The following is a 144179-nucleotide window of genomic DNA, read 5'->3' on the forward strand; positions in this document are numbered from 1 at the left end:
AGAGGAGCAGGGAGATGGGAAGGGAGGACAGAGAAAGAGCAGGGAGGGTGGAGATGGGAAGGGAGGATAGAGAAGGAGCAGGGAGGACAGAGAAAGAGCAGGGAGGACAGAGAAGGAGCAGGGAGGACAGAGAAGGGAAGGGAGGACAGAGAATGGAAGGGAGGACAGAGAAAGAGCAGGGAGGACAGAGAATGGAAGGGAGGACAGAGAATGGAAGGGAGGACAGAGAAAGAGCAGGGAGGACAGAGAAAGAGCAGGGAGGACATAGAAAGAGCAGGGAGGACAGAGAAAGAGCAGGGAGGACAGAGAAAGAGCAGGGAGAACAGAGAAAGAGCAGGGAGAACAGAGAAAGAGCAGGGAGAACAGAGAAAGAGCAGGGAGGACAGAGAAAGAGCAGGGAGGACAGAGAAAGAGCAGGGAGGGTAGAGATGGGAAGGGAGGGTAGAGATGGGAAGGGAGCACAGAGAAAGAGCAGGGAGGACAGAGAAAGAGCAGGGAGGACAGAGAAAGAGAAGGGAGGACAGAGAAAGAGCAGGGAGGACAGAGAAGGAGCAGGGAGGATAGAGAAGGAGCAGGGAGGACAGAGAAGGAGCAGGGAGGACAGAGAAAGAGCAGGGAGGACAGAGAAAGAGCAGGGAGGGGAGAGATGGGGTGGGAGGATAGAGAAAGAACAGGGAGGACAGGGAAGGAAAGACAGAGAAGGAAAAGGGAAGCTAGAGATGGGAAGGTGCCAACCTTGTTTTGGAAAAGTGTTACCAGAAGGGGGGTTATAGGGTCACCCGCTGCGAGCTCTAGAATTCCCTTTAACTCGTCTCTAACTATCCTGGGAATGGAAACTGCTCACTTGTGAAAGAAGGGTGACAAATGAATGCCACATTGGGGCTCATTAGAGTAGTTCAGACAGTTAACTGCCTACCAGAGGAGCAGGGAGATAGGAAGGGAGGACAGAGAAAGAGCAGGGAGAGTAGAGATGGGAAGGGAGGATAGAGAAGGAGCAGGGAGGACAGAGAAGGGAAGGGAGGACAGAGAAAGAGCAGGGAGGGTAGAGATGGGAAGGGAGGATAGAGAAAGAGCAGGGAGGGTGGAGGTGGGAAGGGAGGATAGAGAAGGAGCAGGGAGGGTAGAGATGGGAAGGGAGGACAGAGAAGGAGCAGGGAGGACAGAGAAGAAGCAGGGAGGACAGAGAAAGAGCAGAGAGGACAGAGAAAGAGCAGAGAGGACAGAGAAAGAGCAAAGAGGACAGAGAAAGAGCAGGGAGGACAGAGAAAGAGCAAAGAGGACAGAGAAAGAGCAGGGAGGACAGAGAAAGAGCAGGGAGGACAGAGAAAGAGCAGGGAGATGGGAAGGGAGGACAGAGAAAGAGCAGGGAGGGTGGAGATGGGAAGGGAGGATAGAGAAGGAGCAGGGAGTACAGAGAAAGAGCAGGGAGTACAGAGAAGGAGCAGGGAGGACAGAGAAGGAGCAGGGAGGACAGAGAAGGAGCAGGGATGACAGAGAAAGAGCAGGGATGACAGAGAAAGAGCAGGGAGGACAGAGAAAGAGCATGAAGGACAGAGAAAGAGCAGGGAGGACAGAGAAAGAGCAGAGAGGACAGAGAAAGAGCAGGGAGGACAGAGAAGGAGCAGGGATGACAGAGAAAGAGCAGGGATGACAGAGAAAGAGCAGGGAGGACAGAGAAGGAGCAGGGAGGACAGAGAAAGAGCATGAAGGACAGAGAAAGAGCAGGGAGGACAGAGAAAGAGCAGAGAGGACAGAGAAAGAGCAGGGAGGACAGAGAAGGAGCAGGGAGGACAGAGAAAGAGCAGGGAGGACAGAGAAAGAGCAGGGAGGGGAGAGATGGGGTGGGAGGATAGAGAAAGAGCAGGGAGGACAGGGAAGGAAAGACAGAGAAGGAACAGGGAAGCTAGAGATGGGAAGGGAGGACAGAGAAGAAGCAGGGAGGCTAGAGATGGGAAGGGAGAACAGAAAAGGAGCAGGGAAGGTAGAGATGGGAAGGGGGGACAAAAAAGGCACAGGGAGGGTAGAGATTGCAAGGGGGGACAGAGAAGGCACAGGGAGGATAGAGATGGGACGGGATGCTAGAGTTGGGAAGGGAGGACAGAGAAAGAGCAGGGAGGACAGAGAAGGAGCAGGGAGGACAGAGAAGGAGCAGGGAGGACAGAGAAAGAGCAGGGAGGACAGAGAAGGCACAGGGAGGCTATAGATGGGATGGGAGGACAGAGAAGGAGCAGGGAGGACAGAGAAGGCGCAGAGAGGGTAGAGATGGGAAGGGAGGACAGAGAAGGAGCAGGGAGGCTAGAGATGGGAAGGGAGGACAGAGATGAGAAGGGAGGACAGGGAAGGAGCAGGGAGAATAGAGATGGAAGGGAGGACAGAGAAGGAGTAGGGAGGATAGAAAAGGAGCAGGGAGGATAGAGATGGGAAGGGAGAATAGAGAAGGAGTAGGGAGGATAGAAAAGGAGCAGGGAGGATAGAAAAGGAGCAGGGAAGATAGAAAAGGAGCAGAGAGGATAGAGATGGGAAGGGAGGATAGAGATGGGAAGGGAGGATAGAGATGGGAAGGGAGGAAAGAGAACGAGCAAGAAGGACAGAAAAGGAGCAGAGAGGATAGATATGGGAATGGAGGACAGAGAAGGAGCAGGGAGGATAGAGATGGGAAGGGAGGACAGAGAAGGAGCAGGGAGGATAGAGATGGGAAGGGAGGACAGAGAAGGAGCAGGGAGGATAGAGATGGGAAGGGAGGACAGAGAAAGAGCAGGGGGGATAGAGATGGGAAGGGAGGACAGAAAAGGAGCAGAGAGGATAGAGATGGAAAAGGAGGACAGAGAAGGAGCAGGGAGGATAGAGATGGGAAGGGAGGACAGAGAAGGAGCAGGGAGGATAGAGATGGGAAGGGAGGACAGAGAAGGAGCAGGGAGGATAGAGATGGGAAGGGAGGACAGAGAAAGAGCAGGGGGGATAGAGATGGGAAGGGAGGACAGAGAAGGAGCAGGGAGGGTAGAGGTGGGAAGAGAGGACAGAGAAGGGGAAGGGAGGTTAGAGAAGGAGCAGGGAGGATAGAGATGGGAAGGGAGGACAGAAAAGGAGCAGAGAGGATAGAGATGGAAAAGGAGGACAGAGAAGAAGCAGGAAAAAAGAACGAAGAGGACAGAAATAGAGGAGGGAGGACAGAGAAGGAGCCGAGAGGACATAGAGAGAGATAGCAGGGAGGGCAGAGGACAGAGAGAGCAGAGAGGACAGAGAAGGAGCAGAGAGTACAGAGAGATATAGCAAGGAGGGCAGAAGGAGCAGAGAGGACAGAGTGGGCAGAGAGAGAGAGAGAGAGCAGGGAGGGCAGAGAAGGAGCAGGGAGCTTGACGAAAAGGAGCAAAGAGGACAGAGAGAACAGATAAGGAACAGAGAGAACAAAGAAGGGACAGAGATGGAGCAAAGAAGACAGAGATGAAGCAATGAGGGGGACAGAAATGGAGAGAGAAGAAGCAAGGAGATAAGAGAAGAACAGAGTGGACACGAATAGAGCAGGAAGGACAAAGATGGGATAGGGACGACAGAGAGAGAATAGAGAGGACAGAGAGAGAACAGAGAGAGAATAGAGAGGACAGAGAGAGAACAGAGAGGATAGAGAAGAAGTGGGAAGACAGAGACTGGTCCACATGTCCCTCTCTTGGGGAGAGCAAGTGAACAGGTTCTCTTTTTTCTGTATGGAAATGGAAAACTTAAATGATTTACTTAAATATATATAGATTTTTTTAAATGTTCTAAATGAATTGATTAGGACCCCTACAGGGACATAACCATAGTGCACACTGTATATGTATACCTTTCAGACAATGCGCACACATTTGTTAGATTCTACCATTGTTCTTCCGTCTGTCTGTGTCCTGCTGGATCCTTTGCTGCACATTCTCAGCTAGGAAGGGTTAAGTGTCAGCTCAGCCCCCAGGCACATCAGCTGGTGTGACCCCCTGCGTCTGGCACGTGCTGGAGGTCACCCTGAGGGTGGATATTCAGCTGGCACTTGACCTTGTCTACCTGGGTGTCAGGATCAGAAGAGGCCGAGGAACAGCTGGCCTCAGCTGTGACATAATGGTGGGCTGCCCCCCTCCTACCCCTAAACTGCCTCTTCCAGTCCACTACTGCCCCCCCTCCAATCCCTCCTCTACCCCCCCCCCCCTATCCCTCTGCTGTGCTCCATTATAGTACCTCTTGTCCCCCTCCTATCTCTCTGCCTCTGTCCCTCTACTCCCTCTTAGCTCTTTGTTTGTCCATGCATCCAAGAAAATTCTAATGCTGCGTACACACGATCGGATTTTCTGTCGGAATTCCGCTCAAGCTTGGCTTGCATACACACGGTCACACAAAAGCTCTCTGAACTTTCGACCGTCAAGAACGCGGTGACGTACAACACTACGAACGAGCCGAGAGAAATGAAGTTCAATGCTTCCGAGCGTCGGAATTTTGCGTGTCGGAATTGGTACAGGCGAATTTGAGAACCAGCTCTTAATCTTTTGTTGGTGGAAATTCCGAAAGCAAAAGTCGATGGATCGCACACACGGTCGGAATTTCTGTTCAAAAGCTCACATCGGACTTTTGCTGTCGGATTTTCTGATCGTTTGTACAGGGCATTAAAGAACCAAACACATCAGAACATGTTCTATGTTGGATTGGTAAATTTCTGTCTACGGTTTAATTTTTGTTGCTCTCAGATCAGGGGCGGACTGACTATTCAGGCACTGCCTGAGGGCCCCATGCCACTAGGGGGCCCCATCAGGGTTGCCACCCTCAGTAAAACCAGTCTGTAAAAATCAGTGGCCCGGATTCAAATAGCCTTTACGCCGGCGTATCTATTGATACGCCGCGTAAGTGCTACGAAGCGCCGGCGTATCTTCTTTCTGTATTCAGAAAGCAAGATACGCCAGAATTTTACTAAGATACGGCTGGCGTAAGGCTCTTACACTGTCGTATCTTAGGCTGCATATTTCCGCTGGCCGCTAGGTGGCGCTTCCGTAGATTTCCGCGTTGAATATGCAAATTAGGTAGATACGCCGATTCAGAAATGTACGTCCGCCCGGCGCATTTTTTTACGTCGTTTACGTTAGGCTTTTTCCGGCGTAAAGTTACCCCTGCTATATGAGGGGTATCCTATGTTAAGTATGGACGTCGTTCCCGCGTCGAGTTTTGAAAATTTTACACCGTTTGCGTAAATCGTTCGCGAATAGGGCTGTACGTAAGTTACGTTCACGTCTAAAGCAATGACGATTTGCGGCGTAATTTCGAGCATGCACACTGGGATTCTTTCACGAACGGCGCATGCGCCGTTCATAAAAAACGTAAAATACGCGGGGTCACCATTCATTTAAATAAAACACGCCCACATCATCCCCATTTGAATTAGGCGGGCTTACGCCGGACCTCATACGTTACGCCGCCGTAACTAAGGGCGCAAGTTCTTTCTGAATACGGAACTTGCACCCTAATTTACGGTGGCGCAACGTATCTGAGATACGTTACGCCCCGCCAATAGATACTCCAATGTATCTGAATCCGGGCCATTGTTTTTAAAAAATCCCAAGATTGTAGCTGCCCTGCCTCTAAAGTACCTTTTCAGTGTGTGTATGTGTATTCTATGTTTATGTATACTGTGTGTGTATACTGTATGTATATTGTGTGTCTGTGTGTTTATACTGTGTATGTATACTGTGTGTGTATACTGTGTGGGCCCATAATCTATTGCCTGGGGGCCCCATGAGTTGTCAGTCCGCCCCTGTCGCAGGTAGCGACTGCCATGCCATATACAGTAAAATACATATACATTAAAACCTTGGTTTGAGAGTAACTTGGTTTGAGAGCGTTTATCAAGACAAGCAAACATTTTTTTATAATTCTTGACTTGATATACAAGCGATGTCTTGATATAAGAGTAGCGTCATGTCACAGCTGAGTGTAAAAGAGAAGAGAGGCGCCTCTAAGGCCTTGTACACACGAGGAGACATGTCCGATGAAAACGGTCCGTGGACCGTTTTCATCGGACATGTCTGCTGGGAGCTTTTGGTCTGATGTGTGTACACACCATCAGACCAAAATCCCCGCGGACAGAGAACGCGGTGACGTAGAAGACACCGACGGAAGTTCAATGCTTCCACGCATGCGTCGAATCAATTCGACGCATGCGCGGGATTTCGGGCCGCTGGTTATACGTCATAACCAGCGGACATGTCCTATGAGTCGTACTAACCATCGGACATCTCCGACGGACAGGTTTCCAGCGGACAAGTTTCTTAGCATGCCAAGAAACTTTTGTCCGCTGGAAACCTGTCCGCTAGGCCAGGAAACCTGTCCGCTAGGCCGTACACACGACCGAACATGTCCGATGAAACTGGTCCGCTGACCAGTTTCATCGGACATGTTCGGTCGTGTGTACGGGGCCTAAGTGTAGCAATATGGTTACATTTAATGAAGGTACAACATTTAGCAACGTTTTGCTACACTTAGGCCTCGTACACACGGACGGACTGTCCGCTGAAAACGGTCCGCCGGACCGTTTTCAGCGGACATGTCCGCCCGGAGATTTCTGTCTGATGGTTGTACACACCATCAGACAGAAATCCGCGCGGACACGATACGCGGTGACGTGGCCGCGACGATGACGCGGCGACGTGCGCGGCCCTGGAAGGTCAATGCTTCCACGCATGCGTCGAATCACTTCGACGCATGCGAGGGCTTTCGGCCGATCGGACATGTCCGGTGAGTCTGTACAGATGACCGAACATGTCCGACGGACAGGGTTCCAGCGGACATGTTTCTTAGCATGCTAAGAAACATTTGTCCGCTGGAAACATGTCCGATCCACCGGAAAATTGTCCGGTCGGACGTACAGGCGACCGAACATGTCCGCTGAAACTGGTTAGCGGACCAGTTTCAGCGGACATGTTCGGTCGTGTGTACGGGGCCTTAGAGGCGCCTCTCCTCTCTGTAGCTCCTGCTGGATTTTGCTTCTAATCCCCTTGTGGAAGCTTCCATTTGTGGATGGACATTTTATGGTCACACAACCTATCACATTGCCATAATCTTTTTATATGGACTATAAACGGAAGGACTTGTGAATAAATGGTTGTGGAACGAATCATCTGAGTTTTCATTATTTCTTATGGGGAAATGTGCTTTGATATACAAGTGCTTTGGATTACAAGCATGTTTCCGGAACAAATTATTCTCCAAGGTTTTACTGTAATTAAATGTATATGGGTGCACGCCCATTTACATTCGCCTGCTATAGACTTCCACGGAACTTCTAATCAGGTCTGCCTGAAAAACCGACAGGTGGACCCGATCAGACCACCCACGTGAAAGGAGCCTCAAGTTATTTGTGTCAAATATTTGTGTGTTGAAGCTCCTCAAAAACAAACATGCCAGAGTTCTACACATTCTGCTTTATTGCTCTCGGCCTCCTCCAAATCTCCAAATTCCTTTTTTTTGGCTGCTGTGAGACGACTTCCTGTTAGCGGGTGACTACGTTTGTTCTCCATGGCCCCACTGTATGTAGGAACCTACCCACCCTCTCTTACTCGCTCCCAAGATGGACTAGGGTTGTGGTCTCCAAACTCTGACTCGAGGACCGGATGTGGCCCTTTGCCTGCCTTCAAGGCCGCTGATAGAAATCATGGGGCCCTGTACAGCCTACCTGAAGGGGCCCCCTTCAGCTCCACCGCTGGTCCCGCCCCTGGTCCCTCCTTCAGCGCCACCGTGGTCCCTCATCAGACCCCACCTTGAAACAAAGTGTGGGTTTTTCTACAAGTGATATTTATTTTTCTCCAGCCAGTTATAAGTTTGATTATCCATTGGCGGCATGGGTGGCACTGTCTGCAGCACAATATGGTGATGACAGCATGGGTGGCACCGTCTGCAGCACAATATGGTAATGGCGGCATGGGTGGCACTGTCTGCAGCACAATATGGTAATGGCGGCATGGGTGGCACTGTCTGCAGCACAATATGGTAATGGCGGCATGGGTGGCACTGTCTGCAGCACAATATGGTATTGGCGGCATGGGTGGCACTGTCTGCAGCACAATATGGTATTGGCGGCATGGGTGGCACTGTCTGCAGCACAATATGGCATTGGTGGCATGGGTGGCACTGTCTGCAGCACAATATGGTATTGGCGGCATGGGTGGCACTGTCTGCAGCACAATATGGCATTGGCGGCATGGGTGGCACTGTCTTCAGCACAATATGGTATTGGCGGCATGGGTGGCACTGTCTTCAGCACAATATGGTATTGGCGGCATGGGTGGCACTGTCTGCAGCACAATATGGTAATGGCGGCATGGGTGGCACTGTCTGCAGCACAATATGGTATTGGCGGCATGGGTGGCACTGTCTGCAGCACAATATGGTAATGGCGGCATGGGTGGCACTGTCTGCAGCACAATATGGTATTGGCGGCATGAGTGGCACTGTCTGCAGCACAATATGGTAATGGAGACATGGGTGGCACTGTCTGCAGCACAATATGGTGATGATGGCATGGGTGGCACTGTCTGCAGCACAATATGGTAATGGCGGCATGGGTGGCACTGTCTGCAGCACAATATGGCATTGCCAGCCTCCTTTGGAACTGTGGGTACCCGGCCGTTACAGCTTGTGGCTTCACGGCTGGGCACGCACTGCGCATGCGTGAGTCGCGCTGCGCTTTTGGAGTGGATAGGCGATCTTCTGGGACCTGTCGCGTGTCCCAGGAGAACGCCTAGAGGGAGAGATCTTCAAACTACGGCCCTCCAGCTGTTGCGGAAATACACATCCCATGAGCATACCTCCCAACTGTCCCTGATTTCGAGGGACTGTCCCTGATTTGAAGCAATGTCCCTCTGTCCCCCATTCTCCTCATTTGTCCCTCATTTTGGTCTGATCTATATAGATGTATATAAAATGCACTTTTTAGCTATCAAAAAGTGTTTCCCAGCGCTAAACCTTTCATCTGATTTCTAAATTGCTGCATTTGTAAATTCCAAAAGCCAATATAAAGGAATGGTAGTGGTAAAAAAAGCACTTGTTGGTTTAACCAATCTTATTTTTTTGTACAATTCTCCTTTAAGGGGGCGTGGCAAGGGGGTGTGTCCTATGCCTGCATACTTTTGCTGATAGGTGTCCCTCATTCCCATTTCAGAAAGTTGGGAGGTATGCATGAGGCATTGTAAAACTCTGACATTCACAGACATGACCAGTCATGATGGCAATTGTAGTTTCTGAACAACTGGAGGGCCGTAGTTTGAAGACCCCTGGCCTAGAGGGAGGGGCAGCCTAGGGGGAGAGGAGGAGTCGCCTGGGTGGCCTTCTAGGTGGAAAGAGGAAGTGGGACAGGAAGTCCCCTTCAAAACAAAGAACCCCCCCCCAAAAAAAAATTACATTGTAAGCGCTGTGCAAACTGTTGGCGCTATAAAAAACCTGTATAATAATAATAATAATAGGGCGAGGAGTACTTAAAGCGGAAGGTCCACTGTAGGTGCTCGAAATATCTCCTACATGGTTTAGGAGATATTTACAATTCCCCGTACGGCGATGTCTTCTGTGCATGCGTCGATGTATTCAGCGCATGCGCACTTCTGAAAGGGCACGCTGCGCCGTTTCTAGATGGGGTAATGCCGTGACTGGCGGCTCCCGTGCGCCAGTCACAGAGCAGGAGTCCGCGCCCCTGGAAGGAAGAGGGCTGAAGATACGTAGGTATATGTCATCTCGCCATTCACGCCGACGCGCGTGCCCGGCGGGCGCGATCACCACCTGGCACCCGCGATCGCTCGTTACAGAGCGAGAACATCTCCCGGTCCTGTCAGGGGGAGAAATGCCTCACCGTCTGTTCATACAATGTATGAACAGCGATCAGTCATTTCCTCAAGTCAGTCCCACCCCCCCCCTACAGTTAGAACACACCCAGGGAACATACTTAACCCCTTCCAGGGGTGGGTAAGGGTTGGACTCAAGGAACGGTGCTCGGTGGTGGGTAAGGGTTGGACTCAAGGAACAGTGCTCAGGGGTGGGTAAGGGTTGGACTCAAGGAACAGTGCTCGGAGGTGGGTAAGGGTTGGACTCAAGGAACAGGGCTCGGAGGTGGGTAAGGGTTGGACTCAAGGAACGGTGCTCGGAGGTGGGTAAGGGTTGGACTCAAAGAACGGTGCTCGGGGTGGGGAAGGGTTGGACTCAAGGAACGGTGCTCGGGGGTGGGTAAGGGTTGGACTCAAGGAACGGTGCTCGGAGGTGGGTAAGGGTTGGACTCAAGGAACGGTGCTCGGAGGTGGGTAAGGGTTGGACTCAAGGAACGGTGCTCGGGGGTGGGTAAGGGTTGGACTCAAGGAACGGTGCTCGGGGGTGGGTAAGGGATGGACTCAAGGAACAGTGCTCGGGGGTGGGTAAGGGTTGGACTCAAGGAACGGTGCTCGAGGGTGGGTGAGGGTTGGACTCAAGGAACGGTGCTTGGAGGTGGGTAAGGGTTGGACTCAAGGAACGGTGCTCGGGGGTGGGTAAGGGTTGGACTCAAGGAACAGTGCTCGGAGGTGGGTAGGGGGCGTAGTCAAGGGGTGACTCGAAGGGGGGGGGGGGTTCTTGTACCTTCTCTCTGAGAAAAAAAGCCCTGATCATGGGACATAAAAATGTGCAACTACCATGTTTTTATTCTTCAGGGCCTCTGCTTTCAGAAAATATAATAACTTTCTGGGGGTTTGAGTAATGCTATTACCAAAAATGAACTGGTTAAAAAATAAAATCTTTTGTCTGCTCACATTTAAGTATCAGCCAATCTCTCCGATCTATCCCCGCTCGTCTCTGCAGCACACGCGGCTCGTGCCGGGGAGTGGAGAAAGGAAAGCGGACACCACGCAGGTCATGAAACGTTGATGAGACGGCGGGAGAGGAGCTGTAATCGGAACCGCCGGCAGCTGGTAGGCCGGAGATCTGCGCTATCCCTTACCCAGCACCTTCTCAGGAAGCTTTAGATAATTTATGCCGGGAGAATTCTCTGCGTGTTCGTACTTATTCTACAACATAATTTATAGGAACCGAGCGGGGACCGTGTTACACTTTTCCCTGGTCACTTGAACCATAGAAAGTCTCCAGAGCCAGGGGAGCCGCTGTGCATGTCGCTCAGTTCTCCAGTGGTGGTGCAGAAGAGGGACTGGTCAGGACGTTGGAGGACCGGGGTGGACAAGCTTCGGGCTTGTGTCAATGGCATCAGTTAGAGATGCTTCTGAGATCCTTCAGAATTCATTGACCTCCTAAAATACAGAAATTTGGTGTTACACTATGGCCCAGATTCTCAAAGGGCTTACGACGGCGCAACGCAATGTACGCCGTCGTAAGTCCTAATCTGAGCCGTCGTATCTATGCGACTGATTCTTAGAATCAGTTCCACATAGATATCCATTAGATCCGACAGGCGTAGATCTCTTACGCTGCCGGATCTTAAATGCATTTTTTTTTTCGCCGCTAGGTGTCGCCTCCGTCGTTTTCCCAGTCGAGTATGCAAATTAGCAAAATACGCGAATTCCCGAACGTACGCGCGGTTGACGCAGTGAAGTTACGACGTTTACGTTAGATTTGCGACGCGTAAAGTTGCCCCTGCTATATGAGGGGCAACCAATGTTAAGTATGGCCGTCGTTCCCGCGTCGAAATTTAAAAATTGACGTCGTTTGCGTAAGTCGTCCGTGAATGCGACGTCATTTAGCGCAATGCACGTCGGGAAATTTTAGGGACGGCGCATGCGCAGTACGTTCGGCGCGGGAACATGCCTAATTTAAATGCTCTACGCCCCCTACCCGGCTCATTTGAATTAGGCGGGCTTGCGCCGGGGGATTTACGCTACGCCGCCGCAACTTTACAGGTAAGGGGCTAGATTCACATAGATTAGCGGATCTTTAGATCCGCGTAATCTATGTGATTTACGATCCGCCGGTGCAATTTAGCGAGGCTAGTGCTGTATTCACAAAGCACTTACCTCGAAAATTGCACCGTCGGATCGTAACTCCCCCAGGGGAATTGAAATTCCGCGGCTAGGGGGAGTGTACAATTTAAATCAGGCGCGTTCCCGCACCGATTTAACTACGCATGCGCCACCGGCGAAATTTCCCAGTGCGCATGCTCCAAATGACGTCGCTAGGACGTCATTGTTTTCGGCGGCAACGTCAATTGCGGCCATCCGTATTCCAGATCGACTTACGCAAACGACGTAAAAATTTGAAACTCGGCGCGGGAACGACGGCCATACTTAACATTAGCTACCCCTCATATAGCAGGGGTAGCTATCCGCCGGAAAAAGCCGAACGCAAACGACGTAAAAAAAAAGCGGCGGGCGTTCGTTTCTGAATCGGCGGTTCTCCTCATTTGCATATCCGACGCGTAAAAGACCGAGGCGACACCTAGCGGCCGGCGGGAGATCGCAGCCTAAGATCCGACGGTGTAAGTCACTTACACCAGTCGGATCTAAGGGAGATCTATGCGGAACTGATTCTTATGAATCAGTCGCATAGATCCGACCGGCTGGACTCAGAGATACGACGGCGTATCAGGAGATCCGCCGTCGTATATCTTTGTGAATCTGGCCCAACTTCTTTGTGAATAAAGCACTTGCCTGTAAAACTTGCGGCGGCGTAACGTTAATGACATACGTTACGCCGCCGCAGTTTTACGCCCATCTACGAGAATCTGGGCCTATATTACCAAAAGTATTGGGCCTGCAATAAAGACACTGATGAGCGAGTTTGGGGTGGAGGAACTTGACTGGCCTGCACAGAGTCCTGACCTCAACCCAATAGAACACCTTTGGGATGAATTAGAGTGGAGACTGTGAGCCAGGCCTTTTCATCCAACATCAGCGCCTGACCTCACAAATGCTCTTCTGGAAGAATGGTCAGACATTCCCATAGACACACTCCTAAACCTTGTGGACGGCCTTCCCAGAAGAGTTGAAGCTGCAGGACTGGTGCAAGGATTTTTGACACCCTAGGTGAAATCTCATTTTGCCACCCCCCTTGGCTCCACCCCCTTTACCCTGCCCATGTATACCCCCCATTTTTAATGAAGCGCTTATCAAATGCAGCCTCACCAGCGCCCATCAATGGAGCCTCCAAGTGCCCATCAATGATTGTTTGTTTGCTTCCATTCATTCGGGAGTCGGAACATAGGCACCTCCGCCACTGACACTATGGGGGTGATTTACAAAAAGGCAAATCCACTTTGCACTACAAGTGCAAAGTGCACTTGAAATTGCCACTGGAAGTGCAGTCGCTGTAAATCTGAGGGGTAGATCTGAAATGAGGGGAAGCTATGCTGATTTTATCATCCAATCATGTGCTAGCTAAAATGCTGTTTTTTATTTCCTTGCATATCCACCTATAGATCTACAGCGACTGCACTTCCAAATGCACTTTTAGTGCAATTTCATGTGCACTTTACACTTGTAGTGCAAAGTGGATTTTCCTTTAGTAAATAACCCCCAATGTGCGAATGGAGTGGCGGCTGCCTGCTGATGCTGAGACTTATGCCCCGTACACGCGACCGATTTTCCCGTCAGAAAACTGCGATGAGAGCTTTTTGTCGGGAATCCCGACCGTGTGTATGCTCCATCGGACTTTTTCCCACAGGAAAACTGCCATCAACTGTGCCATCAATTGTCGCCACTGTGCCATCAAACGCAGCCACTGTGCCATCAAACGCAGCCACTGTGCCATCAATTGTCGCCACTGTGCCATCAATTGTCGCCACTGTGCCATCAAACGCAGCCACTGTGCCATGCCAAACGCAGCCACTGTGCCATGCCATCAAACGCAGCCATTGTGCCATGCCATCAAACGCAGCCACTGTGCCATGCCATCAATTGTCACCACTGTGCCATCAATTATCGCCACTGTGCCCGTTAATTGTCGCCGCTGTGCCATCAATTGTCACCACTGTGCCATGCCATCAAACGCAGCCACTGTGCCATGCCATCAAACGCAGCCACTGTGCCATGCCATCAAACACAGCCACTGTGCCATCAATTGTCACCACTGTGCCATCAATTATCATTACTGTGCCCATCAATTATCATTACTGTGCCCATCAATTATCATTACTGTGCCCATCAATTATCATTACTGTGCCCATCAATTGTCGCCACTGTGCCATCAATTGTCGCCACTGTGCCATCAATTGTCGCCACTGTGCCATGCCATCAAACGCAGCCACTGTGCCATGCCATCAAACGCAGCCACTGTGCCATGCCATCAAACACAGCCACTGTGCCATCAATTGTCACCAGTTTGCCTCCTTAAAAACTGCCAGATTTCTGCCCCCCCCCAGCACTTACCTTTCTTGGGTCAGCCATGTCTTCTCCCGAGTCCCGCCCTCGATGTCGCTTCAGCCAATCAGGTTACTGGTGAACCTGATTGGCTGAGACGAGTGTCAGTGTTAACCAGGGCATGCACACCCCCTGCGTGCCCCGGTTAACTATTTGGAAGCCGATTACAGCCCACAGGCTGTAATCAGAAAGCCTATCAGAGCCGCTGACACTTCCACAAAGCCAATCAGCTACTGATTATTCAGATGGCCGTCGCTCACCAGGGGGCCGGCCATCTGCATAGTGGGCGGCAGCGGCGACAATAAATAGAGATTCATGCAATGCACGAATCTCTATGTATTGTACACAAAGTTGAGTGACGGCGCAGGGGAGAGAGGGGGCGCCGCTCCTGCGCCCACTATGGACGAACCCCCGCCCATCGGCCCTGTGAAGCTGTTATAGCTGCAAAGGGAGGGGCCAACTCAATATTGAACTCTACGGACTAAGACTGGGATGCCATTAAAGTTGATGTGCGTGTAAGGGCAGGCGTCCCAATACTTTTGGTTATATAGTCTACGTTGGCTTCTGTGACAGATAACAACATACACAAAACCAGATCTTCACCCTTCAAACGAAAAAAAGAGCTGAACATCACTTACAGATAACCAACCGGCCAACGTCATTTCACAAAATCAGCTACAAAATAAAACCCACTTTGCATGGGATTCTTCCCACCCTAACAATCCAACCCAAGAAAGAGAAAATTCGGAGCTGGGTGCCGCCGCCCCGTCTGATCCCGGAGGTTCGGCTTCCCCTATCCGTCTCCTTACACGCCGAGCTGTCACTTCTTATGTTGCAGCAGAGCTGCCGACTCCGACATCAGGAGCCCCCGAGGCATCAAGCTGCACAAGGAACATAACACACTAATGCTCAAAGTGACATTTCAAAGCGAGGAAACGATTATTAATAACGATTTAATTAAATTCAGAGATTTTCCTGCACATTTTTTAACACATTATTCACAAAGCCAAATTCAACAGGTAAAGAGAACCTGTACAGAAACCAGGCTTGTAAGACTTGCGTGCGGCGATTGGTTCATTTTAGGGTTAGCCGCCTGTCCGGGATTCGCCCGGACGGTCCGTGTTTTTAATCGTTGGGTCGGGGGGCAGGGCACAAGGATTTTTGACACCCTAGGCAAAACGTAATTTTGCCGCCCCCCCCCATCGGCTCCACCCCTTTACCCTACCCATGTGACAGGAGGCAGCGCTATACAGGAAGCATTGGCTTCCTCTAGCGCTGGTTTCAGTTTTGCGATGCGCCTCAAATTATACCACCGGTCGGACAGAGCAGCAGCTTGGGACTGAGTTAGGCTGCATTCACACCTGAACGCGGCGTATGTTACCGCGATTTACCGCGACAAATTGCGGCGTTTTGTCCCCGCGATTTGCCGCGACAAAACGCAGCGTTTTTTTAAGCCCAACATACGCCGGAGGGGTGATTAACATTGTCGGCTATGCCGAACGCCGAAAGCCGCCTGAAAAAAAGGGTCAGGGACTTGTTTTGACAAGCGTACGGCGTTTCGGCGTGGAGATGTGAACCATCTCCATAGCCGACAATGTTAAATCACCCCTCCAGCGTATTTCAGGCTGCAATAGCGTCGCGCTACAGGCGACAAAACGCCTAGGTGTGAATGGAGCCTTAGTTACATGCTGCAGCCGCTGAGGGAACCCAGTGTCCGGGCTCCCCTAGGCAGCAGTGCGCCCTAGGCGGCTGTCTAGATTGCCTACTGTTAGCACCGGCCCTGGTCGGGGGTTTTCAGACCACTTGAAACCCGGACACAATATTCCGAATGGGCTGTGGCTCCCCAAGTAACCAAGTACAGTGGTACCTTGGATTACGAGTATAATCCGTTCCAGGAGAATGCTTGTAATCCAAAGCGCTCGCATATCAAAGCGAGTTTCCCCATAGAAGTCAATGGACACAAAGATAATTTGTTCCGCATTGACTTATATTGCATGCAATAACGCATGTGGCCAGGGGGGCGCTGGAGAGCCTCACAAAGACTCGGGAGCGCCGTATTTCCGAACGGCTCCGAACCGTTCCCAGTGTCCAAATGCGGTACTGCACACCCCATTAGCTTGAATTCTGCTCGTTTTGCGAGACAACACTCGAGTCAGGATTTAAAAAACAATCAGGGACAGTTGGGAGCTATGCCATCAGTTTGCTGCAGGCTGGAGGTAGCATTTCCTCAGTCTCTTCTCTCTCAGTGATTAGACTGCAACATTGTAACTTTGTAACCAGCCACAAGGTGAGAAGCCACAGCCGAAATTTCTGGCCACAGCCTGCGCAGGCACCAGGACTGAGCCAGCCTCTCAGTACAGTAAGATGGTGACGTTGGATGATGCCTGAGCAAAGATGGTGTCGTTCTTCTAGAGAGAAAAGCAGATAAAGGTATTGCCGGGGGGGGGGGGGGGGAGTACTGCATAGCTCCCAACTGTCCCGGATTTTGAGGGACTGTCCCTGATTTGGAGTAATGTCCCTCTGTCCCTCACTTTGGTCTGATCTCTATAGTTGTATATAAAATGCACTTTTTATCTTTCAAAATGTGTTTCCCAGCGCTAAACCTTTCATCTGATTTCTAAATTGCTGCTTCTGTAAATTCCAAAAGCCGATATAAAGGAATATTAGTGGTAAGAAAAAGTAATTTGTGGGTTTAACCGATCTTGTTTTTTTTTTTGTACAATTCTCCATTAACCACTTCAGCCGCGGACCATTTTGTAGCTAAAGGACCAGGCCCCTTTTTGCGATTCGGCACTGCGTCGCTTTAACTGACAATTGCGCGGTCGTGCGACGTGGCTCCCAAACAAAATTGACGTCCTTTTTTCCCCACAAATAGAGCTTTCTTTTGGTGGTATTTGATCACCTCTGCGGGTTTTATTTTTTGCGCTATAAACAAAAATAGAGCGACAATTTTGAAAGAAATGCAATATTTTTTACTTTTTGCTATAATAAATACCCCCCCAAAAATATATTAAAAAAAAATTTTCCTCAGTTTAGGCCGATATGTATTCTTCTACCTATTTTTGGTAAAAAAACGCAATAAGCGTTTATCGAATGGTTTGCGCAAAATTTATAGCGTTTACAAAATAGGGGATAGTTTTATTGCATTTTTATAAAAAATTTTTTTTTTTTTACTACTAATGGCGGCGATCAGCGATTTTTTCCGTGACTGCGACATTATGGCGAACACTTTGGACAATTTTGACACATTTTTGGGACCATTGTCATTTTCACAGCAAAAAATACATAAAAAATGCATTGTTTATTGTGAAAATGACAGTTGCAGTTTGGGAGTTAACTACTAGGGGGCGCTGATGGGGTTATGTGTGACCTCATCTGTGTTTCTAACTGTAGGGGGGTGTGGCTGTAGGTGTGACGTCATCGATTGTGTTTCCCTATAAAAGGGAACACACGATCAATGACGCCGCCACAGTGAAGAACGGGGAAGCCGTGTTTACACGCGGCTCTCCCCGTTCTTCAGCTCCGGGGAGCGATCGCGGGACTCCAGCGGCGATCGGGTCCGCGGGTCCCGGAGCGTGCCGCAGGCGCGCGCCCGCGACCCATGGCTGAGCACTTAAAGAGGACGTACAGGTACGTGCTTGTGCCCAGCCGTGCCATTCTGCCGATGTAAATGTGCAGGAGGCGGTCCTTAAGTGGTTAGGGGGGCGTGGCAAGGGGTGTGTCCTCTACCTGCATACTTTTGCTGATAGGTGTCCCTCGTTCCCATCTCAGAAAGTTGGGAGGTGGTAATAAATACCTGCAAGCGTTACACTGACACCTTACTCAGCATGCTTCTATCTGATGAGAGTTCCACTTCTGCGTTTTCCTCTGATGGAAAACTGTCACTTTGCAGCAGCTGGAAAATGTAAAAAGAGGGAAAGAATGAAAAGTGTGATTTCCTGCGAGGTTTCCCTGTGGATGTCAATCGTCTGAGCAGTAATTTCACCTGGCGGAGTGCCAGGGGGGATCTCACATCAGGCGCCGGGTACATCGCAGTGACCTCTCCTGGTGGCGCCCCCAGTGGGGGGGTGGGGGGAAGCGCTGTGTGTCTTCCAGGTGTGAAGCGTCTATTAATGGCAGCGGCGGTCTGGCAGCAGTTGTTGGCGGCGTGTTGTGTACATAACAGGCTCTGTGTAGAATCCATACCCTGAGGACACGCAATTCACCGCTGACCCGCCCGCATTACTCATCAGAAAAACTTCTGTGGAGGGGGAGGGGCCCCCCGCACACGATCACGGCACATCTATGAAAACACATCTACTGTAAGGCTGCACTCACCGATGAGCGTTCCGTGAACGTGCGGAAAAGCGCAGGTCGCGGTGCGTGTGCAGAACGTGCGGGGAAAAAAGAGCGTCGTACTTGCACCGCCCTCCGTTGTTATTGGCACCTAAAACACAGCAAGCAGACACACATTTACACAACGCACGCAAAAAAACGTGCGACGCTCAACGCCCTAAATTGTACACAAGTTTTTTTTGTCCCATTTGTTGCACATTGGGCAACCCTTTGAAACACAGTGGTGTAGTGGTTAGCACTCTCGCCTAGCAGTAAAAAGGGTTGCGGGTTTGAATCCCAACCACGGCACTACCTGCCTGGAGATTGCATGTTCTCCCTGCGCCTGTGTGGGTTTCCTCCGGGTATGCCGGTTTCCTCCCTAACTCTAAAGACATGCTGGTAAGTTAATTGGCTTCTGTCTAAAATGGCCCTAATATGAATGTGAGTTGGGGACCTTAGATTGTAAGCTCCTCGAGGGTAGGGACTAGGGTTGCCACCTGTCCAGGATTCACCTACCTACCTCCAAGTACTGTCCCTTGGTTCTATCCCGTACCCACCTTCAAGTACCGTCCCTTGGGTCCACCCTAGGGTTGCCACCTGTCCAGGATTCACCCGGACAGTTCGGGTTTGGAATCATGCATCTGGGTTTCCTACTGCCTGAAACATGGACTATGACCTTCCAGCAGAGTTGCAGTCTAAGCTGAGAGTGTCTGTTACACTCTCTTTCACACTGCCCAAAGCCAACACTAACAAACCCCCCCCCCCCCCCCCACATACTGACAGGAGAGGAGAGAGGGCTCGATATGCACCTCTTCCTCCCGCCCCTACCCCTCTGTGTCTGCCCACACTCCAATCCCCAGCGCTGTGCCTCAGAAAAAGAAATTTGAAGTCCAGCAGCCTCAGATACATCTGGATGAGAGGTGCTGACTGCCAAGGGGTGAGTGAGCTCACCATCCATCTCTGTCGTTCTCTCTCCTGCCTCTGAGTGAGTACACTAAGGTAAATCAGGGTTCTCAGAGCAACCCTTACATCAGAGTTCCCCTTTACACCAGAGGCCACAGTGTTTGTTTGTTTGTTTGTTTTTTTCAAATTTCTGAAAATAATAAAATAGAATAAGAAATAAAGGAATAGAATAGAAAATAATAGAATAGAAAATAATAGAATATAATAGAGTAAAACAGAATACAAAATAAAAGAATAGAGTAAAACAGAACAAAACAGAATAGAAAGTAAAAGAACAGAATAAAATAGAATAGAAAATAAGGGAATGGAGATAAATAGAATAGAATAAAAAATTTAATAAAATAGAAAGAATATAAGCATCTTTTGAAATTCTAATTTCAAATAGAATAAATTTGAATAGAAAAGAATAGTGGAACCAAGGGACGGTACTTGGAGGCAGGTAGGGGGTGGAACCAAAGGACGGTATTTGGATGCAGGTAGAGGGTGAAACCAAGGGACGGTACTTGGAGGTGGGTGGGGGGTGGAACCAAGGGACGGAACTTGGAGGTGGGTGGGGGCTGAAACCAAGGGACGGTACTTGGAGGTGGGTAGTGGGTGGAACCAAGGGACGGAACTTGGAGGTGGGTGGGGGGTGAAACCAAGGGACTGTACTTGGAGGTGGGTAGTGGGTGGAACCAAGGGACGGTACTTGGAGGTGGGTAGTGGGTGGAACCAAGGGATAGTACTTGGAGGCAGGTAGGGGGTGGACCCAAGGGAAGGTACTTGGAGGTGGGTAGGGGGTGGAACCAAGGGAGGATACTTGGAGGAGGATAGGGGGTGCAACCAAGGGACGGTAGTTGGTGGTGGGTAGGCGGTGGAACCAAGGGACGGTACTTGGAGTTGGGTAGGGGGTGGAACCAAAGGACGGTATTTGGAAGCAGGTAGCGGTTGGAACCAAGGGACGGTACTTGGAGGTGGGTGGGGGGTGGAAGCAAGGGACGGTATTTGGAGGCAGGTAGGGGGTGGAACCAAAGGACGGTATTTGGAAGCAGGTAGGGGGTGGAATCAAGGGACGGTACTTGGAGGTGGGTGGGGGGTGGAACCAAGGGACGGAACTTGAAGGTGGGTAGGGGGTGGACCCAAGGGAAGGTACTTGGAGGTGGGTAGGGGGTGGAACCAAGGGAGGATACTTGGAGGAGGATAGGGGGTGCAACCAAGGGACGGCACTTGGTGGTGGGTAGGCGGTGGAGAGAGAGAGAGAGAGAGAGACTTGTAAAGCGCAACACATGCAAACTGAAGCGCCTCTGGGCGCTGTATCCATTCCATGGGTAAGGAACCCCTTGACCTCAGAAGAGATGGGTTTTAATCTTTCTCCTGAAGGCCAAGTGGTCCGACTCCAGTCAGATGGTGGTTGGTAGCGCATTCCACAGGCGAGGTCCCTGGACTGCAAATCTTCGATCCCCTTTGGACTTGTATCTGGCTTTGGCTATCTGGAGAAGGTTTTGATTGGTGGATCGCAGAATGCGATTGGGGTTATGGGCTTTTATTTTTACGCATAGATATTGGGGGGCGTTGCCTTGAATACACTTATGCATTAGACAGAGTGCCTTGAAATTGATTCTGTCTTTTATTGGCAACCAATGAAGGGATCTCAGTGAAGGTGAGATTGATTCCCATGGTTTTTTCCCAGTCACTAGTCGAGCGGCCGTATTTTGAACGACTTGCAGACGAGTGATTTGGTATTTGGGGAGTCCTAGATAGAGGGCATTTGCGTAGTCGAGTCTGGAATTGATGATTGTTCCCACCACGACTGCAATGTCCTCTTTCGGGATAAAGGGCGTGAGTCTGCGTAGTAGGCGCAGCAGATGGTGGGATCCGCTGACTACTGACCCTATTTGTGCATCCATTGTCATGTAGGTATCGAATGACTCGGAGACTTTTGACTTTGGTGATAGGGGTGCTAGTTTTACCCAGAATGGGTGGGGGAGTCCATGTTGACGCGGGGTGATTTTTCCGGTTAGCGTGAAACAGGAGAAGTTCTGTTTTCGAACCATTGAGTTTAAGATAACTGTTTGTCATCCAGTTATCTATTAGAGTGAGGCATTTCTCTAGTCCAAGAGAATGATCCTTTTTGTTGCAGATGCGGAAATACAGTTGTGTGTCGTCTGCATAGGAGTGGTAAAGTAACTTCTGGTTACTGATGATTTCAAAGAGAGGGCGAAGATGGATATTAAACAATACGGGCGATAAGGGAGATCCCTGAGGGACTCCGCATGACACTGTACGTTTTTCAGAAGTGAAAGACCCCAGTTTCACTATTTGTGATCGGTTTTCCAAGAAGGAGGAGAACCAGGGTAAAACACATTCAGCGACTCCGGCTACTTCAGCTAGCCTAGCCAGTAGTAGTCCGTGGTCTACAGTGTCAAAAGCCGCTCTTAGGTCCAGCAGTATCAGGAGACAAGATTCTCCTTTGTCTGCGTCCTCTAGAGCGTCATCCCATATTTTGAGCAGCACCGTTTCTGTTCCGTGACCCGGACGGAAGCCTGATTGAAACGGATCGAGTAATTTATGGGTGTCTAAATGCAGTTGCAGCTGTTGTACAACTTCTTTCTCCATTACCTTGGAGAAGACATTTAGAGATGTTATGGGCCTCCGGTTGTTTGGGTCTTTGGGGTCGAGGGTAGTTTTTTTTAGAATTGGTTTTATTGTACCTTGTTTTAGCAAGGTGGGCACCATGCCCTCCTTGAATGATTGGTTAATGATCTGCGTGATAGCTGGTGCCAGTATATCGGCACTTTCTTTCAGCAGTTTAGTGGGGATGATATTATTGGGTGCTGTGCTATTACGCAGAGTCCCAATGATGTTTTTAGTGGCATTGATGGAAATGGGTTTTAGAGTGAATTTTGGTGATTGCGGCGGATTTATGTGGGTATTAGGTTTGTGATTTGGGGGGGAGTTGGTGACGGTTCCATTTTGCTGAATACTTTCACAGATTTTTTCAATTTTATTAATGAAATAATCTGATAATTCGTTGCAAAATTCTTGTGAATCAGAATTGGGGGCCTCTAAACAAGCTGGATTCATAGTCTGAGTGACCAGCTTGAAGAGTTCTCGGGGGCGGTTAAGGGCATTTGCGATGATGTTGGAGAAATGATTTTTTTTGGCCGTGAAGATTTCTTTGTGATATTTCTTTGTTATTATCTTGTAAATGGTGTGGTTTTTATCTGAAGAGCACCTTTTCCACGCAGCTTCTGCTCTTCGAGTTGTTTTTCCGGATGCAAGTTTTGCATTTTGGTGCTACTAAGTCAGCTGACTGTAGTAGCGCCTTGTTGATGGCTTTAAGTGTTTCTGTGGCTGTTTGTTTTTGTTGGGTTGTTTTTATTTTGTTCCCTAGTGTTGTTTTGAAGACAGCACAGAAAACCTGTTTTTTTGTGCTGTGTCTGCAGCAGCCGAGAGCTGGGAGGACCCTGCCTGGCTGCACTATCCCATCCCTGGGGAGAGCCGACTCGTTTGAGAGTGTCCTGCTCTCACTATCCCTGGGGTGAGCAGACTAAGGTGAGAGCGTCTGCTGCACCGCTGAATCTATATATCAAGAGTTCCAACTTTATTAGCTGCAAGCTTGTTCTGAATCAGTGATTGAAAAAAATAATGAAGACTCCTGTCTTACCGCCTGTTTCAAACTCCTGTTTTTTAACTCAGGCACTTTTGGTCAAAGAATGCACTTCTGGTCAGAGAGTCCACATGTGAAGCCACCATCAACTGGGAGCCAAGGGACGGTACTTGGAGGCAGGTAGGGGGTGGAACCAAGGGACGGTACTTGGAGGCAGGTACGGGGTGGAACCAAGGGAAGGTATTTGGAGGCAGGTAGGGGGTGGAACCAAGGGATGGAACTTGGAGGCAGGTAGGGGGTGGAACCAAGGGAAGGTACTTGGAGGTGGGTAGGGGGTGGAACCAAGGGACGGTACTTGGTGGTGGGTAGGGGGTGGAACCAAGGGAGGGTACTTGGAGGGTGGGTAGGGGGTGGAGACAAAGGGTGACTTAAAAGGGGGGAGTTCCTGCACCTATTCTCTGAGGAAAAAACACTGCCCATAGCCCTTATTTATAGGAATCCATTCATCCCGGCACACCAACCATATAGAAATAGTTCCCTCCTGCAGACAAATACTCACCATCCACCCTACTTGGCCTATACATACGTGATACCACCTCCCCCTGGCTTCATTACATTGGCTTTGAGATGTCATCTGACATCACCATCCATCGGCTTCACTAAATTCCTCGTTGCTGCCCCTTACACCTCTGGTCCTGACATCTCTGGAATGGTGGTCAGGGGATGAGGGGGCACAGAGTGGCACGGGTGCTGAATGTCTAATCTGGAAACTTTTGTAGAAAGTTCTTGGGGGGTGTCTCAGCTGCGAGGTGTTGTCAAAGGCAGGTGACGAGGACAGATGTGGGATGTCACCAAAGTGTAGGGCTGCAATAGAAACAGTGTGAAAGCTTTGGCTTGTAGACACAGTAGAGAAAGTCCAAAGCCAGTCCAGGTCAGCAACAGGTAGGCAGAGTATACCAGGCCCAAAGCCAGGCAGGGTGAGCCATGGGTAGGAAGAGTTGAGCAGAATCAAAAGCAGGCTGGGTCAGCAACAGGTAGGCAGAGTAGAGCAGATCCAAAAGCAGGCTGGGGCAGTAAAAGGTAGGCAGAGTAGAGCAGGTCCAGAAGCAGGCTGGGTCAGTAACAGGTAGGCAGAGTAGAGCAGGTCCAGAAGCAGGCTGGGTCAGTAAAAGGTAGGCAGAGTAGAGCAGGTCCAGAAGCAGGCTGGGTCAGTAAAGGGTAGGCAGAGTAGAGCAGGTCCAGAAGCAGGCTGGGTCAGTAACAGGTAGGCAGAGTTGAGTAGGGTCGAAAGCAGGATGGGTCAGTAACAGGTAAGCAGAGTAGAGCAGGGTCAAAAGCAGGCTGGGTCAGTAACAGTTAGCCAGAGTAAAGCAGGTCCAGAAGCAGGCTGGATCAGAAAAGGTAGGCAGAGGAAAGTAGGTCCAGAGGCAGGATGGGTCAGAAACAGCTTTGTAGAGTAGAGTAGAGCAGGTCAAAGGGTTGGTGAAGTAAGCAACAGGAATGCAAAGTAGTGCAGGGCCAAAAGCAGGCCGGGTCAGCAACAGGTAGGCAGAGTAGAGCAGGTCCAGAAGCAGGCTGGGTCAGTAACAAGTATGCAGAGTAGAGCAGGTCCAGAAGCATGCTGTATCAGCAATGGGTAGGCGGAGTAGAGCAGGTCCAGAGGCCAACCAAGTCAGCAAAAGATAGGCAGAGCAGTTTAAGAAGCAGCCTAAGTCAGCAACAAGTATGCAGAGTAGAGCAGGTCTAGAAGCTGACTGAATCAGCAACAGGTAGGATGAGTAGAGCAGGTCCAGAGGCCAGCTAGTTCAGCAACAGGTAGGCAGAGTAGAACAGGTCCAGAGGATGGCTGGGTCAGCAAAATGTAGGTGGAATAGAGAAGGTTTAGAGGCCAGCCAGTAAAGCAACAGCTAGACATGACCAGAAGGCAGCTGGGTCAGCAACAGGTAAGAAATGTTGGACAGATCCAAAAGAAGGCCAAATCAGCAGCATATAGACAGAGTAGAGCAAGTCCACAGGCTGGTTCAGCAACAGGTAGCTAGAGCAGAGCAGGTCCAGAGGCAGGGTGGGTCAGCAACAGGTAAGCAGCGTATTGCAAATTGGAGAGACCAGCTGGGTCAGCAATGGGAAAGCAGAATATAGGAGGTTCACGTGCAGGCCAGATCAGCAACAGGTAAGCAGAGTAAAGGGGGATCAGAAACAGGCTGGCAGGTTCAGAAGAAGGCTGGGTAAGCAACAGGTGGGCAGAGTAGGACAGGTCTAAAGGCCAGTTAAGTCAGCAACAGGTAGGCAGAGTAGAGCAGGTCCAGAGGCAGGCTGGGTCAGCAACAGGTAAGCAGAGTAGTGCAGAGAGGCCGACTGGGTCAGCAACGAGAAAGCAGAATATAGGAGGTCCAGGGGCATGCCAGGTCAGCAACAGGTAAGCAGAGTACAGAAGGATCAGAAGCAGGCTGGCAGGGTAGAGCAGTTACAGAAGCAGGCCCGGTAAACAACAGGTAGGCAGAGTAGGACAGGTCCAGAGGCCATCTGGGTCAGCAACAGGTAGGCAAACAACAGGATTAGGTTACTCAGGTCACATGGTATCCAGCAGGAATAACCAGCAGAGTCCCTCCAGTAAGAGCAGATCTCCTTATACTGACTGGACACCGATTGTCAGCTCCTGGGACTAATTCTGACACCATTCTAATACCAGTACAGAGGAAAGTCCCTCCAGTAAGAGATCTGTACACTGACTGGACATAGATTGTCAGCTCTTGGGGCTAATCCTGACACCATTCTAATACCAGTACAGAGCACAGTTCCCCCAGTAAGAGATCTGGACATAGATTGTCAGCTCCTGGGACTAATCCTGACACCATTCTAATACCAGTACAGAGGAGAGTCCCTCCAATAAGAGACCTGAACACTGACTGGACACAGATTGTCAGCTCCTGGGACTAATCCTGACACCATTCTAATACCAGTACAGAGCAGAGTTCCCCCAGTAAGAGATCTGGACATAGATTGTCAGCTCCTGAGACTAATCCTGACACCATTCTAATACCAGTACAGACTACAGAGCACAGTTCCCCCAGTAAGAAATCTGGACATAGATTGTCAGCTCCTGGGACTAATCCTGACACCATTCTAATACCAGTACAGAGCAGAGTCCCTCCAATAAGAGATCTGGACATAGATTGTCAGCTCCTGGGATCACTCCTGACACCATTCTAATACCAGTACAGAGAAGAGTTCCTCCAGTAAGAGATATGAAAACAGATTGTCAGCTCCTGAAACTAATCCTGACACCATTCTAATACCAGTACAGAGCAGAGTTCCCCCAGTAAGAGATCTGGACATAGATTGTCAGCTCCTGAGACTAATCCTGACACCATTCTAATACCAGTACAGAGCAGAGTTCCCCCAGTAAGAGATCTGGACATAGATTGTCAGCTCCTGGGACTAATCCTGACACCATTCTAATACCAGTACAGAGCAGAGTCCCTCCAATAAGAGATCTGGACATAGATTGTCAGCTCCTGGGATCAATCCTGACACCATTCTAATACCAGTACAGAGCAGAGTTCCCCCAGTAAGAGATCTGGACATAGATTGTCAGCTCCTGGGACTAATCCTGACACCATTCTAATACCAGTACAGAGCAGAGTTCCCCCAGTAAGAGATCTGGACATAGATTGTCAGCTCCTGAGACTAATCCTGACACCATTCTAATACCAGTACAGAGCAGAGTTCCCCCAGTAAGAGATCTGGACATAGATTGTCAGCTCCTGGGACTAATCCTGACACCATTCTAATACCAGTACAGAGCAGAGTTCCCCCAGTAAGAGATCTGGACATAGATTGTCAGCTCCTGGGACTAATCCTGACACCATTCTAATACCAGTACAGACTACAGAGCAGAGTTCCCCCAGTAAGAGATCTGGACATAGATTGTCAGCTCCTGGGACTAATCATGACACCATTCTAATACCAGTACAGAGCAGAGTTCCCCCAGTAAGAGATCTGGGCATAGATTGTCAGCTCCTGGGACTAATCCTGACACCATTCTAATACCAGTACAGAGCAGAGTTCCCCCAGTAAGAGATCTGGACATGGATTGTCAGCTCCTGGGACTAATCATGACACCATTCTAATACCAGTACAGAGCAGAGTTCCCCCAGTAAGAGATCTGGGCATAGATTGTCAGCTCCTGGGACTAATCCTGACACCATTCTAATACCAGTACAGAGCAGAGTTCCCTCCGCAGAGCAGAACACACACAGTCACACACACTCAGTGAGGTTAGATCTCAGCCTCCAGAGGCCGCTATGGCTGTGATCAGGTTCCATCTTGTCGGAGTCCTCTCCCGTACGCTCTGGTCTCCGGGAAGATGGCCGCCGCTCCGATTAGGTGAGGGAACGTCACACGTCGGACGTGGGGATTCCGGAGGATTACCCAGAATACCCAGCGGGAAGATGGCTGCCCGGAGGTGAGAGGTGTCCCGTGTGAGGGGTGTAGTGGGATCTGAGGAGTACAATGGGAGATGCAAGCAGTGTGGTGGAGTGTGAGGAGTACAGTGGAGAGTAAGGGGTATAGGGGTGGAAGATGTAAGCAATCTCAGCAGTGTGGTGGGGCGTGAGAGGCATTGTTAGACATATAGTGTGGGTGTCAGGAGTATAGTAGGGTGAGTTGTATAGTGGGGGGTGTCGGGAGTATAGTGGGGTAGGGTGAGTACTGAGTAGTATAATGGGGGGTGTCGGGAGTATAGTGGGGTAGGTTGAGGGTAATAGTGGTGTGGGGTTTCAGGAGTATTGAGTGGTAGGGTGAGTAGTATAGTGGGGTAGGGTGAGTACTGAGTAGTATAGTGGGGGTGTCAGGAGTATAGTGTGGTAGGGTGAGGGGTGTAGTGGGGTAGGGTGAGTAGTATAGTGGGGTAGGACGAGTACTGAGTAGTATAGTGGGGGTGTCAGGAGTATAGTGTGGTAGGGTGAGGGGTGTAGTGGGGTAGGGTGAGTAGTATAGTGGGGGTGTCAGGAGTATAGTGGGGTAGGGTGAGTAGTATAGTGGGGTGTCAGGAGTATAGTGTGGTAGGGTGAGTAGTATAGTGGGGGTGTCAGGAGTATAGTGTGGTAGGGTGAGTAGTATAGTGGGGTTGTCAGGAGTATAGTGGGGTATTTATTATTATTATTATTATTATACAGGATTTATATAGCGCCAACAGTTTACGCAGCGCTTTACAACATCAGGGAAGACATTATAGTTACAATACAATTTAATACAGGAATGATCAGAGGGCCCTTGGACGAGTACTGCGTAGTATAGTGGGGGTGTCAGGAGTATAGTGGGGTAGGGTGAGTAGTATTGTGTGTGGTAGGGTGAGGGATATGGTGTGGTGGCGTATAGTGTGGTAGGGTGAGTATTATAGTCGGGGTGTCAGGAATGTAGGGGGGAGTAGTATAGTGGGGGTGTCAGGAGTATAGTGTGGTAGGGTGAGTAGTATAGTGGGGGTGTCGGGAGTAGGGTAGGGTAAGTAGTATAGTGGGGTGTCAGGAGTATAGTGGGGTAGGAGGAGTAGTATAGTGTGGGTGGTAGGGGGAGTAGTATAGTGGGGGTGTCAGGAGTATAGTGGGGTAGGGTGAGTAGTATAGTGGGGGTGTCAGGAGTATAGTGTGGTAGGGTGAGTATTATAGTCGGGGTGTCAGGAATATAGTGGGGTAGGGGGAGTAGTATAGTGGGGGTGTCAGGAGTATAGTGTGGTAGGGTGAGTATTATAGTCGGGGTGTCAGGAATATAGTGGGGTAGGGGGAGTAGTATAGTGGGGGTGTCAGGAGTATAGTGTGGTAGGGTGAGTAGTATAGTGGGGGTGTCGGGAGTAGGGTAGGGTAAGTAGTATAGTGGGGGTGTCAGGAGTATAGTGGGGTAGGAGGAGTAGTATAGTGTGGGTGGTAGGGGGAGTAGTATAGTGGGGGTGTCAGGAGTATAGTGGGGTAGGGTGAGTAGTATAGTGGGGGTGTCAGGAGTATAGTGTGGTAGGGTGAGTAGTATAGTGGGGGTGTCAGGAGTAATGTGTGGGTGTCAGGAGTATCGTGTGGTAGGGTAAGGAGTATGGTGTGAGTAGTATAGTGGGGGTGTTGGGGTAGGGTGAGTAGATTAGTGGGGGTGTCAGGAGTATAGTGGGGGTGTCAGGAGTATAGTAGGATAGGGTGAGTAGTATAGTGGGGGTGTCAGGAGTATAGTGTGGTAGGGTGAGTAGTATAGTGGGGTGTCAGGAGTATAGTGTGGTAGGGTGAGTAGTATAGTGGGGTGTCAGGAGTATAGTGTGGTAGGGTGAGTAGTATAGTGGGGTGTCAGGAGTATAGTGTGGTAGGGTGAGTAGTATAGTGGGGGTGTCAGGAGTATAGTGGGGGTGTCAGGAGTATAGTGTGGTAGGGTGAGTAGTATAGTGGGGTGTCAGGAGTATAGTGTGGTAGGGTGAGTAGTATAGTGGGGGTGTCGGGAGTATAGTGTGGTAGTATAGTGGGGTGTCAGGAGTATAGTGGGGTAGGGTGAGTAGTATAGTGGGGGTGTCAGGAGTATAGTGGGGTAGGGTGAGTAGTATTGTGTGTGGTAGGGTGAGGGATATGGTGTGGAGGTGTATAGTGCGGGTGTCAGGAGTATAGTGTAGTAGGGTGAGAACTGAAGTATAGTGGGGGTGTCAGGATTGGGTGGGAGGGTGTTCAGTACAGTGGGGGGGGGGGGGGGGTAGGGGGGGGGGGGTTCAGTACAGTAGGGGGGGTCACAGTTCCGGGGGGGGGGATAGTGTAGGGTGGGGGGTGTTCAGTACAGTAGGGGGGGTCACAGTTCCGGGGGGGGGGATAGTGTAGGGTGGGGGGTGTTCAGTACAGTAGGGGGGGGTGACAGTTCCAGGGGGGATAGTATTGGAAAAGGGGTTTAGCGCAAAAACTACACGCTATCAAAAATAAGTAACGGTGATGAGTGATGCTCAATCAAAAAAAACATATGAGTGATGAACTGTGCAAAAAATGTATACATGAATATACATAATATATAATATATAAGTATATATAAATATAAATAAATAGAACTCTAAAAAATAGAGTGAGGTGGAAAATGGTGATAAGTGTCCCATAAGTAAATGCAGTGATGAGCCGCCAAATGGGGATAAGGACGCAGCTGAATGTCCACTAGGCCAGGTGTAGAGAAATGACTGACAGATGAATGGTCCTATCCATAAAAGGGCTCCCAGAACTCTCACCTCAATGACAGAAGTGTAGGGCATCAAAGATATCCTTGGTGTCGACCACCTCCTTACAGCCACAGCGTCTTCCCACCTGTCACACTTCAATGGCGCTTCTCCTCCATCAATCCCTGTTGGGTTCTACTTTCGCTTCTGCTCTTGATTTTCCTGTCTCTCTGCACTCGGTCATGTGACCATAGAACTGTTGTGACTTCTGAGCACTATGGTCACATGACCGAGTGCAGAGAGACAGGAAAATCAAGAGCAGAAGCGAAAGTAGAACCCAACAGGGATTGATGGAGGAGAAGCGCCATTGAAGAGTGACAGGTGGGAAGACGCTGTGGCTGTAAGGAGGTGGTTGACACCAAGGATATCTTTGATGCCCTACACTTCTGTCATTGAGGTGAGAGTTCTGGGAGCCCTTTTATGGATAGGACCATTCATCTGTCAGTCATTTCTCTACACCTGGCCTAGTGGACATTCAGCTGCGTCCTTATCCCCATTTGGCGGCTCATCACTGCATTTACCTATGGGACACTTATCACCATTTTCCACCTCACTCTATTTTTTAGAGTTCTATTTATTCATATATTTATGTATACATTTTTTGCACAGTTCATCACTCATTTGTTTTTTTTGATCGAGAATCACTCATCACCGTTACTTATTTTTGATAGCGTGTAGTTTTTGCGCTAAACCCCTTTTTCCAATATTATTCCACTTGTGTATTGTAAACACTATTAGGTTGTGCTGCATTTTCACATTATTTGTTTGGTTTCATACCATTATTAGTTCATAATAGCGCGAAGGACACTTTATACCAGGGGTCTCAAACTGGCTGCCCTCCAGCTGTTGCAGGACTACAAGTCCCATGAGGCATTGCAAGGCTGACAGTTACAAGCATGACTCCCACAGGCAGAGGGATGATGGGACGTGTAGTTCTGCAACAGCTGGAGGGCCACCAGTTTGAGACCCCTGCTTTATACTATCCAGGGGGGATAGAGTAGGGTGGGGAGTGTTCAGTACAGTAGGGGGGTGACAGTTCCGGGGGGGGGAGGGTATGGTGTTCAGTACAGTAGGGGGAGTGACAGTTCCGGGGGAATTGGGTGGGGGGTGTTCAGTACAGTGGGGGGGGGTAGGGTGGGGGGTGTTCAGTACAGTGGGGAGGGACAGGGTAGGGTGGGGGGTGTTTAGTACAGTAGGGGGGGACAGGGTAGGGTGGGGGGTGTTCAGTACAGTAGGGGGGGGACAGTTCCGGGGGGGGGTTACAGTTTGGAGAGGGTAGGGTGGGTGGTGTTCAGTACAGTAGGGGTGGGTGACAGTTTCGGGGGGGGGGGCAGGGTAGGGTGTTCAGTACAATAGGGGGGGGTGACAGTTCCGGGGGGACAGGGTAGGGTGCGTGGTGTTCAGTACAGTAGGGGGGGGCAGGGTAGGGTGGAGGGTGTTCAGTACAGTAGGGGGAGGTGACAGTTCCAGGGGGGACAGGGTAGGGTGCGTGGTGTTCAGTACAGTAGGGGGGACAGGGTGGGGTGGTCAGTACAGTAGGGGGGGACAGGGTAGGGTGGGGGGTGTTCAGTACAGTAGGGGGGGACAGGGTAGGGTGGGGGGTGTTCAGTACAGTAGGGGGGGTGACAGTTCCAGGGGGACAGGGTAGGGTGGGTGGTGTTCAGTACAGTAGGGGTGGGGGGGTAGGGTGGGGGGTGTTTAGTATAGCGGGGGGGGGGGGGTGGTGACAGTTCCAGGGGGGGACAGGGTAGGGTGGGGGGTGTTCAGTACAGTAGGGATGGGGGGACATTTCTGGGTGGGTGGGGGGGTGTTCAGTGCTGGTCTGTTATTAGAAAAGAGAACAATGTGTGTTTTTTTCATTTCCAGGTGAACACCTCACTGTCCGTGTTGCTGCAGATGCTCTTGAAGGAGGCGGAGCTGTCATTTCACAAAGAGGCGGAGCTGGAAGGTAGGAGAATGCAGATCTCAGAATGGTGACCTACTTTTTAATGAAACGCACCAATAAATATCATCTGCCATACAAAGTGTAATTCTGTCTGGCCAGCGTTGTGATTGGTACTCCTGTGTAGGGCAGTCCAAATAAGAAGGTGAGACCGCGGTCTGTGTTTTGGCGTTGAGGAATACAGTGTTGACTTTTCCTATGAGGCCGCGGGTGAGAAGGTGACATTACTGTGCTTGCTCCTCCGGTCAGTCCTCGGTCGTCTCCTAGCACAGCTCCTCTTCCAGTCTGAGTGCAGCTGTGCAGGTGATGTGAGGATGGATTTAGGTTCTTACACTCCTGACATGTTAACATACATTTTGATTTCGTTTTAAGGCAACAACATTTTTTTTGTATACCTACCCGACAACCTACCTTCCTCCAGGTTATCCCCGACTCACCTAACGCCTTAACTGACTCGCTCCACCGGCTTCCTAAGCTTTTTTTGGGGGGGGGATAATAGTTATCAGATCGTGCGTCCGCATTGTGCATGAGATTTAGATTTTGGGGAGGTTTTCCCTCATCAGTAGTGGCAGAGTAGTAAATACTGCTATGTAATAACTACCCCCCCCCCCCCCCTCCTCCTTCACCCGTCGTCTGTATCTTTGGATTTTGACCCCCTCCACATCTTCACTGCTGATGGACTTTGGCCGCATGTCGTATTCTTGTAAGTCTCTCGCCTGGGCCGCTCAGGGGATTGGTGAATCGGAGTATGGCGCAGGATGCCGGGTGCCTGACAAACCTTTCCGAGGCAAGTTTGAGACCCCGTACTGTGTGTCTGAGGGGGCAGGGATTGAGTGATTATGGGGGGGGGGTCAGTGATTAAAGAATGAGGGGTGCTGGGTGTGACAGGAGTTGAAGGATGAGGTTAATTGGAGAATGTGTTTAGAGAAAATGGCATTAGGCCCATTATTGAATGGGTGGGATAGGAGTTGGGGCCAATTACTGGTGGATGTTGTGAGATGGGGGAAGCGGGGGTTAGGGATTGGGGCAGTGATTTGGGAAGAAGGCGGAAGGTTGCAGGTGGTCTTTGAGTGATAAATTGACTATTGGTGAATCCAAGTGCAGAGCAGGGTGCTGGGCACCTGACGGGTCTTCTCAAGGAAAGTTTAGGACCCGCTACTGCAGGCATGTCCAAAGTCAGGCCCGGGGGCCAATTGCGGCCCTCGTTTCATTTTAATGCGGCCCCACTGGTAATTTGGATATATATCTCTTTTGTAGCCCCCAATGAATCTACGAGCGCCGGGCATTTAGAGGCTGCATTCATGTCAATGGTGGGGCTGCATTAATTGCAATGGTGAAGCTGCGTTCATGGTACTGGTGAGGCTGCATTCATGGTACTTGTGAGGCTGCATTCATGGCAATGGCCGATAAATACAGTATATCCAAATAAAATGCCCAAGCTCATCATTAGACTCTTCAACACACACAGCCACAAAGGAAAGAGAATTCTTGTTGGGCAGTGTATTAGTTTAATTTGCATTTAATTTTAATGATTCAAAGAATGTCAGGCAAAATGGTCGGCCCTCACGCATGTTCACTTCATCAAATCTGGCCCTCTTTGAAAAAAGTTTGGACACCCCTGCGCTACTGTGTATATGAGGGGGTTGGGTGCAGTGATTGAGGGGCAATTAGGGGGATGATGGGGGCAATGATTAGGGGGTAATGGGGGAGAGCTGGTGGCAGCGATTGATGGTGATGGAGGAGAAGGTTATGGATGATCATTGAGGGGTGATAGGAATCGATGGATAATGTTAATTGGAGGACGTGTTTTAGAGAAAATGGGATTAATTGAGGGAGGAGGATATGGTTTGGGGCCAATGACTGGTGGATGTTGTGAGAGGGAGCTGGGAGTATGGGTTAGGGGAAGCTATTTGGGGATTGTAGGGCTTGGAGCAATGATTTGGGGGACGATGAGTGTTGGGGACAGTGATTTCAGGAAGGTGGTGGTTGTGGTCAGTGATTGGGTTGTACAAAGAATAGGGAAAATGATTGCAGTATGAGAGAAAATTGTGGACAATGATCGGAGGGCGATGGGGGATTTGGCCAGTGATCGGAGGGCGATAGGGGATTTGGCCAGTGATTAGAGGGCGATGGGGGGGGTTTGGCCAGTGATTGGAGGGTGATGGGGGGATTTGGCCAGTGATTGGAGGGTGATGGGGGGATTTGGCCAGTGATTGGAGGGTGATGGGGGATTTGGCCAGTGATTGGAGGGTGATGGGGGATTTGGCCAGTGATTGGAGGGTGAGGGGGGATTTGGCCAGTGATTGGAGGGTGATGGGGGATTTGGCCAGTGATTGGAGGGTGATGGGGGATTTGGCCAGTGATTGGAGGGTGATGGGGGATTTGGCCAGTGATTGGAGGGTGATGGGGGATTTGGCCAGTGATTGGAGGGTGATGGGGGATTTGGCCAGTGATTGGAGGGTGATGGGGGATTTGGCCAGTGATTGGAGGGTGATGGAGGATTTGGCCAGTGATGGGGGATATGGGCAGTGATGGGGGGTGTGGGCAGTGATTAGAGGGTGATGGGGGATGTGGGCAGTGATTAGAGGGTGATGAGGGATGTGGGCAGTGATTAGAGGGTGATGGGGGATTTGGCCAGTGATTGGAGGGTGATGGGGGATTTGGCCAGTGATTGGAGGGTGATGGGGGATTTGGCCAGTGATTGGAGGGTGATGGGGGATTTGGCCAGTGATTGGAGGGTGATGGGGGATTTGGCCAGTGATTGGAGGGTGATGGGGCGTTTGGGCAGTGATTGGAGGGTGATGGGGCGTTTGGGCAGTGATTGGAGGGTGATGGGGCGTTTGGGCAGTGATTGGAGGGTGATGGGGCGTTTGGGCAGTGATTGGAGGGTGATGGGGGATTTGGGCAGTGATTTGAGGGTGATGGGGGATTTGGGCAGTGATTGGAGGGTGATGGGGGTTTTGGGCAGTGATTGGAGGGTGATGGGGGTTTTGGGCAGTGATTGGAGGGTGATGGGGCATTTGGACAGTGATTGGAGGGTGATGGGGGTTTTGGGCAGTGATTGGAGGGTGATGGGGGGGATTTGGACAGTGATTGGAGGTTGATGGGGGGGATTTGGCCAGTGATTGGAGGGTGATGGGGGGATTTGGCCAGTGATTGGAGGGTGATGGGGGGATTTGGCCAGTGATTGGAGGGTGATGGGGGGATTTGGCCAGTGATTGGAGGGTGATGGGGGGATTTGGCCAGTGATTGGAGGGTGATAGGGGGATTTGGCCAGTGATTGGAGGGTGATAGGGGGATTTGGCCAGTGATTGGAGGATGATGGGGCATTTGGGCAGTGATTGGAGGGTGATGGGGCATTTGGACAGTGATTGGAGGATGATGGTGGATTTGGGGATGAGGGGTGTTAGAAGCAGTGATTGTGGGATAATGGGGGTGGTGGATGTGTGATCATTAGGGAATGATGGGGTCCATGGGGGCAGTGATTAGGTAATGGTGGGTGGGGGCTGAGGGCATTGATTGGGAGATGAGTGGGTTATGGGCTATGATTGAGTTATAAGGGGTAAAGGGGCAGGAATGATGGTGGCTGAGAACTGTGATTGGGGGGGGGGGGGGGTGGTTCCGGCAGTTGAGGGATAATATTAAGTTTGGGCTTGGGGATGATGGTGGTTGGGGGGAATGATTGGGGGATGATGGGGGCAGTGATTGGGGCCAGTAATGGGTGTGTAATGAAGCATTGGGGGCAGTGATTGGGGAATGCTGGTGGTTGGGGGTAGTGATTGGGGGATGATGGGGCAGTGATTGATGATCAGAGAAAATAGGCACCAGAGACATTTTTTTGTGGAAGAGAGGGTCAGTGATAGGCAATTAGTGAGAGATAGGGGCAGTGATTGGGAGATAATGGGGGTTCAGAGTGACAGGAATTGAGTGATGCGATTGGGCCATCTAATCTGAGAGGGGATGGGTATTGTGGAAGGGGGTTGAGGGATAATGGGCCATTGGCTGGGGAGGGGGATTGGGGGCAGTGATTAGGGGATTATGGTGGGTTAAGGGCAGTAATTGGGAGATCAAGGGGTTTAGTGGTGGTAATGATTGGGGGGTGAAGAAAGATTAGGGACAGTGATTGGAGGATTATGTGGGTTGGGGGCAGTGATTTGGGTATAATGAGGGATAGTGGTGGTGATATTGGAAGAATTGGTAGATATTGGAAGTTGTGGGTATAGGTTGGGGGATGGTGGAAGATAAGGGACTTTTTTGGGGGGGATTATGAAGGTTAGGAGCAGTGATTTGTGTGTAATGAGGAATAGTGACAGTGGTTAATGGGGGTTGTAGGCAGGGATGGACTGGCCATAGGGACTACAGGGAGTTTCCCGGTGGGCCGATGGCTCAGTGGGCCATTTTTTAAAACAGAGATGCTGCTTGGAGGACTTTTTCTAACGCCCTGGCAGCGCCCCAGTGTGAAAGCACTCAGGCTTTCACACTGGGACTGCAGCGGAAGCGTTTTTCAGTCGCTTTACAGGCTCTATTTTTAGCCCAAAAGCGCCTAAAAAACACCTCAGTGTGAAAAGGGGTCCTACACTCACCCCCTCTCTTTTACACTCACTCCCTTTTTCGTACACTCACCCCCCTCTCTCAACCACCCCCTCTCACCCCCTTTGCCTCAACCCTCCCTCTCTCTCTCATTCCCCTCTCTCTCACCCTCTCATGATATACAATAATGGATGTAGGGGCCTTTTGGTGGGCGTGATTTTTCGGAGGGGGGGGGGGTGGGGTTAGCATTTTATTGAATTAAAGTGGGCCGGTCTAGATGAAGTCCAGGGCCAAATTTTTGTCCCAGTCCAGCCCTGGTTGTAGGCAGCGATTGGAGGCAGTGATGGAGTGTTATAAGGACAACGGCAGTGATTGGAGCATGGCAGATAGGGGCAGTGATTGGCCGATGGTGGGATAGGGGCAATGATTGGCCGATGATGGATAGGGGCAATGATTGGCCGATGATGGATAGGGGCAATGATTGGCCGATGGTGGGATAGGGGCAATGATTGGCCGATGGTGGGATAGGGGCAATGATTGGCCGATGGTGGGATAGGGGCAATGATTGGCCGATGGTGGGATACGGGCAATGATTGGCCGATGGTGGGATAGGGACAATGATTGGCCGATGGTGGGATAGGGCCAATGATTGGCCGATGGTGGGATAGGGGCAGTGATTTGGGCATGTGGGATGGGGGCAAGGATTGGGGCATGTCTGATAGGGGCATGTCGCATAGGGGCAAGGATTGGGGCATTTTGGGGATTGAGATTGGGGGACGATGGGGCTCGTGGGCAGTGATTGGGGGACGATGGGGCTCGTGGGCAGTGATTGGGGGACGATGGGGCTCGTGGGCAGTGATTGGGGGACGATGAGGCTCGTGGGCAGTGATTGGGGGACGATGGGGCTCGTGGGCAGTGATTGGGGGACGATGGGGGTTGGAGGCAATGATTGGGTTATTATGAGTGATAAGGGCAGTGATTGGAGGATGATGGGGCTTCAGAGTGACAGGAGTTGAAGGGTGTGATTGGAGTGGATAGGGATTAGCGGATGATGGGGGTTTCGGTGGGTATTGTGGGAGGGAGTTGAGGAATGATGAATATTTGGGGGGCAGTTGGGGTATTTCAGTGTTATAATTGATCTCCTATAATATTAGTCATGAATATGGTACATTTTGTACAGAAATCCTCCGGGGGATATGTTGGGCTCAACCAAGAGACAGTGGCGGAGCAGCCAGTCACATGGGGTTCCTATAGTTTTGCGTCCTTTACCCTGGCGTCTGTGTGACCCCCCCCCCCCATTTCCTTCCTTCGAAGCTGCCAGCCTATGCCTGTAACACAATCAGCGTCTTGGCCGCCTCCGCTGATATTTTACTCCCCGGCCTCTTGTTTTCCAGAAATCTGAGCCCGGGGTTTGTGTTGCCGGTGTAGGTTGGGGTCACGGAACGCTTGCAGATGAGGCGGTGAAAGGAACGCTTTGTGCGCTCGGCTGTTTGTAAAAAGTGGAGTCCTCCACGTCCTTTGGCTTTTTTACAGTCTGGTTTTATTTTTTCCTCCCATCTTTTGACATTACGCTGTTCTTCTTTTGTCAGATGGGGACTACAGGTATCAGCAGAGCTGAGGGTGCTGAGAGCATCTGATGGTGGATGTTCTGGGGGGGGGGGGGGGTTTTGCGGTCATATGACTTTGCCCCAGAATGAGAGCCGCACCGCTCCACCATCGCTTGACAGTGGGCGGGAAGTGGTTAAGCTTTTATCCAATTTAGGCCTCGCGCACGCGGGACATTTTTACAGCGGCTGTTTTTGGCTTCAGACAATTTTATTTATATTTTTTTTGCAGCCAGTAAACTCCCCAGCATGTTATCTTATGTCTCGATGCACACACATGTGCCTCGTACACGCTATCCAAAAATTGTACGAAAAATTCCGCTTTCGAAAGCGATCGTACGATAATCGGATCGTTGGTACAGAGCTTTCGAGAGCCGATCATGATCAGTTCATCCCAAAATTATTCGGACATGCACAGAATTTTTTTTGGTACCATGCCAGATCATACAATTTTTTCATTTAACCACTTAAGACCCGGACCTTTAGGCAGCTAAAGGACCCGGACAGTTTTTGCGATTCGACACTGCGTCGCTTTAACAGACAATTGCGCGGTCATGTGACGTGGCTCCCTAACAAAATTGGCGTCCTTTTTTTCCCACAAATAGAGCTTTCTTTTGGTGGTATTTGATCATCTCTGCGGTTTTTATTTTTTGCGCTATAAACAATTTTGAATAGCGACAATTTTGAATAAAATTCTATATTTTTAACTTTGTTCACCTGCCACGTTACTTGCCACGTCACCTGGCCACATCACCTGCCACAAGTTGTGGATTGTCCACTCGCCACGTCACCTGCCATGTCACCTGCCACAAGTTGTGGATTGTCCACTTGCCACGTCACCTGCCACAAGTTGTGGATTGTCCGCAATGCAAGCAATTCGTTTTTTTTATGTTTTTTTTTTTTTATGGTTTTTCATCATTTGCCATAATTTTTAAGAGATTTCTAAATGTAAAAAAATAGGTCACCTTTAAAAACGCCTATAAACGAAATCGCGGCAAAACGCCGGTACCGTGTTAAGCAGTGTTTTGCGTCTGAAACGCGAAAACTTTTGCGTCTGAAACCATTTTTTGGCTTCTGGAAAAACAAGGTTAAACGCAACTGCCTAAAAACGTCAATAAACGGGACTGTGTGCATGGACACATAGGATAACATTGAATGTGTTCAGGGGCAGTTGAAAAAGCTGTCTAAATGCCTCTGAACACGCGTTTACCAGCGTCTCGTGTGCATGGGGCCTAAAATGTACCTATAAAGGAAGTTATCTGAGGGGTATATACTCTCCTCGATCCGTCTAGACGAGGGTGACGCCGTCGCGCTACTTCCGGTGAGATCCCGGGGGGAATGGAGATGCTGAAATGCCATAAGAACTTGTGATGGACTGGAACGTGTTCTCGTAAATTCCGCCTGCTCTGCATTCCCCAGGAGTCTTCCCGGTGTCACGCCTGGCGATACGAAAGACGAGGGTAATCCAAGTATAGCGCTATTCTTACATTTTTTTTCATCTTCTAACAATAGGTGATTTGTAAAGGTGGGAGGGGGGTAGTGCTGGGTAATTTGAGTGGAACTTGCATTTTACTTAAAGTGGTTGTAAATCTATATACAGCTGTGCTCATAAGTTTACATACCCTGGCAGAATTTCTGATTTCTTGGCCATTTTTAAAAGAGAATATGAATAATAAAACAAAAATTTCACTCGTGGTTAGTGTTTGGCTGAAGCCATTTATTATCAATTATTTGTGTTTACTCGTTTTATATCATAATGACAACAGAAACGACCCAAATGACCCTGATCAAAAGTTTACATACCCCTGGTGATTTTGGCCTGATAACATGCACACAAGTTGACACAAAGGGGTTTGAATGGCTATTAAAGGTAACCCTCCTCACCTGTGATCTGTCTGCTTGTAATTGGTGTGTGTGTGTGTGTGTGTGTGTGTGTGTGTGTGTGTGTGTGTGTGTGTGTGTGTATATATATAAGGCCGGGTTAACACTGGTATGACATGACAGTCATACTACTTTGGATCCGACTTTGCCCTGCGACTTGAAGTCAGACATGCGTCCGATTTTCAATGAACAGGGATCAGATTTCGATCCTCGACAATACCAGGCACTGTGTCTGGTATGAATCTTGAGGGGGAACTCCACGCCAAATAAAAAGAACGGCATAGGTTTCCCCTTTTGGAGCATACCAGGCCCCTCGGACTGGTATAGGTTTTCAGGGAAACCCCCCTTTGCTGAAAAAACTGCGTGGGGGTCCCCCCAAAATCCATACCAGGCCGTTTATCCGAGCATGCAGCCCGGCCGGTCAGGAAGGGGGGTGGGGACGAGCGAGCACCCCCCCCCCTGAACCATACCAGGCCACGTGCCCTTAACATGTCCCTGTGGCCCCCCCACCCCAAAGCACCTTGTCCCCATGTTAATGAGCCCCCAGATACAGGCCCCCCACCCTATGTAACTGAGTATGGGATACATCATACCCCTACCCATTCACCTGGGAGAAAGAAGTGTCAATAAAAAAAACACACTACACAGGTTTTTTTAAAGTAATTTTATTGGGCAGCTCCTGGGGGTCTCTTTCGACTTCTCCGCTCTCTCTGGCCTCTTCTCCCACTGTCCGGTGTCTTCTGCCGGGCTCCTCCGCTATCTTCTGCTCTTTTGCTAGCAGTTGCCCGATCTTCTCCGTTGTCTTCTTCCCTCTTCTCTTCTTCCGATGTCGATACAACGCTCTCTCTCGCTCTAATGCCGTGTGCGCAACGACTTATATAGGCATTTGGCGTGGTCACCAGGTGATGTCATCCAGTGACCCCCGCCCCTTATGACGTCACAGTCCCATCATGCCCTGGGTGGTGACATAAGGGGGCGGGATTACAGCGGGAGAAAGCGTTGTGTCCAACTTTGGAAGAAGAGAGGTAAGAAGACGGAGAAGACCGGGCAACCGCTAACAAAAGAGCAGAAGATTATGGAGGAGCCCGACCGAAGACATCGAACAGCAGGAGAAGAGGCCGGAGAGAGCGGAGAAGTCGGAAGAGCCCCCGGAGCTGCCTAATAAATTACTTTAAAAACCTTTTGTAGTGTGTTGTTGTTTTTTTGTTTTACACTTTTTTTACCCTTTTTTTACTCAGGTGAATGCGTAGGGGTACGATGTACCCCATACTCCTTCACATAGGGTGGGTCCCCTCTTATTAAAGGGGGCTTCAAGATTCTGATAAGCCCCCCCCCCACCCGCAGACCCCGACAACCAACGGCTAGGGTTGCCGGAAAGAGGCCCTTGTCAACATGGGGACAAGGTGCTTTAGGTGCTGCCCCAATGCACTCACCCCCTATGTTGAGGGCAGGTGGCCTGGTAAGGTTCAAGGGGGGGCGCTCGCTCGTCCCCACACCCTTTCCCAACCGGCCGGGCTGCGTGCTCGCATAAGGGTCTGGTATGGATTTTGGGGGGACCCCCACACCGTCTTTTTCGGCATAGGGAGTTCCCCTTAAAATTCATACCAGACCAAAGAGTCTGGTATGCTCTTGGAGGGGGAACCCATGCCGGTTTTTTATTTCAAATTTGGCGTGGAGTTCCTCCTTTAAGATCATCAGAGCACAAGTCGCATGCCAAAGTCAGATCAGGCAAGACGGCGATCCGACGTTGATCCGACTTCAATGATATTCAATGGAGTGAAGTAGGATCAAAGTAGTGCAGGGACCAGTTAAAGTGGTTGTAAACCCACTATTTGGACTTTTACCTACAGGTAAGCCTACAACAAGGCTTACCTGTAGGTAAGGAGAATATCTCCTAAACCTGCACGGTTTAGGAGATATTACCCCCGCAATGCGGGCGGCGCATGCGCAGGGGGGACTCCACGGCTGAAGGACCGGCATCGCCGGACCCTGCCGATTTTAAATCTCCCGCGCGCACGCGCGGGAGTGACGTCATCGCCGCTCCAGCCAATCACAGCGCTGGAGCGGCGATACCCGGAAGACACGCCGGAGCAAGATGACATCCTGCTCGGCGTGGACCAGGTAAGTGGTACACACCTCGTTCCGAGGTAAGTATTTCATAATAGGCTAGTATGCGGTGCATACTAGCCTATTATGCCTTTTGCATTGCAGGTTTGGGGAAAAAAAAAAAAGTTTATGCGGTTTACAACCGCTTTAAGACGGCTCTCATAGGGAAACGTTGATTTTCACACGTCATGCGACCTGAGCTCCCAATGTCGGAGCGTTTGTCACACTAGTGTGAACCCGGCCTAAGGCATTCTCTTTGGTGGCCATCGGCGCATTCCTCTTTGGTGCCCATTGCTGCAGCCTCTTTGGTTCCCATCATTGAAGAAAAATTACTTATTTTCAATATTTTATAACCAAAATATAGAATGTTTTTATTTATTTTTCAAACAATTTCGTTTGTTTAGTGAAAAATAAAAACCCCAGTGGTGATAAAATACCACCAAAATAAAGCTCTATCAGTTTCAGAGAAATGATAACAATTTCAGTTGGGTACAGAGTTGCATGACCGCGCAATTGTCATTCAAAGTGCGACAGTGCTGGAAGCTGAAAAGTAGCCTGGGCAGGAAGGAGGGGGAAAGTGCCAGGTAGGCAAGTGGTAAAGGGCAGCCCGCACCCGGGGGCAAATGCTAATAATGCAAGTAGTCTACTCTCTGAATATTTGTCCCTGGACTCCTCCATGCCCTAAACGTTGGTGCCACTCGGTGCACAGTCCAGCTGTGCCACCTTTCAGCCTCTCATAGTTTTAAAGCAGGGGTCTTCAAACTACGGCCCTCCAGTTGTTCAGGAACTACAATTCCCATCATGCCTAGTCATGTCTGTGAATGTCAGTGTGTTACAATGCCTCATGGGATGTGTAGTTCTACAACAGCTGGAGGGCCGTAGTTTGAGGATCCCTGTTTTAAAGGGTGCTGGCATCGACCGGTGCTGATCACTTCATATCGGGCTAGGCAAAGTCACTGATTGGTTGAGGATGGCGTTTATTAGTAAAAGGTGGCGCTTTTCTGAGAATGTTGCTGTATATTGCTAACATGTCGGGAATGAATTAATGCAAGCTTGTAAAGTTCAACTTTAATTCCAGACACCACTTTATAGGCGGCGCGCCCATGTGTCCCCTGGTGGAGCGAAGCGGATCTCCGGGCAGAATGTGGAGGGTACGAGCAGCGTGGCGTTTTTTCCGGGAAAATTTGTATTATGGCGACCTATGTTATGGAGGGGTGTAGCGAGGCTCGGGAGGAAGTTCTGGGCAGGTTGCTTCATTGCCTCCACGTGCGCGGTCGCACTTCTCATTCCTCACGCTGCTCAGGTTACCAGCCCTGCCAGGTCTTGTCTGGACGTGGGAGGGTAATGGAGTGTTTTTGTCTTGTGTGTGTTTTTCTGGCGTACGACTGCTCTCTGCATTCTTCCAGCTACGAGTCAGAGCGGCACGCTGTTTCTAGCCTCCGGGCACAAACTTTTTTTTTTACAGGAGACATAAGAAGGGAGGGGCAGCGCTACGCGTGTCTTCACCTGGTTACACCTGGAGCCCACAGGCGTGCCTCATGAGGTGTGGAGGAGGGGAGGATGCTTCTGCGCAAAAATAGATCTCTACCACCACCTGGTGCTGGGGGGGCCCATTGCAAGCGCTCATTACAACCAACAGTATATACCCTCCACTGCCCGTCCTGAGGGTGAGAGGGCTCTGTGTGTGTTGCCCGTCCTGAGGGTGAGAGGGCTCTGTGTGTGTTGCCCGTCCTGAGGGTGAGAGGGCTCTGTGTGTGGCTGTGTGCTGCCCGTCCTGAGGGTGAGAGGGCTCTGTGTGTGCTGCCCGTCCTGAGGGTGAGAGGGCTCTGTGTGTGTTGCCCGTCCTGAGGGTGAGAGGGCTCTGTGTGTGCTGCCCGTCCTGAGGGTGAGAGGGCTCTGTGTGTGCTGCCCGTCCTGAGGGTGAGAGGGCTCTGTGTGTGCTGCCCGTCCTGAGGGTGAGAGGGCTCTGTGTGTGCTGCCCGTCCTGAGGGTGAGAGGGCTCTGTGTGTGCTGCCTGTCCTGAGGGTGAGAGGGCTCTGTGTGTGCTGCCCGTCCTGAGGGTGAGAGGGCTCTGCGTGTGCTGCCTGTCCTGAGGGTGAGAGGGCTCTGTGTGTGCTGCCCGTCCTGAGGGTGAGAGGGCTCTGTGTGTGCTGCCCGTCCTGAGGGTGAGAGGGCTCTGTGTGTGCTGCCCGTGCTGAGGGTGAAGGGGCTCTGTGTGTGCTGCCCGTGCTGAGGGTGAAGGGGCTCTGTGTGTGCTGCCCGTGCTGAGGGTGAAGGGGCTCTGTGTGTGCTGCCCGTGCTGAGGGTGAAGGGGCTTTGTGTGTGCTGCCCGTGCTGAGGGTGAAGGGGCTCTGTGTGTGCTGCCCGTGCTGAGGGTGAAGGGGCTCTGTTAGTGCTGCCCGTGCTGAGGGTGAAGGGGCTCTGTGTGTGCTGCCCGTGCTGAGGGTGAGGGGGCTCTGTGTGTGCTGCCCGTGCTGAGGGTGAAGGGGCTCTGTGTGTGCTGCCCGTGCTGAGGGTGAAGGGGCTCTGTGTGTGCTGCCCGTGCTGAGGGTGAAGGGGCTCTGTGTGTGCTGCCCGTGCTGAGGGTGAGAGGGCTCTGTGTGTGCTGCCCGTGCTGAGGGTGAGAGGGCTCTGTGTGTGCTGCCCGTCCTGAGGATGAGAGGGCTCTGTGTGTGCTGCCCGTCCTGAGGGTGAGAGGGCTCTGTGTGTGCTGCCCGTCCTGAGGGTGTGAGGGCTCCCTGTGTGCTGCCCGTGCTGAGGGTGAAGGGGCTTCGTGTGTGCTGCCCGTGCTGAGGGTGAAGGGGCTTCGTGTGTGCTGCCCGTGCTGAGAGTGAAGGGGCTCTGTGTGTGCTGCCCGTGCTGGAGGTGAAGGGGCTCTGTGTGTGCTGCCCGTGCTGAGGGTGAAGGGGCTCTGTGTGTGCTGCCCGTGCTGAGGGTGAAGGGGCTTCGTGTGTGCTGCCCGTGCTGAGGGTGAAGGGGCTTCGTGTGTGCTGCCCGTGCTGAGGGTGAAGGGGCTTCGTGTGTGCTGCCCGTGCTGAGGGTGAGAGGGCTCTGTGTGTGCTGCCCGTCCTGAGGGTGAGAGGGCTCTGTGTGTGTGCTGCCCGTGCTGAGGGTGAAGGGGCTCTGTGTGTGCTGCCCATGCTGAGGGTGAAAGGACTCTGTGTGTGTGTGTGTGTGTGTGTTGCCCATGCTGAGGGCAAGAGGGCTCTGTGTGCTGCCAGCGTGGAGGCTGATTCTTCTACTTTTTTGTCTGTTTTACCTTAGTCTGTACTGCGTTGAGTGTTTATTGGTAGAGCAGTGCTTCTATATCGGGACAGCTCCCTATGTTGACAGTTCATTTTGCTGGGTTTTTTTTGTGGCGCAATGCTCTATGGTTATGGCTCCCTCTACTGGTTGTTATAGGTCAGTGCTCTTTGGCTATGGTCCCCCCTGCTGGTTGTTGTAATGCAGTGCTGTATGGTGATGGGCCCCCTCTGCTGGCTGTTGTAATGCAGTGCTGTATGGTGATGGGCCCCCTTCTGGTTGTTGTAATGCAGTGCTGTATGGTGATGGGCCCCCTCTGCTGGTTGTTGTAATGCAGTGCTGTATGGCGATGGGCCCCCCTCTGCTGGTTGTTGTAATGCAGTGCTGTATGGTGATGGGCCCCCTTCTGGTTGTTGTAATGCAGTGCTGTATGGTGATGGGCCCCCTCTGCTGGTTGTTGTAATGCAGTGCTGTATGGTGATGGGCCCCCTCTGCTGGTTGTTGTAATGTAGTGCTGTATGGTGATGGGCCCCCTCTGCTGGTTGTTGTAATGTAGTGCTGTATGGTGATGGGCCCCCTCTACTGGTTGTTGTAATGTAATGCAGCGCTGTATGGTGATGGGCCCCCTCTGCTGGCTGTTGTAATGCAGCGCTGTATGGTGATGGGCCCCCTCTGCTGGTTGTTGTAGTGCAAGTACTATATGGTGAAGGCTCCCTCCACTGGTTGTTGTGGAGCAGTCCTTTATGGTCCTCTGCTGGTTTTTGTAGAACTATGCTGTAGGATGATGACTCCCTCTGCTGGTTGTTTTAAGGCAGTGCTTTATGGTGATATTTTCCTCTGTGTTAGTTAATTACCAATCTGAGTTATGGTGCAGATGTGGCACTGGCAAGCACTTTCTTTCTGTGATGCACTCCACCAAGATTAGAGTAGGACAGCATGGTCTTGAGGAAAGGGTTGCATGTGTCAGGTGGAGCGGATGAGAATGGGATGGTGTGGAGGACAGATATGTGGATGGTGAGGATGGGTGAGGGTGAGGGGGTGGGGGGGGGGGGGGGGGGGGGGGGGGGGGGGGGGTGGGGGGGGGGGTGGGGGGGGGGGGGGGGGGGGGGGGGGGGGGGGGGGGGGGGGGGGTGGGGGGGGGGGGGGGGGGGGGGGGGGGGGGTGGGGTGGGGGGGGGGTGGGGGGGGGGGGGGGGGGGGGGGGGGGGGGGGGGGGGGGGGTGGGGGGGGGGGGGGGGGGGGGGGGGGGGGGGGGGGTGGGGGGGGGGGGGGGGGGGGTGGGGGGGGGGGGGGGGGGGTGGGGGGGGGGGGGGGGGGGGGGGGGGGGGGGGGGGGGGGGGGGTGGGGGGGGGGGGGGGGGGGGGGGGGGGGGGGGGGGGGGTGGGGGGGGGGGGGGGGGGGGGGGGGGGGGGGGGGTGGGGGGGGGGGGGGGGGGGGGGGGGGGGGGTGGGGGGGGGGGGGGGTGGGGGGGGGGTGGGGGGGGGGGGGGGGTGTGGTGTGGGTGGGGATGGTGTGGTGTGGTGTGGGTGGGGATGGTGTGGTGTGGGTGGGGATGGTGTGGTGTGGGTGGGGATGGTGTGGTGTGGGTGGGGATGGTGTGGTGTGGGTGGGGGTGGGGATGGTGTGGTGTGGGTGGGGATGGTGGGGTGAGGGTGAGGATGGGGGTGGGGATGGGGTGGTGAGGGTGAGGATGGTGTGGTGAGGGTGAGGGTGAGGATGGTGTGGTGAGGGTGAGGATGGTGTGGTGAGGATGGTGTGGTGAGGGTGAGGGTGGGGGTGGTGTGGTGACGGTGAGGATGGGTGGTGGTGTGGTGAAATGGACATTAGGTGTAAATCAGGTAGGGAGGACGGGGATAGGACATTGGCTGGCACTCAGGTGCTGATTTTGCCCTGACAGGTGTCTTGTGCTCACATTTCACAGGTATAATGAGGATTCCAGCGGCTTGAATTACTTCGGTGTGTCCGGGGCTTTGGTACAAAGAGCGCAGATCCCTCTCTGGAGATGGCAGCATGCGAGTCTGCAGAGGAGTGTCCCTATCAGGTGAGCCTCCTATCCTGTAGCTGACACCTGTCCTTCTCTCCTATCCTCTTGCATTAGATGTTATCACCATCTCACATTTACCTGTTGTTGACATTTTCCCGATATCTCGCCTCCTTGTACCTGGACTACTTATTCCCAGATCTCCCTTCCCAATATCTCACGTCGCTGTACCTAAATTTATCCGGATCTATCCCCTCCCTCTCCCAGGCTTTATCCCGTCTCTCACCCCACTCTTACCCAAGAGTATCCGGATCTATCCCCTCCCTCTCCCAGGCTTTATCCCCGTCTCTCACCCCACTCTACCCAAGAGTATCCGGATCTATCCCCTCCCTCTTCCTGCCATTATCCCCGTCTCTCACCCCACTCTTACCCAAGAGTATCCGGATCTATCCCCTCCCTCTCCCAGGCTTTATCCCCGTCTCTCACCCCACTCTACCCAAGAGTATCCGGATCTATCCCCTCCCTCTTCCTGCCATTATCCCCGTCTCTCACCCCACTCTTACCCAAGAGTATCCGGATCTATCCCCTCCCTCTCCCAGGCTTTATCCCGATGTCTCATTTCCATGTGTTCTAGTTGCAGTTTGCACATTCTGTGTTGCGCACAGGTTTTGCCCTTTTCAGGTTGTTCGTTGTGTGTTAGGTGCAGATTGTGTGGTGCAGCTCTTGGTATTCCTTTGTAAATGTTGGAATGTGTCTCACTGGCTGTTGAGGGGGCCGTCTGGCTGCTCCAGTTATTTGAAGTCTCGTGTGGAATTCCTTTAGAGTCACCTGACTTGCACTTTGCTCTTTCTTCTCGCTCACCAACTCATTGCATTTCATTATTCCCCCTGTTCCCTTCTTTCTCCCATTCTCTGGCCTCCGGGGTCTGTTTCCCTGACGCTCCAGCCTCCTTGCACTGTTCCCCTAACCTTCCAGCTCTGGTCTCCCTGTTCTACTGCCCTGACATTCGGGCCTCCCAGCGCTGAAGCCCTTTGCCCTCAGTGCTCCCAGCGTTGAAGCCCTTGCCCCTCAGGCCTCCCAGCGCCGAAGCCCTTGCCCCTCGGGCCTCCCAGCGCCGAAGCCCTTGCCCCTCGGGCCTCCCAGCGCCGAAGCCCTTGCCCCTCGGGCCTCCCAGCGCCGAAGCCCTCGGGCCTCCCAGCGCCGAAGCCCTCGCCCCTCGGGCCTCCCAGCGCCGAAGCCCTCGCCCCTCGGGCCTCCCAGCGCCGAAGCCCTCGCCCCTCGGGCCTCCCAGCGCCGAAGCCCTCGCCCCTCGGGCCTCCCAGCGCCGAAGCCCTCGCCCCTCGGGCCTCCCAGCGCCGAAGCCCTCGCCCCTCGGGCCTCCCAGCGCCGAAGCCCTCGCCCTCCCAGCTCTGTTCCCCCTTGCCCTCCCAGCTCTGTTCCCCCTTGCCCTCCCAGCTCTGTTCCCCCTTGCCCTCCCAGCTCTGTTCCCCCTTGCCCTCCCAGCTCTGTTCCCCCTTGCCCTCCCAGCTCTGTTCCCCCTTGCCCTCCCAGCTCTGTTCCCCCTTGCCCTCCCAGCTCTGTTCCCCCTTGCCCTCCCAGCTCTGTTCCCCCTTGCCCTCCCAGCTCTGTTCCCCCTTGCCCTCCCAGCTCCGTTCCCCCTTGCCCTCCCAGCTCCGTTCCCCCTTGCCCCTTCCCCTCTGACTTCCTTCTTTCGGTCTACATTACCTGCCTTGCTGCTCTCACCCTCTGACTTCCTTCTTCCGGTCTACCTGCCCTGCTGCCTTTACCCTCTGGCCTCCCTGTTCTGCTGCCCTTGCCCCTCCATTCTCCCTGCCCTCTGGGAAGCATCTTCTGTTGTGTCTTTCTATACACATTGATTCTAGTGTATAACTTGTGTCTGTCCTTTCTCAGGAGTCCTGATCAGAAGAGGATCTTCCAGCTGATCCCGGGGTCAAGCTCTTGCGGTGAGTCAGACCAGCCAATCACATACTGGGTTACTAGGGGTCCTGGATTAGTTCTAATGAAACCGCTTGTTCTGTATTGCCTTGTGGAGCTTCAGGCAGCTGTTAACCAATTCCTCCAATGTAAATTTATGCAAACTCCCATATACCTTACACAGCCGTGTGTGCTGCCCCTGGCACTTACGGCACTCGCTGCACAGTGCCTGGCACTTTCACACCATGCCAGGACAGTCCTGCAGAGTGCATGGCACTTTCACACCCTGCCAGGACAGTCCTGCACAGTTTGAGAAGTGGTTGTGTGCAACTTTCTGTACTGTCATACATACATCCTGGGTGTGTGATATTTGATGAATGAGTTCACTGTGTATCCACTGCCCCTCCCCCCACTGTGTTCAGTCTGTCGGGTTGATTGATCAGAGCTCCTCCATTGACAGATCAATACTCAGCCTGTGGCTCCCTGTACTGCGTGTTCTGAGTGCCATGTCTTTACTGTGTGCCCTGTACCCAACATCCTGACACCCTCTGCCTTCACAGAATCGCTTCTCGTGGATCCAGAATGAGCAGCATTGCCCCTTCCAAGAAGCCGTACCGAAAGGCTCCTCCACAGCACCGAGAGAACCGTCATGACCCACCTGCAGCACGGGGGGAGGAGTCGCCAGAGCAGCCAAGTAAGGTAACTGCACTTCGGGGCCCTATTTACCAGAGAACTTGTTTCAGTAGAGCCGTGGCTGTGGAGTTAAAGGAGGCCGAAGGCTCAGATATTGGTAATCTTAGCTGTTCCTCCTCCTGGTCTATAGCGTCCAGCAATGATAAGGACACAGACTGGGGGGGTACGCGAGGGTTCAGGTCACAGACGTTGCTCCGCAGGGTGAAATCCCTCCGCAGTCGGGGAAAACAGAGCCGAGCTACGCGTCTTAGGGGGCTGCGACGGTTCCTGAGCCGCAGCGAAGAGAATGTCGCCGCGTTGGAAGAGGGGAAACACGAGGGCAAAAGCCGCAGCCTGGAGCGCAGCCTGGTCTTCAAAGAGCCGGCAGAAGTCCTGGCGCCAAAAAAAACCCGCCAGTCAGCCATCTCTCAGCCTCTAAAAAGTATCCTGAAGCACCCAGGTACCCTTAACATCAGCAGCAAACTACATCCAGGCCAGGCCCGCTGCGAGAAACCGCGATCTCCCCTTGCTTTGTCACCGTCTCAGGGGGATGCAGGGAGAGGCAGATCGCCATCACCAGACAGAAAGAGCCAGCGGGACAAAGCAAGCTTTTCCAGGTTCCTGGATGAGATCACGTCTAGGGTATTGAGCCCGACAAACCTGCAGGCTGGCAGGCGGAGAGGAGTCGGTGCCAGCACTGATGATGAAAGCCAAGGTTCTGTTAGAAGAACACCTGGAAACAACACTAGAGCTGTGATAGAGGACGGACCCGAGAAGAGTTTAGAAAGGGCAGGGAGACGGAGATCCATTTCTCCAGCTCAACGGAGAGGACAGAAAAGGTCGCCCGATACCAGGCAGAGAACAAAGTGTGGGCTGGCCGAATCGGACCATCCTGGGTCGTCATTTTCTGGACACACTTCCACAGAGTCAGAACCCAAAGAGGGCTATAGAGGGAAATGGGCCACCCAACAAAGCAAGGAGCCTTCCCAGACCTCGTCGGAGCTCGGCTACTTGGATACAGAGTCCCTCTCGTCAGTTTCCCACTGGAGTCCTGAGGGGAAAAGCCCCTCGCCACGTGCATCACCTTCATCCAATACTACCCGAAACAAGGTCAGTGTTCCATGTCACCTTCGTGTCCCCCGTTCCATGGATGTTGCCCTGAATTTTACCAGTCGATTGACCTTTCACCCAATGAGGCCAAACCATCAAAAGTCACACACCACATTGTTTTATGTGTTTCTTCATCTGCTTCCTGTCATTGGTCTATTTGTGTCACATTTCCCTGTCCTTTATCTTCAGCCTCTCAATGCTTGATATCCTCTTCTCCCTGTCCTCCACCCCTGATCTCTACCCGTCTTCAATTTTCTGTTTTCTGTCCTCCATCCCTGGCCTCTATACCCTGCCTTCAACTTTTTGTTTTCTGTCCTCGTCCCCTTTCGTCAATCGTCTCTTTCCTGTCCTCCCTCGCTGTCCTCTATACCCCTCAACTTTTTCTGTACTGTCCTCCACCCCTGACCTCTACCCCGTCTTCAATTTTCTTTTTCCTGTCTTCTATCCCTGGCCTCTATACCCCTGCCTTCAACTTTTTGTTTTATGTCCTCGTTTCCTTTCGTCAATCGTCTTTCCTGTCCTCCCTCGCTGTCCTCTATACCCCTCAACTTTTTCTGTACTGTCCTCCATCCCTGACCTCTACTCCATCTTCAATTTTCTTTATCCTGTTCTCTATCCCTGGCCTCTATGCCCTGCCTTCAACTTTTTCTTTACTGTCCTCCAGCCCTGACCTCTATCTTCAATTTTCTTTATCCTGTTCTCTATCCCTGGCCTCTATGCCCTGCCTTCAACTTTTTGTTTTCTGTCCTCCATCCCCTTGCCTCTACCCCCTTACGTCAATTGTCTCTTTCCTTTCTGCCATCCCTTACCTCTAACCCCCATCTTCCTTTTTCTATTTCCTGTCCTCCATCAATGGCTTCTACCCCCATCTTCCATTCTTTTCCTGTCCACCATACCTAGCCTCCATACTGCAACTTCCATCATCCTTTTCCCGTCCTCCATTCCTTGCCTCTACACCCTATTTTCCATCCTATTTTTTGTCCCCCATCCCTGAACTCTACCCCTGTCTTTGGTTTACTCTTTCCTGTCTTCTCTCTTGCCTCCACTCCTTATCAGTAAGGATGAGCTCCGGCGTGTTCGCATAGAACACGTGCAGAGCCCGCCAGGAAGTCGGCACCCACGCTGCGCTAATCACAGCCAGGCAGACATTGTCCGATGCTCGGCTGCAGAGATCGGGAAATGTCTGCCTGGCTGTGATTGGCGCAGCGCGGGTGCCGACTTCCTGGCGGGCTCTGCACGTGTTCTATGCAAACATGCCGGAGCTCATCCTTACTTATCACCTTATCGTTGTCTCTTTGCTGTCCTTCATCTCTGGCCTCTACCCCCCCCATCTTCCATTCTTTCTCCCTCTTTCCAGTCCACCATACCTGGCCTCCACACTGAATATTCCATCATCCTTTTCCTGCCCTCTGCTCCCCATTTTCTATCCTTTTTTCTGTCCTACATCTCTGACCTCTACCCCATCTTCGGCCTCCACTCCTTATCGTCTCTTTCCTGTCCTCCATCTTTGTCCTTCACCCTCCTTCCTGTCCACCCCATCTTTCATCGTCAATTTCTGTTCCCTTTCCTCCATCCCTGGCCTCTACTCCCCCATCTTCCATTCTCTATGTCCAGTCCTCCATTTCTCGTCTCTACTTCCATCCTCTTTCCTGTCCTACATCCCTGACCTCTACCCCATCTTCGGTTTTCTCTTTCCCATCTTCTATCTCTGGCCTCCACTCCTTATCATCGTCTCTTTCCTGTCCTCCATCTTTGTCCTTCACCCTCCTTCCTGTCCACCCCATCTTTCATCGTCATCTTCTGTTCCCTTTCCTCCATCCCTGGCCTCTACTCCCCCCATCTTCCATCCTCTACGTCCAGTCCTCCATTTCTCCTCTCTCCTTCCATCCTTTTTCCTGTCCTACATCCCTGACCTCTACCCCATCTTTGGTTTTCTCTTTCCCGTCTTCTATCCCTGGCCTCCACTCCTTATCATCGTCTCTTTCCTGTCATCCATCTTTGTCCTTCATCTACCAATGTCCCTTTTGCTGTCTTCACTCCCTGGCTTCTACTCTCTATCGTCATCTTCTCTTTTTTTTTTTCCACCCCTGGCTTCTACTCCCAATTTCCCATCCTCTTTCCTGTCCTCCGCCTCTACTCGCCATCTTCCGTCCTCTATTTCCAGTCCTCCATTTCTTGTCTCTACTTCCATGGTCTTTCCTGTCCACCATACTTGGCCTCTACACCCGATCTTCCATGGTCTTCCTTCCGGTCTTCCAACTCGCGCCTCTCTCTTCTGACCTCCATGTGAATACTTTCCATCTTCTGTCCTCTTCTCCTCTGTATTCTTTCTTCCACCTCTATTAGCAATCTGCCACATTTTATGCTGTAAGCTCCATCTTTGTCCACCTCGCTCCTCCGTGACCCCATATTAACCCATAAAAAAAAGGAATTTCTTACTCCATTTAGGCCGATACGTATTCTTCTACATATTTTTGGTAAAAAAATCACAATAAGCGTACACTGATCGGTTTGCGCAAAAGTTATAGCGCCTAAAAAATTAGGGAATAGATTTATGGCATTTTTATTATTATTATTTTTTTTTTTTATCGTGACTGTGACATTGCGGCTGACATATCGGACACTTTTGAAACTATTTTGGGACCATTCACAATTATACAGCGAACAGTGCTATACAAATACTGTATAAATGTCACTGGCAGGGAAGGGGTTAACACTAGGGGGCGATCAAGGGGTTAAATGTGTTCCCTAGCGAGTGATTCTAACTGTAGGGGGAGGGGACTCACAAGGGGAGGAGACCGATCAGTCTTCCTCTGTACTCATCGGTTTCCTCTCACCTGACAGGACGTGGATCTGTGTGTTTACACGCACAGATCCACGTCCTTGCTGTGTGACAGGCAATCGCGGGTGCCCTGCAGACAGGCGCGTCGGCTCCTGAGTGACGTGGTGGGCGTACGCCCCCTAGAGGCCCGGGAAGCCGAGGACGTCATATGATGGCAGCTCGGAGGGACAGAGTGTACGCGCATCGGCTCCTGAGTGACGTGGTGAGTGCGCCCCCTAGAGGTCCGGGAAGCCGGGGACGTCATATGACAGACACCCGGAGGGATGGAGGGTACCTGAAGCCGTCATATTACTATAGCTGGGTAGGGAAGTGGTTAATGTAAAGTGCAAACATTAACCACTTCCCGACCGCCGCATGTATATGTACGTCCACAGAATGGCACGTACAGGCAAATGGGCGTACATGTACGTCCTTGCCTTCTAGCGGGTGGGGGGTCCGATCGGGACCCCCCCGCGCTACATGCGGCGGTCGGATTCCCTCGGGCAGCGATCCGGGACGACGGCGCGGCTATTCGTTTATAGCCGCTCCGTCGCGATCGCTCCCCGGAGCTGAAGAACGGGGAGAGACGTATGTAAACACGGCTTCCCCTTGCTTCACTGTGGCGCTGCATCGATCGTGTGATCCCTTTTATAGGGAGACTCGATCGATGACGTCAGACCTACTGCCACACCCCCCTACAGTTGTAAACACACACTAGGTGAACCCTAACTCCTACAGCGCCCCCTGTGGTTAACTCCCAAACTGCAACTGTCATTTTCACAATAAAGAATGCAATTTAAATGCATTTTTTGCTGTGAAAATGACAATGGTCCCAAAAATGTGTCAAAATTTTCCGAAGTGTCGCAGTCACGAAAAAAAAACGCTGATCGCCGCCATTGGTAGTAAAAAAAAAAAAAATTAATAAAAATGCAACAAAACTATCCCCTATTTTGTAAACGCTATAAATTTTGCGCAAACGAATCGATAAACGTCTATTGCGTTTTTTTTTTACCAAAAATAGGTAGAAGAATACGTATCGGCCTAAACTGAGGAAAAAAAAAATGTTGTTTTTTTTTTCAAAATTGTCGATCTATTTTTGTTTATAGCGCAAAAAATAAAAACCGCAGAGGTGTTTAAATACCACCAAAAGAAAGCTCTATTTGTGGGGAAAAAAGGACGCCAATTTTGTTTTTTGAGCCACTTCGCACGACCGCGCAATTGTCTGTTAAAGCGACGCAGTGCCGAATCGCAAAACCTGGCCTGGGCATTTAGCTGCCTAAAGGTCCGGGGCTTAAGTGGTTAATGACAAATTGACAATTAAGTAAACATATATATATGTGTATATATAAGAATGTGTTAAAAAAACATTCATAAATAATCCAATAAAGTCCATCAGAAAAAAAAAAGAAGAGAAGAGCTCTTGTGCAAAAAGTTCATTTAATCTTGTGTATCAACAAAAATCCTTATTTCAATGCGGATAGCAAAATCTTCGCAGCCAGTGTTCTCCAGCCGCTTACCAGCTACTTTGACCCCAAGATGGGGGGTCTGGCTACACTTTTTATCCCAGTTTCCCCATGGGATGGATGGATATCAGGAGCCAAGATTCCAGGATGGGTTACCATACGACCAGGATGTTCAACAGTGGGCTCAGCAAAAGGGGCGAGAGAGACACAGGAGGAACTTTTAGTGTAGTTTAAAACTCCAGGCTTTTTAGGGTTAAAACTACTTGCAAGAAGGCAGGCGTAAAATCGCATATAAAACAATCTCGCATGCAGGGGGTGTAAAAAAAAAAAAGTCACTGTTTCAGCTCCTCCCAACAAGTTTGGTTCAAAAGTACATTATCAAGGGATAAAGGAGTAATCCTTCCATATACCCAGTGACGTGACTGGCCTCAGATAAAAGACAGAGATGAAACAAAACCTCCTACATATGTTGTACCTGTTTTAGCTGCAGTCTCCTCTAAATCCGGTCATACTCCAGAATTTATAAAGCTTGTTTGAGGGTTCAGAACAAAGCGGCGGGGAGCTGAAACTACACTCTGCAGTCCAGTGTTAGGACTGTGGTGGGGCCAATGACCGGACTGTAGCCTGGAGAGGTACATTGGGCCTGTGATGGGACTATTGAGGGGAATGTGGGGCATGTGATGGGACTATTATGGGATGGTAATGGGGGGGGGGGGGGCAGTGATTGGTCTTTTATGGCGAGGGATACTTTGGGCCAGTAATAGGACTGTGGTGGGGAGGGGTACATTGGGCCCGTGAAAGGACTGTGGTGGGGAGGGGTACATTGGGCCAGTGAAAGGACTGTGGTGGGGAGGGGTACATTGGGCCAGTGAAAGGACTGTGGTGGGGAGGGGTACATTGGGCCAGTGAAAGGACTGTGGTGGGGAGGGGTACATTGGGCCAGTGATAGGACTGTGGTGGGGAGGGGTACATTGGGCCCGTGAAAGGACTGTGGTGGGGAGGGGTACATTGGGCCAGTGAAAGGACTGTGGTGGGGAGGGGTACATTGGGCCAGTGAAAGGACTGTGGTGGGGAGGGGTACATTGGGCCAGTGAAAGGACTGTGGTGGGGAGGGGTACATTGGGCCAGTGATAGGACTGTAATGGGGAGGGGTACATTAGGTAAGTGAAGGCACTATGGTGGGGAGGGGAATGTAGCCGGAAGGGGTACATAGTCTCATCACTGGCCCAATGTACCCATCCCCACAACAGTCCCATCACCGGCCCAATGTTGGGGAGGGGAATGTGGGGCCAATGACCAGACTGCAGCCAGGAGAGGTTCACTGGGCCTCTGTGATGGGACTAATATGGGGAGGGGAATGGGGGGCCATTGTTGGGACTATTGTGGGGAGGGGTACATTGGGCCAGTGATGGGACTGGTGGGAAGGGGGACATTGGGCCAGTGATGGGACTGTGGTGGGGAGGGGTACATTGGGCCAGTGATGGCACTGTGGTGGGGAGGGAGGGGAACATTGGGCCAGTGATGGGACTGTGGTGGGAAGGGGGACATTGGGCCAGTGATGGGACTGTGGTGGGGAGGGGTACATTGGGCCAGTGATGGCACTGTGGTGGGGAGGGAGGGGAACATTGGGCCAGTGATGGGACTGTGGTGGGGAAGGAGGGGTACATTGGGCCAGTGATGGAACTGTGGTGGGGAGGGAGGGGTACATTGGGCCTGTGATGGGACTGTGGTGGGGAGGGAGGGGTACATTGGGCCAGTGATGGGACTGTGGTGGGGAGGGAGGGGTACATTGGGCCAGTGATAGGACTGTGGTGGGGAGGGAGGGGTACATTGGGCCAGTGATGGGACTGTGGTGGGGAGGGGTACATTGGGCCAGTGATAGGACTGTGGTGGGGAGGGAGGGGTACATTGGGCCAGTGATAGGACTGTGGTGGGGAGGGAGGGGTACATTGGGCCAGTGATAGGACTGTGGTGGGAAGGGGGACATTGGGACACTGTGGTGGGGAGGGAGGGGTACACAGTACCTAGAGATGATGAAGGGGTAAAATGATGACAGTTACTGACCCTCTCCCATTCTCATTTCAGGAGCCGTCAACAGAAGGAGATAGAATCGGGTAGGTTTTCATGCTCTCGCTGATTCTATATGATTCGGGACCTTATACAAAGTGACCTATTTATTATCTGATCTTGCACACAGAAACTACCCAGATGCACCTTATCAGCGGATTGTAGGTTGCTTGCTGAGGGTTACTACCTTCTGTCTTGTTACCCCATCCCAGCAGACTAGACATTCCAGCACCTTCCAGTAGGCAGGCTGGATCTGCAATAAACAAGCCCAGAAATAAAATCTGTAACAGGATAAACCACCCACAGATGATATGGTTTTCATTTAGTCTGGCCGAAATGAGAGGGACGCAATCGCAGGAAGCAGAGCCTGCCTGTATAATAAGCAGATTTGACTGATCTATTTAACCCTTTCATGCCTAAGCCTATTTATGACATTTGGTGTTTACAACTTAAAATCCGTATTTTTGGCTAGAAAATTACTTAGAACCCCCAAACATTATATATATATATATATATATATATATATATATATATATATATATATATATATATATATATATATATATATATATGTATATATATATATATGTATATATATATGTATATGTATATGTATGTATGTATATGTATGTATGTATATGTATGTATGTATATGTATGTATATATATGTATATATATGTATATATGTATATATATGTATATATATATATATATATATATATATATATATATATATATATATATTTTTAGCAGAGAATCTAGAGAATAAAATGGCGCTTGTTGCAATATTTTATGTCACACGGTATTTGTGCGGCAGTGTTTTAAACGCAACATTTTGGCAAAAATTTACTTTCATGATTTAAAAAAAAATTGAAAAAGTAAAGTTAGCCCAATTTTTTTGCATAATGTGAAAGATAATGTTACGCCGAGTAAATAGATACCAAGCATGTCATGCTTTATAATTGCACACACTCGTGGAATGGCGACAAACTACGGTACCTAAAAATCTCCATAGGCGACGCTTTAAACTTTTTTTTTTACGGTTACCAGGTTAGAGTTACAGAGGAGGTCTAGTGCTAGAATTATTGCTCTCGCTCTGACGATCGCGGCGATACCTCACATGTGTGATTTGAACACCGTTTTCATATGCGGGTGCGACTTCCGTATGCGTTTTCTTTGTTGCGCAAGCTCGCGGGGAGGGGGGCGCTTTAAAACATTTTTTATTTTTTTTTATTTTTTTTTTATTTTTATTTTTTATATTAAATCGTGTGTTTTTTTTTTTTTTTTTTTTACATTTTGATCACTTTTATTGCTGTCACAAGGAATGTAAACATCCCTTGTGACAGTAATAGGTGGTGACAGGTACTCTTTATGGAGGGATCGGGGGTCTAAAAGACCCCCGATCCCTCCTTTACACTTCAAAGTATTCAGATTGCCGAAAACAGCGATTCTGAATACTGTGTACTTTTTTAAATCCGGCGCCATTGGCAGCCGAGAAACCCGGAAGTGACGTCATGACGTCGCTTCCGTGTTTTCAATGCGGAGACTGAATCAAAGCCGTTTACGGCTTAGTGTCAGTCTCCGCCTGGACACAGAACGCGCCGGTTGGAGGATCGGGTCTCCCGGTGGAACGGGAGGCCCGGTCAGAGCGGCGGGAGGGGGGGGGGGTGTCCCCTCCCACTCCTTCGGCATAACAACCGAGCGGCTTTTAGCCGCATCGGTTGTTATGTCTGGGTAGCCGATCGCCCACTCTAAACAACGGCAGCTGCAGGCATCATCCCGGTATAACCCCCGAAAGCCGAGGAAGCATATATGCGTTCGCTTGGGGTGGAAGGGATATATATATATATATATATAATATATATTTATATATACATACATATATATACATACATACATATACATAAGTAGCAATGTCCGTTTTACTCCACGCTTTACACATATAGGCCCGGATTTAGATACAATTGTGTATCTATCGGCGGGCGTAACGTATCTCAGATACATTACGCCGCCGTAACTTAGGGCGCAAGTTCTGTGTTCAGAAAGAACTTGCGCCCTAAGTTACGGCGGCGTAATGTAAATGTGTTGGCGTAAGCCCGCCTAATTCAAATGTGGATGATGTGGGCGTGTTTTATTTAAATTTAATTGTGACCCCACGTATTTGACGTTTTTTAGGAACGGCGCATGCGCCGTCCGTGAACGTTTCCAAGTGCGCATGCTCCAAATTACGCCGCAAACTGTCAATGCTTTCGACGTGAACGTAACTTACGTACAGCCCTATTCGCAAACGACTTGCGTAAACGACGTAAAATACGGCGCTGTTCGAGTGTTTCCGACGTCCATACCTAACATGACTTACCCCTGCTTTATGAGGGGTAACTTTACGCCAGAAAAAGCCCTACGCAAACGACGTAAAAAAAATGCGCCGGCGGACGTACGTTTCTGAATCGGCGTATCTACCTAATTTGCATATTCCTCGCGTAAATCTACGGAAGCGCCACCTAGCGGCCAGCGTAAATATGCAGCCTAAGATACGACGGTGTAAGAGACTTACGCCGGTCGGATCTTAGGGAAATCTATGCGTAACTGATTCTACGAATCAGGCGCAGAGATACGACCCCGCACACTCAGAGTTACGACGGCGTATCCGTAGATACGCTGTCGTAACTCGTCTCTGAATCCGGGCCATATAATACATTCACATCACTCCCTGCCCTCAAGGAGCTTACAATCTAAGGTCCCTAACTCACATTCGTACATACGAGGACCCAATTTAGACAGGAGCCAATAACCTACCAGCATGTATTTGGCGTATTTCAAGTCTTTACACAGTTATTGCAGCAGCAGACTTAGAAATGGTGATATGTATTGTAAATGGCCCCTGTGGTGGCGTCTGCTCTCATCAGGAGGAATCCCAGTGCTGTCACTACCCCCACCCGAAGCCATATTACGTCCCGCTATTCACAATGAAGTGTCATCTCGTCCCTCGTCTATATTCTGAATGGAGGGGGTCACATGACTCCCAATGCAATCTGCAGAGAATGAATCTAGGCCACAGGAGGAGGGGAGGGGGGGACTCCATAGACAGAAACAAGAGGGGGGTAACTGGTCTCCATAGTAAGGTACTCCGGGGGGGGGGGGGGGGAGCAATCAATGATGAAGCTGGTCACTCTGTTGGAGGGATTAGATGAGGCAACATCGCTGTGATGACCCCTGTCTGCAGAATGCACACTGTGACCTCATTCAGTCAAGCAAACCCAGAGCAACCAATATTCAGGTGACCCTGCTGCATTGCTGGATGTAGTCCAGATTGAGGGAATGATTCTCAGGGTGGTGTTATCTTGTGATTTATTATTTATTTATTTATTTCAGGCAGGCCCGTTGGAACAGGACAGGCGAAACAAGCAACTGCTTGGGGCCCCGAGCTGGCCTTGGGCCCCAGCAGAGCGCCGCCGCTTCCTATAAATGCTGCAGCCTGTAGCGTGGCCGAGCTCCTTTCCTAATTTTTCCTGCAGTCCGGCTGGGTACCGGAGATTCAGGTTCCTGTTCCCGGCCGGAATGACAGGAAGTGCACACACTCAGTGCTCATTTCCTTTCAGTCCAGCCGGGAACAGCAAACTGAATCTTCTGCAGCGCGGTATGCGGTAAGGGGGGGGTAAAAAGAACATGGGGGGGAGCCAGTCAGAAGAAGTACTAGCTGACGTTCGGCAGCAGCAGCTGTATGCGGTAGGGAGGGGGGCAGCAGCTGTATGCAGCGGTAGGGAGGGGAGGGGGGGTTAAAAAGAACATGGGGGGGAGGCAGTCAGAAGAAGTACTAGCCGACGTTCGGCAGCAGCCCCCCCCCCCCCCCCGCTTAACTGGTTTATAGCAGAATAATTTTTTACACTTGTCAACTTATCCCCCACCCCCCGCTTCACAACTTGAAACTCAGCAACACCCCCTCCCCTGCTTCTTGCTTGGGGCCCCCAAATTTCTTCAAACGGCCCTGATTTCAGGTACTTATAAAGCGCCATCAATTTTACGCAGCGCTTTACATATACATTGTACATTCACATCAGTCCCTACCCTCAAGGAGCTTACATTCTAAGGTCCCTAACTCGCATACATACAAAAGGGGGCAATTTAGAAAAAGGATCCAATTAACCTACCAGCATGTCTTTGGAGTGTGGGAGGAAACCGGAGCACCCGGAGGAAACTCATGCAAGCACAGGAGGAACATGCAAACTCCAGGCAGGTAGTGTCGTGGTTGGGATTCAAACCAGCAACTTTTTTTTACTGCTAGGCGAAAGTGTCAAAAAGCTGCTCGGTTGTTATGCTGGAGGAGCGGGAGGGGACATCCCCCCCCCCCTCCCGCCGCTCTGACCGGGCCTCCTGTCCCACCGGGAGACCCGATCCTCCAACCGGCGCCTTCTGTGTTCAGGCGGAGACTGACACTAAGCCGTAAACGGCTTTGATTCAGTCTCCGCATTGAAAACACGGAAGCGGCGTCATGACGTCACTTCCGGGTTTTTTAGGCTGCCGATGGCGCCGGATTTAAAAAAGTACACAGTATTCAGAATCACCGTTTTCGGCGAGCTGAATACTTTGAAGTGTAAAGGAGGGATTGGGGGTCTTTTAGACCCCCGATCCCTCCATAAAGAGTACCTGTCACCACCTATTACTGTCACAAGGGATGTTTACATTGCTTGTGACAGCAATAAAAGTGATCAAAATGTAAAAAAAAAAAAAACACACAATTTAATATTATAAAAATAATTAAAATAAATTTAAAAAAAAAAATGTTTTAAAGCGCCCCACTCCCCGCGAGCTTGCGCAACAAAGAAAACGCATACGGTAGTCGCGCCCGCATATGAAACAGTGTTCAAATCACACATCTATCGCCGCGATTGTCAGAGCGAGAGCAATAATTCTAGCACTAGACCTCCTCTGTAACTCTAACCTGGTAACCGTAAAAAAAGTTTAAAGCGTCGCCTATGGAGATTTTTAGGTACCGTCGTTTGTCGCCATTCCACGAGTGCGTGGAGTGGCACAGGGTGACCTACCTGACACATACCCAGACCTACTTGTGTGTGTCAGTACACACACTGACATGACCTGACCACACTGACCCGACCACACTGGCCTGACCTGACCTGTCCTACATACATACACAATCACTGACGTCACCTACCTCAGCCGTGGTGTGCGGTGCCGGCACGCCCAATGTGCCCGTCATAGCGATGCAGCCAGGGAGGCTTAGGACTGGAGCCATGGAAGGAGAGCCGCCGAGCAGGAAGCGGGGATGTGGCGTGGTGTGCCCGTCATACATAATAGATATGCAGCCACTGCAGTCAGCCAGAGGACTCGGAGGCTCAGGAACCGTGGAGAGCCTCTGAACCAAGCAGGGATATCGCATGGCGCGCCGGGCGGCATTGTAATTCCCGCCTTCTAAGCTTGCGGCGCCTATGATGGATGTCACATGTCCCACGGTCCCGGATTGGACCAGTGGGACGTCCATCATAGGAGCTGCAGGCTCCAGAAGGCGGGACCTGCTATGTCCTTCGGCGGTACTCGGCCACAAAATGGTCCCTGCTCGGCGGGACTTGGGGCTATTCGTAAAATCCTTAATGGCCGAGACTCTGGGCTTTTCAGCGGACCATTCGGGGCTCCAGGGGACTCGCAAGGGGAGGAGACCGATCTGTGTTCCTCTGTACTGGGAACTAAGGATGAGCTCTGGCGTGTTCGCATAGAACACGTGCAGAGCCCGCCAGGAAGTGTGCACGGCGCTGTGCTAATCACAGCCAGGGAGACATTGTCCCGATGCTCGGCTGTCTCCCTGGCTGTTATTAGCGCAGCGCCGTGCACACTTCCTGGCGGGCTCTGCACGTGTTCTATGCGAACACGTGCAGAGCTCATCCTTACTGGGAACACACATCGGTCTCCTTACCTCTGATAGGACCTGGATCTGTGTGTTCACCCACACAGATCCACACTCCTGCTGTGATCGCCGGCAATCGCGGGTGCCCGGCAGGCATCGCGGCCGCCAGGGCACGCACACCGGGTTGCAAGCGTTCCTGCCAACGGCTGCGAAGCAAAGGACGTCATATGACGTCCACCCGGAGGGAGAGACCGTTCCTGCCGACGTCATATTACTTTGGCTCGGTAGGGAACTGGTTGAATTATCTCTGGTAATGCACTAGGTGTGCGCGCCTTCCATTTCTGTTTTTCTTGTAGGAGTCAGAGCCCCGGACCTTTAGGCAGCTAAATGCCCAGGCCAGTTTTTGCGATTCGGCACTGCTTTGCTTAAACTGACAATTGCGCGCTCGTGCGACATGGCTCCCAAACAAAATTGGCGTCCTTTTTTCCCCACAAATTCTTTTGGTGGTATTTAATCACCTCTGCGTTTTTTATTTTTTGCGCTATAAACAAAAATAAATATCCCCCAAAAACATATATATAAAAAAAAAAAATTTCCCTCAGTTTAGGCCGATACGTATTCTTCTACCAATTTTTGGTAAAGAAAATCGCAATAAGCGTTTATCAGTTGATTTGCGCAAAAATTTATAGCGTTTACAAAATAGGGGATAGTTTTATTGCATTTTTATTAATTATTATTTTTTTACTACTAATGGCGGTGATCAGCGATTTTTTTTTTTTTTTTTTTTCGTGACTGCGACATTATGGCGGACACTTCGGACAATTTTGACACATTTTTGGGACCATTGTCATTTTCACAGCAAAAAATGCATTTAAATTGCATTGTTTATTGTGAAAATGACAGTTGCAGTTTGGGAGTTAACCACATGGGGCGCTGAAGGGGTTATGTCTCACCTAGTGTGTGTTTACAACTGTAGGGGGGTGTGGCTGTAGGAGTGACGTCATCGATTGTGTCCCCCTATAAAAGGGATGACACGATCGATGCAGCCGCCACAGTGAAGCCGTGTTTACACGCGGCTCTCCCCGTTCTTCAGTTCTGGGGACCGATCGCGGGACCCCAGCGGCGGTCGGGTCCGCGGGTCTCGCAGTCCCTGAGCTTCGGACCGGGTCGCGAGCGCGCGCCCCATGGCTGGGTAGATGTAAACGTCGTGCCGGTACGTCGATCTGCCCAGCCGTGCCATTCTGCCGACGTATATCGTCGTGCGGTGGTCGTTAAGTGGTTAATGAAATCTGATGAGGCCTGGCTAGTGCTTTGAGAAAATGCTAGCTGGCCGTTATGCTGGTCCTGTGGCTTCAATACCTTGAGTCGCTATCCTTGTACAAGTGTACAGCTAGAGAAGCCATAACTCCTGATCTGTGTACCCAGCAAAGCGTGTCCTGGACAGCCGCACATGAATGATTTAGTGTGGAACACGAACACGGTCTCGGTGTAAAGTTACCCTCGCTCTCCAGTTACCGCCATATGAGACTCTGTCATTGTCCCCACCCCCCCCCCCCCCCCCCCCGCACATTCTGCTGTATAGACGGCATTCATTATCATGGATTCCAATGAACGGTAATGAGGTTGATTTACTAAAGCTAAATAGACGGGTGCTGCACTTTGCCCTTGCAGAGTACAACCGCACTTGTATTTGCTCAAGAGCTTAGTAAATGAGGTCTATGTAGCACGGCGCCATAGACCTGCTCCATAGAGATGCGCAGAGCTCGACGGCGTGCGCACAACTGCTCCAAATTCTGTCTGCTGCAGTTTTAGTAAATCCCCCCCCCCATTGTGTCTGCATTCAGTAGTGTATTTAGGTTGTGTGCTGCCCTAGGCCCGACTAAACCTGTGCACCCCCTAATTTAAATATGACCCACCCCTTTCTGTCAAGGCCACACCCCCTGCTGTTTAAGACCCACCCTGACATTTTTGAGTGGGGACACTAGTTCTTAGGGTCTGGGGGGGGGGCATTGAATTCCCTTAAAGCGGGGGTTCACCCTAAGGGCTCTTTCACACGTCCGTTCCGTTCGTCCGTTTTTTGGACGTCCGTTAACGGGCCGCAATGCTTTCCTATGGGTTAGCGTCCGTTAGCGGATGAGCATCCGCTAACGTCCGTTAACATCCGTCTCCGTTAAGCTCCGGTTTTTTTTTTACGGAAGAAAACCCTATTTTTCTTCCGTCAAAAAAACCGGAACGGATCCATTTACCATCCGATCCGCTAACATCCGTTTTTCATCAAAATATGTAAAAAGCCCAAAAAATTAAAAAACGGATGGAAAAACGGACGTTAATGGACGAAAAACGGATCGGAAACGGATGTAAACGGACGGAAAATTTACGAAAAAACTGATCAACTGATGAAAAAAAAAATGATCTAAAAAACTTAGCGGACGTGTGAAAGAGCCCTAAAAAAAAAAAATTCTAACATTACATCCAGCATACTAACGACGTTTACAGTATGCAGGTCTTTTTTTTTTTTTTTTTCGCCGTACATACCGTTATATTGTGATTTTCTCTCCGGGTTCTGATCCCCGCAGGACTGGGCGATCCTATCCTTGGCTTAGATGATTGACGTCTGGTGAAACGGTTCCCATGTCGCACAAGGCGCGTCACCAGATTTCCGTAAATAGCCGAGCTGCGAGTCGCCTGCGCAGTCAGCTCTACACGGCGGGCGCAGGCGCCGTATAGCGCCGACTCGCAGCTCGGCTATTTACGGAAATCTGGTGACGCGCCTCGTGCGACATGGGAACTGTTTCATCCAGGGCTGGACTGGGACAACAATTTGGCCCTGGACTTCATCCAGACTGTCCCTCTTTGATTGGTGTTTCCTATGGCGGCCGGACAAATCCCGCCCCACCCAAGTCCCCTCTTCCCCTTCACTAGCCACTAGCCGTTCTACTTTATTAGAGTAGAACGGCTGGTACTGGTACTCTTATAGGCAGTACCAGTGGGGAAGCTAGACATTATTTCACCCGGGGCAACAAATCAGTTTGGTGCCCCCCCCTTATGGGACAAGATTAGACAGAAGTGAGAAACTCCCAGGCCATAGCTGTTGAGTCAGCTGTCTGTCCCCCCCCCCCCATGCTCCTTCTGGTCCCCCCTGCTCCTTCTGGTCCCCCCCTGCTCCTTCTGGTCCCCCCCTGCTCCTTCTGGTCCCCCCCTGCTCCTTCTGGTCCCCCCCTGCTCCTTCTGGTCCCCCCCTGCTCCTTCTGGTCCCCCCCTGCTCCTCTGTCATCCCCCTGCTTCTCTGGTCCTCCCCCTGCTTCTCTGTTCCCCCTCAGGTGAGCACTGCGGGGAGGGAGAGGAGGTGAGCGCTGCAGGAAGGGAGAGACAGAGGAGTGAAGGGGAGCGGCCGGTCTGCTGTCACTGAAGCCGGGCCCACTAAGCAATCGGCCCACCGGGATACTCCCTGTAGTCCCAATGGCCAGTCCATCCCTGGTTTCATCAGACGTCAATCATCTAACCCAGGGATAGGAACGCCCAGTCCTGCGGGAATCAGAACCCGGAAGCCGCGGAGAAAATCACAATATAACGGTATGTACGGCGGAAAAAAAAAAAAGACCTGCATCCTGTAAATGTCAGTATGCTGGATGAAATGTTGGAAAATTTGTTTTTAGGGTGAACCCCCGCTTTAACTTGCAAAGATTTACTTTCACTTCCTGTTTGGCTATAGGGCAGGAAGTGAAGGGAAATCTCTGCAATGGGACAGGGATGGTAAAAAATAAACTGACAGGGGCTCTAACCCTCACCTACTCAATCCAAAAAAAAAAAAACTGTTGCCTATAGTTCTACTTTAAACACAAATTTCTGATAATTTTATGGAGGGGACTAAGAAGATATAACCATGCCAATGGTGCAGCAGGAAACCTATAACACAGTGAGGAAGGTTTGTGGTCCAGGATGATAGGACAGTCAAAATCGGAAGCGGTGCCCCCCCACCATCGCGGAGGGCCGGCCGCCTGCGTACCAGAAGCGGTGCGGCCGCTTTATGGGGGTGCTAAGCTAATTTGCCTCTCAGCCCAGAACGCCTTATAACAGGGGTTGACAAATTTGCTTGGAATCTAGGAGCCAGCTAAAAAAGTTAGCCAAAAAACGTGCCCCGTCCCGACGAGCTTGCGCGCAGAAGCGAACACATACGTGAGCAGCGCCCGCATATGTAAACGGTGTTCAAACCACACATGTAAGGTATCGCCGTGATTGGTAGAGCGAGAGCAATAATTCTAGCCCTAGACCTCCTCTGTAACTCAAAACATGCAACCTGTAGAATTTTTTAAACGTCGCCTATGGAGATTTTAAAGGGTAAAAGTTTGTCGCCATTCCACGAGCGGATGTAATTTTGAAGCGTGACATGTTGGGTATCAATTTACTCGGCGTAACATTATCTTTCATAATATTAAAAAAAATGGGGATAACTTTACTGTTGTCTTATTTTTTAATTTAAAAAAGTGTAATTTTTTCCCAAAAAAGTGCGCTTGTAAGACCGCTGCGCAAATACGGCGTGACAGAAAGTATTGCAACGATCGCCATTTTATTCTCTAGGGCAGGGATATGCAATTAGCGGACCTCCAGCTGTTGCAAAACTACAAGTCCCATCATGCCTCTGCCTCTGGGTGTCAGGCTTGTGGCTGTCAGAGTCTTGCTATGCCTCATGGGAATTGTAGTTCTGCAACAGCTGGAGGTCCGCTAATTGCATATCCCTGCTCTAGGGTGTTGGGATAAAAAATATATATAATGTTTGGGGGTTCTAATTAGAGGGAAGAAGATGGCAGTGAAAATAGTGAAAAAGTACATTAGAATTGCTGTTTAACTTGCTTAACTTGTAATACCAACGGCCACCACCAGATGGCGCCAGCTTACACATCTGGTGGTAATAACTTGTAATACCAACGGCTCACCACCAGATGGCGCCAGCTCACAAATTTTTTTTTTCACAAAAGTTACTAAATTACATTTTTAGGTGCAAATTTCAGTATTTAGGCTACAAACAAGTACGCTAGGCAAATGGCAATGTGATTTAAGGTAGATATTAAGGTAAAAAAAACATGAGTTATTTTTGATATAATAAGGGCAAATTATTCAGTCACATCACCCCCTGCCTCCAATCTCCCCCTGCCTCCAATTTCCCCCAGGCCCCCTGCCTCCATCACCCTCTGTGGTGCCACCAACAACCCCTGCCTCCATCCCCCACCCTCTGCCGTGCCACCATCCCCCTCTGCGGTGCCACCATCACCCCCTGCCTCCAATCACCCCCTGCCACTAACACCCCCTGCCTCCAATCTCCCCCTGCCTCCATCTCCCTCTGCGGTGCCACCGCAGCCACCATCACCCCCTGCCTCCAATCACCCCCTGCCTCCAATCACCCCCTGCCTCCAATCACCCCCTGCCTCCAATCACCCCCTGCCTCCAATCACCCCCTGCCTCCAATCACCCCCTGCCTCCAATCACCCCCTGCCTCCAATCACCCCCTGCCTCCAATCACCCCCTGCCTCCAATCTCCATGCGCAGTTCCAAGCCAAACTGATCTTGGCTATTTTTACTGGCACATTCCCGCAACCACGGACATTTATCGCAGTATAACACGCTCCCGCGTATACCGCGCACCCCTAAAGTTGCCCCGAATGATGTGGAAAAAAGTTTTTTTTTGTACTTACAGTTTTGGTGTCTTGCTCGGCGGCCTCGCCGGGTCCGGCGTCCGTCTGCGGCTTCGGGTGTCCTCTTCGTCGGGTCCGGTGTCCTTCTGCGGCTTTGGGTGCCCTCTTCGTCGGGTCCGGCGTCCGTCTGCGGCTTCGGATGTCCTCTTCGTAGGGTCCGGCGTCCTTCTGCGGCGTCCTCGCCGCTCGTTTCCCGCGCCGAGTTTGAATACTGCGCCGACATATACAGAGCGCAGTACACTCGTGTATTGTCGGCAATGCTCGGCTACCCGCGCTGACGTCCTGTACGTCCAGGACGTCAGCGCGGGAGGAGCCGAGACTGCCCGACAATACACGAGTGTACTGCGCTCGGTATATGTCGGCGCAGTATTCAAACTCGGCGCGTGTATCGGCGTATACCGCGCACCCACGATTTGCCCTGATTTTCAGGGCAAAAAAGTGCGCGGTATACGCCGATAAATACGGTATGAACGGGGGAAAAAAGTGCCAGTTTTTACAAACTGTCCGTAAAAATACGGACTGTTGGCAACACTGGTGCTGCCCCCCTGCAAGGTGCTACCCTAGGCCTGGGCCAGGATACAGCGTTGTCTGCAGTATTATCACATCATAGTATTGATTGGTGTGTCTGCAGTATTATCACATGACGCTGTCTATGAACATTGTTGGCTTGGCTTTGTACTGCATTGTTATCACTTACCATCTCTCTGTTATTTCCACCGTCTCCTCACAGCTTCCTGCAGCTCCAGAATGATGAACTCCGCCGACGCTTGGCGTATGCTACAACGAAGATGGAGGCCATGGAGCATGAACTGGATGCTGGCCGCCATTACCTGGAGGTGGAGCTAAGCCGCAACCGGGAGGAACTGGAGAAACTTAAGGACAAGTTTCGGCGGTAGGTACAGAAGTGGGGTCCTGTGATGTCTTTGCACAGTGAAGTCCAAATTATTAACTGCTTCCCGAATGGCTCGCGTAGATTTACGGCGGCAGGTTGGCTCCCCTGCGCGAATCGCCGTACCTGTACGTCGGCTCCTTTAAGAGCCATAGCAGGCATGAGGGGGGGGGACCCGTTGCGCGTGGCTTGAACCAGTATCTAGCTGGTTGTTGCTGCAGCACCAAAATTTGAGCGCTCATTCAGGAATGTGTGCGATGGGAATATGAATTATGGCGCGTGTCCAGCAGGCGCGATGTCCGCCGGCCACCCGCGAATGCGGGCAAGAGAACCAGAATGGGGATTGGTGTATGTTAATGCATAAATCCTTGTTCTGATAGGGGAGGAGAGACAGATCATCTGTTCCTAGTAATTAGGAACAGTGATATGTCTCCTCCAGTCAGTACACTGCCCCCACAGTTAGAAACGCACATGAGGGAACACATTTAACCCCTTGATTGCCCCCTAGTGTTGACATATTCCCTGCCAGTGACATTTACACAATAATCAGTGCATTTTTATAGCCATATAAATGACAATGATGTCAAAAGTGTCGGCTCTGTCTGACGCAATGTCGTAGTTCTGCTAAAAATGAGATTGCTGCCGTTAATAGTAAAAAAAAATTATAATGATAATAAAAATGCCATAAATATATTCCCTATTTTGTAGACGCTATAACTTTTGCGCAAACTAATCAATATACGCTTATTTTTTTTTTTTAACAAAAATATGTAGAAGAATACATATTGGCCTAAACTGAGGAAGAAATTATAAAAAACAATTTTTTTTTTTTTTTCAAAATTGTGCTGTGCCCGTCTGCAGCAGTGCTGCTCTTTTTTTACCCTTGGCTCCTGCTGCTGTTAATTAAATACTGAGAGCAGGGGGTTGGTCTGAACCACTGCCGTGCACACTTCCTGGCGGGCTCTGCACGTGTTCTATGCGAACACGCCAGAGCTCATTCTTAATCTACAGTTAGGAGAGGATTGGCCCAGTATGGAAGTGGATAACATGTTTATTATTTTAGAAAAATAAAAATGTAATCTTTTATAATCCCTTTTAAATTGTGGCAGTACAAGTCTGCAGGAAATGGAGAGTAATCACAAGAGCAGACTTACTACAAGTGTTGGATTAAAAGGTAAGGCTGGATTTCAGCTTTAAATTGGGTTAAAGCGGGGGTTCACCCGTACATAAAACTTTTTCCCCTTAGATCAGTGGTTCTCAACCTTTCTAGTGCTGTGACCCCTTGATAAAATTTCCTAAGTTGTGGGGACCCCTAACAGTGAAATTATTTTCATAGCGTGGGTTGTCAGCACCCAAGGCAAGACAAGTAATTTGTGCCCCTAACCCACGGAAATTTAGCACTCCCTGAGTCCCCTCCACTCGTACAGTATTAAAACCTGATATGGTACATTTTAGGATGTACCCTTCTTTCTCTTTGTTCTCTTTTCTTTCCCTTTTATCTCTCTATCCTAATTTCTTGTCCCCCCCCCCATCCCTCTCTAGCTGTCTTTCTTGTTCTTTCTCTAATTCTTTCTCTCCCTTTTTCTTCCTTCCCCTCTTTTCCTCTCTCTTCCATGTATTCTCTATTTTTATTTCTTCTCTTACTCCTTGGTGGGGGGGGAATGGGATGAGTGGCAATGCTGGGGGAGTTCTGATCTGCCAACTTAGGTGCTCTTGATCAAGGTCATCTGTTGGTCTGAGAACTGTAGTGGAGACCGCAAAATGGCTGAGAGAGTGGTGCAGGCTTCAAGAAAAGCCCAGGATTTGGTGACCCCTGGCAAATCATCATTTGACCCCCAAGGGGGTCCCGACCCCCAGGTTGAGAACCACTGCCTTAGATTCCTGCTCGTTTTGTCTAGGGGAATCGGCTAGTTGTTTTAAAATATGAGCATTACTTACCATTTACGAGATGCATCTTCTCCGTCGCTTCCGGGTATGGGCTGCGGGAATGGGCGTTCCTATTTTGATTGACAGGCTTCCGAGAGGCTTCCGACGGTCGCATCCATCGCGTCACGATTTTCCGAAAGAAGCCGAACGTCGGTGCGCAGTATAGAGCCGCACCGACGTTCGGCTTCTTTCGGCTACTAGTGACGCGATAGATGCGAGCGTCGGAAGACTGTCAATCCAGAAGGAACGCCCATTCCCGCAGCCCATACCCGGAAGCGGCGGAGAAGATGCATCTTGAAAACGGTAAGTACAGCTCATATTTTAAAACAACTAGCCGATTCCCCTAGACAAAACAAGTATCCATCTAAGGGCATTTTTAAAAAAAAATGTCTTATGGGTGAACTCCCGCTTTAAATAAGAATGCTTGTAATAACTCCAGCTGCCACTATGCCGCGCAACAATAGCAATTTTACAATGGACAGGTGGCATGTTGCTGCTTCTCTTGCCCGATCCTGTGTCCTTCCTTCTCCACATCTTATTGGAGGATGCTGCTCATTCTCCTTCAGTCTCCAGCAAAGTACACACACTTCAGATTCCTCAGGATTTTACGCCCCCCCTTAAAAAAAGGGGGTGGAGCTTGAGTAGAGTGGGAGTGGATGGGATAAGTTTGAGCGTAGGGGCTGCTATTTTAACGTGTGCCTCTTCCACCTCTGACAGGTTACAGAACAGCTACACAGCCTCGCAGAGGACCAATCAGGACTTGGAGGAGAAGCTGCACACACTGGTAGGTGTCTGTGGTATTGGTTGCCAGGTTAGCGGTGTGCTGTGTGTGAGATCTGTGGGGGTAGGCCATTCACACAGCGGTATTTCTAAATTGGGAGCTGTGGACTGGTAGAACCCGATCTGTTAGGGGCTGTTTAAAGGGGTTCACAATAACACTTTGGGAGAGATTTACTAAAATGGTGCACTTAGAATCTGGTGCAGCTCTGCATTGTAGTCGATCAGCTTCTAGGTTCAGATTTTTTAATTAAAGGGGTTGTAAACCCTCAATGTTTGTATTCTATGCATTAAAGTGATTGTAAGGGTTTCCGTTTTTTATATATATATATATATATATATATATATATATATATATATATATATATATATATATATATATATATATATATATATATATATATATATATATATATATATATATATATATATATATATATATATAGCGGAGCTCCACCCTAAAGTGGAACTTGCACTCATCGGAACCCTCCCCCCCTCCGGTGTCGCATTTGACACCTTTCAGGGGGAGGGGGGGGTGCAGATACCTGTCTAAGACAGGTATTTAAACCCACTTCCAGGAGTCCTCTCTGCAGAGATTCAGCGGGTAGTGTGTCACTTCCTGCCCCCGCCCGTTGTGTTCTGGGAAACACTTGGCTCCCAGAACACAGCGAGGACCAGGGAGGACGGCGCCGCACGACTCGCGAATGCGCCGTAGGGAATCGGGCAGTGAAGCCGGAATGCTTCACTTCCTGATTCCCTCAACGAGGATGGCGGCAGGGGCAGCAGATAGACAAGTGATCGCTCGTCTTCTGCTGCAGACGTCGCTGGACTCCAGGACAGGTAAGTGTCCATATATTAAAAGTCAGCAGCTGCAGTATTTGTAGCTGCTGGCTTTTAATATATATATTTTTTTTTTTTGAACAGCGGAGCTCCGCTTTAAATAACAATCATGTCATACTTGCCTCCACTGTGCAGTTTGTTTTGCACAGAGTGGCCCCGATCCACCTGTTCTGTTGTCCCACGGCGGCTTTCGCAGCTCTTCCCGGCATTAGATAACCCCCTCTGGGAAGCGCTCTCCCGAGGGGGTTACCTTGAGGGTGCACTCCTATGTCATACACTCAGGGTTTATAGAAGCCAAGCGTATGACTCTGCCCCAGCGCCTGCGTCATTGAATTTGATAGACAGCAGCGGGAGCCAATGGCTGCCCTGCTATCAATCTAGCCAATCAAGAGACGAGAACCCAATGCCGAGAGAGCGACGCAGGATTGCACCCACGGAAATTCGGGGCTCAGGTAAGTAAAACGGGGGGGCTGGACACTGCAAGGTGTTTTTTCACCTTAATGCATACATGCATTAAGGTAGTAAAATAAGAAGGTTTACAACCCCTTTGAGGTGAAGAACCTCCTGTGATGCAGCAGCCCCCCTTTTATTTACCTGAACCCGGTCTTTCCAGCAATGGGGACAAGCACACCCGCTCCAGCTGGTGTCTCGAGTCATGATTGGATAGATTGATAGCAACGCAGCCATTGGCTCCTGCTGCTGTCAATCAAATCCAATGCCGGTGTCAATGAACGCAGCACCAGGACACAGGAGCGCGCCCGCGTGAGTGCCCGAAGGGAGAGCGAATCTCCAACGGGGCATTCGAGAAAAAGTAGGAGCCAGGAAGGCAGCTGAGAGGGGCCCCAGAAGAGGAGGATTGGGGCCACTCTGTGCAAAACCAACTGCACAGAGGAGGTAAGTATGACTTTTTTTTTTTTTTTATTAAACCTTTACATATCCTTTAAGCTTTGTCAATATAACCTGGAAGCTGATCGGTTTCTATGCAGAGCAGCCCCAGATTTTTCACTCTCCAGGTTTAGTAAATCATTTCCTTTTTGTTTTACTTGGCCTCAGGTTTATTGACAAACTAGAATCCCAGCCTCAACCTAACTAGTATTAAAAATGTCCCTACCCCCTACTAACACTTATGCTGACTAACCTGTGTAAAAAAAAAAAGATATATATATATAGGTAGATTCAGGTACCTGGGTGCAAACTTGCGGCGGCGTAGCTTAGCGTGTTTAGGCTACGCCGCCGTAAGTTAGCTAGGCAAGTACATGATTCTCAATGTACTTGCCTTCTAATATACGGCGGCGTAGCCTAAAGCGGGCGGGCGTAAGGGCGCCGAATTCAAATGTCTTGGAGGGGGGCGTGTTTTATGGTAATGAGGCTTGACCTCACGTTTTTGAAGTTTTTTTTTTTTTTACTGCGCATGTGCCGGGCGACTACATTTCCCAGTGTGCATTGCGGCTAAGTACGCCGCGCGGGCCTATTGATTTTGACGTGGACGTAAACGACGTAAATCCCGATTCGCGGACGACTTACGCAAACAATGTAAAAAATTTGAATCTCGTGGGGGGAACGGCGGCCATACTTTAACATTGTTATTCCACCTAATAGATGGAATAACTTTAGGCCTGCTAATGCCTTACGGAAACGGCGTAAATCGACTGCGGCGGCCGGGCGTACGTTCGTGAATCGGCGTATCAACTAATTTACATATTCTACGCCGACCGCAATGGAAGCGCCACCTAGCGGGCATCCAAAATATTGCAATCCAAGATAGGACGGCGCAAGCCGTCCTATCTTAGATATGTTTAAGCGTATCTCTGTTTGAGCATACGCTTAAACATAAGTCGGCGTAGATTCTGAGTTAGGTCGACTTATCTACTGATAAGTCGGCCTAACTCTACCTGAATCTACCTAATAGACTATAAAGACTAGTTGGCTTTAGACTCGCCATTTGACTGGCCACGGTTTCCCTGTGTTTTTTTTTTAAACCACGCCCGGTGCGATATTGTTCACCGATTTGAGGTGCAAATTTTTACTTGAACTCTCACCTGAACCGGACTGGAAAACAGACCGGAAAAAAAAAAAAAAACTGCAGCCAGCCCGCAGATATGTGAACTGTCTTCAGAGAAGGCTGCCGGTTCACGTCATGCAATTTGAATGCAGTTCAAAATGCATCCAATCGGCATATATGTGAACCAGGGCCGGTGCCATCATTAGGCAAACTAGGCAGCCGCCTCGGGCGCCCGGCCACTGGTGGTCCTACTCTCTTCTCTCTGGAGCAAGCGACTAAGTCTCAGCATCGGCAGGCTGCCGCCGCTCCATTCGCACAAAGTGTCACAGGCGCGGCAGCGACAGAGGACTGTGTCTGAGTCCCGACTCCTGAATGAATGGCGGAAAGCAAACATTCATTGATTGGGCGCTTCATTACAAAGGTGGGGTTTACATGGGCAGGTAAAAGGGGGTGGAGTCAAGGGGGGGGGTGGCAAAATGAAGTTTTGCCTAGGGTGTCAAAAATCCTTTCACCAGCCCTGATGTGAACTGCGCCTTAGGTCAAATTCCCATAGACACACTCCTAAACCCTGTGGACGGCCTTTCCAGAAGAGTTGAAGCTGCTATAGCTGCAAAGGGCGGGGCCAACTCAATATTGAACCCTACGGACTAAGACTGGGATGCCATTAAAGTTCATGTGCGTGTAAAGGCAAACGTCCCAATACTTTTGGTTATATAGGGCCAGACTCGGCTAGAATCGGCGTTGGCGTAGTGTAAGCCATTTACACTACGCCACCGCAACTTACTGGAGCAAGTGCCGTATTCTCCAAGCACTTGCTCCGTAATTTGCGGCGGCGTAGTGTAAATGGCCCGGCGTATGGCCGCGTAATTCAAAGGGGGCGGCTTGTATTCAAATTAAGCGCGCCCCTGTGCCGATTGAACTGCGCATGCGCCGGGCTGAAAAATAGCCCAGTGCACATGCTCCAGCTCACGACGGAAAACGTCAATGACGCCGACGTGAGGGTCATTGACGTAAAGTCGTATTCAAGAACGACTTGGGAAAACGACGTAACCAACGGAAAAAGCCGACGCGGACCCGACGCCATACTTAACATGGCATACGGCGGACTGGCGTAAGGTTACCCCTCATATAGCAGGGGTAACCTTACGCTTACGGAAACGACGTACGCAACGCAAATTCGTTTGGGAATCGGCTTATCAGGCTCATTTGCATAGTCAAATGAGACCTGAACGTAAACGCCACCTAGCGGTCAGCGTTGTATTGCATTTAGGATCCGACGGTGTAAGTGACTTACACCAGTCGGATCCTAGCCTAATAACGGCTTTCTTGTTTTGTGAATAAAAAACAATGATACGCCGGCGGGAATTTCGAATTACGCCGGTGTATCAGTAGATACACCGGCGTAACTCTTTTGAGAATCTGGCCCATAGTGTATATGGAGTAGGCTGGAGATCACCGGAGAAAGGGAGGAGGAGGGCCCACTATGTGCCGCCTAATACATTGGCATGATTACTGCTGCATATTGGGTGTGGTGTAGAGGGACATCGTTAGATAGAAGTCTGCCTACTCGCAGTATACACTACACATGTTTAAGGGCTCATTCAGATGGGCACTGAGTCCGGTCCTCCACGCTGAGCTGCTTTTTGCCTCATCTGCTTCCACCTCAAAGCTGCGTGCAGGCAGCCCATGGAGGTGGATGCAGTTGCAGCGGCTGTACAGACAGTCACATGTCAAAATTTGACATGCAGGCACGAGCGGTTGCATGTATTATAACGCAGTGTCTGCATTGGGATCCACTCACCCACTCCTGCCTGCATGTCAAATTTTGACGTTTGACTGCGTCTGCATCCACTTCTATGGGCTGGCGGCATTCTGCAAGAAAAGCCTCTCAGTGTGGAGGATGGGACTCTCTGTCCTTGGGTGGCTTATAAATGACATGCCGACCCCCCTATGTGTGCTGATAGCTGTGTTCCTGCTAATCCAAGATGCTTCATGGTGCAAATTCCATCCTAAGAAGTTTGGAGATTTAGCTCACTGCCATTCTGTTGGTCAGTGGAGCACTGGGCATGCCAAAGTCCCAAAAATACAAGAATGCCCCAGTTTTCATCATATTTTCTCATGTTGAAATATGATGGGATGTCGGACTGATCATTTGCAGGTGATGATGATGGTCCGCGAGCAGGGCCGGCCTTAGGTGTTCAGGCGCCCTGTGCGAGCTAATCCTGTGGCGCCCCCCATCTTCACCCCTCGCCCCCTGGTCACCTAAACTGACTTACCTGAACGGTGGGGCTTTGCATTTAAAAATGGTGCTGCCCAGCGCTTAGACGCCACTGCGCATGCGCTGTCTGCCCGAGAATAGCCAAGCGTTTTCTGGCTTTCCCGTGCAGCGGCGGCGCATGCACAGTGTGCCTGTAGGGGGCCGGCAGCAGCCATTTTTTTCAGGTGCCGCAACCGATGCGTTGCTCTTCACCCAGTCCCAGGGCAGGGGGACCTGGCAGCGCCTGCTGCTGTGACTCATGGGAGTCGGACTCCTGTGATGATCATGTGAGTAACTGACTGCGACTCACATTCTGCAAGCTGCGATGGCCGCACGGCGCCCCTGTTGCCCATGGCGCCCTGTGCAGCCGCACAGCTCACACACCCCAAAGGCCGGCCCTGTCCGCGAGTGGCTGGTTGGTGGAACTTTAGAGGCGGGTGATTGGAGGAACCATAATGCTGGTTGAATGGGGTTTATCCATAACAGTGGTTGTTTGGCGTCACGCTCACTTTAGCTGAGATACTTGTGGAGGTGTTGTGTAATCTCTGTGTACTAACCTGGTTTCCTTCTAACTCTCTCTCTCTTTCTCTCTGCCTCACATTGTCGGTTTTGCAGGCCTCGTTCAGCCAAAGCTGGATCTATTCAGTTGCGTTTGGTAGCTGTAGTAGTGTGAGGGGGGTGGTTGCACTTGGGTTCCTTGTCTTGTCCTGTCTGGGTCACCTGGGCCCTCACCAAATATGAGCCTCTTGTCTGAAACCTCCGCAACCAAAAAAAAAAACCCCTCTCCCTTCCGACAGCTTTGGTATTCTGGAATGTTTGATACCTCCGCTGTATCTCTCCTCCTGTATGATGGGCACTTCTGTATCTCCTGTGTATGATCACCCCCAACCCCTGTCCTGCATCCACCATGTTGTGTCTCTGATCCTCACTGACCACGTCTTTTGTTTTAATCTGCAGATAAAGAAAGCAGAGATGGACCGCAAGACGCTGGACTGGGAGATTGTGGAACTCACCAATAAACTTCTGGATGCAAAAACTACCATTAATAGACTGGAAGAGTTAAATGTTAGTAAAGTGTGTTCTTAATAATGCAATGTTCTTCTTCCACAGTCTTTTCATACCTTGCCTATTGTAGCTACCATATCGTGCCTACCATATCTTTCCTACCTACCTATTTTACCATACACGTTTTGGCTAACCTGACCACCATAAACTACCCCAACTGCTCTTCCTACCATACTGTGCCTTTCCTACCTTCGATGGCTACCCTGCCTAATATACTGTGCCTACCCTGCCTACTATATCGTCCCTAACTAGCCTGCCCTCTGTACCTATTCTTTTTTTTTTTTAAGTGTATTTTGTGCGTGTACTCGAGAGAGGAGCCGGACTGCAGGAGTTGGGAGTAGGCAGGCCTCCCCCAGAGGCAATCTGCCACCTTTCTCCATGCCCCGGGTGGCAATGGCGGGTGTGAGGGGGTCCTCCCACACAGCCCGCCCTACCTGCTCCGCTTTGAAGCCCAACGGGGCAGAGGGACTCCCTATAAGGGAGTGAGAGGATCTAGCCCGCTCAACCAGCCCCGTTAGTCCTTCGCCTCTCTTTTTAGAGACCGCGTGGTCAAAGCGCGTGCATATTAACCCAATTTCGAGTGCGTGTGTAAGTGTGGTGGTTTTTGTGGGAGGGGGGTGGGCGTACTAAGTGCAGGCTTACCTCGCATAGCACACCCACCGGGAGCCGGGCTGAGACCACCAAACTCAATTCACATGTAGCCGAGACCGGGATCCGAACCCCTAGCTGCAGAGGTGAATGGCTTGTCAGCGCAGTGCTAATCGCGTTGAGCCACCGCAGCTCCCTCTCTGTACCTATTCTTACCATACTGTGCCTATCCACCTATTTTGAAAAGAAAAGAAAAGAAAGGAGGGCGCACCGACCTTGTGCATTACCACTTAAAATGTATTATTAAAACGGAATAAAAAGCAATGGTCCTACTCACAAAACAATCATAAGTAAGCGCTTTTCAGACAGCTGGACTGGACCTCACGGCACCTGCCAGTAGAACTTCAGACATCTGAACGGTTGACGCGTTTCTGGGGCGTACCCCCTTCTTCAAAGCTTAGATGGTCCGTGATACCTCTTTCCTGCTGCGTGTCCTCCTTTTATTAGGGTGTGTATGTATGCATTGGTGTAGGGGCGTCCCCCAACGCTACTGGCCACTGGCTAGCTGGGATAGGTGGTGTCCCGAGATGGGGGTGGGCTTGTCAGTGGCCAGTAGCGTTGGGGGGCGCCCCTACACCAATGCATACATACACATATACACCCTAATAAAAGGAGGACAAGCAGCAGGAGAGAGGTATCACGGACCATCTAGGCTTTGAAAAAGGGGGTATGCCCCAGAAACGCGTCAGCCGTTCAGATGTCTGAAGTTCTACTGGCAGGTCCCGTGAGGTCCAGTCCAGCTGTCTGAAAAGCGATTACTTATGATTGTTTTGTGAGTAGGACCATTGCTTTTTATTCTGTTTTAATAATACATTTTAAGTGGTAATGCACAAGGTCGGTGCGCCCTCCTTTCTTTTCTTTTCATTCTAGCCAAATGAACACCCTTTGTTCTGTGGAGGGCTGCAAGACTTCTGATTTTGCCTTTAGACTATACTGCTGTACCCGGTTTGGCGAAACATCAGAGCGCAGGAGGTTTTGTGTCTTTTCTGTGTATCCACCTATCTTATCTTCTATATCCACCATGCCTACCATATCTTCCCTACCTAGCCTGCCATCCATACCTACTCTTCCTACAATACTGTGCCCACCCGTCTATCTTACCTTTATTATCTACCCTGTCTGTCATAGCGTGCTTATCCTGCCCTCTGTACCTACTCTTCCTACCATACTGTGCCTGTCCACCTATCTTACCTTCTATATCCACCCTGCCTACCATATCTTCCCTACCTAGCCTGCTATCCATACCTACTCTTCCTACGATACTGTGCCTACCCGCCTATCTTACCTCTCCCCAAAACCAGGCATGTGGCTATAGCCCAGCCAAGGCCTTTGCTTACACAGAAGGTCGTGGAGCTAAGTTCTGGGTAGATAGCTGCATAGGTATATCCACACACCGCTAACGCCGTTCAATCCAAGATCGTTATTTTCAGCAATGAACTCGGCAATAAACCCAAAAAGCGCAACTAACCATAGTGTAATATTGTCTAACCAAATATTTAAGTAAAACAGTATTGCACTTATATTTGCAAAGTTAAAAAGTCTTGCACAAAAATACAGAGCCGGCCGGCTACAAACAAACTCCCGTCGTCCTAGTGAGACAGCGTGGTGACGTCAGCACGTATCCTCCTCCAGATGCGTTTCGTCATACGTGAAGTTGTCATTGGGGAACGGTTCAGTGGCATTTCCTCACAGAGGAGACGTGTGCAGATAATCGGTGCCCTGATTATAAGTGCAGCCCCAACAATGCTCAGTAGTGATGCCAATTTGTGCCTTTCAGTGCTGCATATTGGTGCCACCTCATCAGTGCCCGTCAAAATTGCTTATTTGCTAAATTTTCGGACAGAAACCAATATCAACTTACTTTTTATTTTTTTTGCAGAAAATAAAAAACCCAGTAGTGATTAAATACCACCAAAATAAAGCTCTACTTGTGTGAAAAAAATTGGGTACAGCATTGCACAACCGCGCAAGGGTGGTGGTGGGGGTGGTTAATTAATGCCTGGAAATGGGCTTTAACCACTTGAGATCCGCGCTGTAAACGAAAGACGTCCAGAAGTGCCGGGTGGACATCCCTGGACATCCTGTTGTTAACATTCCCGTGCGTGCAGCGGGGAAACACTGTGCCCGGCGCATCGCTGGGAAGCCGATGCACGTGCCTGGAGGCCGTGATGTCCGCCAGGTACCCGCGATCGGCGGTGACAGCAGGGACGTGGAGCTCTGTGTGTAAACACAGAGCTCCACGTCCTGTCAGGGAGAGAGGAGACAATGCTGTGTCCATTGTACATGGGGACACGGCATCGGTCACCTCCCCCAGTCAGTCCCCCTCCCACACACAGTTAGAACACACCCAGGGAATACATTTAACCCCTTCCTCACCCCTTAGTGTTAACTCCTTCCCTGCCAGTCACATTTATACAGTAATTAGTGCATTTTTATATCACTGATCTCTGTATAAATGTGAATGGTCCCAAAATTGTGTCAAAAGTGTCCGATACGTCCGCCGCAATATCGCAGGCCTGACCAAAAAAATCGCAGATCGACGCCATTACTAGTTAAAAAAAAAAAAAAAAAAATCATAAATCTATCCCCTATTTTGTAGGCGCTATAACTTTTGCGCAAACCAATCAATATACGCTTATTGCGATTTTTTTTTTTTTAACAAAAATATGTAGAAGAATACGTATCGGCCTTAACCGAGGGAATTTTTATTTATTTTTTAAATGGGATATTATTATAACAACAAGTAAAAAATATTGTTTTTTTTTTCTCAAAATTTTGTCTTTTTTTTTTTGTTTGTTTATAGCGCAAAAAATTTAAATAAATCGCAGAGATGATCAAATACCACCAAAAGAAAGCTCTATTTGTGGGAAAAAAATGATAAAAATATAATTTGGGTACAGTGTTGTATGACCGAGCAATTGTCATTCAAAATGCGTCAGCGCTGAAAATTGGTCTGGGCACGAAGGGGGTTTAAGTGCCCAGTAATGAAGTGGTTAATAGGATTTAGAGCTCAGGCTTAGTCCTGTTTACCTGTGTCCCTGGTTCAAGGAGCTCCAGTACAGGTTCACAGTGGAGTAAAGGTCTGTATGTAAAAATTGTGCCTGTATCCACACATTCTTTATTGCTGAATTTGGGTCACCACTGCAGAAAGATCTTGTTGTCCTACTTTCTCTTGTTCCAGATATGCCTTGTGCAGGATTCCTGTTTCTGACGATGAGATTTCCCTATATGTATGTGTGTGTGTGTGTGTGTGTGTATATATATATATATATATATATATATATATATATATATATATATATATATATATATATATATATATATATATATATATATATATATATACTTATATGCGTCCTCTCTGTTTCAGGAGCGATATCGCCAGGACTGTAACCTCGCTGTTCAGCTGCTCAAGTGCAACAAATCTCATTTCAGGAACCACAAATTTGCAGATGTAAGTACATCCTTCACCCACGTTGGGCTGTAGGTATGTATGGTGAAGGGTAGGAGTAGGGTTGGGCTGTAGGCACGATGAGAGGATTGTGGTGGGATTAGGCTGTTGATGGCATGTATGATGAGTGGATCTATGTTAGGGTTTAGGGTTGTCCCGATACCGAGGACTTGTACTTCCACAAATAACCCCGATGCCTAAATATAATACTTGCCCCCCCCGCCGTCGTCGTATATCGCAAAGCCGCCGCGTTAATCACCGCGCGGGGAACATTAGAGTTAGCTTTCGTTTGTATAGCTGTTTTCCCCGCCGCGCATAGACACTCCCCCTTGCTCGGGATTGGACGGATCTGTCTCTATACACAGCGCGGCAGGGAAAAAGCTTATTCAAACGAAAGCTGACTGTAATGTTCCCCGCGCGGTGATTAACGCGTCGGCGGCATCATTTAGGTACGGGGGACATGGCTGCATGTGGGGGGACATGGCTGGATATGTTTGGGGACATGGCTGCAATATGTTTGGGGACATGGCTGCGTATATGGGGGACATGGCTGCGTATATGGAGGACATGGCTGCAATATGTTTGGGGACATGGCTGCAATATGTTTGGGGAACATGGCTGCAATATGTTTGGGGAACATGGCTGCAATATGTTTGGGGAACATGGCTGCAATATGTTTGGGGAACATGGCTGCAATATGTTTGGGGAACATGGCTGCAATATGTTTGGGGAACATGGCTGCAATATGTTTGGGGAACATGGCTGCAATATGTTTGGGGAACATGGCTGCAATATGTTTGGGGGACATGGCTGCAATATGTTTGGGGGACATGGCTGCAATATGTTTGGGGACATGGCTGCAATATGTTTGGGGACATGGCTGCAATATGTTTGGGGACATGGCTGCAATATGTTTGGGGACATGGCTGCAATATGTTTGGGGATATGGCTGCATATGTGGGGGACATGGCTGCATTATGTGGGGGGACATGGCTGCAATATGTTTGGGGGACATGGCTGCAATATGTTTGGGGACATGGCTGCAATATGTTTGGGGACATGGCTGCAATATGTTTGGGGATATGGCTGCATATGTGGGGGACATGGCTGCATTATGTGGGGGGACATGGCTGCATTTGGGGACACATTTAAAAAAAGTATCGGTATTCGGTATCGGCGAGTACATAAAAAAAGTATCGGTACTTGTACTCAGTCCTAAAAAAGTGGTATCGGGACAACCCTAGTAGGGTTATACCGTAAGGTGAAGGCGTGGCAGGGAAAGGTAGGTTAGGGGACTGTGGTGATGTTAAGCTGTATAGTAAGGAGAATGTTGTGGGGTTAGGCTATAGGTAGGTTTGGTGGGGGGATTTTGATGGGGTTGGGCTCTAGGTATAAATGGTGAGCGAATTTATGGTAGGGTTATACCGTAAGGTGAGGGCAAGGAAAGGTAGGTTAGGGGGTTGTGGTGAGGTTAAAGTGGTTGTAAACCCGTTTCAACCACATTTACCTACAGGTAAGCCTAGAATAAGGCTTACCTGTAAGTGCTCGAAATATCTCCCAAACCTACACGGTTTAGGAGATATTTACAAATAAGACAGGGCGCCGATGTCTACGGCGCAGGCGCACTTTAGAAACGACAAGCGTGTCGCTTCTAAAGACGATTCTAAAGATGTAAAACAAAAGAACGGATTCTTCTATACAGCCGCACTCCGAATAAAAATTGCCTTTATTGTAAAATCCAAATAGAAAAACAGCACTACATGTCACAGCACACCGGCAGAGCTGACGCTATACTTAGTGTTTAATCATCACTGTTTTTCTATTTTTCTGTTTTTCTATTTGGAGTTTACAATAAAGGCAATTTTTTGTTCGGAGTGCGGCTGTCCAGAAGAATCCGTTCTTTTGTTTTGCAATCTCGCATGCATTGCCTGCACTCGTGGTTCTGGGAGAAGTAATTATTTTGAAGATTTCAACACCTGAGCGGCATCTTTCTCTAAAGACGATTGTGTCGTGACTGGCGGCTCCCGTGCGCATGCGTCATCGCGACTCCGGCCAATTACAGCGCCGGAGCCGTGATACCCGGAAGGAAGATGGACGCTTCATGGAAGAGGGGACAACGGTGACATCTCAGGCTTCGGTTTCAGGTAAGTGACACATAATGGGCTAGTATACGACGCATACTAGCCCATTATGTTTTACATTACATGGGAAACAAAGAGGAGGTAAAACCCATCAGGGTTTACTTCCTCTTTAAGCTGTATGGTAAGGAGAATGTTGTGGGGTTAGGCTATAGGTACGTTTTGGTGAGGGGATTTTGATGGGGTTAGTCTCTAGGTATGTATGGTGGGGAGATTTGTGCAAGGTTAGGCTGTAGATGTGTAGGATGAGAGGGTTGTGGTGGGGTTAGGCTGTAGGTACATATGGTAAGGGGACTGCGGTGGTGTTAAGTTGGAAGGTAATTGGGTAAGGGGTTTGTGGTAGTGTTAGGCTTCGGGTATGCAGTATATGGTAAGGGGATTGTGAAGTGGTTAGGCTGTAGGTTTGTATAGTAAGTAGGGTTGTCCCGATACCACTTTTTTAGGACCGAGTACAAGTACAGATACTTTTTTTCATGTACTCGCCGATACCGAATACCGATACTTTTTTTTAATGTCATGTGACAATTTTAATAATGGGCATGACAGGGGGGCACTGACGGATGGATGGCGCTGACAGGGTGGCGCTGACGGGTGGTTGGCGCTGACGGGTGGTTGGCGCTGACGGGTTGGTGGCGCTGACGGGTGGGGGGCACGGATGGATGGCACTGACAGGGGGGCACTGACGGGGGCACGGATGGATGGCACTACTGACCACTGCACTATATACTGACTTGTCTAAACTACTCTAACCTCTCTCTCTGGCTGACAGTCTTACCTGCAACTTGTGTGTTCCATCAGCCTGGAGGAGGTGAAGAGATGGTGTCTTGAGCAGAGGGGGAGCCTAGAGCATGGTAGAACAGCATATCGTCCGGAGAGGGAGGCGGGACCAGCCCCGCCGTGATCGCCGATAGGCTAGCCTTGTCCCGCCGTGATCACGGATTGGCCAGCCCCGCCGTGATCACGGATAGCCCCGCCCCATTCAGCATATCGTCCGGACGCTAGAGGGAGGCGGGACCAGCCCCGCCGTGATTGCAGATAGGCTAGCCTCGTCCCGCCGTGATCACGGATTGGCCAGCCCCGCCGTGATCACGGATAGCCCCGCCCGCCCCATTCACAGGGACACAGGAACATTAGAGGGATGGATGCAGCAGTGACACACACCTGCCTCCTCCTAAAATTATGCACCCGGCGCCGTCCACGCTACCCCGCTGGCTCCGCCCCCTCTCCGTCCGCCGACTTCCGGGTATCGAATCTGGCATCGGGGGCATTTGCGGGAGTACAAGTACTCCCGCAAATACTCGGTATCGGTATCGGGACAACCCTAATAGTAAGGGGATTATGGTGAGGTTAGTGTGTAGGTTACATATGATGAGGGGATTTTGGTGAGGTTAGGCTGTAAGTTCGTATGATGATGGGGTAGATAATTGTCGTGATTTAAGGCATGAATTGGGGGTGCAGCTTTGATCAGTGTATAGGTGTGTCATCCCTTGTCTGTGTCTCCCACAGTTACCGTACAAGCTTCAGGACATGGTTAGCAAACATCTGCAAAGCTCTACTTCCTCTCCTGGATCAGGACAAGATACCCCTCCACTGGTCCTCTCACAATCCGATGTGGTGCCCACTTCTGTGATTGCACGTGTTTTGGAGAAACCGGAGTCGCTCATTCTGAATTCGGCCACGTCCAGCAGCGGTAGCGGTCCTACAGCTGAGGATGTCTTTGTCCACGTTGATATGAGTGGTTCTGGTCAGCAGCAAAATGGCGTTCTGCAGAAACAGGGGAGCGAGGACAGCGGAGGTGAAGATGTGGCAACTTTTGAAAAACTAAGTCCCTACCCTACCCCTCCGCCCCCGCACCCCATGTACCCAGGCCGTAAGGTAATAGAGTTCTCAGATGAGAAAGTTCGGATCCCCAAGAACAGTCCACTACCCAACTGTACCTATGCCACGCGGCAAGCCATTTCCCTCAGCCTCGTGCAAGGTGAGAATGGGAGCCCAGACAGGCATCGTACCGTACCCAACAGCCCGGCATCTTCAGGCAGCTACCCGCAGCGTGCACGGAGCGCTGATAACCCTGCGCGCTCCCCGCTAAGCAGTGCTGCCCCTAGTTCTGCTAGCTCTGAGGAGGACATGTTGGCCAACTGGCAGAGGATGTTTGTGGATAAAGCGGCCCCTACCACAGATGGGTCCTTGGCCCATCGCACATCCTTCAATCGGGACACCGCCATTGAGTTACAGCAGAGATTTAGTCGCTCTATGCAGGAACTGAGCCTCGCAGCTCAAGTTTTCTCCGAGCGAGAGTCATCCGGTAACAGCTGGCTCAGCAGCCGGGAGTCTAGCTTGGATGTGGAGAGCTCCGGCACAAAGAGGGGTCACCTGCCCAATGAGTATGGCAAGGACTTCTCTAGGGAGGAGGCGCTGGACCTTCTCTCTGGGGGGATGGAAGAAGAGGATGTGGAGGAGCCACCAGTCATCTCCGAGGACATAGAGGAAGAACAAGAACTAGAAGATCAGGTCCAGGAGATCCACCTAGAACCAGAGCCAGAGACCTTTTTGGAGAAACCTCCGAGCGGCCGCCCACACCGCAGCCCAAAAAGGATGGGCGTACATCACCTGCACCGCAAGGATAGCCTGACACGGGCGCAGGAACAGGGGAACTTATTGAACTAGAGGTGAAGCTCCGTGTATGCGGGCCACGTCCTCGCCTTACGTTATATGCAGAAGATCAGGCCTAGAGCTTTGTCACCTTTCTGGGCTTGCTCTGGTCATCTGTGTGTCTTGCATCCATTTCATGTATGCACTACTGGAGGTGGGTTTCCCTGGAGGTGTCGTAAGAAGACAGGGCCATTCAAACAGGAGGAAGTAGGCGTTCTCCTCTGCCAGGTTCTATTAGGTGGTTCTGCCCCATAGTTGGAAGGGACCCTAGAGATATGGGTGTGTGCTTTGGGGGTGGCAAGGTGAGGCGCTAATGAGACAAACAGGCAGTGTATTACACCTGAATGTGGATCCTGTGACCACAACGCATTAAGATATGGAGAGAAGCTCTGTGACCCTTTATAATTTTGGGATGGGGGGGGGGGGAAAGGGGATGCTGTGGATCTGAGCAGAGTACCTACTAACATATATCTGCACAAATCACTGTACTACATCTCATGTATTGGTGTCTGAATTAGGAACGGTTCTTGTTCAGTGCAGTCACATTGCCTTTCTGCTTCTTCAGCACATATGAAAAAGAAGCACGGGATTTGCTGTAGGTAACATGGCCAGTTCTTAGACCTCACTTGGGCGCTTCTGGGCGGTGTGAATTGGGCTCTACTTCTTTTTTTTCTTTAACCACTTAAGACCCGGACCAAAATGAAGCTAAAGAACCAGGCCCCTTTTTGTGATTCGGCACTGCGTCGCTTTAACTGACAATTGCGCGGTCGTGCGACGTGGCTCCCAAACAAAATTGGCGTCCTTTTTTTCCCACAAATAGAGCTTTCTTTTGGTGGTATTTGCTCACCTCTGCGGTTTTTATTTTTTGCGCTATAAACAAAAAGAGAGCGACAATTTTGAAAAAAATGCAATATTTTTTACTTGTTGCTATAATAAATATCCCCCAAAAATATATAAAAAAACATTTTTTTCTCAGTTTAGGCCGATACGTATTCTTCTACCTATTTTTGGTAAAAAAAATCGCAATAAGCGTTTATCGATTGGTTTGCGCAACATTTATAGCGTTTACAAAATAGGGGATAGTTTTATTGCATTTTTATTAAAAAAATTTTTTACTACTAATGGCAGCGATCAGCGATTTTTTTTTTCGTGACCGCGACATTATGGCGGACACTTCGGACAATTTTGACACGTTTTTGGGAACATTGTAATTTTCACAGCAAAAAATGCATTTTAAAATGCATTGTTTACTGTGAAAATGACAGTTGCAGTTTGGGAGTTAACCACAAGGGGGCGCTAATGGGGTTATGTGTGACCTCATCTGTGTTTCTAACTGTAGGGGGGTGTGGCTGTAGGTGTGACGTCATCGATTGTGATTCCCTATATAAGGGAACACACGATCGATGACGGCGCCACAGTGAAGAACGGGGAAGCTGTGTTAACACACACCTCTCCCCGTTCTTCAGCTCCGGGGACCGATCACGGGACTCCTGCCGCGATCGGGTCTGCGATTCCAGTGGCCACAGAGCTTTGGACCGGGTCGCGGGTGCGCGGCGCGCGACCCACAGCTGGGCATTATACAATCACGTACAGGTACGTGATTGTGCCCAGCCGTGCCATTCTGCCGACGTATATCGGCGTTAGGCGGTCCTTAAGTGGTTAATAAAAAATGAAGTCTAAAAAACAAACAAAAAAAAAATCCTCCAGGCCCATGATGTTAATCTGGCCCACAAGACTGGAGCTATTTATCCTCGATGATCAGGGAGAAGCTGTAGAAGAGGCAGCCGTTGCTGTTACACAAAGCTTTCAGGCCTAAAGTTGGCTTTTCCAGAGATTCCTCCGCTACGAAAGTGGACGGTTTGCGTCGACGTTTCAGATGCGACATCGGACAGATGTCGCTTATTTCACGCAGAACCTTTTTTTTGTGGGCGTTACACAGAGTGCTGTAAACAAGCAGCTTCCAGAACTGTCATCTCCAATGAAATCCACTTTTTTAGGACTGAGTACGAGTACCGATACTTTTTTTCCCAAGTACCGAATACCGATACTTATTTTTAAATGTGTCCCCAAATGCAGCCATGTCCCCCCATAAATGCAGCCATGTCCCCCCATAAATGCAGCCATGTCCCCCCACATATGCAGCCATGTCCCCCCACATATGCAGCCATGTCCCCCCACATATGCAGCCATGTCCCCCCACATATGCAGCCATGTCCCCCCACATATGCAGCCATGTCCCCCCTATATCCAGCCATGTCCCCCCATACCTAGATGCCGCCGCCGCATGGTTAAACGGCGTGCAGGGAACATCACAGCTTTCATTTGAATAGCTGTAGTGTTCCCGCTGCGCCGCGTATAGACACTCCCCCTTGCTCGGGATTGGACGGATCTGTCCAATCCCGAGCAAGGGGGAGTGTCTATACGCGGCGCAGCGGGAACACTACAGCTATTCAAATGAAAGCTGTGATGTTCCCCGCACGCTGTTTAACCATGCGGCGGCGGCGTTGTTGCGGTATGCGACGGGGTCGGCGGCGGCATTCGTTGCGGCGGGGGGGGGGGTGGTTGGGTCAACTATTCTATTTAGGCATTGGGGGTATTTGCGGGAGTACTTGGTATAGGTATCGGGACAACCCTAGGTAAAACCATTTTGCCCGAGGTGGATCCTCATTACTGGGGGTGTGCGATCGATTGTTGAAAGCTGTCGATCAGGGGTCTCCAAACCTTCTAAACAAAAGAGCCAGTTTACGGTCCTTCAGACGTTAGGGGGGGCCGGACTCTGAGCACTGGGCTTAGAAAAGGTCCTGATGTCAGTGGGAAAAAACAATGCCCCATGTGTGGTGTCAGTGGAAGCAATTGTGCCCCATTGTTGATGTCATTGGGAGAAATTGGGCCCTATCACTGGTATCATTGGGTCCCAATGTTGGTGCCAATGGGAGGAATTGGGCCCCATCGTTGGCGTCTTTGGGAGAAATTGGACCCCGTCATTGGGAGGGATTATGGCCCATTGTTGGTAGAGCTGCATGATTAATCATCAAGAATCGTTATCGCGATCTTTTTCAGTTGCGATTCTTGACACAGGGTTTCATGATCTTTGTGAAAACAATGTGTATGGTGAAAAAAATCTTGTAATCTTCAACATCTTCCACCACACCAGAAGTGATCAGTGAATCCTCCACCCATCAAAATGGTCACTCACCAGAACGATTTGCCTAGCACTCTCGTGTTTCGGCAAAAACAGCATAAAAGATTTTCCAAAATCAAATATAAAATTTCCAAATTAAAATCGAACTCGAAAAAACCACAGTGATTGGATTGGCTCCGCTGGTGGTAAAGAAAATAAATTCAAATCATTATACTTCAGTAAGTTTCCTTATGTTTGGTTGCCATGGGCTGCATTTTACATATCATCCTAGTCATTTGCACTGCAGTACATTTCAGTTAAGGACCCTATGATTAAGTGGCGTGCACAGCCACGATACGTGTGAGGGAGGTGAGCTGTTGGTGACGTCGTCTCTGCTCTCGGCCGGGAGTGGAGATACTACTGTGTTTAATGTCTGATGTTTGAGATCCTTAACTGAAATGTACTGCAGTGCAAATGACTAGGATGATATGTAAAATACAGCCCATGGCAACCAAACATAAGGAAACTTACTTCAAGGGTTCATCTACTTAGTTTTTTTGGACATTTAAACAATATTTATTTGTCACCACATTTATATTTATGTGTATGTTTATCACACACGTGAGCGCTGTTTAGTATATATATTTTTGTAAGTTCAATCACACAATCATTATATACACATTGTTTTCACATTTATTTTGTTTAAAACAGCAGCTAGGAGATCTCTGTTTGTCTATCCTCTATAGCGCGGCGGTGGTAATCAGGAGGGCGCATATACTTGAATTACCATCTATTTTTGATTTCATGATCTTTGACATGAAAAGAATTTCCTCTCTGCTCTCAGCCAAAAGTCAAAGTCTGGGCAGCCTGCCAAGTTTTGAAAACATTCTTTATCAGTGGAAAGTTAAGTCTAAACATTGTATCACATTGACTTTTACATCAAAGGAATAAACTTCTGTATGTAAATTAGGAACGTTTAACCACTTAAACACCAAACCTTTTTCTGACCGCTCTTTTCAAGTTAAAATCATTATTTTTTTTGCTAGAAAATTACTTAGTACCCCCCAAACCTTATATATTTTTTTAGTAGAGACCCTAGAGAATAAAATGGCGGTTGTTGCAATATTTTTAAATGCAATTTTTTTGGGAAAAAATTACTTTAACTGCTTGCCGACCAGCCGCCGTCATTCTACGGCGGCAGGTCGGCTCTGCTGGGCGAGAGCCCGTAGCTATACGCACGCGCCCCCCCCCCCGCTCGCCCCCGACTCCCGTGCGTGTGCCCGGCGGGCGCGATCGCCGCCGGGCACACGCGATCGCTCGTTACAGTCCTGTCAGCGGGGGAAATGCTGATCTTCTGTTCATACAATGTATGAACAGAGGATCAGTCATTTCCCCTAGTGAGGCCACTCCCCCCCACAGTAAGAACACACCCAGGGACATACTTAAGCCCTTCCCCGCCCCCTAGTGTTAACCCCTTCACTGCCAGTGGCATTTTTATAGTAATCCAATGCATTTTTATAGCACTGATCGCTATAAAAATGCCAATGGTCCCAAAAATGTGTCAAAAGTGTCCGAAGTGTCCGCCATAATGTCGCAGTACCGAAAAAAAATCGCTGATCGCCGCCATTACTAGTAAAAAAAAATAATAAAAATGCCATAAAAATACCCCCTATTTTGTAAACGCTATAACTTTTGCGCAAACCAATCAATTAACGCGTTTTTTTTTTACGAAAAATATATAGAAGAATACGTATCGGCCTAAACTGAGGAAAAAAAATGTTTTTTTATATATTTTTGGGGGATATTTATTATGGCAAAAAGTAAAAAATATAATTTTTTTTCAAAATTGTGGCTATATTTTTGTTTATAGCGCAAAAAATAAAAACCGCAGAGGTGATCAAATACCACCAAAAGAAAGCTCTATTTGTGGGAAAAAAAGGACGCCAATTTTGTTTGGGAGCCACGTCGCACGACCGCGCAATTGTCTGTTAAAGCGACGCAGTCCCGAATCGCAAAAAGGTCTTTGGGCAGCAATATGGTCCGGGGGGTAAGTGGTTAATGAATTTAAAAAAAAAATAGCCAGTAAAGTTAGCCCATTTTTTTTTTTTTTTTTTTGTATAAATGTAAAAGATTTTACGCCGTGAGAATTGTGAGAGAATCATGATCTTCATTCTAAGCAAAAAAAATCGTGATTCTCATTTTGGCCGCAGCTCTAATTGTTCGCATCAGTGGATCAAATGGTGCCCCAAGGGCCAGATAAAAGCAAGCAAAGGGCCACAGTTTGGAGACCACTGCTGTAGATGATCTCTACGTTGTCCTTCATTTCCTGGTCTTCTACACCTTCTTGTAGATCCACTTTTACACGCTGCGTGTTGTCCAAGCTCATTAATCTTACTGGTTAATTTTCAGTCCCTTTCTATGCATGGCGCCGAGGGTTCCTGCCATTATGGAGCTCAGAGAAGAAAAGATTTGGATAGTATTGCAATATACTACCAATCTCTCTCCTCATGTGAAGAAGGGGAGTCAAAAGTAAGACTTTCAGTATGCCACAGGGAGGATACACACTACAAATTTGATTAAAAAAAAACTCTTGCAAATCTTTACTATATAGGTAAAAAATAATAAAAATCACACAGTAGTCAAACTTCTACGTAGATTTTGATAACTTGGTGCACGAATCAAGTTCCAAAAATGAATTAACTATACTGTGGCCCAACTTGCTCTATAAAGAAATTATATCCCCCACTGCGGCATCTTAAGGACTGGACCAATATGCTGCTAAATGACCCAAGGGGTTTTTACAATTCGGCACTGCGTCGCTTTAACAGACAATTGCGCGGTCGTGCGGCGTGGCTCCCAAACAAAATTGGCGTCCTTTTTTCCCCCACAAATAGAGCTTTCTTTTGGTGGTGTTTGATCACCTCTGCGGTTTTTATTTTTTGCGCTTTAAACATAAATAGAGCGACAATTTTGAAAAAAAATCTAAATTTTTTACTTTTTTGCTATAATAAATATCCCCCAAAAATATATATATATATAAAAATATTTTTTTTTCTCAGATTAGACCGATACATATGTAGGAGAAATATTTTTGGTAAAAAAATCGCAATAGGCGTATGCGCAAAAATGATAGCGTTTACCTCCGTGAGACGATCGCTGGGATCCCCGCGGTGATCGAGTCTGCGGGACCCGCGGCCCGACTCACGGGGAAGGCGGCTTGCGACCACACAGCAGGCATTTAAAGGGACACGTACAGGTACGTGATAATGCCTGTCTGTGCCATTCTGCCAATGTATGTATGGCGTGGGCGGTCCTTGAGCGGTTATGAAACATACAAAAATTCTTTAACAATCCGCATAGAAAATATATTTATCAAAACAAAATGTATTCAAAAAATCAAAATCATGTTGTTTTGATAAATTTCTTTTCCACGTGTGATTGTTGGTATATATTTTTTTTTATATATTCTTAGAGATATATTGGTTGCATCCAAAAGACGTGGGTCCTGAAGAAGTAAGTGTTACTGCGAAACCTGTCAACCCATTACTTCATTTGGGGAACTTGATTCATGCACCAAGTTATCAAAATCTATGTGGCAGTCTGACTACACTACTCTGTGTTTTTTTTTTTTATTATGTTTTAAAGCAGGAGTTCACCCATTTGTATTTTTTTTTTCTATTTTCCCCTTAGATTAATGCTCGTTTTGTCTAGGGGAATCGGCTATTTGTTTTAAAATATGAGCCGTACTTACCGTTTTCGAGATGCATCTTCTCCGTCGCTTCCGGGTATGGGTCTTCGGGAGCGGGCGTTCCTTCTTGATTGACAGTCTTCCGAGAGGCTTCCGACGGTCGCATCCATCGCGTCACTAGTAGCCGAAAGAAGCCGAACGTCGGTGCGGCTCTATACTGCGCCTGCGCACCGACGTTCGGCTTCTTTCGGAAAATCGTGACGCGATGGATGCGACCGTCGGAAGCCTCTCGGAAGACTGTCAATCAAAATAGGAACGCCCAGTCCCGCAGCCCATACCCGGAAGCGACGGAGAGGATGCATCTCGTAAACGGGTAAGTACGGATCATATTTTAAAACAACTAGCCGATTCCCCTAGACAAAATGAGCATGAAGCTAAGGGGAAAATGTGTTCTCCATGGGTGAACCTCCGCTTTAACTATGTAATAAAGATTTGTAAGATGTTTTTATCAAATTTGTAGTAGGGTTGTCCCAAATCCGATACTAGTATCGGTATCGGGACCGATACCAAGCATTTGCCTGAGTACTTGTACTCGGGCAAATGCTCCCGATGCTTCACCCCATACTTGTACTGTCAGGGGTGATCAGTGCATGGGGAAGTTACAGGCAGCAATCACCGATATATAGTGTATTCCTCCATTTATTCCCGCCGTGTATTCCTCCGTGTATCCCGCCATGTTTCTCTCCCCTTCCATGCTCCTCCTCCACCCCCTGGAACTGTCAGGATGGAGAGCGGGGTAGGAGCCGGTAAATCCAGCTCCTTACTTCTCCGAATGGAACATTCACATAACTGAAACATCGTAAACTGTGATTACAATGTTTCAGTTTATGAATGAAGAGAAGACTCTGTCTTCACTCCATTCATTTTCAGCGCAGCTGATGCTGCTGAGAAAGGGACTGGGGAACATGTGTCCCTAGTCCCTTTCTCTGTCTCATAGGGGAGATGTCAGAGGTCTGTTAAGACCCCTGATATCTCACCAAAGCCCCCCAACAGGGCTGAAAAAAAAGAAATAAAGAATAAAAAAAAAAAAATTATTGTGGAAAATAATAAAAAAATAAAAGAAAAAACACACTGACACGGTCCACCCCCCCCCCCCTTAAAAAAAAAGAAAGCATTATAAATAAAAAAAATTAAAAACAAATTGTTAAAAATTAAAAAAAAAAAAAAAAAAACTACTAACACATGTGCTGCTGTCACATTAGATTAAAAAAAAGTATCGGTAATCGGTATCGGCGAGTACTTGAAAAAAAAGTATCGGTACTTGTACTCGGTCTTAAAAAAGTGGTATCGGGACAACCCTAATTTGTAGTGTATTCTCCTTTTGGCACACTGAAAGTCCCGCTTTTGACTCCTTTTCCTCCGATCCTCTTTACATGAGAGAGCGGGTAGTATATTGCAATGTTTAGATCAGTGGTCTCCATACAGCGGAGAGCCGGGTGTGGCCCTTTTGTGTGCCTTTATCTGGTCCTTGGTACACTATTCCTCCCACTGACACCAACGATGGGGCATATTCCTGCTACTGACATCAATGGGGTGGTCCTTGGTACACTATTCCTCCCACTGACACCAACGATTGGGGCATATTCCTGCTACTGACATCAACAATGGGGGTACTTTTTCTCTCACTGAAATCAACAATGGGACACTCTTCTCCCACTGACGTGAAAGATGGGGTACGATTTCTCCCACTGACACCATCAGTGGGGTGCTATTCCTTCCCCTAGTACATATGTATTAGGGGATGGAATGGATTTACTCCCACTGAGCCAGGACAGTTTCTACTCCCAGTGGCCACAGTTCGGCCCCCAAAAGTCTGAAGGACAGTAAACTGGCCCTTTGCTTAAGTGGTTTGGTGAACCCTGGTTTAGATTGATGGGATGGTGCTTTGACGGTAAGTTAAGGAGGATCCCACCATTCTAATATTTTATTTAGAAAGTTATGGTGGTTTTCCTGTGTACCAGGTAGGACATCCGCACCCAGTGTAGGGATTTGTGTTGGAATTAGTAATCATCAGTGGAGCCAATCACCCTCCACCTAACATCGGTAAGTCGCGTCCTGTTTTAGGGGGCCAGTCTTCCCTCGTGGGCTGGTAGGGTATATCTATTATTGGTTAGCAGACGATAATCTCCATGAAAAGGCAGAGCCTTCAAAAACCAGAAACCTTCCCCCCATCACCCCACAAGACCCACCTCCATTGAAGCTACAGAGTTGACCGAGCCGGCAGTCCATCCTGCAATGTATCATCTGTTTTCTTGTGGTTTCGTTTTCTTTTTCGTCTTTATATATTAATAATTTCTTTTTTTGTCTTTGTGGTGTTGAAATTCTACCGGTGAAATTTCATCAGAGCAATGTGCCGTCGTCTTTTTTCAGCTTTGGTTTGTATTCTCTGTCGGACGATGCCCATCTCACCCACACCCGTCTGCACACGTCCTGCATTCCTCGGACACGCCACCCTGTTCCGTGTGGGAGAGATTTGCTCCGCCATGACACCATAGAGACGTTTATCTATATTTTTGTACCCGCCGCAGTATTACCGTCACTGAGCGTCTAATGTCTCTGCGTCCTTCTGATCTAAGACTGTTAACCTCACCTAGATTTATTTTCTGACATGTTTTCAGAGCTAATGTCTATTTTCCAATGAGAATTAAACTATTTTAAAAGTAAAGTGTCGTCATCAGTGAGTCCGGAATGTGGGCGCCGCCTGGGCGTTCCCTCTATTGGTGGTGGGTTCTGTGACTGATCACAGCCAGGAAGCAAAGAGAACCTGTGACAAAGAGTACCCCGGGCTGAGCTGCCAGTCCCTGACTCACAGACTAGAAGAAAAGAAGGAAGCATGTGTCCTATGGGACAAAGAATTATGGCTTCTCGCATGGGTGTATTGCTCAGTGACGGCAGACATATTAGTGGCCAATGTGTGAGATGGGTCCTGTGTGTGTTCACAGGGTGCAAATTGGGTATTCTTAAGGCCAGAGAGGCGGTTCACACAGGGGCGACCTGGGATCCGACTTGAAGTTGCCCCAAGTCGTGTGGTTGAGAAAATCAATGGAAGTGAATGGAACTGTCTTAATACACCCTACAGAAGTTGCTCCGACTTCAGAAAAGGTTCCTGTACTACTTCAATCCGACTTCTAGGCAACTTGTACCCATTGATTTCAATGGAAGTTGCCTCAGAAGTCTGATCACTGTCTTAACTGAAGCAACTTTACAGGAAGAGAGCATACATTTCTCAGGCAAACCCCTCCCACATAGCGGATTGTTGTTTGATTGGCCACTGGAAAGCCTCCTGTCCTGGAGGCGACTTGAAGTTGCCTTGTAAGTTGCCTGTTGAGTCCAAGTTGCCTCCCAAAGTCGTGTTGCCCCTGTGTGAACCGATGACTTGTTCTCAATGTTCCCCTAACGGGGAAGTTCCTTCACTGACTGCGCAGGCGCAAATTTCCCGACGGAAATCTCCGAACCTCGCCCGGCATCCAGGCTCATTCTTTAACCACTTTAGCCCCGGGCCTGTTTTTCAGAGTCGGTGTTTACGAGACAAAACCATTTTTTTTTTGCTAGAAAATTACTTAAAACCCCCAAACATTATATATTTTTTTTTTCTAACACCCTAGAGAATAAAATGGAAGTCATTGCAATACTTTTTGTCACACCGTATTTGCGCAGCGGTCTTACAAGCGCACTTTTTTTGGAAAAAATTCACTTTTTTAAATGAAAAAATAAGACAACAATAAATTTGGCCCAATTTTTTTATATATTGTGAAAGATAATGTTACGCCGAGTAAAATGATACCCAACATGTCACGCTTAAAAATTGCGCCCGCTCGTGGCATGGCGTCAAACTTTTACCCTTAAAAATCTTGATAGGCGACGTTTAAAAAATTCTACAGGTTGCATTTTTTGAGTTACAGAGTAGGCCTAGGGCTAAAATTAATGCTCTCGCTCTAACGATCGCGGCGATACCTCACTTGTGTGGTTTGAATACCGTTTTCATATGTCGGCGCTACTCGCGTATACGTTCGCTTCTACGCGCGAGCTCGTCGGGACGGGGCGCTTTAAAAAAAATTTTTTTTGCTTTTCGCATTTATTTTTATTTGTTTTAGAATTTTTAACACTGAAAAAAAAAAATTATCACTTTTATTCCTATTACAAGGAATGTAAACATCCCTTGTAATAGAAAAAAGCATGACAGGTTCTCTTAAATATGAGATCTGGGGTCAAAAAGACCTCAGATCTCATATTTGGGCTTAAATGCAAAAAAAAAAAAAAATTTGGAAATGTCATTTTTTCAAATGACCAAAAAAAAAAATGTTTCTTTAAGACGCTGGGCGGGACTGACGTTTTGACGTCACTTCCGCCCAGCGGAGCTATGGGGACGGGCGAAGGAGATTTTTCCTTCAGTCTCGTCCCCGCTCAGCTGCCGGATGGTCGCGATCTCCTCCGCCGCTACCGACGGCTCCGGTAAGCGGCGGAGGGCGCGGGAAAGCGGCGGGAGGGGGGGGCCCCTCTCCCGCCACCGATAACGGCGAATTCGCCGCGGAGACCGCCATTATCGTTAACACGGCCGCCCACAGAAGAGATGAATATCTCGATTGTGGCAGCAGCTGCTGCCGTTACCGAGATATTCATCTCTAAAGTGAGGACGTATAATGGCGGTGGGCGGTCGGCAAGTAGTTAACATCCCCGTGGATTGGAGGATGTTAAAAATAGAGCCAGGAGGCCGAGCAAGCGCTCGGACGTGAGGCCGGCTGGCCACTTACCTCGAAATCCACGTCGCCCTGGATGCTGGCCGCCAGTCGGGGATTTCAGTCAGCAAGTTTGCACCTGCGCAGTCCTTGAAGGAACTTTTTCCGATAGCTGGAACCATCTCAGCACATCAGTTTGCGCATGCGCTGGAACTTCCACGATAGCTGGAACCAGCACGGCAGATCACCGGCTCTACAAGGCAACTTCAAGTTGCCTCCAGGACAGGAGGCTTTCCAGTGGCCAATCAAATAACAATCCGCTATGTGGGAGGGGTTTGCCTGAGAAATGTATGCTCTCTTCCTGTAAAGTTGCTTCAGTTAAGACAGTGATCAGACTTCTGAGGCAACTTCCATTGAAATCAATGGGTACAAGTTGCCTAGAAGTCGGATTGAAGTAGTACAGGAACCTTTTCTGAAGACGGAGCGACTTCAGTAGTGTGTATTAAGACAACTCCATTCACTTCCATTGATTTTCTCAACCACATGACTTGGGGCAACTTCAAGTCGGATCCCAGGTCGCCCCTGTGTGAACCGGCTCTAACTTTTTACAGCAGTGGTCACCAACCCTGTCTTTAGGGCCCACTAACAGGTCAGGTTTTCAAGATAACTGAAATACATCACAGGTGATATAATTTGCTGCTCAGTGATTGCAGTATTCTAGTCTGCATCTCCCCAAGGATATAATGCATAAAACCTGGGCTGTTGGCGGGCCCCGAGGACAGGGTTGATGACCACTGCTTTACAGTCATGGCCAAAAATATTGGCACCCCTGCATTTCTGTCAGATAATGCACCACTTCGCCCCAGAATATTGTTGGAATTACAAATGTTTAGGCATTCTCATGTCCCTCACTGACGGTCCTCTTTGGACCGCGGCTCCACCACTTAACAGACTTGATTGTATTATCCTTTCGACCCCAGCCGCTGCCCCTGCATTTATTCTTACACAGCAGGTAGTAGGGAGAATACACACCATGTCCGGACAGAGGGCGAGAGCTGCCCATCTTTTCATGTTAAGAGGCAGGCAATTTGTTGCAGGGCAGTCCTAGCAACCAGTCATCTGCCTCTTAAAGTGGGAGTTCACCCATAAATACATTTTTACCCTTAGATTGATGCTCATTTTGTCTAGGGGAATCGGCTAGTTGTTTTAAAATCGAAGCTGTACTTACCGTTGTAGAGAGCGATCTTCTCCGCCGCTTCCGGGTATGGTCTTCGGGACTGGGCGTTCCTATTTTGATTGTCTTCCGACGGTCGCATCCATCGCGTCACGAGTAGCCGAACGTCGGTGCGGCTCTATACTGCGCCTGCGCACCGACGTTTGGCTACTTTCGGAAAATCGTGACGCGATGGATGAGACCGTCGGAAGACTGTCAATCAAAATAGGAACGCCCAGTCCCGCAGCCCATACCCGGAAGCGGCGGAGAAGATCGCTCTCTACAACGGTAAGTACAGCTTCGTTTTTAAAACAACTAGCCGAATCCCCTAGACAAAATGAGCAGGAATCTAAGTTTAAAAAACGTTATTTCCGGGTGAACCTCCACTTTAACATGGAAAGAAGCTCTCACCCTCTGTCTGGACATGCCTGTAAAAGTTAGCCTCTGTGTGCTTTCCGGGTCCATTGCCAGTGGCATTGCCTTAGTGGTTGCTCTGTCCCTGAAGACTCACTCTGTTTAGTAGGCAAATTGGACTTGACTTGGGGAGCTGCCTTTCTATATGCACCACTGGGTGCTTTTCAAATCTCCTGTTTCTGCTGGTTTACTGTGGAAAGGGTTATCTCTGAGAGATTGATCATTTAAAATCCACTAGGCGATGGGTTGCTCATATGTGCTCCATGCTCTTTCCCTCAATTCAGCATGGAGCAAGCATCATCCTGCCTTGGAAAGCACCACGTGGAACTCCGATCTTTGGTCCGTTTCTACAGTCACCTCCAGCCATCTGACTTTAATCCGCATCAGCGGCCTCGGTTTGTAAGCTCCTGAGGATTTGCCTTACCGTTTGGGCATAGTTGCATTTCTGCCATGTGTTCGCAACGTTGTTTGTTCATGGTCCCAAAAGAAGGACAGTCCCGCTGCTACAGGTGACCCTAATCTATACTCCAGTAGTTCTGGGGGCATATACTCAATTCCATCTAAAGGGGTTCTGATGTTTGAAATGTACTCAAGGTCAACATTTTTGGAGTCTTCTTTAACTGTGGTAAGTGAGGCTTAGGCCTTGGTCTAATTCTCCCAGATCCTCACAGGTACTGACAGCAGAACCTATAAGCATGCTCTTAGAACAGGCAGGGGTATCGGTTTCAGTGACCATCTCTTGCTTAGACCATCATAGTCTATCTCTAATAGACCAGCAGAGATGTAATGGTCTCCTGCGGTTACCTCAGAATTACAAAAGGTCGTTTCGCCCCTTGTTGATGCTGTACGTACCAGTGGCGGTGCGTCCATAGGGACGCAGGAGCGCCGCCCCCTCTGGCTCGCTCACAGCCAGTAAAATTTACAGATTCATACACTGTATGAATCTGTATATTTTCGCCGCTGCCGCCCACTATTCAGCTGGCCGTACATTGAGCGCCGGTCAGCTGAATAGCGGCAGCTGACTGGCTGTGTGGAAGTGCCTATCAGGGCCAGCGGCCCTGATAGGCTGTCCGAGTACAGCCCTGAGGCTGTAGTCGGCTTCCTGAAGCTCATCCTCGGGGCGTACTGGCCGTACGTCCGAGGATAAGACTGACAGGCGTCTCAGCCAATCAGGTAACCTGATTGGCTGAAGCGTCATCGAGGGCAGGTCGAGGGACGTAGAAGCCAAAAAGGTAAGTGCCGGGGGGGGGGGGGGGGTTACTGGGCACAGTGGCTACAAGTGGGGGCACAGTGGCAACAATTGGGGGCACAGTGGCTACAATTGGTGGCACAGTGGCGACAATTGATGGCACAGTGGTGACAATTGGGGGCACAGTGGCAACAATTGGGGGCTGTGTTTGGTGGCATAGTGGTGACAATTGATGGCACAGTAGCTGTGTTTGATGGTATGGCATGGTGGCTGCGTTTTGATGGCATGCCACAGTGGCTGTTTTTGATGGCACGGTGGCTGCGTTTTGATGGCACAGTGACTGCATTTGATGGCATGGCACAGTGGTGACAATTGATAGGTACAGTGAGGCTGCAATTGTTTTTTTTTTTTGCGCCCCCCCCAAAAAATGTTGAGCACCAGCCGCCACTGGTACGTACTATCCTGCATTTGGTGGATCGGCCTGCTGTCTCCAGCCTTGGGTTTTTGTATATCCCCTACAGTTTCAAAGACCTTTCACTACACACCCTGTTCAAGGTATTCCTCTGTGAACTGAGAGCCTTGAAGTGTTTTGAGCCCCACCTGAGAGTGTATCAGAACTGTTCCTCCTAGTAAAATGAGTAGTCTATACCCACTGTGGCAGTGACTAACTTTAAAAGGGAAACTATCAGACATGTAAGGGGTTTGACTACCTTTAAGGAATTCTATTGACCAGCATTCGGTATCTCCTGGCAATTTCCGCCACCTCTATCTTGTGTTGGCAGTGACTTTAATCTGCCAGACTATTGAAGAATGGGTTAGATCCCTCAAAAAGAATCTCTCCACTGCCCCAGTAGACCCACTACTTAATTGAGTCATTGGAACAAACGTCTGGAGCTTTATGCTTGTTACAAGTATCTAAACTTGTCTCTGGCATTTGTTTGATGTCCATTCAGATGTGCAGAGCTGCTGGGAAGCTGGTGCCATTTGACTTTCAAGGGATGTAGTCTCTTTGAATCTACAGTTAATACTAGAGGTCGGCCGATATATCGGGCGATTTTCGGGCATTTTTGAGAAATCGGCATCGGCCGATTTTTATAAAAAAAAGGCTGATATTTCACTTGCCCGCTAGTGGTGCAACGGATCGCCGTTGATCGGTGATCCGAACGTGTCACCCCTTTCGGATCCGCCGCAAATTGCTGACGCGGCCATAGCGTTAGGAAAGGCCGCGGCTTCGGCCTAGCTCCGGAGCCGCGGCTTCGGCCTAGCTCCGGAGCCGCGGCCATCTTGGTACACCTGGCGGCGCCCTCCTCTCTGTTTACACTGACAGAGGAGGAGGAGCCCGCGCTCGAGTGACACACACAAGGCTGTCCGAGGTCTGTGAGGGGGAGCTTGTGTTTGCACTAAGGGGGAGCTTGTGTCTGCACTAAGGGGGGGCTTGTGTCTACACTAAGGGGGCTTGTGTCTGCACCGGGGGGGGGTCTACTGAGGGAGGGGACTTTAGTTGGTGGGGGGGTGACACCATTTTTTTGCACCAGTGCCACCATCCAGTGCCACCTGCCATCCAGCGCCACCTGCCAATGCCAACCAGTGCCATCTGCCAGTGTCACCTGTTAGTGCCACCTGCCAGTGCCAATCAGTGCCATCTGCCAATCAGTGCCACCTGCCAATGCTAACTAGTGCCATCCAGTGCCACCTGCCAATGCCATCCAGTGCCACCTGCCAATGCCATCTGCCAATCAATGCCAACCAGTACCACTTGCCAGTGCCACCTGTTAGTGCCTGCCAGTGCCACCTGCCAATCAGTGCCATCTGCTAGTGCCATCTTCCAGTGCCAATTAGTGCCATCCAGTGCAACCTGCCAGTGCCAATTAGGTGCCACCTGCCAATCGGTGCCACTTGCCAGTGTCACCTGCCAAAAAAAAAAAAAAATCGGCCTAAAATATCGGCTGCAAAAATCAGCATCATATATCGGCCATCGGCCGGCCTGATTTCTAAATATCGGCATCGGCCAGAGAAAAACCCATATCGGTCTACCTCTAGTTAATACCATTGTCAAGTACTCAATGGGAGGTCACAGCATACTCCTTCCTCTATGTAGGAGGCCCAAGGAGAGGTCAGCTGAGTCCCTTCCTTCTCCCTCATCTACTTATGCAGTAGGCGCCCCCAGAGCCTGACTCACACATTGTATAAAACCAAAATGCAGAAACTGGCTAGGCCCTCTAGAAAAACTTGGTGCTCTCCCAATTCTACAAATGGGAGGCTGTTTTTGCACCCTTGCAGATCCTGTTGTAGATTGCTCTTCAGGCGCAGAGAGTTCCTTTATAGGCTAACGGGCTAAAACCTTGCCTTTGGCACTGCAAATTCTGTCCAGATCGAGCCTTGCCAGGTTTTAGTGATGAACATTATCTGTCACCTGTAGGAGATGATAACCATTTTCTCTCGATGGAAAGGTCCATAGCATGCTAAACAAAAATGGCAACTGTCCCAAATTATGACTAACTTTTAGAGCAAGGTGCACATGCAAGGGCTATGCACACAGCAAACAAAATGTATTTCCCAGCACACCAGCTAGCCAGAAAATGTTTGAAAAATACTGTATAGATAAAAGCCGCATTTCCTTGTCAATGTCCCTCTGCATCGTGTAGTCCTAACTCTAATCTGAAAGACTCCGAATGTTGGAGCATCTATGGCAGTAGATGAATTAAGGGCATTTATGTCTATAGAGAGTCCATTCCTCAAAGGCACAGGGACACACTAGAAACCCAATGGCCCTCTTCTCTGCTGGTACGGGTTTAGCTCCTAAAAAGTCTACTGTATCTGTTTCTATGGACTAGGTAGTCCTTGGAGTGATTACTCTTGCTCTCTATCAGATGGCTAGTAAATGGTTCCTAATGTAGAATCATTCTCTGCAGCTGTTGTCTGGTGCCACAGAAAAGGTGGTTCCCTCTACATCTTGGCATCACACTCTGGGTAGGTCTACGTGGTTAGATTTTGTTGGACACTGTTTTGGTACTACTGTCTTGCCAATTGAGATGCAATGGGAGGAGTCCTTACGTCTGGACGATACTGTGTGTTTCAGTCTTTCTTGCACTTTTTCCCCTGCAGGGAAATATTGTGGGAACCAGTACCATTCTACTGGTAAGCTCTGGTCCTAGAAAAGAGGCCCATGGGTGCACCTGAATAGAAATGTGAAAGAGGGCGCTAGTGAGATAGATCACCTAATGTGAATGATTCCTAGCAATTGGGACACCCTCAGTAGGAGGATCGCAAATGGCAGGGTGATACTAATAAATTAAACACTCTGATATATATGAATCCAACAATCAATAAATCTCTACCCAGAGATATCCAGTGGGTACACAATTGCAAAAAATAAAATCAGTGAAAAGATTAGATGCAACAAAATATTATACAAAATAATAAAATATGAAAACAGTTATTGTGCAAAAAGGTGTGTGTCTCTTGATTGACACAATTGATAAAACACAGTTCATGAGAGATCGCCTTCACAGGATACTTCAATTAGTGTTCATGCAATCAATCTTGGTGATAATGCAGCCACCACCATCTAATAGAACTTCACCCGATGTGCTCTTAACAGGGAATGCGCTTACCAGATTTTGTGGACCACTTTATTGAAAAAGTAGGTCTGCTAGGCTGAACAGGTTACAGTGCCTGTACACTATTCACCACACGCTGAAACTGCCACGATATTTGTACCCATGGTATCCCAGAATTCCAACCACAAAAAACAAAAGAGGTCTATAGTGTATTACCGCTTTAATAAAACATCATTAAAAACAAGCTGAATGGCCCCTTACTTGTGTGGGTGCCTACCCGGCACTAGGACTGCATGCGTAGCGTTTGGGACTCTGTCTAGATCGCACAAGTCACCGTGTGTTCAGATGTCCAGGTCGTAGCTGCAGAGGCTGTGAGCGGGATCAGCTGGGGAACGGAGTGTCAGACTTAGCCGCCGACATATGTTTCGTGGAATCCACGTCATCAGGGGGGTGCACCTCTGGACCTGTTCTGCAGTTAGTCATTGTTGAAGGTCCCATTATATCCCTGGGGTTTTGGCTGGCAGAGCACTCTAGTCTTAAACCGATATCCTCAGACTAGAACAAGGGAATACCTTGATGGCTTTGGGGGGGGGGGGGTGGGGGCTGTCCACCTATGGATTGATCCTCTTTCCTTGGTGATTTTCAGCCTTTTAAATAAGGTCCTTTGAGTGTTCTTCCCTATTGTCATCAGTTAGATGAATGTTCATTACTGCATGGCTAAGTTCCAGGTCCTTGTATGGTATATGTGTAGCGCTTAGAATGATACAATAAATAATAAAATAAATGTATCCAAAATTAACATAAATGATGCTGTATAAATACAAAACAGTTGTAAAAATTGTTCAGTGGAAATCTCACAGAAAAAATGTGAAATAATGATAATAAGTCCATGTATGACCACAAAGGGCCAAAAACATCCACAGCGTGTCATAAAATAATTTGAAACCCAAACATTCAAGTGATGCAGCGCATGTACATGTATTTAGATGAGGCGGCAATGGAGTCCTCCCAAATACATGTACATGCGCTGTATCTTCCAATCAAATGTAAGTGCAACCGCTTATTAAATTTTACCACTTTTTACGGAATTACGCTATGTTGCCTCCTCTCTCCTTCTTCATATCCTTCTACTATTGAAACACATTGAGGGCAAGTTGCAAGCCATTGTGGCTATTGTATATTCTTTGCTTGGTGGAACCCATCTTTGCTGAAGTCCTATTGGTCGACTCATTGTCTCCCAAGACGCCTTTGGAGGTTACATCAGTCCCTAAGCTTGTTTGACTCATATGAGATATACATTTCATTGAGTCCATATGTTCCGGTAAGCCTGCGTCCTTATCGGTGGAGGGTTTCTTTACTGCACATAAGAAGTCACTTTTTTGCATCACTTCAATGTTTGGGTTTCAGATTATTTTATGACACACGGTGGATGTTTTTGGCCCTTTATGGTCATACATGGACTTATCATTATTTGATTCACATTTTTTCTGTGAGATTTCCACTGAACAATTTTCACAACTGTTTTGTATTTATACAGCATTATTTGTTAATTTTGGATACATTTATTTTATTATTTATTGTATCATTCGCTACACATATACCATACAATTTTCGTCACATGCTTTTTTTCAATTAGCTGTGTTAGCAGCTTCACTTTTTTTCACTGGCAGCGCAGAGTTATCTACAACATACCTTATTTATCCGCGTATATCGCGCACTTTTTTGCCCTGAAAATCAGGGCAAAATCGTGGGTGTGCGATATACGCCGATACCCGCTTTCCCGCGCCGAGTTTTGAATACTGCGCAGTACACTCGGGTATAGTCGGCCAGTCTCGGCTTCTTCCGCGGTCACGTCCTGGACGTACAGGACGTGAGCGCGACAGTTGCCGAGCCTGCCCTAGTGTACTACGCTCGGTATATGCTGGCGCAGTATTCAAAACTCGGCGAGGGAAACGAGCGGGGAGGACGCCGCAGAAGGACGCCGGACCCTCCGAAGAAGACACCGGACCCTCCAAAGAAGACACCGGACCCGCCGAAGAGGACACCGGACCCGCCGCAGAAGGACACCGAAGCCGCAGAAGGACGCCGGACCCGACGAGGCCGCCGATGGATGCCGCGCAAGACACCAAAACTGTAAGTACAAAAATAACTTTTTTTCCACAGGATTGGGGGTCACTTTAGGGGTGCGTGGTATACGCGGGAGCGTGTTATACCGCGACAAATACGGTAAGTTCCAGGTCCTGGCTTCCCGGAAGGTGCTTTGCTAGACCTGGGGTTCTTCAGCTCGATGGCTCTGCAGTAGCTTCATTGGTACCTCTTGACTTCCAAGAGGACGCATTACCTTCTTACTCATCTGGTTGTTTTTATCTCACCAGTCTGGAGCTAAGATCTGAATTACATTCCTTGCTTACACTTGTGGAGATGCTTTGTATGCACCCTATCCCTTCAGTCATGTTGACTTTGTGGGCTTAAATTCCTAAGAATTTGAAGTCCCTTCACATTCATCTAAGTCTGGTGTGTTCTGAGAAAGGATTTTCCCTGGTAATACCGTAGCAAGGGTATCTGGCCAGGCAATCTCTAGACGGTTTCCTCCCCTTGACCCTGGGGGCTTGCGGTGTAAAGCCCCCGTACACACGTCCGAGGAACTCGACCTGCCAAACACATCGAGTTCCTCGTCGAGTTCTGTGTTGAAGCCGCCGAGGATCTCGACGGGCCAACTTTCCTCATTGAACAACGAGGAAATAGAGAACATGTTCTCTATTTGGCCCGACGAGTTACATAGTTACATAGTTACATAGTTAGTCAGGTTGAAAAAAGACACAAGTCCATCCAGTTCAACCACAAAAAATAAAAAAACACAGTAAAATCCTATACACCCAACTCCATACCCACAGTTGATCAAGAGGAAGGCAAAAAACCCCAGCAGAGCATGATCCAATTTGCTACAGCAGGGGAAAAAATTCCTTCCTGATCCCCCGAGAGGCAATCGGATTTACCCTGGATCAACTTTACCTACAAATCTTAGTACTCAGTTATATTCTGTACATTTAGGAAAGAATCCAGGCCTTTCTTAAAGCAATCTACTGAGCTGGCCAGAACCACCTCTGGAGGGAGTCTGTTCCACATTTTCACAGCTCTTACTGTGAAAAAACCTTTCCGTATTTGGAGATGAAATCTGTTTTCCTCTAGACGTAAAGAGTGCCCCCTTGTCCTCAGTGTTGACCGTAAAGTGAATAACTCAACACCAAGTTCACTGTATGGACCTCTTATATATTTGTACATGTTGATCATATCCCCCCTTATTCTCCTCTTCTCAAGAGTGAATAAATTCAGTTCAGTTTTCGGCTTCCTCGCTGAAAAGTGTACACACGACCGAGTTTCTCGTCAGAATCCAGCTCCGATCGAGTTTCTGGCTGAATTCTGCCGAGAAACTCGGTCGTGTGTACGGGGCCTGAGCCTTTAAATCCTTTCTATTAGACAGGCTGGTCTTCTCACCAGGACCTGTTTGTTTTAGGTTCCCCCAATTGGGACCTGTTTCTTCTAGGAGCTAGCCCTATTTCTTGTTGACCACATTGGGATTTTTTTTTTTTTTCTTCCCTACATGCAGAATTGTTCCCCCTGTTTTGGTTAATCAGATTCTCTCAGGTTGAGGTTGGTGTTTCCTTGCCTTTGGAGTCCTTCTCCCTTGGCGGTGACCTTTTCTATCCTGGTCTGGAGCATGAATAACATGGTTCCCCCATTTTCCCTAGTTTCGGACATTGCTCCTTTAGGCAGCAGCCAGTCAATAGTTATGTTTTGACTGAACCTGATCATTGCTGTTGCTGCTTTACCAACCCTTCAGTTGGATTGCTTGCAGATATCCTGACAGTCTCCTAATTCATCAATTGTATCAAATACTTAAAGCGGGAGTTCACCCAATTATATATTTTTTTATCTTTTCCCCTTAGATTCCTGTTAGTTTTGTCTAGGGGAATCGGCTAGTTGTTTTAAAATATGAGCCGTACTTACCGTTTTCGAGATGCATCCTCTCCGTCGCTTCCGGGTATGGGTCTTCGGGAGCGGGCGTTCCTTCTTGATTGAAAGTCTTCCGAGAGGCTTCCGACGGTCGCATCCATCGCGTCACTAGTAGCCGAAAGAAGCCGAACGTCAGTGCGGATCTATACTGCGCCTGCACACCGACGTTCGGCTTCTTTCGGAAAATCGTGACGCGATGGATGCGACCGTCGGAAGCCTCTCGGAAGACTGTCAATCAAAATAGGAACGCCCAGTCCCGCAGCCCATACCCGGAAGCGGCGGAGAAGATGCATCTCGTAAACGGTAAGTACTGCTCATATTTTAAAACAACTAGCCGATTCCTCTAGACAAAACGAGCAGGAATCTAAGGGGAAAAAGTGTCATGTGCGGGTGAACCTCTGCTTTAAAGCGGTGGTTCACCCTAAATAACAAGTTTCTACCTTTCCATTCAGCATACTACATATTTGAAAGCAAATTTGAATCAAAATCTAAAAAATCTAAATCGATTTCTAAAAAAGAATACAATAAAATAGAATATAACATAATAAAACAATAGAATGAAAATCAAAGAATAGTAAAGAACAGAATGGAATTTAATAGAATGTAATCAAATACAATAGAATATGACCTGGCTTCTTCTATCTATCTATCTTCCATTTTCTGAAATTCGAAATTCATATAGAATAAACTCAAATTCCAATAGAAAAATATTAGAATAGAGCAGAAAAAATTATATTTATATATATTTTATTATTCTACTCTTCTAATATTTTTCTATTCGAATTTGAGTTCAGTCTATATGAATTTCGAATTTCAGAAAATGGAAGATAGATAGATAGAAGAAGCCGCCAGGTCATATTCTATTGTATTTGATTACATTCTATTAAATTCCATTCTGTTCTTTACTATTCTTTGATTTTCATTCTATTGTTTTATTATTTTATATTCTATTTCATAGTATTCTTTTTTAGAAATCGATTTATATTTTTTAGATTTTGATTCAAATTTGCTTTAAATTTTCATTCGAATTTGTTTTCGAATTCGATCAAATTTCGTACGCGGGTTTTCGATTCGAAAACGTTTGTTCGGATTCGGTTAATTTCGTTAATATTACAATTCGGGAATTCGTATGCATCCGAATGTCCGAATAATGAAAAATTTGTCCGAATTTCGATTCAGAACTAAACAAAATGCACATGCCTACTGACCACTATACTATACTGTCCACTACACTGAAAACTATACTGACCTTTCTTTGCCTCTGTCTCTCTCTCTCTCTCTTTGCCTCTGTCTCTCCTTCTCTCTCTCTTTGCCTCTGTCTCACTCACTCTCTCTATCTCTTTGCCTCTGTCTCTCTCTCTCTCTTTGCCTCTGTCTCTCTCTCTCTCTTTGCCTCTGTCTCTCTCTTTGCCTCTGTCTCTCTCTCTCTCTTTGCCTCTGTCTCTCTCTCTCTCTCTTTGCCTCTGTCTCTCTCTTTGCCTCTGTCTCTCTCTCTTTGCCTCTGTCTCACTCACTCTCTCTCTCTTTGCCTCTGTCTCTCTTTCTCTCTCTCTTTGCCTTTGTCTCACTCACTCTCTCTCTCTCTCTCTTTGCCTCTGTCTCTCTCTTTGCTTCTGCCGCTCTGCCTCTGCCTCCGTTTCTCTCTCTGCCTCTCGCTCCTGTCCGTGTTCCTCCTCACCTGCTTGTCCTGCATCATTACATCGGTCCACTCCGGAGGATAGTAGAAGGCGGCCGCCATGTTTGTTCAGTGTCCTGGCGCACTGTGATTGGGGGAATGGAGGTCATGTGCAGAGGTGGGAGTTCAGGATCAAGGACAGGCCAACCCCATGCTGCACATAACCCCCCATAGCCCAATCACAGGGCGCCGGACATTAAAAGATGGCGGCCAGAGCTTTGGACGGCCGGGGACACAGGAAATGAAATTTAGGAGGACGCGGCCAGTGTGACACACACTGGCTTGAAATTGCGCCCCCCTAAATATCGCGCCCGGGGCCACGGCACTCCCTGCACCCCCCACGCTAGACCACTGGATGTTGGAGACCTTGCGCTCCTCCACCTTCCGCTTGAGGATGTCCTACAGATGATCAATAGGGTTTAGGTCTGGAGACATACTTGGCCAGTCCATCACCTTTACCCTCAGCTTCTTTAGAAAGGCAGTGGTGGTCTTGGAGGTGTGTTTGGGGTCGTTATCATGTTGGAATACTGCCCTGCGGCCCAGTCTCTGAAGGGGGGGGGGGCTCATGCTCTGCTTCAGTATGTCACAGTACATGTTGGCATTCATGGTTCCCTCAATGATCTGTAGCTCCCCAGTCCTGGCAGCACTCATGCAGCCCCAGACCATGACACTCCCACCACCATGCTTGTCTGTAGATAAGACACACTTGTCTTTGTTCTCCTCACCTGGTTGTCGCCACACACGCCTGACACCATCTGACACAAAATCATTTTTTCTTGGTCTAATGAGAACACAAGACATGGTTCCAGTAATCCATGTCCTTAGTCTGCTTGTCTTCAGCAAACTGTTTGTGGGCTTTCTTGTGCATCATCTTTAGAAGAGGCTTCCATCTGGAGCGACAGCCAATGCAGACCAATTTGATGCAGTGTGCGGCGTATGGTCTGAGCACTGACAGGCTGACCCCCCCCACCTCTTCAACCTCTGCAGCAATGCTGGCAGCACTCATACGTCTATTTCCCAAAGACAACCTCAGGATATGACGCTGAGCACGTGCACTCAACTTCTTTGGTCGACCATGGCGAGGCCTGTTCTGAGTGGAACCCGTCCTGTTATACCGCTGGATGGTCTTGGCCACCGTGCTGCAGCTCAGGTTCAGAGTCTTGGCAATCTTCTTATAGCCTAGGCCATCTTTATGTAGAGACACAATTCTTTTTTTCCAGATCCTCAGAGAGTTCTTTGCCACGAGGTGCCATGTTGAACTTCCAGTGACCAGTATGAGAGAGTGAAAGCGATAACGCCAAATTTAACACACCTGCTCCCCATTCACACCTGAGACCTTGTAACACTAACCAGTCACATGTCACACTGGGGAGGGGAAAATGGCTAATTGGGCCCAATTTGGACATTTTTACAGCTGGGCGCAGCTTGTTATTCGGTGAACCTATCCTGGGCCAGTACTGAGCAGATGGCAGCTTCGCCTTTCTGTAGGGACCCTGAAGGGGGATCTCCTGACCTTTAAATACCTGCCGCTACTTCCTGTACGGAGAGAACATGTGACACCTCCTTCTCCTAACGCAATGCTGCACTCTGCCTGAGCAGCAAATCAGCTACAACAGGTGCGGTCACATGGACGCGGAGCACACAGCCTTATGTAGTGAGGAAGGATGACAACTGCCAATTTCGTCTGACCTCAGGTTGACGCTCTACATGCTTTTTCCATGACATTCACTCAGAAAGCATTAAGGCCCCTTTCACACTGGGGTGGGGGTGGCGTCGGCGGTAAAGCAGACTATTTAACTTTACCGTCAATTTCGCAGCACTATTCGGCCGCTTTTACCGGTTAAAAACACTGCAAAGTGCCTCTGCCTCTGGCAGTATAGCTGCGGTGCCCCATTGATTTCAATGGGCAGGAGCGGAGGAGGAGCGGTATACACATCGCTCCTTCACCGCTCCAAAAATGCTGATAGCAGGACTTTATTTTACCATCCTGCTAGCGCACCGCTCCAGTGTGAAAGGGGTCTAAAGGCAGACTCAGCCAGGAAATCAGCATTTCCAGAAGGTCACAATTGGCCTCCTGTCTTTCTCTTAGTACATGTACATGTACAAACAGCAAATTCACTTTAATATCAGACCCCCATACAATTCCAACATATACATCACATAACAATGGTTACTTCTTCACAACAAACTTTATTGAGCTGCTTGTGCTTGAACAGTGGACGAGCTCCGCCCCATGCAGTGCCCACCACTCCCCCTCCCTTCCCAGACTCAGGCATAGCTGCCCCCCCGAGTGGTTGAGATCAGCAGTTTGTGCCAGTGATAAAGTGCCGGGTTTGTTCCCCTGTGCAGATTCATATGTATATATTCTGTATTTATATATCATTTATATCTGAACCCTGTCATTTTCCCAGGAACCACTTTCCCAGGACACACACACACCATCAATAAATAAAATCTTCCTGTGTTCTCCTGATCTGTGCAATATGTGAAGAGGATAGCCGTGTCCTCAGATGTGCAGCCGTTCAGGATGCCAGGATTCGGGTTATCCTGAATAAGTGCCATGTCGTGTCAGTGTGCTCACATCTCTGTCTCAGCGAGGAGGCTGTCCCCCAGACCAGAGGTTAGGAGGACTCTGTGCTGTCCGGGACCTGTGGAGGAGGATACACAGAACTATCACAGACACTTCATATAACATTCCACCCAACTCCAGTACTGGAGACAAGGCAAGAATTACAATATACACACTGTCCTCTGCCATACCCTTCACACTCCTGCACATACTGCCCAATGTCATACCCTCTGTACCCCTCTCTTGCACATACTGCCCAATGTTATACCCTCTGTACCCCTCACCTGCACATACTGCCCAATGTCATACCCTCTGTACCCCTCTCCTGCACATACTGCCCAATGTCATACCCTCTGTACCCCTCTCCTGCACATACTGCCCAATGTCATACCCTCTGTACCCCTCTCCTGCACATACTGCCCAATGTCATACTCTCTGTACCCCTCTCCTGCACATACCGCCCAATGTTATACCCTCTGTACACCTCTCCTGCACATACTGCCCAATGTCATACCCTCTGTACCCCTCTCCTGCACATACTGCCCAATGTCATACCCTCTGTACCCCTCTCCTGCACATACTGCCCAATGTCATACCCTCTGTACCCCTCTCCTGCACATACTGCCCAATGTCATACCCTCTGTACCCCTCTCCTGCACATACTGCCCAATGTCATACCCTCTGTACCCCTCTCCTGCACATAATGACAAGGGGGGGTGTAATGGCGCTTGCAACAGGATCTAATTAAAACTAAACATCAATAATGATTTCCATAATGTGAATAAGTTGTCAGGAAAATGTGCTCCACTGGTTCCTGTGTAAAATGTGTTCCACTCTGAATAAAATCATATACCCACCCAACATTAACTGAGTAATGTGGAGAGTAATAAGAGTGGATAAATGATGATAAAAAAGACAAATGTGCCAGTGACCTGCACAATATTAATAGCGAGTGATCTGGAATCGTTCAGATAAAATTAACAAGCAGTAGCTATCTTCATAAACATATAACATATATAGTGCAAATATGCAAATTAGCTCAAACCAATCCAAAGTGCATAGTGCAATAAATGAATAATATCCATAAAAGTGAAAAAAACATCAAAAAGTGGAAGAAATCATCTCCTGCACATACTGCCCAATGTCATACCCTCTGTACCCCTCTCCTGCACATACCGCCCAAGTTATACCCTCTGTACACCTCTCCTGCACATACTGCCCAATGTCATACCCTTTGTACCCCTCTCCTGCACATACTGCCCACTGCCATACACTCCTCTCCTGAACATGCTGCCCACTGTTATACCCTCCACACTCTCCTGCACATGCTGCCCACTATCATACTCTCCTGCATATACTGCCCATTATCATGCCCTCCACAATCCTCTCCTGTACATACTGCCCACTGTCATATCCTCCACACTCCTCTCCTGTACTGCCTGCTATTATACCCTCCACACTCCTCTCCTGCACATATTGCCCACTGCAATACCCTACACACTCTCCTGCACATACTTCCCATTGTCATACCCTCCACAATCCTCTCCTGCACATACTGCCCACTGTCATATTCTCCACACTCCTCTTCTGTACATACTGCCCGCTGTCATACCCTCCACAATCCTCTCCTGCACATACTGCCCTCTGTCATACCCTCTACACTCTCCTGCGCACCCTGCCCGCTGACATACCCTCCACACAGCTGTTGCCCAACACTCCGCTCCAGCTCATATTGCCTGCTGTCATACCCTCCAGACTCTCTTGCACATACTGCCCATTGTCATACCCCCCACACTGCTCTCCTGTACATAGTGCCCACTGTTATACCCTCCACACTCCTCTCCTGCACATGCTGCCCACTGTCATACCCTCCACACTCTCTTGCACATACTGCCCATTGTCATACCCCCACACTGCTCTCCTGTACATAGTGCCCACTGTTATACCCTCCACAATCCTCTCCTGTACATACTGCCCACTGTCATACCCTCTTCACTCTCCTGCACATACTGCCCAATGTCATACCCTCTGTACGCCTCTCCTGCACATACTGCCCCCTGTCATACCCCCCCACACTCCGCTTCAGCTCATACTGCCCATTGTCATACCCCCCACACTGCTCTCCTGCACATATTGCACACTGTTATTCCCTCCACACTCTCCTGCACATGCTGCCCACTGTCATACCCTCCACACTCCTCTCCTGTACATATTGCCCACTGCAATACCCTCAACACTCTCCTGCACATACTTCCCATTGTCATACCCTCTACAATCCTCTTGTGCACATACTGCCCACCATCATATCCTCCACACTCCTCTCCTGCACATACTGCCCACTGTCATACCCTATACACTCTCCTGCACACTCTGCCCCCTGACATTACCTCCACACAGCTATTGCCCAACCTTTTATAAATAATAGACTAAAAAAAGTCATTACCAATGCCGTCTCTGACCAGTCCCCATTGCCAAACACTCCTCACATACCTAGATTGCTCTTCAGCCCCTTCTCCCTGATAGGGGGCTCCTGCCCGGGACCATCACTCTCATCCTCGTCGTCCCCTTCGGAGAGAAGGTCAGCGATCTGCTGCTGCAGCTCCACGCTGATGTTGTTCTCAGACAGGACCAGAGTCCTCAGTGGTGTCGGATAGTTCTGGATCATGTCCAGCAGGATCTGCAGAAGACAGACCGTGTAAACAGAACATTTCCTACAAACTTTGGTCTCAGGATAATATCCATCTGTCTGTCTACAAACACTGAAGTCTTAGGAAAACGTTCATCTGTCTGTACACTCTTTAGTTTCAGGATAATGTTCAACCATATCTACTGCAGCCTCAGGATAAAATCTTTCCATCCATACATACTGTGCTCTCAGAATAATATCCGTTTGTCCATAGCACTGCGGTCTAAGGATAATGTCTCGCTGTCCATACGCATGTCAGTCTCAGGACCGTCTGTACAAACTGCGGTCTCAGGATTAAGCTCTTCTGTACATACTGTAGTATTAATATAAGGTCCATCTATCCCTACACACTGCATTCTCAGGATAAGGGCCGTCCGTCTGTCCATACACACTGCATTCTCAGGATAAGGTCCGTCCGTCTGTCCATACACACTGCATTCTCAGGATAAGGGCCGTCCGTCTGTCCCTACACACTGCATTCTCAGGATAAGGTCCGTCCGTCTGTCCATACACACTGCATTCTCAGGATAAGGTCCGTCCGTCTGTCCATACACACTGCATTCTCAGGATAAGGGCCGTCCGTCTGTCCCTACACACTGCATTCTCAGGATAAGGTCCGTCCGTCTGTCCCTACACACTGCATTCTCAGGATAAGGGCCGTCCGTCTGTCCATACACACTGCATTCTCAGGATAAGGGCTGTCCGTCTGTCCATACAAACTGCATTCTCAGGATAAGGTCAGTCCGTCTGTCCATACACACTGCATTCTCAGGATAAGGGCCGTCCGTCTGTCCCTACACACTGCATTCTCAGGATAAGGGCCGTCCGTCTGTCCATACACACTGCATTCTCAGGATAAGGGCTGTCCGTCTGTCCATACACACTGCATTCTCAGGATAAGGTCAGTCCGTCTGTCCATACACACTGCATTCTCAGGATAAGGTCCGTCCGTCTGTCCATACACACTGCATTCTCAGGATAAGGGCCGTCCGTCTGTCCAATACACACTGCATTCTCAGGATAAGGGCCGTCCGTCTGTCCATACACACTGCATTCTCAGGATAAGGGCCGTCCGTCTGTCCATACACACTGCATTCTCAGGATAAGGTCCGTCCGTCTGTCCCTACACACTGCATTCTCAGGATAAGGGCCGTCCGTCTGTCCCTACACACTGCACTCTCAGGATAAGGTCCGTCCGTCTGTCCCTACACACTGCATTCTCAGGATAAGGTCCGTCCGTCTGTCCCTACACACTGCATTCTCAGGATAAGGTCCGTCCGTCTGTCCATACACACTGCATTCTCAGGATAAGGTCCGTCCGTCTGTCCCTACACACTGCATTCTCAGGATAAGGTCCGTCCTTCTGTCCATACACACTGCATTCTCAGGATAAGGTCAGTCCGTCTGTCCATACACACTGCATTCTCAGGATAAGGTCAGTCCGTCTGTCCATACACACTGCATTCTCAGGATAAGGTCCGTCCGTCTGTCCATACACACTGCATTCTCAGGATAAGGTCCGTCCGTCTGTCCATACACACTGCATTCTCAGGATAAGGTCCGTCCGTCTGTCCCTACACACTGCATTCTCAGGATAAGGTCCGTCCGTCTGTCCATACACACTGCATTCTCAGGATAAGGTCCGTCCGTCTGTCCATACACACTGCATTCTCAGGATAAGGTCCGTCCGTCTGTCCCTACACACTGCATTCTCAGGATAAGGTCCCTCCGTCCATCTATCCCTACACACTGCATTCTCAGGATCAGGTCCGTCCGTCTGTCCATACACACTGCATTCTCAGGATAAGGTCAGTCCGTCTGTCCATACACACTGCGTTCTCAGGATAAGGTCCGTCCGTCGGCCATACACACTGCATTCTCAGGATAAGGTCCGTCCGTCTGTCCATACACACTGCATTCTCAGGATAAGGTCCGTCCGTCTGTCCATACACACTGCATTCTCACGATAAGGGCCGTCCGTCTGTCCCTACACACTGCATTCTCAGGATAAGGTCCGTCCGTCTGTCCATACACACTGCATCCTCAGGAGAAGGTCCGTCCGTCTGTCCATACACACTGCATTCTCAGGATAAGGGCCGTCCGTCTGTCCATACACACTGCATTCTCAGGATAAGGTCCGTCCGTCTGTCCATACACACTGCATCCTCAAGATAAGGGCCGTCCGTCTGTCCATACACATTGCATTCTCAGGATAAGGGCTGTCCGTCTGTCCATACACACTGCATTCTCAGGATAAGGTCCGTCCGTCTGTCCCTACACACTGCATTCTCAGGATAAGGTCCGTCCGTCTATACACACTGCATTCTCAGGATAAGGGCCGTCCGTCTGTCCATACACACTGCATTCTCAGGATAAGGTCCGTCCGTCTGTCCATACACACTGCATTCTCAGGATAAGGTCCGTCCGTCTGTCCATACACACTGCATTCTCAGGATAAGGGCCGTCCGTCTGTCCATTACACACTGCGGTCCCAGTATAATATCCACGTGTACACACTGGATTCTTCAACCAGTTCAGTCTGTCCAGGAATATACAGTGCCTTGAAAAAGTATTCATACCCCTTGACATTTTCCACATTTTCTCATGTTACAACCAAAAACGTAAATGTATTTTATTAAGATTTTATGTGATGGACCAACACAAAGTGACACATAATTGTGAAGTGGAAGGAAAATGATAAATGGTTTTCAATTTTTTTTTTACAAATAAATAAGAGAAAAGTGTGTGTGGGGGGTACATTTGTATGGCGCCCCCCGGAGTCAATACTTTGTAGAACCCCCTTTCTCTACAAGTCTTTTTGGGGATGTCTCTACCAGCTTTGCCCATCTAGAGAGGGACATTTCTGCCCATTCTTTTTTGCAAAATATCTCAAGCTCTGTCAGATTGGATGGAGAGCGTCTGTGATCAGCAATTTTCAAGTCTTGCCACAGATTCTCAATGGGATTTAGGTCTGGACTGTGACTGGGCCATTCTAACACATGAATATGCTTTGATCTAAACCATTCCATTGTAGCTCTGGCTGTACTTTAGGGTCGTTGTCCTGCTGGAAGGTGAACCTCCACCCCTGTCTCAAGTCTTTTGCAGACTCTAACAGGTTTTCTTCTAAGATTGCCCTGTATTTGGCTGCATCCATCATCCCATAAACTCTGACCAGCTTCCCTGTCCCTGCTGAAAAAAGAATCCCCACATCATGATACTGCCACCACCATGTTTCACAGTGGGGATGGTGTGTTCTGGATAATGTGCAGTGTTACATTTTCACCACACATAGCGTTTTGCTTTTTGGCCAAAAGGTTCCATTTTGGTCTCATGTGACCAGAGCACCTTCTTCCACATGTTTGCTGTGTCCCCTCCCCCACATGGCTTCTCACAAACTGCAAACAGGACTTCTTATGTCTTTCTTTCACCAATGTCTTTCTTCTTGTCACTTTCCATAAAGGGCAGATTTGTGGAGAGACCACTAATAGTTGTCCTGTGGACAGATTCTCCCACCTGAGCTGTGGATCTCTGCAGCTCCTCCAGAGTTACCTCTTGGCTGCTTCTCTGATGAATGCTCTTCTTGCCCGGCCCGGTCAGTTTAGGTGGACGGCCATGTCTTGGGAGGTTTGCAGTTGTGCCATACTCTTTCCATTTTTGAGGAAAGGGTAACCGCTCAGATGAAACAAAAGAACCTTCTCACTGAATCCAAACCATGGGTGCCGGCAATGCAATGATAATGCAAAAATAGAGGAAAACTTGGACAGCCACACTCCAAAAAACTTTCCTTTTATTAAAAATGGTCACAAAAACTACATGCCACAGCCAAAAATAGAACAGAAACTGACGCGTTTCACACTGTCTCCCAGTGCTTAATCATAGCTTGATTAAGCACTGGGAGACAGTGTGAAACGCGTCAAGCTTCTGTTCTATTTTTTGCTGTGGCATGTATTTTTTGTGACCAGTTTTAATAAAAGGAAAGTTTTTTAGAGTGTGGCTGTCCAAGTTTTCCTCTATTTTTGCTCTTTCCATTTTTGGATGATGGATTGAACAGAGCTCCGTGAGATGTTCAAAGCTTGGGATATGTTTTTTTTATAACCTAACCCTGCTTTATACTTCTCCACAACTTTATCCCTGACCTGTCTGGTGTGTTCCTTGGCCTTCATGATGCTGTTTGTTCACTAAGGTTCTCTAACAAACCTCTGAGGGCTTCACAGAACAGCTGTATTTATACTGAGATTTATTTACACACAGGTGGACTTTATTCACTAATTAGGTGACTTCTGAAGGCAATTGACTCCCGTAGATTTTAGTTAGGGGGTATCGGAGTAAACGGGGCTGAATACAAACGCACACCACACTTTTCATATGTATGAATACTTTTTCAAGCACTGTAACTGCTGGAGTGTCAGTCTATATGGGCAGCCATAATGACAGGACACAAGGTTCCCCCCTTCGACCATAGAAGACATACAATCATTATGAGCATAGGCTGTGGTGGAGTTAAATAAAATGATTATTTTGTGTTTGTTACTTTTCTCCTAAACTACTCAAATGTTGCTTTTCTTTTCAATTATTGTTTTATTTCTTGATATATATATACCGTATTTATCGGGGTATACCGCGCGCCGGCGTATAACGCGCACCCCAAGCTTAAGGGAAGTTTAGGAAAAAACGTACATTTTGGATGCTCAGCCTTGTCGGCGTCCATCGGCGGCCTTGTCCGGCGTCCGTCTGCGGCGTCCGTCTGCGGCCTTGCGTGGGGTCCGTCCAGCCTTGTCGGTGTCCGTCTGCTGTCTTGCCCGGCGTCCATCGGCGGCCCTGTCCGGTGTCTGTCTGCGGCCTTGCGTGGGGTCCGTCCAGCCTTGTCGGTGTCCGTCTGCTGTCTTGCCCGGCGTCCATCGGCGGCCCTGTCCGGTGTCTGTCTGCGGCCTTGCGTGGGGTCCGTCCAGCCTTGTCGGTGTCCGTCGCGTCCGTCTGCAAGTCCGTCCAGCCTTGTCGGTGTCCGTCGTGTCTGTCTGCTGGGGGTTGCAGCGTTGTGTGTTTGAGTTTGGCGCCTCGGTAGAGCTGTGCAGAGCCGGATTTCCGGTGTGTTCGGCTCCTCTCGCGTGGCTGCGGGCGGAGCCGAGCCTAGCCGAGTGCGAAGTACACTCGGCTCGGTCTTTGTCGGCGGCGCTCTGAGACAGCGGGGATCGGCGTATAACGCGCACGCACAATTTTCCCCTGATTTTAAGGGGGGAAAAGTGTGCATTATACGCCGATAAATACAGTATATATATATATGGGTATATACAATACTGTTACTTTCCTTAAAAGACATTTAAGGCCTTGTACACACGAGCAGACATGTCCGATGAAAACGGTCCGCGGACATGTCTGCTGTGAGCTGCTGTGAGCTTTTGGTCTGATGTGTGTACACACCATCAGACCAAAATCCCCGCGGACAGAGAACGCGGTGACATAGAAGACACCGACGTTCTCTAACACGCGAGTTCAATGCTTCCACGCATGCGTCGAATCAATTTGACGCATGCGCAGGATTTTGGGCCGCTGGTTATACAGTACGTACTAACCATCGGACATGTCCGACGGACATGTTTCCAGCGGACAAGTTTCTTAGCATGCTAAGAAACTTTTGTCCGCTGGAAACCTGTCCTCTAGGCCGGAAAACTGTCCGCTAGGCCCTACACACGGTCGGACATGTCCGCGGACCAGTTTCAGCGGACATGTTCGGTCGTGTGTACAAGGCCATAGAGTTAACCAACCCTTCAGGAAGTGATTAAGTGAAGACAGCGGTTCGGCGTCAGGCGTTTTGAAGTGGAGATGTGAACCATCTCCATAGGGAATAATGTATTTTTTCCCCTCTAGCGTTTTTGAGCGTCGCGCTTCAGGCGACAAAGCGCTCAGGTGTGAATGCAGCCTAAACGTCACAAGAAGGAAAGCCATATATGGACTGACCAATCAGATGTGCTCATATGAATGATGTCATTTTGTCTATAAAGCTATGCTGGCAATAAAGTTCCTTCTCTTGACGTTGGGACGGACGGTGAAGGATGTAGACTAAACTGTCCTCGTGTCTGCATGTTTTACTATTATGAATTTGAATCAGAGGCAGAATGGTTTTTGCTCTAGAGTTGTGCTAGAGGCTTAGGGGCAGATCCACAAAGATCTGCCCCGGCGCACCGTATCTGAGATACGCTACGCCGCCGTACCTTACTTCTCTTTGGTTCGAATCGTTAAAGATTTTGCGCCGTAAGTTACGGCGGCGTAGTCTATCTCTCGCGGCGTAAGGGCGCGGAATTCAAGTTGGGCGGGTAGGGGGCGTGTTTCATTTAAATGAAGCGCGTCCCCGCGCCGAACGAACTGCACATGCGCCGTCCCTAAATTTCCCGCCGTGCATTGCGCGAAATGACGTCGCAAGGACGTCATTGTTTTGACTTGGACGTAAATTACGTCCATCCCGCGATTCACGGACGACTTACGCAAACAAAAAAAAATAATCAAATTAAACGCGGGAACGACGGCCATACTTAACATGGCAGGTGTAACTATATGCCACAAAACAGCAGCTTTAACTATATGCCGGAAAAAGCCGACTAGAGACGACGTAAGAGAATGCGACAGCCGCTCGTACGTTTGTGGATCGTCGGAAATAGCTAATTTGCATACTCGACGCGGAAAACGACGGGAACTCCACCCAGCAGACGCCGAAGTATTGCATCTAAGATCCGAAGGCGTACGAAGCCGTACGCCTGTCGGATCTAACCCAGATGCCGTCGTATCTTGGTTTGAGGATTCAAACCAAAGATACGACGCGGGAAATTTGAAAGTACGCCGGCGTATCAGTAGATACGCCGACATACTCTCTTTGTGGATCTGCCCCCTAATCCTTATCAAGGCGTGCGCAGGGGGTCACTCCATGTGGCGCAGATTCCCCCTGCTGACATTTCACTAAAGCCCCCCAACTCGGCTCCTAAAAAAATTGTAGAAAATAATAAAAAAATAAAGTAATAAAAATAAAAAACTACTGACAAGTCCACTGCCCTACTAACACCATCCATGTTTTAATACATTTGGGGTGCATACTATAATGCACACCTATGATTATGAGCAATCTGTATGTGTGGGGTGACGACATGACAAGATGAAATCTCATAAGACACAAATCCAGAACCAGAATTTTAGGACTCACCTGTGCAGACAAATTGCTGAGGCCCGTGCCTTCCAAATCCAGAATTTCCAGAGTCCGGCTGGAGGCCACACACACAGCCAGCATAGAGGCGATGTGGTCACCTGCCGAGACACAAGCATATGATGTATTCCAATACAGTTTAGGGCCCCATCTCCCTACTCAGGTGTTTGAACTATGCTGGGGGCCCTGCAGGATCTCACAGGATCTGACAGCAGCACACACACAACTGCAGACTGTTGAGGCTTCTGACAAACGCCAGAGCTGCCATCCCGCACCTGCCATATAAACGGAACATTACAAATAACATTGGGGGGGGAGGGGAGGTCCTCTTCTTACCCAGTGGGTTGTAGTCCAGGTTCAGGGTTCTCACTTGAGAACTGTGAGCCACAGCAACCGCCAGACGGGCCCATCCAGTGCAGGTGATGGCTGGATTAGCGGAGAGGGTCAGTTCACGAAGTCCTGTACAGACAGATATAAAGGCACAACGCCAATGGTGCTGGACCAATCATCACACAGACAGGCAGATATCACAAACACAGACCGACAGAAGGGTCCAACTCACACTACTACTGTCTAGATCAGAGAGGTTGTCTAAGGTCAGGGTGGATGTATGATGTCATTTTCAGTGGCACCTGGAAGATCATCACGTGGCATGTGCAGACAGGGCCGATCCTAGGGTCACAGACGCCTGGGTGCAGAAATATTTCTGGCGCCCCCACATGGGCGTGGTCATCTTACTAACTCCTCCCCTTTACACATGTTTCTATGGCTACGACTCAAACACAGAGATGCTCCCCTAAGAAGTCTTCATTAGTGTCCCCCGTCAGAGCCCCCCACAGCAGGTGTCCCCCATCAGAGCCCCCCACAGCAGGTGTCCCCCATCAGAGCCCCCCACAGCAGGTGTCCCCCGTCAGAGCCCCCCACAGCAGGTGTCCCCCATCAGAGCCCCCCACAGCAGGTGTCCCCCGTCAGAGCCCCCCACCGCAGGTGTCCCCCATCAGAGCCCCCCCACAGCAGGTTTCCCCCATCAGAGCCCCCCACAGCAGGTGTCCCCCATCAGAGCCCCCCACAGCAGGTGTCCCCCATCAGAGCCCCCCACAGCAGGTGTCCCCCGTCAGAGCCCCCCACAGCAGGTGTCCCCCATCAGAGCCCCCCACAGCAGGTGTCCCCCGTCAGAGCCCCCCACAGCAGGTGTCCCCCATCAGAGCCCCCCCACAGCAGGTTTCCCCCATCAGAGCCCCCCACAGCAGGTGTCCCCCATCAGAGCCCCCCACGGCAGGTGTCCCCCATCAGAGCCCCCCACAGCAGGTGTCCCCCATCAGAGCCCCCCACAGCAGGTGTCCCCCATCAGAGCCCCCCACAGCAGGTGTCCCCCGTCAGAGCCCCCCACAGCAGGTGTCCCCCATCAGAGCCCCCCCACAGCAGGTTTCCCCCATCAGAGCCCCCCACAGCAGGTTTCCCCCATCAGAGCCCCCCACAGCAGGTGTCCCCCATCAGAGCCCCCCACAGCAGGTTTCCCCTATCAGAGCACCCCACAGCAGGTGTCCCCCATCAGAGACCCCCACGGCAGGTGTCCCCATCAGAGCCCCCCACATCAGGTGTCCCCATAGATCAGTACTTGCCCAATAGATCCCTGTAGCTCGGGCGTGCTGGGAGCAGAAGCACATTACAGGGGGCGGGGCATACGTGACATATTTGGTTACTTGGAGGGTGGCACTCGGAGAGCATTTCTGGGAGTGCACAGGATGATTGGCAGCAGCTACGGCCAACCCAGAAGCCTCTCATTACACCGCCTATGGGAGAAGAGCCGACACACGCAGAGGGGGCGGGGCAGACAGGAGACTGCTCCATGCACACTGGACAGAATTAATTAGCGGAGCCTAGTGCCGGAACGTGTTCCAATAATAGGCTCCGCTGTGGTACCCAGCCCGGATTCCGGGAACAGCCGGAGGTATGCGCTCTTGTCAGAGCAAGCGGGATGGGGAACCGCAGCACCCGCTACATGCCCTCGGCCTCTGGACACAGACAAGGAGGAGTAAGGGGAGCACTTGGAGCTTTGGCGCCCCCCCCCCTCTGCGGCGCCTGGGTGCGGAGCCCCCCGTGCACCCTGCCTAGGATCGGCCCTGTGTGCAGAGGCACGGACTGGTCTGCTGGTGGACTGCTGAATGTTCTCTACAAATACCCCTCTGTACTAGGGTGACCACGTGTCCGGGATTGCCCGGGACAGTCCCGCATTTTGCAGGTCTGTCCCGGGCACCTTCATTCCAGGACAATACAGTGTCCCGGAATGAAACTGACACAGCCTCCCCCCACACCCCCCGGGCCAATCTGATGCCCCCAAGAAAGTTCGTCACATCACCGCTTTACTCACTGACAGTACTTGTCCTGGCCGGGAATGCCTGAAGCAGCACAATCCCCGCCCCCTGCTTGTGATTGGAGAAATCATAAATTCCGCCTCTTGTGTCCAATCACTGTGCTGTGATTCGTTACATCACAAGCTGATTTTTTGGGAAGGGAGGGTGTCCCTGAATGGTAGTTTGGAAATGTGGTCACCCTACTCTGTACCCACTTCCAGGATATTTCATTACCAGCTTAGGCCCGCTTGAGAACGTTGTAGCGTGAAGAAGCCCCGCCCTCCAACCCTCTTCTTCCACTCAATGGAACCACCAGCTATAAAGGTAAAGCCCCTGCCTTTCTCATTGTGCAGGAATTGGAGCCGATCTGACACTGAGGGGTTTATTTGCTAAAGATGAAGGCCCAGATTCTCAAAGGGCTTACGACGGCGCAACGCCAAGTACTCCGTCGTAAGTCCTAATCTGGGCCTTCGTATCTATGCGACTGATTCTTAGAATCAGTTACGCATAGATATCCATTCGATCCGACAGGCGTAAGGCTCTTAGGCCCCGTACACACGAGAGGATCTATCCGCTGGAATTGATCTGCGGATCAGTTCCAGCGGATAGATCCGCTGGTGTGTACATCCCAGCGGATCTTTTTCCGCGGATTTTTTTCGGGCCGACCGATTTCCAGCAGATAAAAATTTCTTAGCATGCTAAGAAATCTATCCGCTGGAATCGGCTTCAGCGGATCGATCCAGTGGTCTGTACAGACTCACCGGATCGATCCGTCCGATTCCCTCCCTCGTATGCGTCGTAATGATTCGACGCATGCGTGGGTATCCTTATATGACAGCGTCGCGCACGTCGCCGCGTCATCATCGCGGCGACGGCGCGACACGTCATCGCGATGGGATTTCGGCGCGGATTTCGATCCAAAAGTGAGTACACTCCATCGGATCCAAATCCGCGGAAATCCTCGAGAGGATTTATCCGCGGATACGGTCCGGCGGACCGTATCCGCGGATCAATCCTCTCGTCTGTACCCGGCATAACGCCGTCGGATCTTAACTGCAATTTTTTTTGGTCATGAAGGTGGTCGGAAGTGTGAAGGTGCAGGAACTGAGGTGGTCGGAGGTGTGAAGGTGCAGGAATTGAGGTGGTCTGAGGTGTGAAGGAGCAGGAACTGAGGTGGTCGGAGGTGTGAAGGTGCAGGAATGAAGGTGGTCGGAGGTGTGAAGGTGCAGGAACTGAGGTGGTCGGAGGTGTGAAGGTGCAGGACTTGAGGTGATCGGAGGTGTGAAGGTGCAGGAATTGAGGTGGTCTGAGGTGTGAAGGAGCAGGAACTGAGGTGGTCTGAGGTGTGAAGGTGCAGGAATTGAGGTGGTCTGAGGTGTGAAGGTGCAGGAACTGAGGTGGTCGGAGGTGTGAAGGTGCAGGAATTGAGGTGGTCTGAGGTGTGAAGGAGCAGGAACTGAGGTGGTCTGAGGTGTGAAGGTGCAGGAACTGAGGTGGTCTGAGGTGTGAAGGTGCAGGAACTGTGGTGGTCGGAGGTGTGAAGGTGCAGGAACTGAGGTGGTCGGAGGTGTGAAGGTGCAGGAATTGAGGTGGTCGGAGGTGTGAAGGTGCAAGAACTGAGGTGGTCGGAGGTGTGAAGGTGCACCATTCCTGCAACATTAAAAATGCAGGTGCTTTACAGTCCTACCTGCGGGATGCTTCACTGGGAAAAGAAAGGGGAAGCCTGTAGTCCCTCAGGCAGCTGGACAACTGGTCAGGAACATAATTTAGGGAGAAGTATAGAGACTGAACAAATCTGACACCAGAGAAGGTTTTCTCGGCCATAAATGTCTCCACTGTATGAATTTTGTAAAAATAAGACCAACAGGCCACATACATCTTCCATTGTTGGACTAAAATCATAGGGGCAGATCCACAAAAGAATTACGCCGGCGTATCTCTTGATACGCTGCGTAATTTAAAATTTTGCACGTCGTATCTTTGTTTTGTATCTACAAAACAAGATACGACGGCATCTCGGATCGATCCGACAGGCGTATGTCTTAGTACGCCGTCGGATCTTAGGTGCATTTTTTCGGCGGCCGCTAGGTGGCGTTTCCGTCGAATTCCGCGTCGAGTATGCAAATTAGCTTGTTATGGCGATCCACGAAGGTACGTCCGGCGCATTTTTTTTACGTCGTTTGCGTTCGGCTTTTTCCGGCGTATAGTTACCCCTGCTATTATGAGGCGTACTCAATGTTAAGTATGGCCGTCGTTCCCGCGTCCCCTTTTGAATTTTTTACATCGTTTGCGTAAGCCGTTTGCGAATAGGGATTTGCATAGAATGACATCACCGTCGGAAGCATTGGCTTGTTCCGGTTTAATTTCGAGCATGCGTACTGGGATACCCCCATGGGACCGTGGTGCTGTCTGGCATGGTGGGACCGTGGTCTGGCTCAGTATGACGTAGGGGGCCCACGTACCATTTTCAACCATGTCCTACCTACTGTGGCCTACCCACCACCTTACCTACTGTTGCCTGCTTACCCCAACAACCATCTTCTACCTACTGCAGCCTACCTACCAACGCCAACCATCTTCTGCCTACTTATCATTGCCAACTGTCTCCTACCACTTTCAACCAAGTCATATGTGCCAACCATTTCCAACCTACACACCACTTTCAACCACGTCTTACTTACTGCGGCCTACCTACTACCAACAACCATCTCTAACCTACTGTAGCCTACCTACCAATGCCAACCATCTTCTGCCTACCTACCACTGACAATCATTTCCTACCTACTACTGCTGCCAATCACCTCATACATACATACCACTTTCAATCATGTCCTACCTACTGTGGCCTACCTACCACCAACAACCATTCCCTACCTGCTGCTGTCCACTGACAGTCATCTCTTGCCTACTGCTGCCTATCTACCACTACCAACCATCTCCTACCTACTACTGACTACTACTAGGTAGGGATCTCTTACCTACTGCTGCCAACCATCTCATCCCTATTTTCATTTTCTACTACCAGCTCACCCATGGTAACTGTGTTCTGCAGGTGCACTGGAGACAGAGAGATGAAAGACAGCTGGACAGGTGGAGGTCTTACCTGGTTTGGCTCCATCAGGGGGGAGGAGGCTACAGATCAGACCGATGCCCTCATCGCCAAGCAGACAGTCCCCGAGGTCTAGGGAGACCAGGGAAGGGTGTCCCGTCAGTGCCGGGTTCAGAAGGGCGAGTCCCGTGTCTGTCAGTGGGTTCCCATGTAGGCTGCGTTCAGGACAGACAGACAAAAATCTTAGAATGCCATGGAGTAACCCTAAGCCTTCCCCACCCACCCTAGGCACGATACTCACAAGAGGGACTGCAGCGAGCGGTTCTTTTGCAGGGACTGTGCCAGCTGCTGGACGCGGGAGGCACTGGACACCACACCCAAGTTAAGGTTCAACTGAACCAAGGAGGGAGACTGAGCCACCCCCTGACACAGCCGGGCAAAGTCCCTGTCTGAGAGGAGGCACCCACGTAGGGAGAGAAGCCGTACTGAGCCCTCTGTCAGCCCCTCACATACCCCCTTCACCTCCGCCCCAGACAGGGTCTCCCCCGACATCTGGATAGAGCCCGGCAACATCCTGCAGACTCAGCAGGACTATCAGAGGCCTGTCAGTGGTTTGTGTGGTGCCAGGCAGGTCACAGTCGGATATGGTGCCAGGTGAGGTGCCCCCACACACTGGCCTGTTACAGCTGGGCGTGGTGCCAGGAGGAGTGCCCCGACAGGCTGAATCTGGTATCCACCACCACCTAATGCAAACCAGAAAAGAAACATTAAACCACAATGTACACAGGAAGAAATGGGAAGCTAGTCATCCCACCCCCCAGGAGTACATACTGCATGGGGAACTAGATCCCCCCCGGAGTGCATACGGCATGGGAAACTACCGCCCTCCCCCCCCAAGGAGTATATACTGCATAGGGAACTAGCCCTCCCCCTAGGAGTACATACTGCATGGGGAACTAGCTCTTCCCCCCAGGAGTACATACTGCATGGGAAACTACCCCCCCCCCCAGGAGTACATACTGCATCGGGAACTAGCCCTCCCCCTAGGAGTACATACTGCATGGAGAACTAGCCCTCCCCCTAGGAGTACATACTGCATGGGAAACTACCCCCCCCCAGGAGTACATACTGCATCGGGAACTAGCCCTCCCCCTAGGAGTACATACTGCATGGGGAACTAGCCCTTCCCCCTAGGAGTACATACTGCAGGGTTTGGCAAATTTGCTTGGAATCTAGGAGCCAGCTAAAAAAGTTAGGAGCACCTAACGCACCCCGTCCCGACGAGCTTGCGCGCAGAAGCGAACACATACGTGAGTAGCGCCCGCATATGTAAACGGTGTTCAAACCACACATGTGAGGTATCGCCGCGATCGGTAGAGCGAGAGCAATAATTCTAGCCCTAGACCTCCTCTGTAACTCAAAACATGCAACCTGTAGAGTTTTTTAAACGTCGCCTATGAAGATTTTAAAGGGTAAAAGTTTGTCGGCATTCCACGAGCGGACGCAATTTTGAAGCGTGACATGTTGGGTATGAATTTACTCGGCGTAACATTATCTTTCATAATATTAAAAAAAATGGGGATAACTTTACTGTTGTCTTATTTTTTTATTAAAAAAAGTGTATTTTTTTCCCAAAAAAATCCTAACCCCCATCCTAACTATCCACTATATATATATATATTTATTTATTTTTCACTTTTTGCTTCAATAAATATCCAATAAAAAAATGTAAAGAATCGAATTTCTTCATCAGTTTAGGCCAATATGTATTCTGCTAAATTTTTTTGGTAAAAAAAAAAAAAAATCCCAATAAGCGTATATTGATTGGTTTTCTCAAAAGTTATCGCATCTACAAAATAAGGGATATATTTATGGAATATTTATTTATTTTTTTACTAGTAATGGTGGCGATCAGTGTGACTGCGATATTACGGCGGACACATCGGACACTGCGGGAACCAAAGTCACGAATACAGTGATCAGTGCTAAAAAAGCTGCACTGTCACTGTACTAATGACACTGGCTCGAAAGGGGTTAACAACAGGGGTGACCAAAGAGTTAACTGTGTGCTTAAAATGTGCTTGGTTACTGTGGGGTAGTGATGGGCTCGGGAGTGTTCAGAACGAAGCCGTCACTGCACACCGCCAATCATAGGCAGTGGGGCATTTCCGGACCGGCAGCTGCACATACACACACTGCCTATGATTGGTGGTGTGCAGCACTGAACACGCTCCGAGCCCATCACTACTGTGGGGGATGTGCTTGTACTAGGGGAAGACAGAGATCTGTGTTCCTGCTTGGCAGAGATCCTTGTCTCTGCTTTGCAACAACACAGGATCCATGCCTTCCCTATTGACAGAACGGCGATCTGCCTTGTTTACATAGGCAGACTGGCATTCTGCTTTTTTCCCGAATGATCGGCGGGTCCTGGTGGACATTGAGTCTGCCAAAACCTGTTGATTGGCTCCCGCTGTGTTCAATCACAACGAGAACTGGTCGCTGCGCGCCCCAGACCCAGAAGTGCAGGATCACGTGCTAGGTACGTGATGTTGAGCAGGAGAGCCGCCTTGCCATTGTATATATATATATATATATATAGGCCCGGATTCTTAGAGGAGATCCAGATACGCCGTCGTATCTCTGCGTTGCGCCGTTGTATCTATGCGCCTGATTCTTAGAATCAGTTACGCATAGATATCTGTTAGATCCGACAGGCGTAAGTCTCTTACGCCGTCGGATCGTAACTGCATTTTTAAGCTGACCGCTAGGTGGCGCTTCCGTCGAATTCTGCGTCGAGTATGCAAATTAGCTAGATACGCGAATTCCCGAACGTACGCCCGGCCGACGCAGTAAATTTACGCCGTTTACGTTAGGCTTTCCCCGGCGTATAGTTACCCCTGCTATATGGTGGCGTAAGTGCGGCGTACCAATGTTAAGTATGGCCGTCGTTCCCGCGACGAAATTTGAAAATTTTGCGTCGTTTGCATAACTCGTCCGTGAATGGGGCTGGACGTAATTTACGTTCACGTCAAAACCAGTGACGTCCTTGAGGCGTATTAGGAGCAATGCACACTGGGAGATTTCCACGGACGGCGCATGCGCCGTTCATGAAAAACGTCAATCACATCGGGATAACAGAAGATTAACATAAAACACGCCCCCCTGTCCTACATTTGAATTAGGCGGGCTTACGCCGGCCGATTTACGCTACGCTGCCGCAACTTACGGAGCAAGTGCTTTGAGAATACAGCACTTGCCCGTCTAAGTTGCGGCGGCGTAACGTAAATCGGATACGTTACGCCGCCGCAAAGATACGCGCTCCTACGAGAATCTGGCCCATAGTGTATGGTCAGCAAGCGGTTAACCCTTTGATGGCCCCTGATGTTAACCCCTTCCCAGCCAGTGTCCTTAGTACAGTGACAGTGCTTATTTTTAGAACTGATCACTGTATTAGTGTCACTGGTCCCCACAAAGTGTCAGATTATCCACCGCAATGTCGCAGTCCCGCTTTAAGTCGCTGATCACCGCCATTAGACCCCTTTTACACTGAGGTGGTTTTCAGGCGTTTTAGCGCTAGAAATAGCCTCTAAAAAACGCCTGAAAACCGCCTCCCCATTCAATTTAGTGTGACTCTTCACACTGGGGCGGTGCACTTGCGGGACGTTAAAACAAGTCCCGCAAGCCGCATCTTTGGGGCGGTTTGGGAAACGCTGTATTTAGAGCTCCCAGAACGCACCTGCCCATTGAAATAAATGGGCAACGCTTCCAAAGCGCTTCGGAAGTGCCGCAACATGGGCGCTTTTAAACCCCTTTTTTTGGGGGTTTAACGCGCCCTGCTAGTGGCCGAAAATCGGCGCTTAAACAGCGCTAAAGTGCCGCTAAAATAATCAGCGCTTTAGCGCTAACGCAGCCTCGGCCCCAGTGTGAAAGGGGTCTTACTAGTATAAAAAAATAAATAAAAAATCCATAAAAATATCCCGTAGTTTGTAGACACTACGGCCCGGATTCAGAAAGGAGTTACGTCAGCGTATCTCCAGATACGCCGTCGTAACTCCGAATGCGGGCCGTCGCATCTCGGGCGCCTGATTCATAGAATCAGATACGCCTCAATGTTGCCTAGATACGAGCGGCGTAAGTCTCCTACGCCGTCGTAACTTAGGGTGCAATATTTACGCTGACCGATAGGGGCGCTTCCGAATATGCAAATTAGGTAGATACGCCGATTCAGAAACGTACGTCCGCCCGGCGCATTTTTTTACGTTGTTTACGTAAGGCTTTTTCCGGCGTAAAGTTACCCCTGCTCTATGAGGCGTAGCGAATGTTAAGTATGGACGTCGGGCCAGCGTCGAATTTTGCGTCGTTTGCGTAAGTTGTACGCGAATAGGGCTGTGCGTAAGTTACGTTCACGTCTAAAGCATTAACTATTTGCGGCATAATTTGGAGCATGCGCACTGGGATATTTTCACGGACGGCGCAAATGCGCCGTTCGTTAAGAACGTCAATTATGTGGGGTCACGGCTAATTAGCATACAACACGCCCCCTACAGCCTATTTTGAATTACGCTGGCTTACGCCGGCCAATATACGCTACGCCGCCGTAACTTTAGGCGCAAGTTCTTTCTGAATACAGGACTTGCCTCTCAAAGTTACGGCTGCGTAGCGTATATGAGATACGCTACGCCCCGCATAACATTACGCATTTGTATCTGAATCCGGGCCGATAACTTTTGTGCAAACCAATCACTGTACGCTCATTGCGATTTTTTTCTTTATAACAAAAATATGTAGCGGAATTCGTATCGGCCTAAACTGAGGAAGAAATTCGATTTATTTTTTTTATTGGATATTTATTATAGCAGAACTTAAAAAATATTTTTGTCGCTCTTTTTTTGTTTCTAGCGCAAAAAATAAAAGCCGCGGAGGTGATCAAATACCACCGAAAGAAAGCTCTATTTGTGGGGAGAAAAGGGACGGAAATTTTGTTTGGGAGCCACGTCGCACGACCGCGCAATTGTCAGCTGAAGAGAAGCAGTGCCGAATCGCGAAAAATGGCCCGGTCATGAAGGGGGGGTAAATCTTCCGGAGGGCAAGAGGTTAACCTAACCCCCCCTCCCCTGACAACAGTCACCTACCACTAACTCCACCCCCCCATCCACAGCACCCCTCCCCCCATCAGGGATCTGTCTCCCTAAATGAGAATTGCCCCTGGGGGGGGGGGGAGAGGGGAGGAGCCGGGGCACCATGGTGGGGGCGGAGTTACCCCTATGGGGGGTGACTAGAGTGGATTTACCCCTCTGGGGGGTTCGGACATCACTCTGAGAATCTTATGGGGGATGGAGGATCTCTAGGGGTGAGGTGAATTGCCCCTGAAGGGGGGGTGGGGGGTTATGAATTACCCGATCCCCGGGGTGACATGGGCCGGTTCCGGGGTCTCTGCTTTTCTCCAGCTGATGCCGTCCTGTTTCTATGACAACCAGCGCGTCAGCGCAGGACTCCGCCCACTCCCGCCGCCGTTCTATCAGAGTGCACGCCGCTTCCCCGGCCTACTGCGCATGCGTGATGCGTTTCAGAGTGCGTTCCACGGCCTGCGATGCGTTCCAACTGAACGTCGTGGAGCGTCAGCTGTCTGTCAATTTCTCCGACCCATGAGACAGGTCACCAACGTCACTTCCGGTTTCTGTAAAACCTTAGTAATTAGAGATTTTGACGAATTGATGGTTGAGTACAACACCAGCAACTGAATAGAGTCCGTTATTGGAAGATTGAGCTGTTATGACAGGACAGCGGCTAACTAGGTCAAAGTTGTCGCCGCCTACGGAGGCGGCCATTTTGTTGGCTGGTATCGGAGCGGAGTAAGCATTTCAGCTCAGAATATCCTGCACCGGAGTCTATTCGCTTGCCAATGTCGTGTGCAACCACCAGTTCGTGAAAAACTTCAATTATTTCTGGTTTAAATAAACCGGAAGTTAAGTGGTTGGAGTTTGTGATGGGTGTCGACTCCGCCCACCTGAAGAACGCGACAACTGACAGCGTCATCGCGCTTCTGCGGTCCCAGCCAACCACGAGTGTCGCTGCCGCGTACGTCACGTATCTACGAGTCCCGCCCAACCGGCTACGTCATCAACCGTAATCCGCGCGCACTGTCAACGTCATGACGCTCGTGCTGTCGCAGCCAACCACGAGGGTATCTGCCGCGTACGTTACCGCCCCCAATCCGCGCACACCAAAAACGTCATGACGCTTCGGCTGCCTCAGCCAACCACGTGCGCCCGCCCAGCCTTTCCCTTAAACGCGAGCGCGCGCCGGCGCCGCAATCACTTCCGGGTCCCTCGCGTGCAGTCGTGTTTGTTGGCGGTAGTCTCGCCGCCATGGAGTCCCCTCCCGCCACCACCCCCGCCGGTGAGGAGGAGCCTCCCCCCTTCTATTGCCACATCTGTAAAGTCGCCTGCGCCTCGGCACTCAACCTCCAGAGTCACTTCTTGGGTGCCAGGCACAGAAAAGCGGAGGAGGCCCTGAAAGGAAACCAGGAAGAGGACGATGGAGAAGACGAGGGCGAGCAGGCCGAGCCTCCGAAACCCAAGGAGAGCCTGGAGGACCAACTCAACGCCATCCAGGACGCGGAGCCGGCGCTGGGCCTGGAGTACGTCTACGAGTTCCTGGGTCACAACTACTGCCGGTACGAGTGCAAGCTCTGCAACTGCTTCCTGGGCCGCAACCAGATGTTCATGCACATCGTGGGAGCCCGACACCGGGTCTACTACCTGAGCAAACACCACCCGAGCCTCGGCATAACCCAAACCACCCTGCTCAAGGGGCCCAAGAAACTCAAGAGGCTGCGGCGAATGTGCGTGAAGATCGAGGAGGAGTTCGGGAGGAACAAAATCAACGTCGTGGAGGGGGAGGACAAGATGTTCACCTGCGACGTCGTGTCCCTTCCCTGCGTCAGCTACCAGCCGAACACGCAGCTCCCCACCATCGACTTCACCGACGACGAGTTTCTGATGGGCACGAAGAAACCGGAACCCAAGCCGCCGCTGCCCAAAGAGCGCTTTGTTACGTTCCGACAGCTGAAGGCGGAGTACGAGGAGCACCATAAGAATAAAGCCATGCGCAAAGCCAGCTACGCAGCTGCCATAAGCCGAAGGGACCAGCTGACTGCTGGAGAACCGGAGAATCAACCAACCGCTGGAGGAGAGGAGAAGGAGCTACCGGCTGCTCGAGGGCAGGAGGTGATCCAGTCGGCTTGTGACGGTGAGGAGATGGACCAGTTGGCGTGTGAAGTGGAGGACATGGACCAGTTGGCTTGTGAAGGGGAGGAAACGGACCAGCCGGCTGGTGGAGAAGAGAAAGGCCAGTTGGCTGGAGAGGAGGAGGAGAACCAGATGGCTGCTGAAGAAGAGGACGACCAGATGGCTGCTGAGCCGGAGGAGATGGACCAGCCTGTTACTGGATTGGAGGAGGTGAACCAATCCGCTGGTGGAGGAGAGGAGAAAGACAAGCCGGCTGCTGGAGTGGAGAAGGACCAGCAAACTTCAGAAGGTCAGGAGAAGGACCAGACAGCTACTGAAGGGCAGGAGACTAAAGAAAACGATATAAATGATGAAAGTGGCGATAGTGACACGGACTGTAGCGCTGCCGTGGCTTTCCCCAGCAGCAAGGAAATATTTGACTTTTTGGAGCACTTTCAGGTTTTTGAACTCCGCCACGTTAACTTCCTCATAAAAGTTTCCGAGAAACTGGGGAAAGCCTTGGTTTTCCATAAAAAGGAAACGGAGCGGAAAAAGACGGAGGCCATCATCCAAGCGCAAGAGTTGAGTAACCAGTTTATAGAAACTTCTTTAACAAATCAAGACTCTTTGACCGACTCTCAGGACCAGCAGGGTACCACTTTACCTCCCGTGGTTCCAGGTTCTGCTCCACACCCAACACCCGCTGAAGAGGAAAAACAGACGGCTATTGAAAGCAGCCAAGACAACGGGCTTTCTGCAGACCAGCCCGTTAAAGAAGATCCACCCCAAGCAACGGAGTATAAACCTTCAAACAAAAAGCTCTCCTTCCGTATTGCTGGAGTTCCTACAGAAAAGAACCCGTTGGTGTCCAGTGAGTTGCTATCAAACATGCAACAAGTCTTTGCAGTTAAAAGTAATCCGAACAGGATGGCTCGTTTGGAAGAAGGCAAAGATCCTGAGGATCCAACATCCGAACCTGAATTTGACAGCACTCAAGATGTTCAGGAGGAGGACTCTTCATCACCAAAGGTAAACGATCCAGAAACTTCTGAACAGCCAACACAGGTATCGCCCACACCGCCAGATAGAGCCGGTACCGAATATACTGCAGATCCATTTCCAGATGAAAGTTTAGACAGTGACACTTCTAGACCCTCTTATCCACACGAACTCTTAGGAGATTCCGTTGGCACCACTCAGTCATCCAATGTACGTGAGCCCCTTAAAAATGTTGCCCCAAATACACAGGAACGTGTGAGAAATCCAGCCGCCCACGTCCCTCCTCGTGAGCCTATGAGAAGCTCTGCTGATCCTTACTTCCCTCCACGGGAAGACGTGAGAGGTTCTGTCAATCCTCGCTTACCTCCACATGAACTCATGAAAAGCTCTGCCGTTACTCAATACCCAACTCGTGAATCTATGAGAGGCTATGCTGATCGTCACTACCCAACCCGTGAACCCACTAAGGGCTCTACTGATCCTCACTTCACTCCTCGTGAAACTATGAGAGGTTCTACCGATCCTCGTGAACCCATGCGAGGCTCTGGCGGTCCTAACTATCCACGTGAACCCATTAGAGGCTCTGGCGATCCTAACTATCTTCCACGTGAACCCATGAGAGGCTCTGGCGATCCTAACTATCCTCCACGTGAACCCATGAGAGGCTCTGGCGGTCCTCATGTCCCTCCTCGTGAACCCATCAGAGGTTCTGGCGGTCCTAACTATCCTCGTGAACCCATGAGAGACTCTGGCGGTCCCAACTATCCTCGTGAACCCATGAGGGTCTCTGGAGGTCCTAATGTCCCTCCTCATGAGCCCATGAGAGGCTCTGGCAATCTTAACTATCCACGTGAACCCATGAGAGACTCTGGCGATCCTAACTATCCACCTCGTGAACCCATGAGAGGCTCTGGCGGTCCTAACTATCCTCCTCGTGAACCCATGAGAGGCTCTGGCGATCCGAACTATCCACGTGAACCCATGAGAGGCTCTGGCGACCCTAACTATCCACGTGAACCCATGAGAGGCTCTGGCGACCCTAACTATCCTCGTGAACCCATGAGAGGCTCTGGCGACCCTAACTATCCTCGTGAACCCATGAGAGGCTCTGGCGACCCTAACTATCCTCGTGAACCCATGAGAAGCTCTGGCGACCCTAACTATCCTCGTGAACCCATGAGAAGCTCTGGCGACCCTAACTATCCTCGTGAACCCATGAGAGGCTCTGGCGACCCTAACTATCCTCGTGAACCCATGAGAAGCTCTGGCGACCCTAACTATCCTCCTCGTGAACCCATGAGAAGCTCTGGCGACCCTAACTATCCTCGTGAACCCATGAGAAGCTCTGGCGACCCTAACTATCCTCCTCGTGAACCCATGAGAGGCTCTGGCGACCCTAACTATCCTCGTGAACCCATGAGAAGCTCTGGCGACCCTAACTATCCTCCTCGTGAACCCATGAGAGGCTCTGGCGACCCTAACTATCCTCGTGAACCCATGAGAAGCTCTGGCGACCCTAACTATCCTCCTCGTGAACCCATGAGAGGCTCTGGCGATCCTAACTATCCTCGTGAACCCATGAGAAGCTCTGGCAATGCTACTTATCCTCCTCGTGAACCCATGAGAGGCTCTGCCGATCCTCACTTCCCTCCTCGTGGACCCATGAGAGGTTCTGCCGATCCTCACTACCCACCTCGTGAACCCATGAGAAGTTCTGGTGATCATCATTTCCCTTCTCATGATCCCATGAAAGGATCTGCTGCTCATAATTTCCCTCCTCATGAACCTATAAGAGGTTCTGCCGATCCACACTTCCCTCCTCGTCAACCTATGAGAGGTTCCACTGGTCCTGCTTTTCCGAGAGCTCCAAATCCGCAGGGAATATTAAAAAATCCTGCTGGTTCTGCTCCAACTCCTGATGCATACAGACAGCTGGGAAATCCTGCAGGTCCTCCCTTTAGAGCCCCATTTGCTCAACCGTTAAACACTGGACCAAGAGCTCCGTCTGCTGCCTTCCCTGTGCCAAAGGATGCTGTTACTGCCAAATTTTTTGACAGCCTCAAGGACATGGAAATCTCTGAGGTGACCGCAACCCTAAACCAGATCACGAAGACAAATCCAGCTTTCAAAGGGATTCACGTCCCAAGCCTTGTAGGCTATTTAATGGATACAGGAAAGCTGAAACGACCTGGTAACGCTCCGGGAAAGAACTAGTGAAGACTTTTTTTTTTTTATATATTTTATTTTTTCTCTGCAACTTATTTCATGTGTACAGTTTTTCTATTACAGTGGAACCTTGGATTACGAACATAATCCGTTCCAGGAGAATGCTTGTAATCCAAAGCACTTGCATATCAAAGCGAGTTTCCCCATAGAAGTCAATGGACAGTCAACGCAAAACGAGCAGAATTCCAGCTAATGGGATGTGCAGTACCTCATTTGGCCAGAGGTGGTGGCGGTGAACCCATGAGAGGCTCTGGCGATCCTAACTATCCTCCTCATGAACCCATGAGAGGCTCTGCCGATCCTAACTATCCTCCTCATGAACCCATGAGAGGCTCTACCGATCCTCACTTCCCTCCTCGTGGATCCATGAGAGGGGGCGCCAGAGAGCCTTGGAAATACTCAGGGACAGCTCTGCTGATCTTGGAAAAAGGTTCGGGAACGGAGTATTTCCAAGTGATTCCCGACCCGTTCTGAGTGTCACCGGCGCCCACCGCACCTCTGGCCAAATGCAGTACTGCACAGCAGGATTCAAGCTAATGGGATGTGCAGTACCCCATTTGGCCAAAGGTGGTGGTGGGGGGGTGCTGGAGAGCCTCGGAAATACTCAGGGACAGCTATGCTGATCTTGGAAAAAGGTTCGGGAACAGAGTATTTCCAAGTGATTCCCGACCCGTTCCTTGTGTCACCGGCGCCCACCGCATCTCTGGCCAAATGCAGTACTGCACAGCAGGATTCAAGCTAATGGGATGTGCAATACCCCATTTGGCCAGAGGTGGTGGGAGGGGCGCCGGAGAGCCTCGGAAATACTCAGGGACAGCTATGCTGATCTTGAAAAACGGGAACAGAGTATTTCCAAAACCGTTCCGAGTGTCACCGGCGCCCACCGCATCTCTGTCCAAATGGGGTACTGCACATCCCATTGGCCTTTAATTTTGCAAGACAACACTCGCAAACCGAGTGATAAAAAGTTGCTTGTTAAGTCCCCTTTCACACTTGTCCCATGATTTTGGACTGCAAAATCGTATGACAAGTCATTCTCCATTATTTTCATCGACTACCATTCATACTGGCACGACTTTAAGTTGTGCCTACTTCAAAGTAGTCCTTGCACTACTTTGGTCCGATTTTGATGCCACTTACACAGGCATTCATTGAAATCGCGGCCGCGAAATCGCGCGACTTTGAAGTCGTACAAGTGTGAAAGGGGGCTAACCGCGTGACTCGTAAACCAAGGTTCCACTGTATACAATTCAGTTGTTTAGTGATTTGTTATTTTGTGACCTTAAAGGGGTTGTAAAGGTTCGTTTTTTTTAGTTTCTAAATTGGTTCCTTTAAGCTCGTGCATTGTTGGTTCACTTACCTTTTCCTTCCATTTCCCTTCTAAATGTTTTTTTTCTTTTGTTTGAATTTCTCACTTCCTGTTTCTCCTCGGTAAGCTTTCCACCATCATCCGAGCGGTGGAAAGTCATTTAGAACAGCTTACTGAGGAGGAACAGGAAGTGAGAAATTCAGACAAAGAAAAAAAAACATTTAGAAGCGAAATGGAAGGAAAAGGTAAGTGAACCAACAATGCACTAGCTTTAACCACTTAAGACCCGGACCTTTAGGCAGCTAAAGGACCTGGCCAGTTTTTGTGATTCGGCACTGCGTCGCTTTAACTGACAATTGCGCGGTCGTGCAACGTGGCTCCCAAAACAAAATTGGCGTCCTTTTTTTCCCACAAATAGAGCTTTCTTTTGGTGGTATTTGATCACCTCTGCGTTTTTTTATTTTTTGTGCTATAAACAAAAATAGAGCGACAATTTTGAAAAAAAAAATGCAATATTTTTTACTTTTTGCTGTAATAAATATCCCCCAAAAATATTTAATTTATTTTTTCCCTCAGTTTAGGCCGATACGTATTTTTGGTAAAAAAAATCGCAATAAGCGTTTATCGATTGGTTTGCGCACAATTTATAGTGTTTACAAAATAGGGGATAGTTTTATTGCATTTTTTATAAATTTTTTTTTTTTTTTTTTTTTTACTACTAATGGCGGCGATCAGCAATTTTTTCGTGACTGCGACACATCGGACAACTTTGACACATTTTTGGGACCATTGTCATTTTCACAGCTAAAAATGCGTTGTTTACTGTGAAAATGACAATTACAGTTTGGGAGATAACCACAAGGGGGCGCTGAAGGGGTTAAGTGTGACCTCATTTGTGTTTCTGTAGGGGGGTGTGGCTGTAGGTGTGACGTCATTGATTGGGTTTCCCTATAAAAGGGATGACACGATCAATGACAGCGCCACAGTGAAGAACGGGGAAGGTATGTTTACATACGGCTCTCCCCGTTCTTCAGCTCCGGGGACCGATCGCGGGAGTCCAGCGGCGATCGGGTCGCGGGCGTGCGCCCGCGGCTGGGCACTTAGAGGACGTACCTGTACGTGCTTGTGCCCAGCCGTGCCATTCTGCCGACGTATATGTGCAGGAGGCGGTCCTTAAGTGGTTAAGGAACCTATTTAGAAAATAAAAGACGAACCTTTACAACCCCTTTAAACATCAAAAGATGCAGAAATGTTCACCTCCTGTGTTGACCGCATTTGATAAAAATTGGAAGTCTATAGATGGGCGCCTGGGGCCACACGGTGTAAAATTCAGGCATGTTTCCCGGGGTACAGAACGTCCTCGGTGGTGGAAATGCTCACGTTGTGTCCCCCCCCCCCCCGGTATATATGGCAGGACTTGTGTAAAGACCGGTCTGCGTCCGGGACGTACGTTTTACACAAGTCCTGGCGTATACCCGGGCGGCAGCCATTGACTTCCAATGGTGGCTTAATTCCGGACCTGGAAGGGGAAATACGCCCACATTTTACATCCAGGAGCCCAAGGCCTCAATGTGCAGCTGTAATGAGGAGCCTTTTAGTTTTTGCATAGTAGAGAAGGGAATAGAACAAATGTCAGTTTTTTTTTTTCTTTTGCTGTCCTTGTCCCCTCCCTTCTTGTCTTGGAGATCATTCTCACCGAGAGGGAAAGGAAATCCCAATTTTGGAGCCGTCGCCAGCCCAGGAATAAAGGGGAACACTAGTCCCGCTGAGGAGATTTCACTTGGAAGACAACTTCCTGTTGTGTCTATGGGACAGGAAGTGAAAGGAAATCTCCCCAGTGGGACTCCAGATGGCAAAAAAAAAAACGAAACCTGACGGGGGTTATAACTAGGGTTGCACCAATACCGAGTACTCATGCAAGTGCTCCGGTACCCAAAACCGATACCTTTTTGTAGTGCGATTTGAGCCCAAACAAAGCGAATAGGCTCGCATTGCAAAAAATAGCATGGGATTGGAACAGGAATGTGGTGCGATTCCTGTCTAGTTTTCCTTGACACTCCTGTGTAAACCCGGGCTCGTCTTGGTGACTTCAGCCTGGGTTCACATAAGTAATGGAGGGGGAACCGCATGCAATTCGAACTGGAATCGTACCGCATTCCTGTTTGAATAGGCTAAAATCGCGAACAGGAATGCGGTACGATTCCAGTCGGAAGCGCATGGAGTTTTCCTCACCACTCATGTGTGAACCCGGGCTCGTCTTGGTGACTTCAACCTGGGCTCACACGAGTAATGGGGGGGGGACCGCATGCAATTCGAACTGGAATCGTACCGCATTCCTGTTGAGTAGGCTCAAATCGCATGCAGTTTTCCCACCACTTCTGTGTGAACCCAGGCTCGTCTTGATGACTTCAGTGGAGGGGGGGAACCACATGCGTTTTGGTCTGGAATCGTACTGCATTCCTGTTTGAATAAGCTCAAATTGCATGCGATTTGAACAGCAACGCGGTATGATTCCAGCCCGAAGCGCATGATGTTTTCCTTACCATTCATGTGAGAACACAGGCTTGTCTTAGTGACTTCAGCCTGGGTTCACACAGGAGTGGTGGTGGGGGGGGACCGAGTGCGATTCAGACTGGAATTGCACCGCATTCCTGTTTGGATAGGCTTAAATTGCACTGCACTGCAAAGAAGTGCATGCGATTTGAAAAGGAATGCGGCACAATTCCAGTCCAAATCGCATGAAGCTTTCGTCACCAGTCATGTGTGAACCCGGGGGTTGTCTTGGTGACTTAAGCCTGGGTTCACACAGGAATGGTGGGGGGGAACAGCGCATGTGATTCGAACTAGAATCGTACCGCATTCCTGTTTGAATAGGCTCAAATTGCATGCGTTTTAAACAGGAATGTGGTATGACTCCTGTCATAGTGACTTCAGCCTGAGCTCACACAGGAGTGGTGGGGGGGACCGCATGCAATTCGAACTGGAATCGTACTGCATTCCTGTT

The 144179-nt window shown here is 49.6% G+C and overlaps 2 protein-coding genes across 3 annotated transcripts; one reads left to right on the top strand and one right to left on the bottom strand.

Moving 5' to 3' along the window:
• Positions 1–27562: 27562 nt before the first annotated feature.
• TJAP1 (tight junction associated protein 1) lies at positions 27563–88322 on the top strand. Of its 2 annotated transcripts, XM_040351744.1 has the most exons (11): positions 27564–27655; positions 32276–32357; positions 47636–47755; positions 49607–49659; positions 50191–50329; positions 57782–57810; positions 70041–70202; positions 72843–72909; positions 78959–79066; positions 83085–83168; positions 86810–88322. In XM_040351744.1, exons 5-11 carry the CDS (start codon positions 50213–50215, stop codon positions 87968–87970), a joined length of 1728 nt encoding a protein of 575 aa, XP_040207678.1. In that variant the 5' UTR covers positions 27564–27655; positions 32276–32357; positions 47636–47755; positions 49607–49659; positions 50191–50212; the 3' UTR covers positions 87971–88322. The 2 variants fall into 2 exon arrangements, with proteins under 2 accessions (XP_040207679.1, XP_040207678.1); XM_040351745.1 differs by lacking the exon at positions 50191–50329 and having other exon boundaries at positions 27563–27655.
• Positions 88323–113735: 25413 nt separating this feature from the next.
• Positions 113736–134912, bottom strand: LRRC73 (leucine rich repeat containing 73). The gene is made up of 7 exons (XM_040351746.1): positions 134809–134912; positions 129714–130155; positions 129467–129627; positions 124346–124468; positions 124010–124110; positions 116625–116811; positions 113736–114213 (listed from the first exon to the last, which is right to left on the bottom strand). The coding sequence occupies exons 2-7, from the start codon at positions 129983–129985 to the stop codon at positions 114143–114145; spliced, it is 915 nt and encodes a 304-aa protein (XP_040207680.1). The 5' UTR covers positions 129986–130155; positions 134809–134912; the 3' UTR covers positions 113736–114142.
• Positions 134913–144179: the final 9267 nt, after the last annotated feature.

This window comes from Rana temporaria, chromosome 4 (assembly GCF_905171775.1).
Source record: "Rana temporaria chromosome 4, aRanTem1.1, whole genome shotgun sequence".
NCBI lineage: Eukaryota > Metazoa > Chordata > Amphibia > Anura > Ranidae > Rana > Rana temporaria.

Bases quoted from the DNA above. Each gene is read 5' to 3' on its own strand.
- TJAP1 (XM_040351744.1), top strand. From the start codon at position 50,213: ATGAGCAGCATTGCCCCTTCCAAGAAGCCGTACCGAAAGGCTCCTCCA. The intron at 79,067-83,084 runs GTTAGTAAAGTG...TCTCTGTTTCAG, and splicing joins ATAGACTGGAAGAGTTAAAT to GAGCGATATCGCCAGGACTG. The intron at 83,169-86,809 runs GTAAGTACATCC...TGTCTCCCACAG, and splicing joins GGAACCACAAATTTGCAGAT to TTACCGTACAAGCTTCAGGA.
- LRRC73 (XM_040351746.1), bottom strand. From the start codon at position 129,985: ATGTTGCCGGGCTCTATCCAGATGTCGGGGGAGACCCTGTCTGGGGCG. The intron at 124,469-129,466 runs GTAAGACCTCCA...CTGTCTGTACAG, and splicing joins CCCTGATGGAGCCAAACCAG to GACTTCGTGAACTGACCCTC. The intron at 114,214-116,624 runs GTATGTGAGGAG...CCTCCTCCACAG, and splicing joins GGGGCTGAAGAGCAATCTAG to GTCCCGGACAGCACAGAGTC.